Raw genomic sequence first — 144,179 nt, forward strand, 5'->3', positions numbered from 1 at the left:
GAGAGATTAATTCAGAATCAACTTGCCAATAAATCCCTGTGGTGAGAGGCTTCCAACTCAAGATCCTTTAATATTCAGAGTGCAACCCCAAAGTCAAGAAGAGGGAATCCCTATTCAGCGGTGACCTTCAGCGGATGATGGAAATTAAATGGGCTTCGCTTGCTCTCTATCTAGCTCTCTCTCTCTCTGACACACATTTAAACAGTGAACAGACACACATGCTCACATATCTTACCCGATATATACAACATACTAATTAGATTTCTTTTCTCTTTTTTTTTAAATCACGAATAACATTTTTGATTATTAGCACTTACAGCTCATGAAAGTAAAAAATCCAGTATCTCAAAATATTACAATATTTACATTTGAGTTTCATTAATTATTCCTACAGTATAAATTCTGGGTATCTCTTTTCCTATGAAACCACAATAATGGAAAATACATCTGATTGCTGCCCAGAAGACAATCATAGACACTCTCCACAAAGAAGGTAAGTCACAAAAGGTCATTACTGAAAAGGGTGGCTGTTCACAGAGTGCTGTATCAAAGCATATTAAATTTAAAGTTGAGAGTAGGAAAAGGTGCACAAGCAACAGGGATGACCTGTATTTGATGCACTGTAAACTCTGTGAAGGTGCACAACTCGCCGTCGCTTTGCGCTGTTTCTCACACATGCAAAGAGAGAGATCGAGAGTCTTACCATGCTGAATCGATGTGCTACATGTAAACTATATTATTTGTATTTTCCTGTCAAAATAATGGAGTTCATTTAGAATTATTCAGCTTTTTAGAACAAGCAGAAGATATGCAGGTTTTACCGGTAGTGGGCAGAACTAATGCGCGAAAGGCAATCTCATTGGCTGGTGCTCATTTATTACTGTCAATATTCATGAACCCAGCAGCTCATTAATCCATAGTGCATTGCATATTTTTAGTATGGTAGTAGAAGAAGCAGTAGTAGTATGTTTAAATAATAATTAATATCATCTATTACTTTTATTTTTCCAATAGCACCAGAGAATAAGTTCTTAAAGAACTGTTGTATAAGATGAGTATCACATTTGCACTAGTGTAATATTGTTGAAATGCCCAATGCCCACCACTATATATATATATATATATATATATATATATATATATATATATATATATATATATTGATGTTCATTGAAGTTCAGAGTTTTGCATTGTATCTAAAAGGGGAGTCTTAACTTTCAGGTCCAATTCTCTATGAAATTTTTTTTGTACATAAAAAATTATAATAATAATAAAATAAGTTTTTATGGTATAAAAATTTTACATTTTGATGTTTTTTGAGGAAAATTTCACATCCAACTACCCCACTCCAACATTTTCTCCTGTATGTCAACTTTCAGCTTTTACTGTTAGATTCTCTGTACACTTCTTTGTACCCTTCACAGTAACAGGGGTCTCATGCACAAAGGAATGATTTATTTATTTATTTCCATTGGTATGAGTATGAGTCAATACTGGGACACTATAGCCATCCCACGCTTGCACTCAGCAAACAGCTGCCTCTGAAAGCTCAGCCAGACATGAAACACAAGGCTTCCACAACACCCCTTGTCTATTATGCTATTGACAGGTTGACCCATGAAGGACCAAAGACGCAAGAAATGGGCCTGCTTTACAGTGGGTGGCAAGTGATGTCACAAGTTTCTAAAGGTAGGCTACCTTTCAAGTCTACTACAAGTAATAAAAAAATAAAAATAGGCCAACTTGCTCATGATTAAAGCAACGCTACAGTCTAAAGAATACTGGAAACCATAATAAAATAATAACAAAAAACTATACTATAAAAAATAAACATTTAATTAGTACCCATTGTTTCTCTGTCTGTACTTGTTCTGTGAACAATGACAATAAAGTTGACATGAATTAAGTGCATTTAAGTGCCATTCAGTTGGGGTTTTAAAAAAAGCATTTTCTGAGATGCACATTAAACATTCAAGTTTTTTTATTTTTTTATTTTTTTGTAGTAGTAGGCTATGTACATTCTGCTAAACAATTAAACAATAGTCTTTAACCGGACTTTTATTTTTACAGTTCTTTCATCAATTTTTATGTGATGTGACGCTAGTTTTACTCAAATCAAACGGTCAAATGCTCATGAAGTGACTGTCAGAGCAGTTCTGGAGATGTTGTTCATGTGTTCAAGTCCTTATTTAGTGAGACAGCAGACGCTGAAATCAACGGAGCGTCACTTGCGCTTCAGTGTGTGTGATAAAGGGAGACGCACTTCTGCTCCATTCATTAACAGAGACACACAGTACATGCAGGATTCATATTTAAATAGACTGTTCCGGCTTAATATTTACAGATATTAGTCCATATTGTGATTTGATGAGGCTATATGATCAAATTTTACTGAGCAGTTTAAATCAGTAGTGGTAATCTGGAGTGCGTTTCCCAAAAGTATTGTTAGCTAGCTATGGTCACAAGTTCAGCTGAACTTCATAAATAATGGAATTTGTGACCATAGTTGCTATGGGAAATGCAACCCTGGTAGACATGCTATATACTCCAAAAGATTTACAATTTCAAAATGACAGAAATTGAGAACAGAACATTTTTGGCGAGATTCAAAAATGACAGTATTTAAGGAATGTATAAACTGTCTAAATTGTATAAAACTGTATGACCAAGAGCTTTAGTTTCCGTCTCTTAATACATGTCCTACGGCTCGAAGGCTGCACCAGGATTTTATATCTTCTGGTACTTGCCCATGCAAAGCTCACAGCCACAATGGAACAGTATTATGGGCGTTGTTATGCAGTTATGTTTGGACTGGTTTTTGTTTGCTATGCAGTTGCTAGAATTTTATGGGCGGTTGCTAGGTGGTTATTTACTGGCTTACTTCAGAGTTTCTATGATATTTTTGTCACTGTTTTTGTCAACCAATTTTTATTATTATTTCAAATCGCTAGTCTGATTAATTAGAAAAATAATAAAAACAGCTAAAAACAGCTTTAAATGAAGCCATGCTGCTGACTTTCTACATCCAGGATTTTATTACGTAATAAAGATGGTTAAATCAGCACGAGACTGTCGACACAGAGACAGATCAACACCTGCTTCCCCATCATAGTCTCTTTATCCCAGCCACTGATGCATTAGTGAAGTGACAGGCAGGAGAAGCACAACAGGATCACTGTACTAATAATAACATTAGGATCCTTTGGAAGGTAATGCTAGGCTGTAAAGTGGCGTGGCTGTTTATTTTCAACTACGCGATTGTCTCAGTAGAGTAATATTTGTTTGTTCGGGTACATTTCACTATGAATTCTTTGATCAACCAATCCCATTTCAACTCAGGCTTTGCAGACAGACTTTTACAGAAAGACCTTTACAGTAAAAAAAAATGCTGCAGAGATTACTTTTTTGTAGGTAAAAAAATGGAAACACGTAAGCATTTTAGCACTTCTGGATCCATCGTCCTGAAGTCAATGGGTTGTTAATATCTGAAATAAGGTCTGTGGTTAACAGAAGCTCAAGATATATTGATATCTATTCTATGACATTAAATCTACATTTACATTTAGTCATTTTGCAGATGCTTTTATCCAAATGAGGACAATGGAAGCAAACAAAAACAATAAGAGAACAATGATATACAAGTGCTATAACAAGTCTCAGTTAGCTTAAACACAGTACACGTAGCTAGGGCTTTTAAATCAGATAATAAATAAAAAGAAAACAGATAGAAAAGAAAAAGAATAAATCAAGCTATTGTTAGAGGTATTTTTTTATTAATATTGTATAATAAATGAAAAGAAAACAGAGTAGGCAAGGCAGCTCATTCCACCAGGAGGGAACATTTAATTGAAATACATCAGGAATACTTCTAGGCTGTCTAACAAATATATATATATATATATATATATATATATATATATATATATATATATATATATATATATATATATTAGGGCTGGGACAACGCGTCGAGGTCATCGATGATGTCGACACAAAAAATACGTTGACGCAAAATATGCGCATCGATTCGTCGACCTGTTTTTATTTCTCTAAAAACGTTTGCAAAACGTTAACTTTATGTGCGCTGAATATACGCGATGGCAGGATCAACATTCTGTCCCACGTTATATAACCAATCCAGGGGTTTTTCTGCATTGATCTTTTTTTTGGCGGCTGTCAAAGCCTTATTTGATCGGTGAGTGATGTAGAATAGAATGACTGCCGAGCCTGACAGGGCGCGTAGTCGCATACGAGAGAGAGAGCCCCGGCTGCGCGCACTCACAGTCTTCAAACAACACGAGCACTTCTTGCTCTCTCTCTCCCTTGTGCATATTAATCAAAATCATTAAACACGATAGAAAAATGGCGAAACACCAAAGTTTCACGCGCGCTCGCAGACTCACAGTCTTCAAACTACACGAGTGCTGTCTTGCGCTCTCTCTCTCTCTCTCTCTCTCTCTCTTTCTCCCTCCCTCCCTCATGCATATTAACCAAAATCATTAGACACGATAGAAAAAGGGTGGAACGCCAAAGTATCACGTGGAGCATTCTCACGTGGAGTTTTCTAGTTATTTTATTTTATTTATTTTTTTGGAAAAGCACTCTCTGTATTAGCTTAAAGCCCTCAAGTTTACATTGGTTACTGTATTCTTTCAATTGCTCTAAACAAGTATTTTGGGTGACCTTTTTTATTGAATGATAGACATCAAGTTGTTGTTATTTTCATCTGAAAGAAGAACTTTTTTTCAATAAACTAGGCCCTATGTGTTCAGTAAGCTTGTTTCAGTAAGCTATGTGTTTTCAAGGCTTCAAGGTTTTATTGAATGCTATCTCTATACAAGTGCAAAGTAATGCATTCTTAGTGAGTCTTTTATTTTGTAATTTTAAGAGCAATAAACATATATTGCAATGTTAAGGAATTCATGTTTTTTTTTCATTCAGATATGTAAATCAACATGTATAAATTGTTAGTAGTCAATTAATGGGGAGATAATCGAAATCGAATATATATATATATATATATATATATATATATATATATATATATATAAAATCACTGTGGCATTTTATGTATGAAACATTTACATTGCATTTACATTTATTCATTTAGCAGACACTTTTATCCAAAGCGACTTACAGATGAAGACAGTGGAAGCAATCAAAAACAACAAAAAGAGCAATGATATACAAGTGCTATAACAAGTCTCAGTTAGCTTAAACACAGTACACGTAGCTAGGGCTTTTAAATCAGATAATAAATAAAAAGAAAACAGATAGAAAAGAAAAAGAATAAATCAAGCTATTGTTAGAGGTATTTTTTTTATTAATATTGTATAATAAATGAAAAGAAAACAGAGTAGGCAAGGCAGCTCATTCCACCAGGAGGGAACATTTAATTGAAATACATCAGGAATACTTCTAGGCTGTCTAACAAATATATATATATATATATATATATATATATATATATATATATATATATATATATATATATATATATATATATATATATATATATTAGGGCTGGGACAACGCGTCGAGGTCATCGATGATGTCGACACAAAAAATACGTTGACGCAAAATATGCGCATCGATTCGTCGACCTGTTTTTATTTCTCTAAAAACGTTTGCAAAACGTTAACTTTATGTGCGCTGAATATACGCGATGGCAGGATCAACATTCTGTCCCACGTTATATAACCAATCCAGGGGTTTTTCTGCATTGATCTTTTTTTTGGCGGCTGTCAAAGCCTTATTTGATCGGTGAGTGATGTAGAATAGAATGACTGCCGAGCCTGACAGGGCGAGTAGTCGCATACGAGAGAGAGAGCCCCGGCTGCGCGCACTCACAGTCTTCAAACAACACGAGCACTTCTTGCTCTCTCTCTCCCTTGTGCATATTAATCAAAATCATTAAACACGATAGAAAAATGGCGAAACACCAAAGTTTCACGCGCGCTCGCAGACTCACAGTCTTCAAACTACACGAGTGCTGTCTTGCGCTCTCTCTCTCTCTCTCTCTCTCTCTCTCTCTCTTTCTCCCTCCCTCCCTCATGCATATTAACCAAAATCATTAGACACGATAGAAAAAGGGTGGAACGCCAAAGTATCACGTGGAGCATTCTCACGTGGAGTTTTCTAGTTATTTTATTTTATTTATTTTTTTGGAAAAGCACTCTCTGTATTAGCTTAAAGCCCTCAAGTTTACATTGGTTACTGTATTCTTTCAATTGCTCTAAACAAGTATTTTGGGTGACCTTTTTTATTGAATGATAGACATCAAGTTGTTGTTATTTTCATCTGAAAGAAGAACTTTTTTTCAATAAACTAGGCCCTATGTGTTCAGTAAGCTTGTTTCAGTAAGCTATGTGTTTTCAAGGCTTCAAGGTTTTATTGAATGCTATCTCTATACAAGTGCAAAGTAATGCATTCTTAGTGAGTCTTTTATTTTGTAATTTTAAGAGCAATAAACATATATTGCAATGTTAAGGAATTCATGTTTTTTTTTCATTCAGATATGTAAATCAACATGTATAAATTGTTAGTAGTCAATTAATGGGGAGATAATCGAAATCGAATATATATATATATATATATATATATATATATATATATATATATATAAAATCACTGTGGCATTTTATGTATGAAACATTTACATTGCATTTACATTTATTCATTTAGCAGACACTTTTATCCAAAGCGACTTACAGATGAAGACAGTGGAAGCAATCAAAAACAACAAAAAGAGCAATGATATACAAGTGCTATAACAAGTCTCAGTTAGCTTAAACACAGTACACGTAGCTAGGGCTTTTAAATCAGATAATAAATAAAAAGAAAACAGATAGAAAAGAAAAAGAATAAATCAAGCTATTGTTAGAGGTATTTTTTTATTAATATTGTATAATAAATGAAAAGAAAACAGAGTAGGCAAGGCAGCTCATTCCACCAGGAGGGAACATTTAATTGAAATACATCAGGAATACTTCTAGGCTGTCTAACAAATATATATATATATATATATATATATATATATATATATATATATATATATATATATATATATATATATATATATATATATATATATATATATATTAGGGCTGGGACAACGCGTCGAGGTCATCGATGATGTCGACACAAAAAATACGTTGACGCAAAATATGCGCATCGATTCGTCGACCTGTTTTTATTTCTCTAAAAACGTTTGCAAAACGTTAACTTTATGTGCGCTGAATATACGCGATGGCAGGATCAACATTCTGTCCCACGTTATATAACCAATCCAGGGGTTTTTCTGCATTGATCTTTTTTTTGGCGGCTGTCAAAGCCTTATTTGATCGGTGAGTGATGTAGAATAGAATGACTGCCGAGCCTGACAGGGCGCGTAGTCGCATACGAGAGAGAGAGCCCCGGCTGCGCGCACTCACAGTCTTCAAACAACACGAGCACTTCTTGCTCTCTCTCTCCCTTGTGCATATTAATCAAAATCATTAAACACGATAGAAAAATGGCGAAACACCAAAGTTTCACGCGCGCTCGCAGACTCACAGTCTTCAAACTACACGAGTGCTGTCTTGCGCTCTCTCTCTCTCTCTCTCTCTCTCTCTTTCTCCCTCCCTCCCTCATGCATATTAACCAAAATCATTAGACACGATAGAAAAAGGGTGGAACGCCAAAGTATCACGTGGAGCATTCTCACGTGGAGTTTTCTAGTTATTTTATTTTATTTATTTTTTTGGAAAAGCACTCTCTGTATTAGCTTAAAGCCCTCAAGTTTACATTGGTTACTGTATTCTTTCAATTGCTCTAAACAAGTATTTTGGGTGACCTTTTTTATTGAATGATAGACATCAAGTTGTTGTTATTTTCATCTGAAAGAAGAACTTTTTTTCAATAAACTAGGCCCTATGTGTTCAGTAAGCTTGTTTCAGTAAGCTATGTGTTTTCAAGGCTTCAAGGTTTTATTGAATGCTATCTCTATACAAGTGCAAAATAATGCATTCTTAGTGAGTCTTTTATTTTGTAATTTTAAGAGCAATAAACATATATTGCAATGTTAAGGAATTCATGTTTTTTTTTCATTCAGATATGTAAATCAACATGTATAAATTGTTAGTAGTCAATTAATGGGGAGATAATCGAAATCGAATATATATATATATATATATATATATATATATATATATATATATATATATATATATAAAATCACTGTGGCATTTTATGTATGAAACATTTACATTGCATTTACATTTATTCATTTAGCAGACACTTTTATCCAAAGCGACTTACAGATGAAGACAGTGGAAGCAATCAAAAACAACAAAAAGAGCAATGATATATAAGTGCTATAACAAGTCTCAGTTAGGTTAACACAGTACACGTAGCATGGGATTTTAAATAATATAATAAATAAAAAGAAAACAGATAGAATAAAAAAATAAAAATAAAAGAATAGAGCAAGCTAGTTAGAGGTCTTTACACATACACACACATACATATACAATTGCATAATAAATTAAAAGAAAATAGAATACAAAAAGATTAGAAAGGTAGTTAGATTTTTTTAAAGAATAGAATTAAAATAGTGAGTGTTAAAGTTAGAGGGTCAAATAAAGATGGAAGAGATGGGTTTTAAGCCGATTCTTGAAGATGGCTAAGTACTCAGCTGCTCGGATTGAGTTGGGGATTTCATTCCACCAGAAGGGAACATTTAATTTAAAAGTCCGTAAAAGTACAGAGAGTGATCAATAAACACTCCCTTTATAAGCAGTGGATCTGTCAATCACATAGCACAAGTTTATTATTGACATAGAGCTTTGCACTCTGGCCAAAACTCTCAGTAAAACCAATGGCAATGTCTACTTAGCATATTGAATACTTTATTTACATTGTGTCTGCACTGTTATGATGAAAGCATTTATGAGATTGCAGAAATTGTGAGGTTACTGCATTCCTATGCTCGAAAGATAAGGCTTTGATAGACCACAATGCTTAGTACTGCAATGGGAGTAGGTCTAAATTTAATGCTTTAATCAGCACATTTAAGGATTAGTTCATCTCAGCAGCTTTGATAGTAAAAACAGAGTAAATGAGTTCCACATGTTACAATTATTTCATATGCAGAGATATTACCCAATCAGTGGACATTTGCAATGAGGTCTTAAAGGAGACCTGCACATTTAAACAGATTGTTTAAATCAGGGTAGGAATCGCCTTTTATTTTCTAAATTTGGAATATTACTTAATTATTTTATTATATACAAATTATGGTAGCACTTTATTTTACAGTTCTGTTCCTCATGTACATACTATGTACTTATTATAGTAATTACAATAACTATGTAATAACTAGGTACTAACCCTGAACCTACCCCTAAACCTAACCCTACCCCATGTAGTTACCTTGTGTTACCAGAACTTTCTTGGATAAATACACTGTAATTACACTATTATTACATGTTAGTACACGTACTGTAAAATGAAGTGCAACCCAAATTATTATTTCTGAGTTGTTAACGACTTTGATTTAAAAATCCTTCTAACATAATAAGAACACCTCAGGAGACATTATGCATTTTAAAATGCATTTCATGACCCCTTTAATACTTAGGGTTAGGGGTTCGTTCTACTTAACCCTAAAAATAAACAGTAGCAATAGTAATGTTTGCTCTAGCAACTACGTTATTTACGCTATATGGCCAAGAACAGCTGTGGTTTTGTACATGTATTCAAAAGCAATGACCTAACTGTGGTTACAGTATCACCACAATAACACGCTTAATCAAAGTTCAAGTTCAACACCATACTCAGCTGAAGCAGTTGTTCTTATTTTCACCATATGATATTCTCAACAGAGTGAACTCACCTCTGGCAGACAGCTTTTTGGTGTTGATGATTTTGGCAGCATATTCCTGACCAGTAGAGATTTTCATACATCTTCTAACCACAGAAAAGGCTCCTCTGGAAATCAGAAAGCACATACACATATAATCAACTTTGTTTGATTTATTTACACTATATTACGTGTATATTTCTGATAATGCAGAACTGTCCTGTTCATAACTGTGAAAATTCTACTCCGATCCCCTCTGCCATTTCTTAAAGAAAAAAAAAGTTAAGCATTTTTACAACCTTGTCTTGAATATCCCCACTGAATATTCTAGAATGTGCGATGTTTAAGAACATGCTTCTCAACATCAACGAAACTCCGTTCTTTAAGTAAATAAGCATGGCGTTTTAAATAGGGGAATTCCGCTGTTTGCTATTCCCGCCGAAAACAGGAAAAGAATAATACAAATAGAACAGTATTATCGTCAAAACAGCACATGAAAGAAGCCGAGAAGAGACTTGCGACCGCAGGTAAGGTTACAGAATCAGGTAAGGGCTAACAGGTATCTGTCAGCCTGCACTTTTCAAAAAAAAAAAAAATGTTTCAGATTGTTATTAGAAGCGTGTGCATAACTAATACTTACTTCCCCAGTTCTTCATACAGCTGATATTCGTCGGTAAACCTGGTGCAGGTTGTTGAAGCCATGCTGAGAGCGACGGGAAGAACAATCTGAGCGCAAAAGTGAAATCTGCGGTTACCTCTTCCTGTATATCCTCACTGCAGAGCGAAAGTAAATGTTTCAACTCTGGAAAGAAATGAAAATGTCCAAGTCTGTCACTACAAATGCTCTTGCAGGTGTGAGATGGTGACTGGCACTGTTTTGACACCTATTTGAAGTTGAAGCGCCGCACCTCTTGTGATCAAGAGATGTCCGATTCGCGAACGTGTTCTTTTAAACCGGTTCTTTTTAACGATTCAATAGAACCGATTAGAGGGTGTATGTGAATCATTCGAGTTTTGGGGGACTTTCATTAGGTTACACGCCAGTGTTTCTAGTCACAAACGCGTAGAGGATGGAATAGATTTAAGAATAAATGGCGAGCTCATTTTGTCCGTCATATACATAGAAAGAATACCAAAATTACGGAGGCTATACGATGAAACCAACATTTTATATATATATATATATATATATATATATATATATATATATATATATATATATATATATATATATATATATATATATATTGCTTATACTTTTCATTATTTTATAATAGCCTATTATTCTAAAGGTTGCATTATAATTTATACAGCCAACATAAAATGTGTCTGAAATTTGTAACAGTGCAGTCTTAATTATCTCTTATTCACTTCTCGATGTAATATCATAAATAACATTTTGTGTTACAATCAAGTTTTAAAAAATACATTTATATCAAGACTTGTATATAAATGACATTTGGAATGAATTGAAATGTAACTGTGAACTACCAAAACCTATTACAAAGATATTGCCTATGATAAACAATAGTAGCCTAGGTTATTTAACTTTATTCATTCACTACTAAAAAAGAACTGCAAATCTGTAATTGTTTGATGATTCACATAGAAAGAAGAATCATTTCGTTTGACCGAGTGAATCGAGTTTCCCAACAGTACACACACACACGCTCACATCTCGCTTCCTGCTGTAACAGCGGCTGTTGAATCTAGTGTAAGAGCTCCCTCTGGCGGCACAAACACGCGTGTACGAGTGTCTGGAAAGACCACGGTGTATAGATTATTTTAATCGCAGGAAATTAGCAAATGTGTGACGGTAGACTTGTTGATAGACTGATAACGCTAGTCTAAAATGAAGCATCATACAGTACTGTTCATCCTTAAGCACTGTCACCTTGAGTTAACGGGATGACCAATTATCCTCTTAAATTACTAATCTTGTAAATCCTGTGGAGCGTTTCTTCCTCATCTACTACTGTCTTAAAAATCAATGTGATGATAAAAAGCTCCTTTCCCTCTCTTGGCATTTCAGATAAGGTATATTTGTCTCTCTTTAAACACCTGAATATTTATTGTAGGGTTGTTTAATGAAAGTGAATTTACTTTGAAGTACACACACACTATTACTTTTGTCAGTGGTCTCTTGTAGTGAATTACAGAAAACTGCAAATAGAAATCCACTGCCCAATATTTAACGTCACCAATACAATTAAATTAAATAAATAAATAAATAAACAGTAAAAAAAAAAGAAAAGAAAAATACATTCTAAAAGAAGTTTAAAATTCACAATATTAAGTTGATGTAATAATAAATAGTATGTCAACATAAATGTTTAATTGATAAACAACAACAACAAACATCTGTAGAAAAACAGATAATGTCTTTTTTGACCAGTAAATTTTTTTCTGTTAAACGTACAAATAAAACACTATACAATGCAATGCTTTTAAAATATGTGTAAAATACTATCTGTAAAAATCAGTACAGAAAATTCCTTCAAATTAAAAGAGCACACTGGGCTGTATTTGATTTTTGTAATGAGTGTAATGTAAACTAAGAGTTAAACTGTTCAGAAGGGGTGGGGATGTGGGGTAGGAGGGAGTGACAGAGACTTTAACAGCCTGACAGGAAAAAGCTGTTAGAGTGTCTGGTAGTGGCGTTATAGATACTCTTAAACCCTTTTCCAGATGGCAGCGGGTTACATTCATGGGATGGGTGTGAGGGGTCAGCAATAATTCTAGATGCACTGCAGATGCTGTGTTTGCTGATGAATTCTCTGAGAGGAGTCTCTCTGGGGGGTCAGAGACACTGCAGTTCCCAAACCAGACAATGATGCAGAGGATGATCTCAAGTAGTCTAACTGGCTGTTTGGATTCCAGTTCCAACACTAACCAATAGCCCACATAGCCTATAGATGACCTCAGCATAAGGAAATACATTTCAGAGGTGGAAATGGTTTACTTTCTCTTACATATGAATATAAAATTATTTTTCATACTGATTCTTCACAGGTGTTTTACCCATGCAATGCATTAATCTCATTAAAGACGTAAATTGAATGGATGATGTCCTGTCAAAAAAATAATAATAATAATAATAATAAAAATCATATGACATTCCAGGAAATATCTTATAAAAACCATTCACCTATAGCTGAACCTTCCGTACCTGGGGACAGTCGTGGCTTAACGGTTAGAGTTGGACTTGAAAGCCAAAGGTCGCAGGTTTGAGTCTTGGATCTGGCAGGGATTGTAGGTGGGGGAGTGAATGACCAGTGCTTTCTTCACCTTCAATACCACGACTGAGGTGAGACCCTTGAGCGAGGCACCGAACCCCCAACTGCTCTCTGCAACACTGGCTGCCCACTGCTCCAGGTGTGTGTCTGTATGTGTGTTCACTACTCACTGCTGTGTGTGGGCACTTGGATGGGTTAAATGCAGAGCAAAAATTATGAGTATAAAAAAATCTAATGAAGACAATAAACACGATTATGATACAAATTTATCCAAGTTCTTCATGCCATCTTGGGTATATTCATAAGAATAAAGTATATTTTTAATGCGGTACTAATCAACATAGCCTTTATCACTTTAGAGTATCATTTTTTGGCATTCTCAATTTGTATAAATCAACATTTATAATTACAGTGTATACTTTTTTTCTTTATTTGCCCTAAAAAATGGGATAAAATGTGACAACATTTCCCATAGGTGAGGAACATAGTAACTGATGGGCATGTTGTAACATGACCATATGACAGCTTAAAATGTTATCTGATATATACAGTATGTGTGTGTGTGTGTGTGCGTGTGTGTGTGTGTGTGTATATATATATATATATTTTTTTTTTTTTTCTTTTTTATTAGATCTATATTTTATATTTCATTAGATTTATTCAATTTATTTTAATATTTATTAGATTTTTTTTAATATAGTTTTACATTTAGTAATTATTATAGTAAATATATATATATATATATATATATATATATATATATATATATATATATATATATATATATATATATATATATATATATACATTACAATGTGTCCCGTTTAGTTACTTGGGGAAGTACTGATCACAAAACAAATGTACAGCATAGTTCAAAACAACATGAGCAAATAGATGAAGAAACACATTCAGACATTTAGGAAAAAAAAGCATAGATGAACACAACACTCCCCTCCCTTCACACACAGCTCTTACAGAACAGGAGACACATAAAAAGTATATTATTTTGAACTCATTTTTATTTATTTTAAAATAATTTCATTTTTTTATGGATATGAAATTTTGGCATGATTTCTTTTTATTACTTGGAACATATTGGCCATCATAGTAAAGGTAATAAATTAGGCTAACTATACAAAGCAGACTTTATATCAAACAGATATGTTAAAGCATTGGTCTCAAACTCAATTCCTGGAGGGCCACAGCTCTGCACAGTTTTGCTCCAACCCTAATCTGTCATCCGCTATAAAGAATTAAAGAAACTAAACTTCTAGATAACAGATTGGAGATAAAATAATAATAGCAGAATTGTCTCCTTTTAAATAAACAAACACTTAGATGGAAAACTTACTTTAGCCAGAAATTTTATTTTGCTACGGCTCTTCTAGGGGAAGTTGTGGCCTAATGGTTAGAGGGTTGGACTCCCAATCGAAAGGTTGTGGGTTCTAGTCTCGGGCCGGACGGAATTGTGGGTGGGGGTAGTGCATGAACAGCTCTCTCTCCACCTTCAATACCACGACTTAGGTGCCCTTGAGCAAGGCATCGAACCCCCAACTGCTCCCCGGGCGCCGCAGCATAAATGGCTGCCCACTGCTCTGGGTGTGTGCTCACAGTGTGTGTGTGTGTTCACTGCTCTGTGTGTGTGCATTTCGGATGGGTTAAATGCAGAGCACAAATTGTTTGAGCAACAACAACAACAACAACAACAACAAAAATCTCCAAGATGCTTCTGGAAACCTACCTGCAAAGCAACCTGAAAAACTATGGGCAAGTGCACCTAGGGCAAAGGCTGCTTTAAACACAAAGGATGGTCACTCCAAATGTTGATTTCATTTGAGTAATAGAAGATAAATTATAAAGAAAATCTATGTGTGAGATAATTTTTGACAGCATCATCAGTTTACAGCATTTTTTCACAAGTGCCTAAAACTTTTAACATTACTATAACTTTGCAAGTAGGTTTCTTGGAGCATCATTGCAACAGTTCTTCTGGATTGAGTCTGTCTCAGTTTGTTCTGTTTCTTCATGTTATTCCAGACAGACTGATGATCGTGAGATCAAATCTCTGTGTGGAGCACTGGATGTTGTCAGGCTCCTTTTGAAAAAAAAAAAAAAAAAAAAACTGTTTCTCTGATTGCAAATGACAAATCTCACTGATCACTCTTTTATGTCGATGAGTAGATGCTCTAGTCATTCTCTAGACAAATTTATGACAAGAGACTGAGTGAACTGTTCTGTTGGCTCCAGCATTTTACTATGCTGTCATAAATAAACATAATTCTCTTGAGTCAAGAAGAAAGTTGCCTGATGTCATGTGAAAAAGGGCTTATTGATTTTGAGCGATAAATCCAAGTAAGATCACTGGAATGATTCTTTTCTTTTCTTTTTTTAAGTAAGGCTTTGATGCAAAGGCAAAAAGACAAAGGCAGTGAGACAAAGAGACCAAGCAGTGAGATATTTGATCAATGAAAAGTACTGAAATTGAAAGATTTAGATGTATCATTCTCACATTCTCAGATTTTAAAGAACATAGTAAAGCCTTTTCTTTAGCAGCGTATGGTTTAGACTGCAACAAGGCCAATTTTATTTATTAAATATCAGTAAAATATTTTGTGACAATCATTTTTCTAAAACCTTTACAACACATTTAAGCCTTTATAATAACTATTTCTGTTTACGATTGTAATTAATTTAGAATCTGTGCCAACAAGTTCCCAAGTGTCTTCTTTTAAATGAGGCTACTATTAGTCTAAAGGCTTCATGAATTATATAGCCTATTTTGCTGTATGCAATTTCTTGTGTTTGGGTTCAGAGTCGGGGGAGGAGTGCAAGTTATATATGGCCATAAAGCATATATACTAATATTTGCACATGCACGTTTTTACAAAAAATTTGATGGGAAACCAAAAGATTGAGAGGTAGTAATAGATTTTGAATGAAAGAGACAAAAATAAAAATAGCAACTTAGAGAGAAAAGACAGGGATAAAGAAGATACAGAGTAAAAAATATGAACCTGCCGAACCTTTGTCGGTTGCCAAAGAGTTCCAGAAATGCTTGGCTAACACTGGCCATTACAGGAAACAGGAATTTATACAAATATGCAAGCCAACAAACTTTATCAAAGTTATGTTTGCAATATATAAAGGTGAATGACTTTTACATAGAGAGAAATACACATAATACATGTTTATGTATATCAATATCAATACATAGCACAGACCAACATATATCAGCCAAGCATTTTGCAATTAACGTTATCTTCCAGTAACTATGGCCCATTAGCATTTTGTGTGTGGAACATTTTCCAAGTCAACTGAGAGCTTTGCCAGTTAATAATTAATTATTCCATTTCCATGAGTAAATATTGTGGCAGGTATTATTAAAACGTAGAACTATGCCTAGGATTTTTAATGTGGGCACATTATGCAATACAGAAAGGGCCTCCTCTAACAAGGTATAGCAGGCCAGGAGAAGCATGGACAAATGTGAACCAACCAACAGCATATATACAAAAAAAAAAAAAAAAAATGGAATAGCTCAGCCTTAAGGAATGCAAAGCACTGCCATGAAATCCAGCCCTGCAGGCAAGCTTAATACCTCCTGTTGACATATGAAGCTGGTAGAGTGTCATTCTGCTAGTTATTTGGTACATTAAATGTGGGGAATTGTAATCTGTTCCAGCTTTGTTTCACATGAGTTTTATGAAGACAGCTGTGGAGTATTGGCCAGGGACATCGGATTGTTCTCAAGGAAATGGTCCAGATTACATAATCCAGCTGCGTCATTTTGTTACGCTCTAGGGTAGCACCAAACAATAAAACTCATGTTCATTTTTTTTTCTATTTATTGGAATGTTCTGAGCTTCAAATGCATCTGGCTTATTGATTGACATAACCACACAGCTGAAAGCCACTGTAACAATCTCAGTAAAACATGGACTGCAGGAAAGTATTATGTCCTAAACATGCACAATGCAACAAGATTCAAGTAACGAGTTATTAAACCATGCACAATGAACGAGCTGTGTGACATGGCACAGTAATATACAATATGTATGTGTTGCTTATCACACAGCTATGTGGAAAGTGATTTTGGACCAAAGAGATTTAACTTTTGGCAGGGTAAGCCATTGCAATGCCACAGGTATTGAAACAAAGTTAATAACAAAATCTCTTCGTTGCTTTTGTAAGTGTGCAAGGATGTAAAAGGATGTTCTTTCTTTCTTTCTTTCTTAAATATTTTGGTAACACTTTTATAACTTGTTACACTGTTATAACTTTCACTAATATATCATTAACAAACATTATATAATGCTAAATGGATCATTAGTTAATGTATATATTCAAAGAGTTAGGAACTTGAGATAATGTGCTTGTACTAATTAACTTATTAAACATTACATAATGTTTAACAAATCATTATTTCATGTAATTTAAAATACTTGCAAATGTCAATGAAACGTTCAATCCCATATGATCAAGATCTAATTGAAAGTCTACTAATGATTTTAACAAATGTTATAAAATGTTTAAAAGCTTGTGTTAATGCACGACACTTGCTGCTAATGAGGTGTGATACGGGTGTGGTTAGGGACAGGTTTGGTGGTATGGGTAGGTTTAAGGGTTGGTTAAGGAGTCAACAGTGTAGAGGGTTCAATTTGATTACTACAAACCCGATTCCAAAAAAGTTGGGACAATGTACAAATGGTGAGTAAAAAAGGAATGGAATAATTTACAAATCTCATAAACGTCTATTTTATTCACAATAGAATATATATAACATGTCAAATGTTGAAAGTGAGAGATTTTGAAATGTCATGCCAAATATTGGCTCATTTTGCATTTCATGAGAGCTACACATTCCAAAAAAGTTGGGACAGGTAGCAATAAGAGGACAGAAAAGTTAAATGAACATAAAAGGAACAGCTGGAGGACCAATTTGCAACTTATTAGGTCAATTGGCAACATGATTTGGTTTAAAAAGAGCCTTTCAGAGTGGCAATGTCTCTCAGAAGTCAAGATGGGCAGAGGATCACCAGTTCCCCCAATGCTGTGGTGAAAAATAGTGGAGCTATATCAGAAAGAAGTTTCTCAGAGAAAAATTGTAAAGAGTTTGAAGTTATCATCATCTATAGTGCATGATATCATCCAAAGATTCAGAGAATCTGGAATAATATCTGTGCGTAAGGGTCAAGGCCGGAAAAACATACTGGATGCCTGTGATCTTTGGGCCCTTAGACAGCACTACATCACATACAGGAATGCTACTGTAATGGAAATCACTACATGGCAGGTTGCAGTCTAGATCAGTCAAAACATCTTGTGCATCATAAAGAGGAAGATGGGACAAAGAAGACCTAAGACAGTTGAGCAACTAAAAGCCTGTATTAGACAAAAATGGGACAACATTCATATTCCTAAACTAGAGCAACTTATCTCCTCAGTCCCCAGACGTTTGCAGACTGTTATAAAAATAAGAGGGGATGCCACACAGTGGTAAACATGGCCTTGTGGCAACTTTTTTGAGACGTGTTGATGCCATGAAATTTAAAAGCAACTTATTTTCCCCTTAAAAATATACATTTTCTCAGTTTAAACATTTGATATGTCATCTTATGTATGTTGTATTCTGAATAAAATATTGAAATTTGAAACTTCCACATCATTGCGTTCTGTTTTTATTCACAATTTGTACAGTGTCCCAGCTTTTTTGGAATCAGGTTTGTATAAGGGAACACAGTTCAGTCTTTATATATTATATTATTTTGATGAATTAACAAATATTTTGTTTAAATTACATAAAGTATGAATTATTTTTTTCCCCGTTTATGTATGATTCATGTAATATTCTGTTCAATGATATACACAAGTGTAGTTTACTATTACGAGTGTTGAGACAATAAGAAAAAAAATGCACCAAAATTATAATCTGTTGTAGTCTTTAACAAGCATTTAGCTAAATTTAACCAGCCAGCCTTTACACAAACCGTGTTACAGTAGCTAAAGGTCCAATGCCCATAAATATAATAAATGATTAATTATTTATAAACATTTACAAATTATGAATAGTTTCAACTTTAGAACTTTAAAAACCTGACCAAATGATTAATAAATCATTAGTAAAGATGTGTGAATAGGGTAAATTCAGGTCTTTCGGGACACTTTTTTTTTTGCCATTGAGATAACTGCTCATTAAGGTACAAAGGATTAATAAATCATTAGTAAAGATGTGTGAATAGGGTAAATTCAGGTATTTCCGGACACTTTTTTTTTTGCCATTGAAATAACTGCTCATTAAGGTACAAAGGATTAATAAATTATTAGTAAAGAGGTGTGAATAGAGGTCTACACAACAAACAAAGATGTAAGCTGATGTAAGCTGAAAGTTTACTAAGATCTGTAAGCATTTAAATTTACATTAAATCAACATATGTTAATCATTATAGGAAATGTTTCGTATGTTCATTAGTAAACATTAACAAGAACATTATCTTACATTTCCAGCTATGTGAATATATATTAACTAATGATCTGTTAAGCATTATGTAATGTTTGACAGTGATTTATAAATAAATGTTATTTATAAAGTTTTACCAATATTTTGAGACCATATTCATCTCATTATTGTATTTTTTTATGTTCAGACTTCTAAAATCCTTGCTGAGGATGATCCATTTTGCAGAAAAAAAAAAGTTTAGTATTCACTTGTCATTCAAATGAGCGGAATTCTTCATTTTTTCGAACTATTGCAAAAGGAAAATAATGACTGCTTGCATGTATTTTAATATGTGTACCTATGGGTGAATATATGTGTGTGAATATATGTGTATTTATGTGATAAATGCACCGACACTATTTAACTGAACAGAGATGACATCACTGAATTCAATGATGAACTGCCTTTAACTATCATTTTGCATTATTGACACACTGTTTTCCTAATGAATGTTGTTCAGTTGCTTTGACGAAATGTATTTTGTTTAAAGTGCTATATAAATAAAGGTGACTTTGACTTTGACTTTGAATACAGTATCTACTGTAAAACAGTAAATACTAAAGTATTAGTGCTAGGTTAAGCATAATGATACTTGAAATGTGACACACAGCAAATTAAAAGAAAACAGGAGATTACGAAAAACATGTATTGATCTTACATTAAAGTTTCAATGGTGCCAGACCAGGTAAAACATAAAATAAAACATATATACTGTAATAGAATAGACATTTTGCCAATAACCAATTTTATTGAACTTTCCTATGCAATCCCATTTTTTTTATTCAAGCTGTAAGATGTACAGTAGTAATTCAAGTGGTTTCCTTCCTCATCATGCAATTTTTTATTTAATTTGTTTGTTTTAGCACCACAGTTGCAAAAACAATAATTTCTTTCCACTTTTTCTGCAACTAGTTGTCCTTACCCAAACTTGCAGCATTGTTTGAGACAAAAGTTGAATGAATCAACTATAGTTCTCTGCACATTGAACTGGAATAGAAAATATTTAAATTACACACTACTGACTTTTAAATTGAAATTGGAGGTAAATCTATACATCAGTGAAAATGACTGTGCTGGAAGTTAAAGATTACAGTCATCCCTGAGTTCATGCCACAAAATCTAACACAAAAGTCAAAATGGAAGCATACATTAACATAAACTTCTATAGACTTCAGGTCTTTCTTTTGAATTTTCCTCTTCGTTTCTTTTTCCTCCAACTCTTCATCTGTTCCAAATCATATGAAAGAAGGTTATCATCCTCATCTTCGTCATCATTTGTGTACCAGGGACCCCAGACCCCTCCATTATACTGAGGATTGGATCGATAGTCTTTGGGAGGGTAGCGGCATGGCACAGCTGTCTTGTTGTACCGTAGAAGCCTGATTAGCATCTTCTTCACCACATGTGGGTATCGTAGAGAAAGGTCCACTCGTTCATATGGATCCGCTGTAATGTTGAAGAGCCATATAGATTTGCCTCGATCCCAGTTCACACGTTCATTGTGCCAACGATTGGCCAACAGCAGTTTGGAGAAAGTCTGTGGTGGAATCCAGTCACTATATCCTGGCACACCAGTCAGGAGCTTCCAGTCACCTACACGGAGTGCTGCCTGGATGGCCGTGTTCCAGATTCCATAGCCTGCTTTCCAAGAGCCATTCTTGGCTTTGGTATAAACAGGGTCTATGTTGTGTAGAATATCCAGTCGAGGCGAGCGACGTCCCTCACTGATCGCTTCCCAGACATCATAACCATCGAGGTTCTGGTTTTCATCTAAAGTACCTTCACCAAGCATCACCAGTGTTGGGTACCAATCAGTAATATGGATTAGAGCCCTGCTTCTAGATCCCTTTTTGACCAGTAAAGGGCTGTGTACAAACCCTACCGCTCGTATTCCTCCTTCCCAGTAGGATCCTTTACTGCCTCTTAGTGGCCAGTTGCTGCCTCCTGCCATTGGTTGACCTCCATTGTCTGAGGAGTACACCATAACCATGTTGTCATAATAGCCATACTGCTTGAGAGCGAGAGTTAGATTGCGTACTGCCTCATCCAAGCAGCTGACCATTGCAGCATACTTACGGCGATGCAAGTTTGGGATTGACTTATAGCGTTCAAGGTAGCGGGCAGGAACCTGCAAGGGTGAGTGTACAGCCTGGTAGGCCAAGTAAAGGAAGATGGGTCGTTTAGGATTGTGAGATGCCAGGATGTTTATTGCCTTTTGAGTATACATGATGGTCGAATAGATGCCATGGTCCTGCTCCCAGGCAGCTTCTTCCCCCTCATGAAGATCGTACCCACACATTCCTGGGCTGTCACATTTGTAATGACTGTAGTAGTCGCCACTACCCAACAAAGAGCCAAAGAAGGTATCAAAGCCACGCTGTGTAGGCATACAGCCCCGTTTATAGAAGCCAAGGTGCCACTTCCCCACCATATGAGTAGAGTACCCAGCGTTCTTCAGTTTCTGAGGAAGGGTGACGTTCTCCAAAGGGAGGCAATTTGGCTGACTGGGTCGGATGATGGAATGCTGGAGGCCAGTGTGGATTTGATATCTAAGACATTAAAAATACAACAACAGTTAGTAACAATTAATAATAAGCATTGGATAAAACATATACAGTATTTGGTCCTCAGTTTAGATGACCTATTACTTATATATATTATATATATATATATGTATATATATATATATATATATATATATATATATATATATATATATATATATATATATATATATATAAAAATTGTTTTTTTTTTTTTTGACCGTCATACGTGGAAGCCATTCTATCAGATGACGTAAGACGTCAGCCTTGTGTGATTAATGACGAACACGGCGACAAAACAAAACAAAATGCCGTTCATGAATTAGAAGCACAAAACAAGGATTTGTAAAGAAAAATGTCACAGGATTTCGATATAAGCCAAGATAAATCTGGTTTTCCTTTGCTAAAGTAAGGAAACTTTGTCAGCAGAAGTGAGAAAAAAGTGTTTATTACACCTGGATAAACACAAACATACTTGGCATCTACGCTAATATTTAGGTTTTTTCCTCCATTTTTTTTTTTCTCCATGCTGTCACCGATGGAGTATCGGTTCCTTGCCGCTGTCGCCTCTGGCTTGCTTAGTTGGGGTCACTTCATCTACAGCGATATTGTTGACTTGATTGCAAATAAATGCACAGACACTATTTAAACTGAACAGAGATGACATCAATGAATTCAATGATGAACTGCCTTTAACTATTATTTTGCATTATTGACACACTGTTTTCCTAATGAATGATGTTCAGTTGCTTTGAAGCAATGTATTTTGTTTAAAGCGCTATATAAATAAAGGTGACTTGACTTGACTTGTTTCTTCATTTTACAAGCACAGTACCAAACAGTACACACACTGTTTAAAGGACATAGAAAAGGACAAGAAAAGAGTTTGCAACCTCTTCTAGAGCTTAAATTTTATGGTAAAAGTTTCCTGTCATATTAAACAATGCTATATCAGGTTATATGATATTTTGGTTTTAATATAATTTCATGAAAATCTAGTCAAATCAAATGTCTTGTTCTAAACAGCAGAGAGGTCAATTTAGGGCAAAAATATGACTTAAATGTCTAGCTTAAATGAATAGTTATTTAAAAAAAAAAAATTGAAACAGGCTGATGGGTTCTTAAAAAAAGTGATTATAATCACAGCATTAAATGACTTGGCACAAGCTGATTGGTTCATGTTACATATGCAACCAATGAGCTTACTGCTAAATTGCAGGTTAGCATCCACTTGAGTATTTTGCAGTGCACTTTTAGAGTTCTTCTGAAACTTCTTCTTTTGAGATCTGCTACAGGCTATTTTATATGCTATTTGTGCAGCAACAGTATGTCTTAAATAACTACAACAACAGCAATTACCAACAGTAGCAGCAATTCAGCAGAAGCAGAATAGCAGCTCTATTCTGTCAAGAACAAATACCATATCCATTACCATGTTAAAATCATAAGAGGAGTTGTCAGAATAAAGCTTACTTGTTTTCTTGAGGAAAACATCCCACTTTAATCTCTCATCTGCTTGCCTCCTCTAGAGTTTTATAATCTAAAACTGGAAATCTAAAAACTGTGATTTGGCAATTCAGATTTGCCAAAGTACTAAAGATTATTCTGCAGTCACACATTATCAACATAAATGTTTCATTGAATTGGTTCAAGGCTAAATTATCTGACTATTGTTCAGCTTCATATAATATCCTTACTCTTATTGTGTCAACAAGGAATCTAATTCCTTTTCTAAGGAATTTTAAGAGAGTGAATGTTTAAATCACACAAATTTGAGAAGTGTTTTAGAGTGTTCAGTGTTTTTATTTCATGACAGGTCTTTGTATACATTCTTGCAAATAATGGCAGTTTTCCCATTTTACATCCTTTGAGTGTTTATTCTACTCCATGTCTAACCTTACATTTGGACAAAGGTTATGTAAGTACGAAAAACAAAGCATTTGTTCTTATGCTTGCCATGCTCTTTAATTTAAAAACATAAGCGAAAACAAAAGTACAGTAATAATTATTTATTACTTTATACAAATAATAATTCCATCAAAATTACCTTAACCATACATGGTGTAACCTGGTACTCAAGAATGTAAGAATTTAAGAATTTCCTGCTTTACATCAAAGAGATTCTGGAGAGATTAATCCATTAATGCCCAATTCCTGTTCACAGTAACCCACCCGGATCTGGCTGTAGAGTCCTGGCCAATTCTGGCAATGACTCAGATCGGTACTTTTATAGATGTTTAAAATAATATAGCAGTAATTGAGGAACCATGTTTATATGCGTAACCTGAGACATTCCTCTTCAGGAACTCGAGCTGCGTAAGAGGATGCTTTGGGAAAGTCTATGCCCACGCAGCCAGACTTTCAAATCTCTGCCTAGTGTGGAAGAGCACAGCTAAAGCGAGAGAAGGAGTCTGGAGCCTGACAAATAATCAGGAATTAGCCAAACTTCAGAAGGAGTGAGTCTTGACCCCCAAGAGAGGGGAGATCAGAGGACTCAAGGTTTTAGGATAACATCCTGATCCACCGTTTAGCATTAGCTTCTAGGAACAGAGGCTACATCTGTACTATGGCATCCAGGGGAGCTGGATGAGTCAGAGAAAAACAGAGGTGATAGTGCGATATCAGTCGAGTTAAAAAACAGATCCACCTGAGCCTGGCCAAAAGGTCTCCAACTCTGCTTCACCATCTCGGTGTAAAGCCTCCATTCCCCGGGACTCGGCCCCTGCCTCAACAAGATGTCTGCTCCCATATTTAGATGCCCAGGAATGTGAACTGCTTTCAACAAGAGGAGTTTGCCCCGGGACCACACAATGATCTGGTACGCTAGTTTGTACAAATGGCGTAAGTGCATACCCCCTTGGTGGTTGATATAAGAGACCACCGCTGTGTTGTCTGTGCACACCAACACATGGTGGCCTCTTAGGTCTGGGAGAAAGTGTTTTAGTGCTCGAAGCATGGCCAGCATCTCCAGGCAGTTTATATGTCATGTCAGATGGCGACCACTCCACAGACCATGGGCAGGGTGGCCACTCATGACCGTACCCCAACCGGTGAGGGACGCGTTCGTTGCTACCATTACACAGCGACAAGGAGCACCCAACACCAGGCCCTGAGACAAGAACCAAGGTTTCCTCCACATGTCTAAGGCACGTGGGATCTCCATGTTTCCCCTCAGGAAGAACCCCTTGTTCTTGAGTCACCACTGTAGGGATCTCATGTACAGCAGGCCTAGGGTTTTCATATTGGTCACAGCTGCCATCAGACCCAGCAGTCTGGAACTGCATGACTGTGGGTGACAGGCCTTCTCTGACTCTCGTGACTGTGGTAAGGATTGACTCGATCCGTGCAGGAGACATATGTGCCTGCATCGTGGTTGAATCCAACACCACCATCCGCTCTGATTGAGTTAATATCATCTAATCGCTGATGTGGTTGAGTCTTGAAAGTGTGGGAAGAGAGTGCCAAAGGAAGAACCAGTATTGGTAGGCTTTTTCTCCCAAAAGCAAACCTCAGGAACTTCCTATGATGAGGAACAATGAAGTACCAGCATTAGGACCCATACTCTGCAACGGGGCCAACCAGGGTGGGAAAGGTCCAGAGTCTGCTCGGGCAAGACCCAGTGAAGCACACTTGGAAGGAAACCGGTCTTGCGAGACTGGCCTCTGGTGCACCTAGAGCAGCTAGCTCGGTGCTCTGAAGGGGCCGGGCTGGCAGGGGATGATCCATCTCATGAGGGCACTGAGGAGAGATCGGCACCATGTAATGCGGTGTACACTGCTCTTCCCCAGAGGGAACTGGCCCTAAAGAATTCGAATCCTTTATGACGAAGGCTATCCAGTGAGAATGATGGTAAGCAGAACCACCTTCCACTAGAAGCCTTCGGCCTCGGAGTGCCACTCTGACTCTAGACTCTGCGGAGTACAAGAAGTGACACCCCAAGCACGAGGGGCTGGAACATGGTAGGGTTGGGACTACTCCCGCCCAGCAGCCCTTGCTGACCGCCTTAACCTCCTCAGAGGAAGAGAGGTAAACACGTGTTCTCACTCGAGAAATGTCACCAACAATCACTAGAAAGCTGGGGTGAAGGCAAGATTCTCCACAAATGTGAGCCAGTAGAGTTTTGGAACTGAGATCATGGACCAATGGGACAAAGATTAACCTTTATCTAAGTGATTGGAAAGCAAAAGTGTGGAGAAAAAAAGGAACTGCAAATGATCCTAGGCATACAACCTCATCTGTAAAGATTGGTGGAGGTGGTGTCATGGCATGGGCATGCATGGTTGTCTCTAGAACAGGACTTCTTAATTTTAATGATGACTTAATTTATGATGACAGTGGCAGAATGAATTCGGAAGGGTACAAAATCATTTTGGCTACCAATATTCAAGAAAATGCCACCAAACTCATTAGAAAGCACTTCATATTAGAACAGGACAATGACACAAAGCACCCTGCCAGTTCAGTCAAGGTCTTTATCAGGGCAAAGGAATGTAAAGTCTTAGATTGCCCAAATCAATCTCTAGATTTAAATCCGATTGAACATTAATTTCACCAGCTGAAGCAGAGACTATAGATAGAAACTCCCAAAACAAGCAACAGTTGTTATTGGCTGCATTAAAGGCTGGGGAGAAGCATTTCAAAACATAAGACCAAGAGTCTGGTGATATCTATGGGTTGCAGACTCACTGCTCTGATTGCATGCAAGGGATCTGCAACTAAATATTAGCTTTTAATATTTTACATCTGCCTCAAATTCAACTGTTGTATTTTTAATTGACCCTGAAAGTTTTACTGTACCTCCACTGAAGGTCCAATCACATAAAACTTTATAAAGTTATTGTAAAATAAATCCCTATCATCCATTTAATGTGCTGTGTGTTTGTGTGTGTGTGTGTGTGTGTGTGTGTTAATCAATGTGTTTATCATTGATTAGATGTAAATGAAAGAGTGTTTTTATCATTGATTAGATGTAAATGAAATCCTAAATTAGATCTGCTCATCATTTAAAGCAGTCATATCTCTTCACAGGGTTTCAAGTAAACTGCTCATTCATTCATTAATTCATTCCTTCGTTCATATGGATTTGTTTTACAACATCTTTATGACTTTTTTTGAATTGATGACAGAATTTACTTTTTGGGGTACACTATCCTTTAATTATGCCCTTGATTGTTCAATTGTGGAACTTGACAGCCTGATGCCACAGAAATAGAAGTTAAGCTATGTAAGTGTTACTGTTTATTGACTGTTACTTTAGTAAGTAAGTAAGTAAGTAAATTTTATTTATATAGCACCTTTCACAGATATAAATCACAAAGTGCTTTACAAAGTGCAATAAAAGAACAATAAAACTAAGAGAATAAAAATTAAAACCACAAAATATTAAAAACATAAAACATAAAAGCCCAATCAACTAAAAGCTTGTTTAAATAAAAGTGTCTTCAGCTGCTTTTTAAAAAAATCAACAGAAACGTCCACTCGCAGTGACAGGGGCAGGGCGTTCCAGAGTCTAGGGGCGACTGCTTGGAAAGACCGGTCTCCCCGAGTTTTAAAGCGGGTTTTGGGGACCGTTAGAAGGTTCTGACCAGAAGACCGAAGAGCGCGGGAGGAGGAGTAAGGGGTCAGCAGGTCAGTAATGTACTGGGGGGCCTGTCCATGCAGGGCTCTGAAAGACAAGACTAAAATTTGAATTTGACTGGAAGCTGAATTTGACTGGAAGCCAATGTAATGAAGATAAAACCGGGGAAATGTGCCCCCTTCTGTTGGTTCCAGTTAAAAGCCTGGCTGCAGCATTTTGCACCATTTGTAGTCGACTTTATTGCATCATGTTTGGTAAGGACACAGTATATGAGTCTGTAGGAATCTAAATGGCCAAATAGCATATTCCTAATGTTTTTAATATTGTGAATATACAATATATTGACCAGCATATTTATTAATGTGCTTGTGATGCTTTAATATGACAAGTCAAGTGAAGACAAAGAGGAGGGAATAGGATAATGCCTAAACCTCCATACCCATGAAACAACAGCACTTATGAACTACCCACTACACCACAGGTCCAATCTCATTCTGGTTTGTATACGCAGCCAGTGTAACCTTTCAAATTTAGATAATGTAGCATATAACTAATATTAAACTAAAACTAATATGTCCCACAAAACATTGGTCACCAAATCCATCAAAAAAAACTAAAAAAAATCTTCAACTAGGCAGTGCTGGAAGCCTTTACGACCCATGTTCTGCTTGCTCCAACATCCCTCCCACATCTGCTTCCAATAAGTGGGACATACTCCTCTCTACAGCTAATCAAATTCAGACCACAGAGCATTGAAACATGTTCCCTCATTCCCACTACCCCAGCCATTAATTACACCCTCTTTCTCTTTTCAGTAACCCAGTAACTAACAATCTCAAGGCCTTTTTGTCTGATATCAGTAGAGCCATCCTATGATTTTTGATTCTCATATAATTCACTGTAAGGGGTGAGTTCCCCCAAAACAATTCCCTCATCATTTACTGAACCTCATAATTTTACAAACATGTTGTTGATCTTCTTTCTTCCTTTCTTCTAGTCAGTGAGTTGAACTACAGAAGAAAAGTTCAGTTTTGGGAATTAACCACAAGATGTACAATATCTGACTCAGAAGTATAATTTGTTCTTCTCTCATAAGATCTCATTAACACTCAAAGTAGAACTAGAGCACATTTTACATGCACAATATTTCTTATATTACTTACACAAAGAGGGTTTAGAAGACTTGAATGGACATAGTGCACATGGCAGGCCCCATTTTTGTGCCTTTGTTTTTTTTTGACAATTGTTAACAGTCCAAGTCACCACAGGAGTTTTATTATTTTTTATGATTTAAGAGTATACAGTTTACAAGCCAACTAACCATTTAGGCTTGTCCATTAGGGCATTGTTTCCAAATGTTGGAGCTTCACAAAACTACACATTTTCAATGAGTCCCTTATCTAAACAATCTGATTCTCTCATTAATCATCAGCTTGTTAGTAGAGTGCTCATGAACTGAATTGGGTGTGTCATATAAGGCCCAAACATATGGCACAGTCCTATTCATTCTGATGTAGTGCTGATATGGCAGCTTGTTGAAGACCAAAATTTAATTAGGTTTTATCTAATTTGTTTTTTAGCTACAGCTGGACTGTCCCATACAGGTGGGGTCATTTGTGCACACTTTGTATAAGCAGTTTTAAATAATATTTTATAAAATGCTACCTAAACTATCACATAAAATATTACATATAAAGACAAAACATGTAACATGGAAGTTCTTGGAAGTTTATGATAATTTATTTTATCAGTGTAGTGAACACCTTAAAAGGGTAAACGCTAGCAAGAAGAACCAAGCTTGCTATTTATATGGGCAGATGTGGTGTTTTTGGACTTAAGATCAAAAGGCATCAAATTTAGGCACCCATCAGAGAAGCATAAAGCTTTTCAACAAAAACATGACCAATGTTTTTCCCTCTCAATTACATTTAGACCCTTAAAAGATGCCAACATAAACAACTTTTTCTGTAATGTAATCTTATTTGGTAAAAACCTTATTTTGTTGAAGAGCATTTCAAGATTAAGCAAATATAGAGGGTATAAAAAGAATAACAGTTTAAAAGGTTAATCATATAACTACTAAAACCAGCTGAAAATGTAATTTTTTTCAGAAAATTTGTATTTTACCACCTGGAACGTGGGGTTTGTTCCTGAAAAGTTACTGGGCTAATTTTGGGCTATTTTTTAGTGGGAATTGGGTGGGTTTTGCTGTGAAAACCTGGCAACCCTGATCTTTGTGCTTCTCCCTAAAATTAAATCATCCTAAAGAGGTCAAACTGTGGTTTTCAAAAGTAGTGTGCTTAATTTTAAAATAAAATGTGAAAACATCAAGTTCTGGGACCTCGAAATATGGTAAACATCTGGTACAGTGTAGCAGCTATGGGTGGATTTATCTACTGGTGTTATAACTGCAGGACCTACACAAAGAGCTTTTGATGTTTGTGATGTTGATCTCATATATATATTCTATGTGTTCAGAATTTTCTAGGGCAACCACACAACAGTCATAAGCATTGCAGTGATATATATATATTACCCCAAATCCCAGTTACAGAGAGCCACAAAGCCATTCTGTTCAGCATATTCATTGTAAATGAATGTGGGGAGGGGCTGATTCATTCATTACTTGCAAAGCAAATTGCCAAAAGAGATTCATAGCAACCTTCCTGTTTCCTGAGGCGTGGACCAGATGTTTCACTACAATGGGAACTCTGGTGTCAGGCTTTTAACACTATCGGTGGAAAAAGATGCACACACAAAAACACAATCTTGTCCCATCTGAGTATCCCATAAAATTTACATACTGTTCACAGATGCTATTCTGCAGCAGTACAATTGTCCAAAAATTAATAGATTGTTTAGTTATGACATCGTTACAGCATTACATATCTGTCTATGAAGTAAAGACTAGACTTAAGCCAGACTTGCTAAATGTCTACATGTATTACATTACATAACAATGAAAATATCAAACATCAAGTGACATTTATTTAAAATGTACAAAGAACAAACTTTCCCCAAAAGAAGGTTATTTTATATAGATTTCTGTTCAAAATAACGACAACAAGTATTGTAACACTTTTATGTTATCAAACTATAATGTGATTACCTAAGACACACGCATTGATACTTTGTTATTTAATGGAATGTATTTGATTTTAAAGTGTTTCTTAAGTGTACAAAACCTTTTGGGGGCAATTATATCTGGTAGAGACGTAAACATATTCATATGAATGCTTTAGGTTATATCCCACCTGCCGGTCATCAGCTGGCTCCTTGAGGGGCTACACAGAGGCTGCACATAGTAATTCTCCAGTTTGACTCCTGCTGCAGCGAGTCTGTCCAGTGTTGGGGTCTTTATTTCAGACCCATGATACCCCACGTCTCGAAATCCTTGGTCATCGACCATAATAAAGATGATGTGAGGCTGAGATGACGGCTTTTCCAAGTTGTTCACACGATTCGAATGAAAGCCGCTCTTCCATGTTCCGTATGTTGAATTGACAATGCCGCTAAAAGTAGTCAAAAGCGTCAAAAGAAACGTACTTCTTCCCATTCGTCCGCACATTGCACCTAAAACCATTCGCTCTAATTAAATTTAAAGTTAAAACGAAAATCAAAACAGAGGATAACTCTGTCTTACTCTTTTCACAGCCCAAAATAAAACCGCTGCATGTCATGTTCCAGGAGGGATATCCCTCGGACTGGGGAAACAGACGCGCTTGGAAATTAGGTTCGCAAATCGACCAACCCTGTTTTTAAGAACTTAGCCATATTTTTGCAAACGTGTCGAATGTTGTCGTGCGGAGAACATCTATTTTAATTAAAACAACTGTCCAAATATAACAGGTTAGTAATAAAAAAATATATAATAACTAAAAAAAAATCTAAAAACCTAAATCTATGTATATGCAAACTCGGATCGCAGTAAGTTCTGAGCATCACTCCGTCATTATTATACGTTATCAGCGGTCGATCCGTCTGTCTTCTATGACAGACCTTATCTTTCGTTGGAGTTACTCTTCAGTGCCATATACTCGCGTCCGATTCGCGAATGAATCGTTCTTTGGAGCCGAGTTTTGTAATGATTCAATTGAACCGATTCACCTATACAAATCACCAGATTGTTGTTAGGGACCAAGATAGGGATACCTTTACAACTGAAATCACGTTGATTTATGTAAAATAATTCAAACGTGGAGATAAACAGCAGTATATAATTATTATTAAACAAAATTAACACAAAATAGCACGATGCGTCTGGGAACTCTTTTAACGTCTTGCAAACGAATCAGTGAATCATCTTTAAACGGGTTCATTTAAACGAACCGATTCACCAAAATGAATGGGACTTCCCAAAACGCTTTATGGACTGCCTCTCAGAGACACAAGAGATGATGTAGTAGCCCGTAGTAGGACAACACCTAATGCCTACACACATACTATTTTAATATGTAGAATATACACAAGTACTGATTATCAACCTATACTGTCTGACTTACCATACAAACTATGTAATTATGACTATACAGACTGTTAGTTTGCCTTTACTTCTTTCCAAAACTCGAAAAGTAATAATCAGGTTTCTTTCAGGTCATTATAGACTTTGGCTCTACTTATTGTTGATAAGGCCTATTTCTACTCAGTTCAACCCACAGGTGTGAAAATAATAGTCTATCTCACCAAAGATTATTGGGAGTAGCCTAAGTTTTTTTTTTTTTTTTTTTTTTTTTTTTTTTTTTATTATTATTATAATTATTTAATGCTGATGTATACATTTAACTATTCTGGTGTGAATGGTTGCCCATTCTAGGATTATGGAAAATGTCCTCTCTTCCTCTAGCAAGTCCTAAACTTACATCTAACATCTGCTTACATCCAAACATCTGCTCAGTTTACTGAAACACAGTATTGCTAAGTTTAGAGATATACTTATAGATAATTACAGATAATTCAGTGGTATCTGTACGTTAAAAAATATTTTTTTTAAAGCCCAACAATGATTCTATTTTCTAACTTCGTTCATGGCATGAAAAAAATGAATATAAAGTGTTATGGCTTCTGTTATTATCACAAAAATAGCTGTCAGTGGAGCCATAAAAGCTAAAAGGTACACGTCTGTACCTTATTTAATTTTTAATGGTAATGTACATAGTATTAGTATTACATAGTAGTTTTTTGATAGTGGCACTGATATGGGTGTCCTTTAAATACAACTTTATGGTACCTTTGTTAACTTTATGTGCTAATAGTCTACTTAAGATTTTAAATGTCTAGTTGATTTCATATTCCCCTTGATACTCAAGTTTTATGCAGGGTATTTCCTGCACTTCACTATTCCAGCCAGTCTGTGCTGTGCTCATATATTACATTACTTGTGCAGTTCTATTGTATTACTTAAAAAATAAATCTTTTCCTTCTGTCAAGTGCATTCAGATGTTATAATGTGTGTTTTCCACATACTTTTTATTTTCATAAAAGAACAATGAAAAGAATTCTCCCATTGCATTACTCATGAAAGCTAATGTATCCTCAGGAAGGAATCTATTTCATCCTTGGCTTGCTTTGAAAGAAAAGGAGGAATCTCGATGGGCTTATTGTTTTAAACTACATGTACATGCAATAAACTAAGGTGCTTTATGTAGTACAGTTTCATTTTCTAGATTCAGGGGTGATTTAAACATTAAATATTTGGAGCACTTATGTTATTTTAGGGCAAAATTTAGGTCCTGTAACTAAGTCCCTTTCTATGTAAAATGGGCTTACTGTTGATTGCAATTTATTCAAAGTGTATTCAAGACACAAGCAATGTTGCTAAAACAGAAAGAAGTGTATTTAAAAGAGACATTTTCTGTTAATCATACCAGCAATAATTCATCAGTTGCTGGAGAAGAGTATAACCATATCCAGATGAGCACACTTTTGCCATTTTAAAGAGCTGTTTCGGGTTTCTGGATTTTGTGATGCAAGTCTGAGAAAAGTCCCTAGCACTCAGAACCAAACCTGCAAGATGGGGAACTGCACCATGGAAATTATGTGCAGTGCAAAAATTTGGCCGCGTTTGTGATGTTAACTGATTTGCATAAATCAAAATCATTGCACACAGCATATGCGATTGAAAAAGCTTGTCAGTGGCTGCAATTGATTCTTAGTATATTCCCCTCTTAGTTGTTCACCTTGTGAAGCTCCAACACCTTCATGAAGACCACTAATATTTTTTTAGCATATTGCAGAGTGTAAACTGGATCAAGATGATTGTTTCCCCCCTATATCTCCAGAGAAGACGTAGCAATTGTTTAAAGATCTAGTGGAGAGGATAGATTTTTTCGAAATATTCTTCATAATTATCCAAATATTGAAATGAGCCTAACTTTTCTAGGATAATAACACTACCTGCAGCCCCACCACAAAGAGAATGTTAAAATGTTTACTCTTACACCGTGCATAAAGTCTTTCTCGACTTTTCTCGACACGGTGTAAGAGTAAACATTTTAATCATGAGCTCATAAAGAGTGCAAAGGATTTTACAAGACTGGCTGATGGCAAATAACAGTATGTGTTTAAACATTAAATCTTTTATACCTAAAAACAAACTTTACTTGCATCAAATCCTATTTTACAGTATCTAGTTATCTGGCATTTAGAATTTGTACTTTTGTTATTATAATTGTAGTAATTTATTTATTTATTTTTTGTCAAAAGATCCCAAGTCTTTGCTCTCTATATCTTGGGCTCCTTAAAGGCAAGGGATTGCTTAACTCATTAAGTTGAGAAATACTAATGTTTGCAGATTAAACACTGGCTTCTTTGACGTCCCTTACCTGCATTAGACATGTGCTGTGTGTTCAACATGTCTGGACATGACAGATCCTAAAAAATACTTTTTGTTATCGTATTTTGACGAAGTCAGACATGCATTTCATTGATGAAATCTTTATGTTAGTGCTTTGATGAATTCGTGGTTGTAGATGTGTGCCATTACACCAGCCAGACATAACACCATGTCAACACTGGCGCCGTCACTGTCATATCATACCGCAGCAGCTTGAAGCGGTCTAAAGCCAAAATTCCAAATTTATTCGTGCTGTAGCAAAGAAAAAAGTATGTTTCATATAAAATTTTAAAAGCAGTTCTTTGCATTACCATGGCATACTAAGAATACAGGTGGAAAGGCACACCTAGAGGACAGTTAAATGCTTTTATATTGTTCATAACACATATTATTCCAAAGAAGTGTTACCTAGAAGCAGCCTAATATCTTAATTTAGCAAGCAAAAAGAATAATAAAAAGAATAATAATAATAGAAATTGCAGTAAGAAATAATTGTTTAGGGGAAGAATATTAAGTTTTATTGGGGGGGGGGGGTGCTACTTCTGGCTCCTACTAATGTATACAAATGTCCATATGCCAAATACAGTCTTGTTACAGAATATTTATAACAATCAGTTGTTATTACATCAATGAACAATCTCTTTTACTAAGTGCATAATCTATTTTTAGAAACTACTGGATTCAACTAGATGGTAGTGATTGCTACCACTAATGATCTAATGATCACTAAGGCTCTATAACTAAAAAGTATTGAGATATGCAATTTTCAGATATGCAAAATAAATTAGTACATACATTTTGTTTCATAAAAATTCCATACAAGGGCTGTTTTGACAATATCATGAAATGTTCTAGCATACTGAAATATCATCCTTCACAAAACCAACATAGACTTTGAAAGTTATCTCAAGAAGTATTACTCTAATATGAACCCAGAATTTGAAGTAGATTGTACGCACATTAAATTTCTCATATGTTATTTTAGTATTATTGCATATCAAAGGAAAACAGAGACTTCATGTTGTATTATATCTAAGAGGTAGAGGCAGAGTGTAGAGTAATGCACAACAGCATTATTCACAGAATTTTAGTTCTTTAGTCTACAAGGATGTCACACATTGTGAATCCTTTTGACATGTTGACACTGCCATATTTGAATGTGCATATGTTTTTACCTGCATAAAGTTCCTTTAACTAAGTGCATATGTGTGCTTGTGTGTTTCTTAGTCACTGAACCATGAAAGACTGACAAGCTTGTGATTCTTGAGATTCCAGGAAGTTCAAAAGTATGTGATGTGTGTATGGTCTAGCGGCTTATGTTTGTCCCTTCACCCAAACAGGCTCTGGCATCTGTGATATTCTGGTCCCTATATAAGGCTTCAGTCCCTTAGATTTAGGATTGTTTTGGCTTGTTTTTCCCTGTTTATCATCTAGTGAACACCAACCTTCATGGTCCCCCCAAAAGAAAAAAAATATTGCCCAGATGTTGCTTTTCTTAAGCTCGGAAGTTTTAGAAGTGATTCTCAGATATAGCTCTTGTTTTAGTGTGATCGTTGTAATTTTTTGGATAAACTAAAGAAATAAATGAGACATGAGAAGATTCTGAGAGAAATATAGTAAGAACTGAGAACCATGGTACAGATCTCTTTATTGTCTTGCTGTAATCTCTTTCAAGACTTCATTATGAACATTTTAGCACTCAGAGGTTGGTCTTTCTAATCTCAACTTGCAGTAGCTGCTATCGTGATGTATCTCTTATTTTATTATCATCCCTGTCTCTGATGTTTCTCCTAAAATTATTTAGGGAGAAATAAAAGGAAACACAAATGAGATATGACAAAGTTCTAAGTCAAAATGAGTCAAAATGTAAAATGTGGTGGAAACACGGGTTTTCTGGCTCATGTTCTATTAAATGAAGTCTTTGTAACACAGGAGTTGCGTCACACGACTACAATGGTGTGGTTACAACAGATTGTGCCCCTACGGTGCAAGTTATGCCCTCATATAAGTTCAGACTCTAAATACTTCCTTTCCACCATATTCCAGAAGACAACAGTCCAAATGGGGTTTTTGAATGACTGTGTCTTGCTTAAGCTCCACACAACATCAACTCACAGGAGATATTCCTAGATTTCACACGACTACAACATGGTAGTGTTACAACAGGCTTTACCCCCACCACCCCCAACCCCCCAACCCCCATAGTGCATGTAGTGCCCCGAATGTTGAGTCAGACTGTACATTCTTCCATTTAGGGATAAGTTTCCACACTTTCATGCTTTGACTATTGGAGAGAAGACTGCTGTGGAGCTTCCCTCAGTGTGGCCTCAGCAGGAGTGTGCATCTTAGCTGTATAGCAGCCTCAAATGAGAACTGGTCTTGAAGATATAACAGACACACACACACACACACACACACACACTACAGGCCTCATTAGAAGACTCGAGAAGACTTTGTGAAAGGAATTGCATTCCCTGTTAAAGAAAGGAGTTTTAAAGGAAGTGTCTCCTTCTCTTCTGCAGCCGGCTTTTTCTGATGCCAAAGAAAGAGGGTGGTTTACGCCAGATCATGGGATTTGCTGTGGGTGCGGCCCGCAGTTAATGTGTTCTTGGCTGCAATTGCTACTGAACATGCAGCTGATGGTGTTTCTTTTTTGTATTGTTTCTTATTTCACGCATGGGAGAAGATGGCTGAGACCCATCTGTTGAGCTTATGTTCCTTTTAGTGACTTGTCTTTAGTCCTAGAAGGTTAAATGGGGCCTCTCATTATAGTTTTGTTGTTGGCCTTCAGCTCCCTGGACAAAAGAGGAGGGTTTGTCACTCTGCACAGGATTTGTGCTGTGATGGATTTACAGATTTGCAACAATCATATGTGAGCTGTGCCATAAATCTGATCAACTGTTTACTTGTTTTAGTGGCTGCAACAAGGGTGCTGGTATAGTGTTCCCATAGTTCAGCTCCTGGTGCTGCTTTGAGTAAACCTGTGAAAACGGCAGTTACATAACCCTGGTTCCCATAGTAGTGAATAAGACACTGCTCAGCTCTGCATTGGTTTCTGCTATGATTTACTTTCAAGAATAATCAGAAAAATCTAAAAAAAACAAGACCAGTTTGAGGTTGTTAAATTGTTTTTAGGAGGCAAATATGATAAGCAAAATCTCACATCAGTTACACATTAACATCAAATACTTCAGCCTGTAAGTAGCTGTAAAGATCTTGCTGACACATATATATTTCAATGTCAAAATATTTAATGCAGTTTATACTAAACACATGTAAGTTAGTATCATGTGACTTAGGAGTTATGATCTTAGGGGTCAGAAGTCAGTCCTTGCCTCTCAGCCTCTCTTTAAATACTTTACCAAGCGATATTCTGGTCCTACAAACCTGTATTATGCATCAGAGATCAACTAAGGCTGAACCTATCCACTACATCAGTTCATAACTGAAATTCTGTAAAGGAAATAAATAATAATAAAAAAGTTAATCCTAATAAACTCCCAGAATACCTAACTGTCAGGCTCTAAGTGACCGGAAAACCATAACATATTGACAACCTAAGTACCACAACTCCCCTTGCATCCCATGTGGACACTAGTGTCTCAGTGGACATATCCAGCTCCACTTACTGGGCTTCCGAAAACACATCAAGTCCCCTGAGGGAGGAATCCGTTTTCTCCACCCCCAGCACCCTCCCCACTGTCCCTGGTGCCTCACAGAGACCCTGTTGTGCTTCCCTAGCTCAAACTGTGACTTTCAAAACAGAATAAATAAATCAAATCAGAGAGAAGCTCTATAAAATACCTTTGTAGCAGAACAGGAGGTTGCATCATTTTTATTAGGTAGAACATCTACAGTGCACTTATATTTTAGCACCACATGGAATATGTGGTAATACAAACAAACAAGTCTCAAGAGGTATGTGTTTGCCAGAGTGCTTGGACACAGCTGAAAAAGCTGATGCTTTCCGCTCTGGCACGTGGCATATGTCAAAATCAGCCTACTTTTTCCCCAATAAGGTCCGCTTGGTTTCAAAACATGCAATGCATGCACAAAGAAGGCTCACTGTTAGCCGGTAACACACTATTTATAGCAGAAGTGCTAGCAGATCTGTGGCTAGTGGCGTTGGTGTGCTGAAATCACTGGGCCTTGGGTCTAGATTAGATGAATGAGCACTATGTAGTTATATAGTAGCTGTCTTTCAGCTAGATTTGAAGAGATCTTTTAACTCTGTTTTGCTTCTTACTGAATGTTAGCTCATTAACTGTTGGTTGGATGATAGAAGTTCATAAGACATCACCGAAGTAAATGTTTTATTATTTATTTATTTATTTTATGGAAGATAAAGTTCTGCCAGGATGAATTTCATGATGACTTTAAAAGATATATAAAAAAAATATTTATATTAATCAGTTTTGTTTTAAGTATGAGTAAGCAGTTCTCAGAATGTGTTAATGAAGCTCATAATTGCGAATATAACTGGTTGTGTCAAGTCTCACAGTTTACAATTTTTCTAAATTAATCAGCAATATTTTTTGCATTGATGTTAGCAAATGTACGTAGTAAACTGAACTTGTCCTTGAAGTGTTTCTTGCAAATGAGCACTTACTTTAAGCTATAGTAGGTTGTAGGATTTTTACGTTCATAGATTTAAGGCTGATTCTAGTCTAAGGCTGTGTTTCATAAAAGAGTGTTTGTAGGCAGTTATGAACTCAGAATCCAAAATCAGTTTATAATGGAAGCTAAACAGCTGCACATCTGTGGAGAAGGGATAGTGGGCTGAAGCTAGAAGGCATACAGTAAAAAACTACTGGGTATGCACACATCAATGAAGTGTATTTTTTCTCACACTGTCCACAATAATTACTATTTTTGCATTATTGTAAGGGGTAGGTTTAGGGTTGGGGTAGGTGTGAAGACATTAATAAAACACAATCTAATAGGTAGAAAATTCCATTTATTTTTAGTTTCTGGTTTTTGCTGTATACATTCTAGCCACAACCAGGATAGTGGAGGCAGGAAGCAGGCAGATGACAAGCAGGATGACAGATGATCGGAGTCGTATTTCAGCATTGCACAGCAGTATGGATGGATAAACATCCGTTGCTAAGTGGTTGAAAGCAGCAAGAAATATGACACAATTCCACAGGCCATGTGCAATGTCAGTTGAAGCATTTCTTTTATTGAATAAAGCTTCTTTTAAAAGGGTAAAAAAAAATGTAAGAGACAAAAAGCTCATGGCCCATTTCTTTTCTTAATTAGTACATTTAGATAAATGTTAAATGAGGACAATCCACAGCACTAAAATCATAGAGAATATTTTTTTGCAAAAGTCCTTTTGCATTGAAAATGTTTTTCATACCATTTGTTGTTAATGTCAAAAGCAGTGTGTCCAATCAAATGCTAAAATGATTGGTGCAAATTAATTTGTCAAAATTAGGAAAAGAACAACAAGATTCAAGATTCAAGATTTTTATTTGTCACAAACACAATTATATAGAGCATATATAACAGCTTATGTGACATGTCCTTTAAGTCATTGTGATTACTTTTGCACAGTTAATAGTTTAGGAACTGTTTTGGGTTGCCACTTCATGGCCTCCTGCGGTCATTATCTTTGTGAAAATATATTGGTTTTGGCTGATCAAAGAAATGGCAAGCAACATACAGAAAATACAGCATTTGTTAAATTGAAATCACAATAAATAAATAAATAGCCTAAATAAAAAAATAATAATAACAAAAAAATGAATGAATGGACTTTTACAGTGATAATGGTGTAGTGACGGCACCTACCAGTAGGAGGCAAATTCCCCACCTCCCTGAAAACTCAAGGTCTTGTCCTCCCAAATATATTAACAAAATCATATAAAAATATAGCAAGCAGCAATAACGGGGCCAAGCACTACAGAAGCAAGCTTCAGACGAACGGCAGGAATGAGTAATTAAGACCGTTTTAAGATTATTTTAGGCAAAATGGCTTGAAAACAATAAACACAACAACTAGTAGCTAATAGGATTTATTGGCTTATCACGTGTGACCAATAAATGGCGCTGTTACTAATCTTGATTTATTACCTCTCCAGGTAGGTCTAGGAGTCTCATATTGATTGTGTCTCCCTGACATAAGCAAATTATATACAATTGAATCTCCTGCAGCCGTGTTATTACACTGTAAGAGAAGGTAGCAATTGAAAAGGGTAAATAAGAACAGCAGCGATTTTTTTTTTTATTTAAAAATAAAACTGGCTGGCCAGCTGTTAAAGGGCAACATGTGTGGAAGTAAAACTCAGAAAATTATCAAGTAACGTGATAATGTTGTGCATTTATATGCTTGAGGTCAAAAATGGATGCAAAACAAAAGAAAAAAGACAGACAGACAGACAGACAGACAGACAGATAGACAGATAGATAGATAGATAGATAGATAGATAGATAGATAGATAGATAGATAGATAGATAGATAGATAGATAGATAGATAGATTTATAAAAGTATTATTTTAATACACATGGGTTGCTCTTATACAGGGGCGTAGCCATCTTTTCAGACGTGTGGGGGACAGAAATCTCTCTCACACACACACACACACACACACACACATATATATATATATATATATATATATATATATATATATATATATATAAACATTACGATATAACATTACTGCAGTCTATATAGCCTACTAGCCAACTAGATTGTTTTGAAAGAAGTCTCTTATGCTCAACAAGCCTGCATTTATTTGATCCAAAGTACAGCAAAAGCAGTAATATTTTTAAATATTTATTCTATTTAAAATAACTGTTTTCCATTTGAATATATTTTAAATGTAATGTATTCCTGTGATCAAAGGTGGATTTCCAGCATCATTCCGCCAGTCTTCAGTGCCACATTAATCAGAAATCATTCTTAAAATGCCGATTTGCTGATTATCAATATTTAAAACAGATGAGTAAATTTTTATGTGAAGTAAAAAGCTTTTGCAACACATTATATATATATTTAATTAATTATAGAAATTAATACTTTTATTTAGTATATGATGATAAAGACATAATTTTACAAGAGATTTCTATTTCAAATAAATGTATGTCTGAGTGATGGGGGTAGTACAAGAATAGATGTGGCTTCAGGTAAAGAGTCTGTGCTAGATCTAACAATGGTGTCTGATTCAATTGCAGGGAGTGTTGAGTGGGAAATATTGCGACAAGATACTATTGGGAGTGATCACTATCCAATAATGATATATGTTAATGTAAATGCGAGAGGAAGTAAGGTGAATCAAGGAAATATTGATAGATGGGGGTTTGATAAAGCGAATTGGGAAGAATTCATGAGTCTGAGTGAAGAGGGATTAAAGAATGTTATAATATAAACAGATAGATCCGTAGAAATGATAAGTGATGATATTGTTTATGCCATTCAAGCAGCAGCAAATGTATACCAAAGAGGAAAGGAGGTAGGAAGAATAAGATAGTTCCGTGATGGAATGAAGAATGTGCAAGTGCAATAAGAAGGAAAAGGAAAGCATTTAGCATAGTTAAGAAAACAAATCATTTCCAAGATTTAAAAGAGTATAAAAAGCACAAGCTGAGGTAAGGAAGATTGTAAGGAAAGTTAAGAAAGAGTATTGGATGGCTTATTGTGATGAAATAGGGAAGAATACTAGTAGAAGAGGTATGGGGCATGATTAAGAAAATGAAAGGGATTCAAAAGAGTAATGTATATCCAGTTTAAAGTATGGAGGGAGAAATAGCAGTGGAGGATGGAGATTAAGTGGAAATGTTTTTAAAGGCATTTATTAACCAAAATAGCTCAGAAAATTTGACTGAACAGAGTAAGAAAATGAGAGCTTTAACTTCTCATTTATGTATGTAATTGAGAGAATGTTAACTGATAGATTGACTTATCATCTTGAAAAAATGAACTGGTTTTCTTCTTATCAAAGTGGGTTCAGGTGTGGTAGAGGGACTATGGATCCAATAGTATTATTAGAAGATGAAATAAGAAAGCCATTTATAAATAAGGAAAGTGTCATTGCTGTTTTCTTTGATATAGAAAAGGCCAATGATATGTTGTGGAAAGAGGGGTTACTGATAAAGTTACAGAAGATGAGTATAAAAGGAAGAATGTATAATTGGATTAAAGAGTTTTTAATTGGAAGAAGTATTAGAGTAAAGATGGGTGGAGCTATATCTTCAAGTGGAATAATTGATAATGATACACCTCAGGGCAGTGTAATAAGTCCACTTTTATTTATTATCATTATTGATGTTTTTTCAAGGATTGATAGAAGTATGGGGAAATCATTGTTTGCTGATGATGGGGCTATCTGGTTTAGAGGAAAGAATATAGAGTATAACCTAAAGAAAATGCAATATGCGCTAAATGAAGTAGAAAAGTGGTCAGGGGAAAATGGTTTTAAGTTTTCAGTGGAAAAGACAAAAGTAATAGTTTTTACTAAAATGAAGAGGAATATGGATGTTAAGTTAAAATTATATAAAAAAGAATTAGAGAGTGTAAGTACAGTAAGATTTCAAGGAGTTTGTTTTGATAATAGATTAAATTGGAGAAAGCATATTGAAAAAAATGGTGGGAAGATGTAAGCGAGTTGTGAATGTAATGAGATGTATTTCAGGTCAGGAATGGGGAGCAGATATATTGGCTTTAAAAACGATATATATATATGATAAGATCTATAATGGATTATGGTTGTATGGTATATGGTTCTGCAAATAAATCTCATTTGACTAAAATAGAAAGAATTCAATCTCAAGCACTAAGAATTTGCTGCGGCCTGCGGAGCATATCCAACTTCTCCAGTTTCAGCTCTTAAGGTAGAGATGGGTGAAATGCCTTCGGAGATAAGAAGACAGCAATTAATGGCATCTTATTGGGCAAATTTGAGAGGACAGAGAGAGGACCATCCAACAAGAAAAGTAATGAGTCCTAGCTGGGAACATGAGAAGAGAAAGAGTAATAGTTTTGGAAGGAGTGTGGGGAAATTAGTTAGAGATATGAGATTGGAGGAGGCTGGATGTGTTCCAATAATTCCTTTATCTCAATTATCATTATGGGTTATGCCCCAACCAGAAGTAGATTTAAGTTTATTAGAAAAAAGACAAAAGGAAGGTTCATATGAAACAGAAGTATATAATGTAAGGGAATATAGTGGGTCAAGATATGGGGAATATATGCACATTTTTACAGATGCATCAAAAGATTCAAAAACTGATCATGTGGGTTCTGCATTCATTATTCCAAAGGTTAAAGTGTATAAGAATAAAAGGATAACTGATTGTTTATCGGTGTATACTGGAGAGATATTTGCAATAATTATGGCAATAAGGTGGATTAGGGAAGTTAAAATAGCCAAGGCAGTAATATTTTCAGATTGTAGTTCAGCTCTAATAAGTTTGAAGGAGATGAAATCAGAAACAAGACAGGATATGGTAATAGAGATAATTCAAGAATTATATTCAATCAAACAAGCTAGTTTAGAGGTACAGTTTTTGTGGGTTCCAGCTCATATTGGATTGAGAGGTAATGAGGAGGCTGATGCATTAGCCAAAAAGGCAATAGAACGAGAAAAAATAGATATACAGATTTTATTTAGTAGGTCAGAAATTAAGTCAATTCTTAAAAAGAATATTCTGAAAATATGGCAGCAATATTGGGATAATGAAATAAAAGGTAGACATAGGCTATGCATCAAATACAGTCAATAGTGGGTAAAGGAAGAATATCAGGTAGGAGGAGATATGAGGAGAATATGATTACAAGATTAAGATTGGGGCATACAAGATTGAATAGTTGCATTTAATAGGTAAGAATCCAACAGGTTTATGTTGTGAGGCATGTGAAGTTAGTGAAAGAGTTGAGCATGTAGTAATGCACTGCAGGAGATATAATGTAGAAAGGAAAGAGTTGAAGAAGGAATTAAATAATATAGGAGTTAAGTTTACAATTAGGAGTAAAGTATTAAAGTCAGGAGTATAATAAAATTAATGGTAGAAGTTTTGGGAAATACTGGGTTAAATAAGCGTTTTTAAATACGTTTTTTTTTTCTGTCATGGGGGCTGAGAGTGGACGGAGGAGCTGAACACGTAGCGCCGGATGAAACTCTATGAAGCCTCGGTGCCGTGCGGGTAAATAAGGAGAATTTATGTTGGTTGAGAGTTTATAAAATAGGAAGTGTCAACGGTCCGTTTCAAGATAGGTGGCGGTAATGCGCATATTTGTCTGTGATCCGCCGTAAAAAAGCAAGAAGAAGAAGAAGAAGAAGTTCCGGGATCGTCTCGATGACGTATGCGCCTGCGTCAGACGCAGCGTCCAGATTCAAACTGGTCGGCGGTTAAGAAACAACGGCAGCAAGCGAGGAGGGAGCGAAGGCACACAGAAACTAACATTAACCAAAATTAAACAACATACAAGATGTCTAAGACACTGAAAGGAATCACGCTGAAGGGGAGTGCAGAACTCGTTGCTGAGTTTTTCTGTAAGTACAGTTGGATTCAATGGATACAATGGATTCTGGGCAGATAAATAAGTTTCATGGCATCGTGGATGTCTAACCTGGGGTTGTTGTATAAACTGTTTAACTTTAACGTTAGTCTCAAAAAGTTAATGTTAATAAGCTATTTTTTCTTCTTCAAGACTGATCAGAACTTTCTAAATTCAGTTTTGAAAAGAATCTCGTGGTGTCTGAAGCGTTTCTTTAAAGACTCGGACTTTTGTTAGGGTTTATTTCTTATGACAAGGCTTTGCTGTTTTAATCTCAAATGCATGGCTTTAAAAGGACATATTAAATGCATATTAAAAAGTAAATATTAAACGGTGTCGTTTATTGTGTGCATGTATGTGTGTGTATATATATATATATATATATATATATATATATATATATATATATATATATATATATATATATATATATATATATATATTAGTTGATTATCATGTTTTTTAGGATTCTGTAGCTCATAAGCTGAACCTTTTTTTTCTGCTTCAGAATAACTTATAATGTCAGGAGAATTTTAAAGTGAGCACTTTCTGCAAGTGTTCATCTTGAAATATTGCTAACAATATAAAAATTATTCTTGCATTTAATATTTGAAAAATCAGTCGGTGGAAATGGGTGAAAAACGGTATAACATAAACTGTCAATCATATGACAGAAGTCATGTAATAGTAGACAAAGTCAATAAGTTAGGCCTTAGAAATTTGTGTAGAGAATATAGCACAGAAGGCTTTTTTTTTTTTACATTTTTGTTTACAATTATGTTAGCATTATCAATTGTTGATTCCTTCGATGGCTCTTACAGAGCATTTCATTTGGAAAATGAAATACATTTTGGTATGCAGTGGTGTGCTGTGCCTTTTTTTTTTTTTTTTTTCTAGAAAATAAATGAAATGGGTCCTTTTGTTTGTTGTTTGTAGCGTTTGGTATCAACAGCATCTTGTACCAGCGAGGAATCTACCCAGCAGAAACCTTCACCAGAGTTACACAATATGATATGAGCCTTCAACTGACCACAGATGCAAAGCTGAAGAACTACCTCACCAATGTCATCTCACAACTCAAAGGTTGTTTTTCAGTAAAAGTACCACATCTTTGTTGAACAGTTAGTTTGTTTCATTAACATGCAGTGATGCAGTGTAGTAGGAGTAGTAAAACTTAATAGGTGCACTCGGAAATACTTAAATGTATATAAATGGCAAACTGTAAAGCTAAATATATTGCTCAATTGCCATTTTAATCAAGGTACCACAACACTTATTGTGTGTAGAATTTATGATAGTCCCACCTTACAGTTAAAAGAGCCCATTTACATTTATTCAGTTGCCTTGTTAAAGAGAGTTCACCCAGAAATGAAACCTTGATGCTGGCATGGCGTTAAAAAGTAAATAAATATGGGTATGGGTGCCGCCAAAATGAGAATCCAAACAGCTGGTAAAACATTACAAAAATGTACAAGAACTCTGCATGACTCCAGTCCATCAGTTTAAGTCTTCTGAAGTTAAAAGCTGTATGTTAAGCTACATTTCTCCAAATCTGTTCTGATGAAGAAAAAAGACAGATTTCATCTTGGATGGCATGAGGGTGAGCGAATTTTCAGACATTTTCGGCATATTACAGTTACTTCAACAGTAGAACACTCACGCATGTTAGCTGGACCAGGGGAAAAAAATCTATATATAATTTTTTTTTTTTTTTTTTTATTTGAGCTGAAGAAACATTGAATTGGCTGAGTTTTCAGTCTTTAAGTAGAAAAGAGATATACAGTCATGACTACAATTGGAAATCTGAGCTGCCCTAGTTCTTTAGCATTGTTTATCCTCTTTGTTGCAGAATGGTTGTTTGATTGCACAGTTCAGAAGCTGGTGGTGGTCATCACTTGTCTGGAGACTAATGAGGTGCTGGAGCGATGGCAGTTTGATATAGATTGTGACAAGACAGCAAAGGAGAGCAGGTACGTAATCAAACTTTTACCCCTTTCACACTGCAAGTTGGACCTGGAAAATTGCCGGAACATTTCCGGGTCGCCTTATGTGTGAACGCAAACATGTCCCGGGACTGATCCTGGGTGGGGGACCTAGTAACATTGCGGGATTCAGTCCCGGAATGAGGTCTGTGTGAACAAAAGCCAGAACTAATGCTGTAAAAGCTGTCGTAGTGATGACGCACGTTATTGCACAACTTTTTTACCAGGTGTTTTGAAGGCAGATCAACATTTGCGGTGAAAAAAAATAGGTGCAAACTATAACGAAGCAGAGATCAGTTAATTCCTCGCTTTCTGCGCTGATGCTGAGATTGTTCATTAGCTTAAGTGAAAGTTAATGTGCCTAGGGTTTTCGACTCATACATTACATGTCGCATCCTGATTTCACTGGCTTTATAGGACCTTTACGGGTTGTGTGTGAATGCACGCACATATTCCGGGTAATTACTGGCAGTGTGAAAGGAGAAAAATCAAGCGACCTGGGAACAATTGTCGGGACGCATTACCCATGTATTTTCCGGAATCACAGTGTGAAAGGGGCTGTAATTTGTGTGTAAGGTTTAATAATTAATTTTTACATTTTAGCACATTCTGTGATAAAATGATGAGAAGCTAAAAGTGATTTAGTATTTTACCTGTCCAATGCAAATATGAATGTGCATAAAAAACCGTATACCTTGGCTTTTTCAGCGCACCCAGGGAGAAGTCCATAAAAGCTATCCAAGAGGAAATCCGTTCTGTTATCAGACAGATCACTGCCACAGTCACCTTCTTGCCATTGTTAGAAACTGCCTGTAAGTAAACTACACTTGTTATCATTAGATCCATAGAGAGTCACACCGCAAGGTCATTGTAATACTGTGCTATACATTTTGTATGAAATAATATTTTATAAAAAATAGTATTTAGTATGAAAGTCTTCTACAGAACTGCATACTCTGTTCTAGGGTGACTTGTCTGTCCCGTATGGAAGCATATGTGTAGCAAAATTTGTCATTAAGCCAGCAGCTGTTTACCCCATTGCTTAATAACGGCAGTGCGAGAGAAGGCGTCAAATGCATAACATTGCTCTTTATACTTTTATACATTTGTTTTTTTCATTTTATTTACAAAGCTTTGGTACATAATGGCACTTATGTCTTGCAAATGTACTGCGATTGCTCTAAAGAACACTAAAGGCGAAAATAAATGAGACCTACAGCTTTCTGCTTGCAGTGCGTCAGTTATGCTCATGAGGAAAGTGTGTAAAACACACAAAAACAAATTTTTATCAAATAATACGTCATTTAGTTGACCTGAACCATAACCCAGACAACCCTTTTTAAGCGGACTCTGGTAGGGTTCACGGGTATGCACGTGAGTTTGGAAGACAGCGTTCACATCATCCAAATGAACCGAACTCTGACATCAATCAAACCCTGGTGTGCACCAAAAGTGCTAGTTTGAAAGCGCCCTGAAATCACGCGAATGGCCCTAAGCTATTAACTATATAAACTGGGAAAAGAAATCTCATGGACGGAATGGTCCTGAGAGCACTGTACGAGCTTGTGTCCTCATCTGCAGGACCATTCAAATAATTCAAAGCACCAAACAAGAGTAGAATCAGCACTGAAATGTTATTTGACGAGGTGACTTTTTACACTGAATAAAATTATAAATGCAACTTTTGTTTTTGCCCCCTTTTTCATAAGCTGAACTCAAAGATCTAAGACGAAGTGTGGCGTATCAAGATGCTGATTCGACAGCATGATTATTGCACAGGTGTGCCTTAGGCAATCAAATTATACACAGATTTAGTTCAGTGTGCTAAAGTAGTAAAGAGAAATGGATTCACTTGCCGCTTGAACTGAGGCTTTAAAGCAGCTGTGCCTGCCGCATTAAAGAGCTCCGAAACTGTATTTATTAACAAAGCACAAATCTTTTTGTGATTACTGGATGGCAGGTGCTCTTCAAATTATATGACATAAGATAATATAAGATATATTGTGAATGATATAGATGTTACTTCTCACTTTCACTTTGCACGTCTCCATTATTTCGTTCTCCCTCACACTGCACAACTGAGTTTATCAGGTGTGCGGCAGCGCTGCTGTGCGGCAGAGATGGGGACTGTTTGAAACTTTTTTCCACTAAAACTGATGCGCATCATCTCAGTTTAATAAGCAAACATAACAAAAGATGTGATTTGCAAAACAATCAGGAAAAAAGGCATTGCATGCAAATTTAATTTATAACATGTAAATACACTGGTCTAGTCACCAGTGGCGACCTCAGCAATATGTTTAATGTCCAAGCAAAAACTGTAGCAAAATAATTTAATTATCATTGAAATGCTGTTTTTCATAAATAAATTTAGACTTAAAGGTAGGACACTCGGGATTGCATTTTCATAATTATACAGTGTTAATTCAGTTCCTCCATATTTGGCATGACTTTTCTGATATTTGTGGCCTAAAATAAAAAAAATAAATATATTTTTTTGATGTGGTTATTTTTGCAGCATTGTTTTTGCAGTGAAAATATACCTCAGACAACTTTATAACTTTTCTGACTTCACAAACCATCGGAGTATGAACTGTGACATGTTCAGGCAGCTGAAAAGCGCTTGGTTAACGGTGAATATTGACCTATTGTGCATCCACTTGCCAAGCCCCGCCTTAATTTAATGATTGACAGGTAGGGGACGTGATCAGCTCGGAATGCATTTTCAAATCCACAGTGAAATTATATCAAGGTATTTGAAAATGCAATTGAAACATCATGTATGTAAGTGTCAATATATTTAAGAAAAATAAAAGACATTTAAATTACCCTTTTGCTGCACATTTGGCTAAGAATGCATTCTGAAAATCTCACTGCATTTTGCTACAACTATCATGCGGTATCATGGAAATGCAGTCCCCAGTGTCCTACCCCTAAGTCTAAATGCATTAAGGAAAAACAGCATTTAAAATATTATTTTGCTACTGTTTTTGCTAGGACATCTTAAACATATCTAATCAATTTGGGTAATACATTTTCATTTTGCAAATTTAAAATGTTTTTAATTTGCATATTAAAACAAGTTTAGAAAATCACAAATTCCAATTATGAAATTAATTTTCACTTTCATTAGGCACTAAGTGTGGCACATATGTAGGCGAAAATGTAAATTTAAAACATTGCCATTTTACATATTGCATTGCCATTTTGCATATCGCATTTCAAATTGAATTTAGCTATAGATATGCTTCCATAGTCCCACATTTTGTGGGAGAGTCAGTCCTGAAATTGAAAGTTTTGTTCCGCATCTTGCAAATCACAGTAGTGAATTTAAATGTTTGTTTTTATATTTACTTAATTACAATACCACAAAAACATTAATGATTTGCATGGATTATTGGAGTAAAATTGTATAGTCCAGTTAAGTAGCATAACTTAGTCACTGCTTTAGAACATTTCTATTCAGTTCATTAAATTAAGTAGACAGTTTAACAATACTAAATTATTGTGCTCCCATGTGTCCCACTAAATCAGATTAACAGCAATAACTGCTTGGTCTCCATACTCAGTACTCATGTAAAGCTGAATTCTAGCAAACTAAACAACTTTATGAAGCTGATGTGTTGCAGGGTACGCTACTTTTTTTTGTTGTTGTTGACTATTTCCCTCCTCTTACATGTGACATAACTTTTGTCTCTTATAACTCAGGTGCTTTCGACCTTCTGATCTACACAGACAAAGATCTTGAGGTACCTGAGCAATGGGAGGAATCCGGGCCTCAGCTAATTGACCAATCAGAAGAGGTCCGCTTGCGTTCCTTTACTACTACTATTCATAAGGTTAACAGTATGGTGGCCTACAAGAGGACAAATTCCATGTGATTTCTCTTTTTTTTGTGTTTTGTGTTCTGTTCTGTTTTTGTGTGTTTTGTTGTTGTGTTCAACTTTGCAGCCTTGTGTATATATCTCTATAATGTAATTTCTTATTTGTTGTCATTTTAAAGAATGCATTTCCTAATACAGAAAATAAATTTCTTGTTTCCAAGATTGTATTACTGATGTTTCTTTGATATTTTTCAGTAGCTATTCTCTAGATGGTGACAAAATCTAAGTTTACATTTCCTTATGTGACTTGCACAGAACCTGTCAAGAACACATCTGGGTCTGTTTTTCAACACAAATTCAAAAGACTTTCCTTTAATATGTTGCATAAGTAGTTTTACTACTGCATTATTGGTACCGCATCGGTGTTAAGGCAATATTGGTTCTAAAACTATAACTACATGATGATTCTCACTACTGTATGGAGAATGATCACTGATAATTACAAATGAAAACATACATGCTATGTAATGTTTTTTTATTTATTTATTATTTTTTAAGCCCTATGATAACTTAATTTACTCAAACCACATGCATGGTGTAAGCTCTTATATTTAGTGAATTTTTTTTATTTTGAAAAGCAGTGTTGCATTAATTTCCAACATCGAAAAGTGTGTATCACAAATAAAGGGGAGTAGCGTCTCCATTATTAAAATTTTGAGCAGAATAAAGTATGTAAATGTGTTTCATTTGAAACAGGGTGGCACATTCTGCTTTGAACCTGTCATTCTTTGGACATCAAAGTCTTCTATTGCCGATGGCTTGGTTGAAGACACATCAGAGAAAAACCTGCTGGGCTCATTAGCGTGAGAAGAGGTCGAAGGGCAGTCTTTCCCTTTTATAGCAAGTAATCTAGTTGGAGAATTGGATTAGTATGTGTTATGCTTGTAGATAAAACTATTTTTAAAAAGGTTTTTCCGATTTTTAAACTTATAACGCAATAAGATTTTATGATCATATTTTCTACATGGAATATTTGTATTTATGATAAATACTATTTGGGCCCAAGCACCTACTGTATCTGTTAGTTTTCTTTTTTTTCTTCGTCCTCCACTCTGGAAGTCCATGGAAGCCCATATAACTGCTTGCGGGAAAGTTGTGAAATCTGGCACACAGAGAGTGGATGGTCTCAATATTAACCACGACATATTTGGAGTCTCGATCTCAAACTCTCTAGCACAACCAATGCACTCATATTTTTTGCTAATAACCTTTTAACCATAAAGTGTAAAGGCAAGATTCCCCTGCCCTTACGGAGTTAAATGCATACCAAAATGGACATTTCTATGGGTCAAAATGTTTCCCTATTTTGAGTTTAGCGAATTCATCTACTCTTCTTATCCTAGACTTTTTGTCAGATTTTCACAAAAATCTGCTCGGATCATCTTTAGACAATGCTGGCAAAAAATGTAGCCAACGTTTTCTGATAGACCAAACATTTCTTTTAAAGCATGGTTACTAATTTGTATACTGAACTTGAATACTGCATGCAAAGTTTATGTACATGATCCATGTCTTCTCCATTTTTATTTTATCTCTGTGGCAGAATTACAGCGCCACATACTGGTCCTGCGTATATACTAAATCATTTTGTGTTGGTTTAGCGGTTTCAATTGGATGCAGATATTTCTTGAGACAAGAGTAAAATATATATATCTCACATAGGGAATGGTCTGGTTTTGTGTGGACGCAGTAAGTCTGCAGGAAGGTAGGTCTTTACTGAGTAATTAAATGCAGCTCTTTATTTTAGCTCTCTGTTGTGCTTGGTTCTTTAATTGCTGCTTGCAGCCATTTTTATTATCATTATTGTACACTACAGGAATATTTAAGTGAAATACAAAAATAAACAAGGCAAAACAATGACCAGACCTAAAAAGGTACACTTTTCCATCCAATTTGTTAACTGGTAAACTATAAAATCCTTTTAATAGACAGGGAAAAAAGGTGCTTCGTTTCATGTCAGGTGTGGAACCGGTTTCTTTTTGAACATGCCAAATGGACACACAGTGACAGCACTTTGATCTTTACATTTCTAAAGACATCTTATTTCCATTACACTCCAAAAACAAGCAGGTTTGTGTTGTGAATTTAACACATTGGTGTAACAGATGATGAATAAGTTCACATAACACAGGCTATTGATTTCTTTATATGCAATGTAGGTGAAAAATAAAATCTACAACATAGTATAATGGTGTAACACAAAGTGACATGGGATGAGGTTAAACAGTGAAACACGTGTTTGATGTGTTCCTTTTATGTCAGCTTTAGCAGAGCAATGTAGATAAATATTTTGTATATGTGCGTATTTCAGTAATTCAGTGAGTGAGCTGTACAAAAAAAAGACAACAATAAATAAGGAATGTTCTGGGCTCAATACAAGCTGGTATGCTGTTGGTTATAAAATAAAATAGTTTTGAAATGTTATAAAAACAGGAAACAATCGTGCTTAGAGTAAAACAGGTAGATTGAAATTAGGAAATCCATGAGGGAAGGCACTGCACCACAATAAATGTTCAAATTCATGCTTTTCAAATGTATAACTACAAGGTAAACATTACATGATACACACCAAACTAAAATGCTAGAACTGCTAGCTAAGCTTATCTGTGTAGTCTTATACCTCATTCTCAACTCCAGCCACGTTTATGGTTACCAGAAATCAAGTGTTGTTTACATGGAGCAACTCCACCCACAGGAATTACACTGCTAGCACAGAAATTAATACGTCTAGAACAGTAAAGAAAGATATATTATTTAGACAATGCTACAGTTTTACAACTTTTAACAGCTTTATAATTAGTTACAAAAATACAACCTGTATGCTTCTGTCTTTGGAATGCTTTACCTCTTTGATTGTGAGTTTGTTAATGTGGCCTAAATGTCATTTTTGTTTTTACAATCTAGCAAACATTTTGAAATTATTATTATTTTTTTTAAATGCTTTGGAAAGAACATGGGACATTCTTTTAGTAAGATAATTTGGTCATAGTTATTTTTTTTTTTATCAGCTGGGTTGCACAGGTAAATCAATCTTTCCCTCTTTTCTTCATCAAGTCTTTTACAGCACAGCAGTCTCTATTTAAAAATAGACTTTATTCTGATGCATCTAACCCAACCTTGCACTTTTAACCTTCTACATTATGCTTCGTGGAATGGCCAGAGCAGTCATGTGAATATCATCAAACCAGGGTCTTGTAATCCTTTAGTCTCTGGGAAAGGGGCGGGGAAAGATATGAATAGCCCAAGGACGTCTGCATTTCAAAAGAAAAGTTACAGTCATCCATTAAGCAAAGCTTCCTCTCCTCGCTCGGCAAGCAGCTTCCAATTCTGCCTGTTCGTTCTACAACCTTCCAGCAGGGGGGAGCAGTACTCTGAGAAACCTGTCAGCGCCTGTTCACACAAGCACGTGGCAAGAGAGCAGAAGGACAATCAATAAACAGTTATCACTGATGAAGTCGAATAGATAACCCCCCCCCCCCCCCCAAAAAAAAAATCTGTCATCATTTACTCAGATTTTAAAGAATGTTGTGTTCCAGACAAAATTTCATCAGTCATATTTCAAAATATAAGAGATGAATACAAGTTTAGAATGACATGAAGATGAGTACATGAGTTAAAACACCCACACAGGTTGAGGTATTTATAATACACACACCCAACCAATGATGATCCACAAAAAAGCAGTTAGTGATATAATAATTAAAAAAAAAAACAATCAGTATGGCTTGAAACTAAATGTACGTTAAAATTAAAACTTGTGTGATTTGCATTTCACATCAGACACCAAACCGGTAGGGCCACACCATTGGTTAAGCCAAGGTGTTTTTTTGGATGGTTGAGATACTTAAAATTAGCACCGATATTAAATATAAATGACAAAAGAAAATATTATTTACCTCGTATAACTGTGTACAAATGGCATCAATAAAAGACACTTGCATGCTGGGAATTTTATCCTGTTTCTCCCTGTTCATCAGATCCTTGGAAGAATCAAGTCACATGGTTAGTAATTTTATCCCATCCTCCAGAGAGTTAATGACCTGGTTCTAAAGTGCCCCAGTCTTCTAAAACTTATAATACATTTTTTTTTTCCATAGAGTAAGTAAAGAGCTTACAATAGGTTCAATGTTTAGCTCTCGCCGCTCCTTATCACCTTGTTCAAAGAACTCTGTGGCAACCAATTCTGCTATCTGTTGAAACATAAATAAATGGAAATTACTGAATTGGTTCTTCCTTTTATTGAACAAAATTTTCAATATTTTACACCCTCACAGATTTGCTTATTAATGCCATCTGCAATATTTAGGGTTAGGGATTTGTTATACAGGCGCATCTCAATAAATTAGAATGTCGTGGAAAAGATCAAATTGTGAAACTTGTGTATTAAATAAATTCAATGCACACAGACTGAAGTAGTTTAAGTCTTTGGTTCTTTTAATTGTGATGATTTTGGCTCACAATTAATAAAAACCCACCAATTAATGTCAACAAATTAGAATACTTCATAAAACCAATAAAAACATTTTTAGTGAATTGTTGGCCTTCTGGAAAGTATGTTCACTTACTGTACATGTACTCAGTACTTGGTAAAGGCTCCTTTTGCTTAAATTACTGCCTCAGTTCACTGTGCCATGGAGGTGATCAGTTTGTGGCACTGCTGAGGTGGTATGGAAGCCCAGGTTTCTTTTACAGTGGCCTTCAGCTCATCTGCATTTTTTTGGTCTTTTTTCTTCATCTTAACATAATACCCCATATATTCTCTCCAGGTTCAGGTCTGGTGAGTTTGCTGACCAGTCAAGCACACAAACACCATGGTCATTTAACCTGCTTTAGGTGCTTTTGGCAGTGTGGGCAGCCAAAGTTCTGCTGGAAAATGAAATCAGCATTTTTAAAAAGCTGGTCAGCAGAAGGAAGCATGAAGTGCTCCAAAACTGATTGGTAAATGGGTGCAGTGACTTTGGTTTTCAAAAAACACAATGGACCAACACCAGCAGATGAAATTGCACCCAAAATCATCACAGACTGTGGAAACTGAACACTGGACTTAAAACAACTTGGGCTATTATCTTCTGCACCCTCCCTCCAGACTCTCTAGGACCTTGGTTTCCAAATTAAAGCTGCGGTAGGGAACTTTTGCCGCTCTAGCGGTTAATAAACAGAAATGCTTGCATCTTGCGGAAGAACATTGTAGCCGGAGCTACTTCTATCTGTTTATGTCAATGAAGAATCACAAAGGTACTGGGTTACTCCGCCCCGGTACCACGGAAGCAATCTGAAATAGTCCGAATATAAACACTTATTATAGGTGCACCCTAGTGATTCAGGACAAGCTAAAAACACGGTTTGGAAAATGGATTCATGGTATACTCGCTTATTATATAAATTTTTCTACATTTTGAAAACAAACAAAGTTACGGACCGCAGCTCTGATTGGTTGGTTCTTAACCGTAACTGCAAAAGGCAATAGGACCACTGGGAGGAGCCAGAGGAGCTTGATTTTTTCACAGATTATCGGTCTCATATTCTACTGCCATGACATAATGACAGGTTTAACAAATATGTAAAAAATATATTTTTACAAAAGTTACCTACTGCAGCTTTAAATACAAAACGTCTGAAAAGATGACTGGACCACTGGGCAACAGTCCAGTTCTTCTTCTCCTTAGCCCAGGAAAGACACCTCTGACATTTTCTGTGGTTCAGGAGTGACCTAACAATAGGAATACGACAACTGTAGACAAATTCCTTGGCACGTCTGTATGCCTTGACCCCAGGCTCAGTCCATTCCTTGTGAAGTTCACTCAAATTCTTGAATAGATTTTGCTTGACAATCCTCATAAGGCTGCGGTTCTCTCGGTTGCTTTTGCATCTTTTTCTTCCACACTCTTTCCTTCCACTCAACTTTCTGTTAAAATGCTTGGATAAAGCACTCTGTGAACAGCCAGCTACTTTGGCAATGAATGTTTGTGGCTTACCCTCCCTGTGAAAAGTGTCAATGATTGTCTTCTGGACAATTGTCAGATCAGCAGTCTTCCCCATGATTGTGTAGCCTAGTGAACCAAAGTCAGAGACCATTTTGAAGGTTCAGGAAACCTTTGCAGATGTTTTGAGTCGATTGGCATATCACCATATTCTAATTTGTTGAGACAGTAAATTGGTGGGTTTTTGTTAACCCTTTTGATCAGCAGCGGATTACACACAGGATTACACTAAAGGATTACACACAGCGGTGTGATCAGTCTTGGCTGGTCCCTGAAGTGTACGATCACACCGGTGTGATTAGAACTTTCAGTGCATCACGTCATCAACTGCTAAATTTAAATCTGCTTTCGCGCTTTGACTGGCGCAGAACCTGATTCGGACACGCTGAGTGCTTGTCATATTATCACACATATTCAGTATTTTCAACCATTTAATGCTCATTTAAAGTTTCACATGCGTACTAGCAAAAACTTACATTTACAGTTTGTAAAATATACGCTGATGTCTTTGGAAATGGCAATAATGATTCTTACAAATATAATCTGACAACATGTTTTAATTGATATCATATACAGATTGTGTAGGTAACTGAAATTTACTCTGCTCTTCTCCCAGTTTACCGCGGGAGGAGAGGATGAATTTAAATGTTGTAAATCCCAGAGCTCGGATTCAGCACAAACTAACATGGCGGCGCCTATCATCTGGTATAGATCAACTAACACAGTCGATATAAAAGTGTTTAAACTACCAAATATGTTTACTTGCGCACATTTCAGAATCAGAATATCAGATATTTCATAATATTGTGAGAATGTTTTGGGAAAATTTTTAATAAAGCAGGAAAAACTAAATTAAAGCGATCCATGTGTCACACAAATCTATTGTGGCTGTGTTGTGTCACATGACAAGCATGATGCGTCACCATGGAAACAATAAGGCGATCTAAAAAAAAAACAAAAAAACTCACGCCTGGTTTTCAGCTAGAATATTTTAAACTCACGTGTGAAATGGTCAAAATTAAAATGTGAGCATTCAATTAAAAGAATGCATTGAATTTATTTAATACACAAGTTTCACAATTTGAGTTGAATTACTGAAATAAATGAACTTTTCCACAACAGTCTAATTTATTGAGATGCACCTGTATATGATACCGGGAAGTTTTGCTATGGATATCTGGCTGAATTTAAAATGTAATAGTGTGAATGCTCAATATGTGCTGTATGTTTTAACTGTAGTATGTGAATATGTGCATATCAATATCTTATTTCTGAAAAGATTCATAGTAACAAGGTACTTCATTTTTATTTACTATAGCCTGTTTTCCATACAGTAAATAATATGTCTGTCTATAGGTCATGAGTTTGCATAATTGTTAACGCAACATGTTCTTTGTTATGTTTTATGAGAGTGTGAAGGTCCAAACTATGGTAATTTAGGTTAAACTGAGTAGGACTGCAGCAACACCTCCACACTCTGCAAATCGGCAAACAAAAGTTTCTACAAATCACTATTCACTGAACACAATAACGCTTATATTATGGATAAACATTTCGCAAGCAATTGCAAGTCCTTGTGCTTCTGTGCTGATTTTATATGTGTGAGCTTTGAAAGTGGGCTTTTACTGTAAATGTAATCATATTTATCCTTGCATGTTTACCTTCTTCTGTACTGGCCAGGGTTTTGTAATAGCAGAGATATCACATGCTGTCATCAGCATCGACCTACAGAAGACAAAAAACATCATAAAGAAATATATACAACTGACTCAAACATAAACACATTCCTCTTTCCTGAATGTTTGACACTCACTTTAGCAGATCTCTGTGATAATCGTCTTCCCATACAAACTGACTGTTCTTAGCCAGCTCAAAGAATTCTGTTCTTTTCCTGTAAAAACAAAGACAACATTATGAACAAATAACAAGAAACCGATAGAAATTAATTAGCTACTGTATATAGCTCATTAAATAGCTAAATACAAGTACAAATGTATAAATACATTTTGTAGGTTTCTAAAAGCAACTTTGACTCCGCTGTATATGACATCTGGTACCTACTTCATGTAGAGAGCCAGGTCAGTGGCCAAAATAGCCTTCTCAATCATCTTCAATGTTGCCTTGTACTCATCCAGAGACAGACCGCTCAGAATCTGATTACCCTGAGAGAGAGAGACAGTAGGAATGAAAGAAAACAACCTTTTGTCTATATTATTATGTCAAGATATATGGAAGCGGATGAATGCAGTTATAATGAAAACCTTACATGGTTATTTATTTGAGGGTATTTATGTAAAATGAGGGGTTTCTTATTTATAAAAAAAAGCTGGTAAAATATATAACACAATTTTGTTATAACTAAACCGACTATGTGTGATTTTTAAATTGTGTTCTTTAAATATTCAGACAGTATACACTTAAAATAAAGGGGGCGGGGTGCAGTAATGAAATATTTGGGGTTACCGAAAGATCCTTCCAATTTTAATATAAAATTTTATTAGTGTGAAGACATTTTTAGAATTCCCAAGTACCTCCTTCAAATATCTTCACACGTCATCATTTGACCGTGTACAAGTAACTGCACATCCCATCAAAAAGATTCATAATTTGAGGTAGCATATCTTACCGTGTATATGTTATATGCCATTTATATATATATATATATATATATATATATATATATATATATATATTAAAAGATTGTTTAAATGACCAACCTTAAGTATGGGCTAATAGAGAAGCTTTATTTCAACAAATGCTACAGTATATTTCAGGCAAAGCCAGGCAACCATGGGATAAGGTCAGCATGTTGAAATAACAACATCAAGCCCCTTGACAATGAGAAAATCATGGTCCCAGGCTTTCTTATTCAGTTTGCTGTATGTGAATGAGAGTAATTACTCCCTGTGTAAATGCGATTTGAACAGCTAATTGTTTCCTAAGATACAGATTGTTATTACCTGTTAAATAAGACATTACTTTTAAAAGCTTCTCTGGATTTACAGTGCAGGAGTGAATTACTCTCAATTAGATTAATGAGATGTTTAAAACTCTCATATACTCACTGGACTGTTGAGTATCATAAGACACTGGTCAAAATGATGGTGCTCCATTGTGGAGTGGCAGTACAGCTGGGCCAAGGGATGGTCACTTCTGTGAAAGCAGTCAAATATGCTGCATCATTCTCATTTTTACATCCATCATGTTGCTAACACAAGCTGATACACCAACCTAAAGTCAATACAAACCTTTTGATGTAGGAGTTGTTGACACCTCTGTGGTCCAAATCATGGCTCAGTGTTGCAATCATTAAAGCTAAAACCTCCAGATCGCTCAGATTACTCTGTAAAGTGAAAACACTGCTTTACAAAATTATCATTCTTCTATGTGATTGGTTAATGCAATGAAAAGCACTGCAAAATATAGCCATGATAAAACAAACACAGTCATATGTAAATCTGAATAACTGTTATTACTTTACGTTAAACAGGCAAAATAAATCCAATTAGATTTTAGCTGGCATGTCAAAACAAGACTTAACTAGTTAAAAACTCAACAGACTGTTCCTGATAGACTTTTACTATTTCAAAGAAAGCATGCCTTTTCCATCAGTCTAAAACAAGTATATAAATGCAAATGATTAACGACCACTGTAAACAACAGAAGACATTTATAGTGGAACGCATAATAAAACTGTTCTGCTAGTTGCATTTTTGCTTATAACTATAAACTGCCAAAAGTTTTTTGACATTTTCAAAAGAGCAATTACTACAAAATAAAAAGAATAACACATAAAATGCTGTACAATAATCTTTTTAATAATTGTTTTTAATCATTACTACTTGTGCTAGGAGCCTTTGATCCAGAATTGTACACCTTAATATAAAGATAAGTAAGCTTATATCCTAGTTACTGTTTAGTTACATGACAAACACGCTATGTGTTAATAGGATTTAGTATGGTTACTGATTTATACTATGCTAGACTGAAATCAGTTTGTATGCCAGATGCCACAATGCTGATGTGACCCTTGCCTGTGCTGTGTTTGTTATCAGAGTCACTGACCTGAAACCGCCCAGACTTCAGCACAGCAAACATGCACTGGGAAGTGTTGAAGGCATGTCGCCAGTTGTGGTAGACCACATTCTTCCTGTAGTTCTTCTTTACGCTTAAGATCCACTGACACAGACTCTGAAACAAGGATAATAGTTATTTTTATAGGTATAAAGATTAGCCTGTATAAAATTTAGTGCTTCAGGATTAAATAAAAAAATATATATTATTAATTAATCTAAAATCCAGAAATTTACGGAGCCCATAAAGGAACATGGTTGTGAAAAAAAAGAAAAAAGAAAATTAGGGTGCAAGGTAAATAAAAAAAAAACATTTTCTCTCGCAAAGATATTTGTGTTCCCTCACACAACATTTGTGTTCTCTTGCAAATATATTTTGCATTCCCTTCCAAAAAACTTTGTGTTCTCTTGCAAAACCGTTTGAGTTCGGACAAACATTTCTTGTTTACTGTGCAGCTTGTAAATTAGAGGTTCATACAGCTTGTACGTGCACAATGGAGCAATTCATGGAGTTTTATTTTAATTAATACAGTCAGCTTTGCTTATAGTTTAAGGCACGGATTTGGGACATTCTAAAACACTTAATATGGCTTAATGTACTATAACAGTGCCATTGGTGGCACAATTCAGTATTAGGCCTAATAAACACTATTAGGCAATATTAATTGCAATATTAATAACCTTATTAATAGCATTACTATTAATAACATTGCATTATGGCTATCTGCTTTATTAACAGCATTACTATTAATAAAGCAGATAGCCATAATGCAATGTTTCTCCACCATAGAAAAGCGTCAGTCTACAGAAAATGATAAAAGGATGCTAATGGACAAAGACGGAATACGAGAAAAAACTAAATATGGTTAACAGTTTATTAATAAAATATAACCTATTATTCACAGAAAAGCAGACAAGTCTAGAATAGCTATAAATAAGCCTAAATCTAATTTAAAGTGAAACTGAAAATATTGGCTCACATTCCACTCTCGATTAGCACAAATCCAAATGTTTCCATATTTGCAATGTATTTGAAGCTAAACCATTATTTATCAAATGAACTGGACTTTGTATGATCCAATATCGACAGGAAAAAAAATAATGAACAAAAATGTGCCTTCCTGGGGCTCACGCTCTATGGCACAGGCTATGATACAAATTATTTAAATTGACTGTGTAAAATGTAATCTGTATTACAAAAAATGTAATCTGAACAGGCCGCACTGATTGCAATGAATATGTGCACATGAGGTGGCGGCACTATCACATTTCTGAAACATAAAACACACTTACAGTAGTGCATGATTATAAAGTATAAAAGATGATTAGAAATTTTATAAAGCGAACACTGTTACGCTCTAATTTCGCTCTGGAACCTACGAGAATACAATTTTCCCTGAATATCCAAGACTGCATATGTTGCAATGATTTTATATAACAAAAAAGGCAATATTAAGTGTCCATTTTACATTTTAAATGTAGCCTACATTTTAAACATAATATTGTCAATATTGTTTGTTATATTTGATAACAAAATAATAGTTCCAATGAAAGCCACAACAGAACTGGTGTTGGTCTCCAAGCAACAGCTGTGTTTCGTTAGTGAACGAATCTGCAGCTTTGAATGATTCAGAGAGTCAGTACTGATTAATACACCTTTCATAACTACAAATATTTGCTTCATTACTGAATGAAGGAATTAATGCTTCAGCTTGCTCATTAGACAGTGACTTGCCGCCACCTACAGACGATCGATTTTTAAATCTACATTTATCACTTAGTTTCGCCATCATTTATAACTTTATTATATTAATAATACACTTAAAGGAATGTCAAGAATATGACATAAAACATGACATACAATTAATAAGACTCGAAAAACTTTTACTTTATAACAGTAAAAACGCACCTGTAAATCAAATTAAGGGGGCAAATATTGTCCCTTAATGGAAAAGGTCTGACTGCAGTCTTAGTGGGGGTGATCAAAAGAATGTTAGGCTAAGTATGTCTGTCAATAGCCGTGTTTCCACTGTCAAACTTAAACCGGGCGTGCTAGTACGTGCCAGGGCCAGTCACGTTTCCACTGTCACTTCCAGGGCTTGATCGTGCCTCTTTGTGGCTTCCCCGGGGCCAACGGCCGGGGTTTTTTGGCCCGACGAAAACTTTGGGCCAAAGCGGGCCAGCTGGGGTAGAGGAGTGGTTATGAACAAAGGCAGAGTTTCTCCGCATCTGGAGAGCTCAGCGCTGCAGATCATTTCAGAAAAATAAAAGCTTTAACATTACTTTTTAAAATAAGTTGATATCAAAACTCACTCTTAGTCAGCAGCGAGTGTTTAAAATAACTTGATCTGATGTGGATTATGATCACCATACAAGGCAGTAATATTTAAAAACGATGTAAAAGACTATGCACGATAAACATTAACAAACTCACTTTCAGTCGGCAGCGTGTGTTTGTAATAATTTGATCCGATGTGGATTATAATCACAATAATCTCTATCACAATCATGTATTAATTTAGTAACTTATATTATCTGTCATAAGTCTTGTTTCGAGAGTTTAGCTCAAAAACATCATAAGTTTAGATCATAAAAATATAATAATATTTTTTTTTTTGTTCGGGAGCTTTTAGAAAAATAGAAAGATTATCATTCATTCTTAATGTGACGTATAGGTTACTGTGGCTACAAATAAACAGAAACGGACTCGACTGAATAAGCAGGCTATTTTTACAAGTGTTTAAAATGAATAAAATACAAATCCATTTATTTCTGTGTGATTTAATTTTGAGTCCTGTTAAATTAATTAATTATGATCAATGTATCACTTAATTCAACCGCCCTTGTTAATCTCAAAGATGGAGCAGTTCATTGTAAACCCAGCTATCATAAAGTGGTACATATTTTTTTAACTGATAGAACTCAGTGTGTAAAAGTAAACAATTGTCTTTCACAACTAAAGAATATTAGCACAGGTGTTCCACAAGGCTGTGTCAGTTGACCAATTATTTTTACACTTTTTACAAATGAATGTTCAAGTAAGCATTCAAAAAAACTACGACACACAGCCATCGTAAGTCTTGTTTATGGAGATGATAATATAGGAAACATCTACCAGTCCGAAATAAGCCAGTTTGTCGACTGGTGTGATAAAAAAATGATTTAATATTAAATATAAAGAAAATGGAGGATATTATATTTGATCCAAAATGTATAGGTGACCATTGCCAAGTGGTCATTCTTGACCGAAACTGTACTTCTTATGTAGATTACGTTTTTATGGATTTAATAAGAAAATCATGATGTTGTTTTACAAAGCTTTTTTAGAAAGCATAGTTAGGTATGGTGTCTCAGTATGGTTTGGAAACCTAACTATACAGCTTAAATCTAAATAAGCACACCTGGTGTTGACAGCGCAAAAAACTGTTGGACATGAAGATTATTTGAATCTTTAACATTTATATGAGAATTGCATTCTGAATCAGATACAGAAAATCATGGGGGACCAAACTCACTTCTTGCATTCACAGTATGAAATGCTCCCCTCCAGTAGAAGATATAGAGTCCCTATGTATAAATTTAATAGGTATAAGAATTATTTTGCGCCTGTATCTGTACGAATGCAGAATAACAGCTTATCTTATTTATTTTAAATTTGTAAGTCTTAATTTAACTTTTTAATTATTTTATTTCTTGTATGTATATGCAGCAACATGTAGTCCACAACAAATTTCCTTTCGAGGACAATAAATTACACTACTACTAAAATAACAATGCTGTAGAATTTGTGGAATCTTTTCTGGTCCTTAAAAATGGAAAGGTAATTACTCATCTATTATTATTGAATTAAACTGAATCGCTCTGAATAAAACAGGATGTTAAGGTGGGATTTAGACTGAGATGTATCTAAAGTCATGAAGATATCAGAATTAGCCCAATTTACTTTTTAAATTCAAATTCCTAGTCTGATGTACTATTCAATCTTTAATCATTCAACAAAAGGTAAGGTCACATGGGCAAAGGGTTAATTTTAAACTATATCTAAATTGTTATTTACCTCTTTTTACCAAACTCACTTTTAAGCGTTGTTTCAATCTGGTATGTAATGCCAACATTTTTTTTTTTTTTTTTTTTTTTAGATATCTATCCACATTGAAATGGGTTGTGAATAATAAAGTAACATAGGTTGTTATTTCATGTTCACTTGAATCCCAATATTTTATTAAGTACATTTTTAAGTATTTTATTTATTTATTTATTTATTTATTTTACATTCCATTATTTCATTTTTGTTTTATTTTGTTGATATATTTGTTGTTGGACATCATCATGGAAAAATGATTCTTGCCAGAGTCAATGCTTTTTGATAATTATGTTATGATTATTTTCATCCAGCCGTCCATTCTCGCCTATCCCAGCGTCTCTGGCCACAGGAGAGGGACACAGATGGCTAGTCCATCAGAGGGCTTTTATTTCTTATTTCTAAAAGTATCCTATACACAAAGGTATTTAAAAACTAAGATTAATTTACCCTGGAATCAAAAGCATCCAAAAATATGAGGGTTACCAAGATAAATTTAGGAGATCATGTAATATCAACAAAACAGATCATTCTAGGCCACTGACAACTAGTGACACAGTGGCACTGACATTCATGCCAAAAGTGCATTTCATTTATTTAGGTTTAAAACATGTGAACCGGTGTACGTTTAAACTTTAAAAGTTTGATTAGACTAGATACTTTTAAGACACAAATTCTTTACACAGTCCTGATAAACTAAGTAAACTTCACACAGGTAACATGATTAATTTCTCCAATAAAATGTCAGTCTGGTGGAATGTATGCCTGTGTGCTTTGTTCTGTTGACATATGATATCTATATTATCAGAGTAGCCTGTGATTGATCAGTCTGCACTGTGGTGGCCTCTAGTAGACCTGCTTTCATTCACTCAGTCAGGGGTAAGTCACACCCAGAAAACCAATAAAAAAAGGAGACTTCATGTCCTGCCAGGAAGATGACTTGCCTAAAACTGAAGGCCATAAAAGGAGCTTGTTGCAGCCGGTCAAACACACAGTGAAGCCTGATGTTTTGCTTTAATAGACAGCTGAACCTGATCTGGTAATTACAGTTCAAACTGCATGAGAAAGAGGACTGTTCTTCATTTTCTTCTTTGTGAGGGTTTATTGAATGGATTCCACAGAGTTATTTGCAACATTTATTTATAGTTGAGCAAAAAGATTGCTTTTGCTCAACTTTTGGCTTCAGATATACTATTATAATAGAGAAAGAAAATAAATATATACATATATATATATATATATATATATATATATATATATATATATATATATATATATATATTTTATATTTACATATGTTTAAGGGCTATTCCACCCAAAAATTCTGCCATCATTTACTCACCATCATGTCTTCTGTGGAACACATACAAAATATATTTGAAAGAATATTGGTAACCAAACAGTTTCGGTTCCCATTGACTCAGGTTTTATTTTTTTGTCCATACAATATAAGTCAGTGGAAACCAAAACTATTTAGTTCTTCAAAATATTGTCTTTTACATTCCACAAAAGAAAGAAAGATTACGAGTAAAAGATTTTAATTTCTGGGTGGATTATCCCTCAGGTGTTGTGGGTAGTTGCCAGAGAATGGTGGCTATGTATTGTGATTGCTAAGGTTTCCTGATTTTAGCACTCTTATGTGGTTGCTTAGGCATCATGGCTTAATCAGTGGATTGCAGTGATTTTAGAGGGGAATTGTTAGGCACGAGTTGTGGGGTTAGGTGTTCAAAAACACAGTTATTACATATAAAAAACTGAAGTTGAAAATAGAGCAAAGATTACAAGATTACAATTTTTACAAGGAAATAGTGTTTCAGTCTTTACACTTCAAAAAGTTTTTAGTTCAATGTGTTACTTGCTTAGTTTCTTTGTAATAATTTGTGAAATTTACTAGCAGTGTCTGAGTGATTTTGTTACAGTAAATCTGGCAAAGGTTTATAAACTAAAACACAATGCAATGGTAAAACTAATGCAATGAGTTCACAGGGGTTTTGTTTTTTATTTTTTGTAGAAATGCACCATGACATAACGCTTTTGTCAGTGGTTGCCAAGTTGCTCTGAAGTGGTTACGGTGTTCAGAGAGGTTATTTAGTCCATAATGCAGTTCTTTAGAGTGTAATGGGTGCTTGCTAGGTGGGTTCTACTTGACCCAGGTCAAATAAGCTCATCCCCAACGCCCAAGTCTTTTTGATATTTGGATCCCTATATGGCTGTTCATATTCAGCATAAGTCTATCCATCTGTTTTTCATCCAGTGAAATTAGTCCAAGAAATACCTCCCCACATTAAAACATGACTTGGAGGTATTATTCAAGACAAACTTGAGACGAGTTAAGAGCTTTAGTGTTGTAATGAGGCTTATGGGTCTGTACAAACACTGAACCCCAAGAATAAGAAATAATGTATAACACTACTACTAATAAACAAAGTCTAAGCAGATACCTTGTACTTCATCTGAAAATTCTGCACAAGCTTAAGGTCCACAAACATACGGATGGTTGCTTGGGTCGTCTCAGCATCTGTCAGGTCAAAATCACTGAAGCTGAAGTCCAGCAGTCTGAGAGATTGAGCAGAGGGAATCGTAGCCGCCTGTGAAGTTAGTACAGGCAGATATTTACATTACACCTTGAAACTCAAAAATGATTATTCTTTTTTTTTCACAAACAATCAGTTGCTGTCTTAATCTGTAAACATACACACACACACATCTGAACAATCACACTACTTCACTCACTCAACAGACAACCAAACTAAAAGGAAAGATATCACTGACTGTCAGGCATAAATAATCAATGAGCTGCGATCAGCATAGTTTGCAGTGCACAGGAAGAGCACTCATGCTGCACTTGATTTGTCTTCTCTTGCTGAAAATGGTTCAACAGATAATGCAAGGCACGTAAATAATGACTCTCTTCCTCTCTCCTGTTGTTTTTATCTACTTAAGTATAGAAAAAGAAACCACAATCACCTGCAGAGATAACATAATTTTTACATCTGTTTATTATTAACTACAATTCAGGTATTATTGGTTAATGTCCTATTCCATCATACACAAAATTAAGCATATGTTCAGGTGTTTATACATGCCTTGTGAATTATGCAAACAATGGTAAATCTGCATGCTGACCTTAGCTTTCATAAGAGTAATTGGTGTAATTAGCAAACAAATTACTCTCAATTGTAGCAGAAATTCTGCCTCTGTCCATGTCTTAATTGCCTGATTACTCTCACAGGCCTAATCAGAGCAGGCTTTCCATATCGACAGCTGAAAGTGCTGTATCCAAGCAACCTGCTCTCTCTGGGAAAATCCCAGAGGCTATCTGAAGATAGAAAATTTCTGTTTTCTTTACGAACGCTATGAAGCATAAGACTCAACTGAAGCAATAAGCTATGAAAGACAGCAATTTTAGCATGGATTTGAGGTTTTCGTCAACAACACAAAGTGTTTTTAAAAGTGATATGATATGATACAATACAAAACACAACTGAGTTTGGGAGTTTGGCAAACTACTTTAAAAATACAGCTTTCCAGGCTACAAGATACACATATGTTACTCTGTTATGTGCTCGTATGTTATCTTAAATGAATTTAACTTTCCAACATATGAAATAAATGTTGATTCTCCGCGTTGCTGGGCAGTAAGATGTTTGTCAATTTGTGCTAATGAAAATGTAGTTAACTTAGTAGGGTTGCTAATTTTAAGATACTTCTCAGCATTTTGCACTTTCCAAATACCTATAATAACCTATGGCTCATCCAATCAGATTTGAAATATCTTTTTCATAAATTGATATTCCAACATTGTGGTTTGAATGACACATTCAAGATGATGATGGTCTATTTCGATATGAAATGATGAGAAATTGCAATTTACCGCAGTTACCTGGAGCGCCCGCGTCTCTTCCTCTGCAGCTGAGGCATGATAAGAGAGGACCTGCATAATATTCACACACAGCCCACATTAAATTAATGGGTTTGTGAAGTTTCTGTTCTAAGATCATACTGAATGCAGAATAAAACATACTCAAATGAGATCAGCTGACAATGGTACACACTGTTTAAAGTCTTATATATATAATAGTGCTGGGTGATGGAGAATGTAAAGTGAGGATTATGACAATGTGAAGTGCAGGCATTGTGTCAGCTGCAGGGGACAGCATTCCACCAGCGCTTCTGACTGTGACAGCTCCAGAAGGGTGGGATAAAATAAAATAGACGAGTGGGAAGCCTATCTGTAGCAGCAGATTAAAGGGGTTTAAAATCTTTTAAAATATGAGTTTAAAATACTACAAAAAGTAAAACGCAAAATATCTTCCTCAGTCCAAAAAGAGCATTTATTTAAAGGGGAAAAATAAAATGCTAAAAAATAGATTTGACTACGTACGTTGATGTTAGCTGCCATAATTTATTTTGCTATAGCATTTTTTAAATTAGTAAATGTATGAAATCACACTGACCTCAAGTGTGACCTCTTGCTTAGCCATTGCTCTTTCCACTGCTTCGTACATCTGTGTGTTCTGGATTCCCAGTCCGCAAAATATAGCAAAGGCCTCTAGAAACTGCTCATCATTCCTATTAAAGGCTTTTACCTGGCCTGAAGCTTCATCCATCTTATTGACCAACTGGCAGACACCTGCATTTAGAGGTCAAAAAAAAAAGACCACAAGAGCGTTAACATTTTTGTATACACATTATTAAAGTAGAACAGGGATCATTTAATTATGTATATATTGTATCCAAAAAGTTTCAACTGTACTTTTCAATCTATTTTCCATTTATGGTAACACTTTAGTATAGGGACCAATTCTCACAATTAACTAGTTGCTTATTAGCATGCATATTATTAACATATTGACAGTTTATTAATACTTATAAAGAACATATTCTGCATGACCATATGCTACATCCCTAATCCTACGCAAATTGTTAAACTGAAATACTTTCCTATTAATAATTAGCAAATGAAGAGTTTATTGAGGCAAAGGTTGTAGACAATGTTTTTTTAATAGTCAGAATTAAACCTTAAAATAATGTGTGACCCCATTTACTTTTATTATATGAAAAAAAGTGTCCAGGAGCTTCATTATAAATTCACTTCTCATGTTCCATGAAAGAAATCAATACATTAATATGGGTTTAGAAAAAAATGAGGGTGAACAGATTTGAGATCATTACATGGTTTATCAACTTGGTCTATCAGCTTAGTCTCAACTTAAAGGGATAGTTCATGCAAAAATTAAAATGTGATGTTTATCTGCTTACCCCCAGAGCATCCAAGATGTAGATGACTTTGTTTCTTCAGTAGAACACAAACAAAGATCTTTAACTCAAACCGTTGCAGTCTGTCAGTCATATAACGGAAGTAAAAAGACTCAAAAAGACGACATGAATACACTCAGGACATGTCAGAATTTGTGGTGAATCAAAGGTAAATAACTATATAAATACTGTTCAGTTTCTTGCACAGACCGATCGTTTTTGTGTCTTTACACATTAATGTATCGTCAAGAGCCAATGGGTTTAATTGTTTTGTTTTGTTGTTTTTTTTACTCTCAAAGCCGTGATTCCTATTCACTTCCATTATATGACTGACAGACTTCAACGGTTTGAGTTAAATTATTTTGTTTGTGTTCTACTGAAGAAACAAAGTCACCTACATCTTGGAAGTCCTGTGGTTAAGCAAATAAACATAAAATTTTCATTTTTGGGTGAATTATACCTTTAATTTGTATTCACTGTTATTTCTATTTACTATTGTTTGGTGTAGAGGCTGATAAAAATGATAAAGTAATCGATTAAAAAACAGAAAGCCTTGGATTTATTTTTAACATGAATGACTCAGGGAGCATACAATAGAAAATATTAACCCTTCAAACCCTGAAAATGACCACCTAAATTATTCTAATCAATTCAGACTTTCATTATAGGACTTATACTGATCTGTGCACTTGAATTTGAACACCACCATTGTTTAGCAACTTGATGTCAATTAAAAATGCATGAGAAATTATAAAATAGGAGATGGACTTTTTGTTTTGAAATGTACTATTATCACATTTATGCTATCTAAAATATATTGTATGCATTTTTAATAAAATCTGTGTGGTGTTTTGGGTGTTTGTTACAGGGTTTGTTCTGATCCCTAGAAATGGTTTGGATCTCTTTTATGTAAGATTTTTAAATTAATTAATTAATTAATTAATTTATTTTGTTGTTGTTGTTGTTTTTCTGTCAGGTATAAATCTTAAATGTACCAACTATAGTATCATACCTCTACACAAAAAGACAAAAAAAATTGTTCAGCTCATATTGTGGAAATGAAATAAAGAAAACACACATACCTATCACTTTGTCTTTTTTCCCATTCCTTATTGGCGTGCACAGTAGACTTTTAATTTGACTGTTTGAGGATTGTAGATTTTCACTCTTTTAAAAAGAAATAAAAGAAAAAAAGAAATGCAATGAAGAGATGGTCAAATAAATTCAGTTTAAAGCAGCTTTGGGAAAAGGTGCAGTTCATGATTCAAAATGGGGGAGGTGAATGTCTTAATGATTAAGAGCTCTGTGAAATCCCAGAAACATCGGGATCCCAGAGCGGGATGACCCTATGCCAATTGACTTTACTGTCCAGCTTTCCCCTGAGTACTTACTGTCCATGGAAATTGCTGGTCTTTGGTGACATCTGCAATGTTCAGTGTCTCCATAGTGTTCTTGACATACTGGGCATACATATAGTTTATCTTATTGACATCGCATTCTCTGTAAAAGATAGGGGAAAAGATTTTAGCACTCCTGTTAAGAATTTTCCTACACTAATACTACACAACTCAAGTACTAAACAGAAATCTTGATAAATGAATAGTTCACTCAGAATAAAATTGTATTTTTAATTTCTTTCTCAGTTTACTTATTCTAATGTTTTTCCTAACCCATATGGCTATGGCGTGATTATGAGTTGATATGACAATAAGTGGTCATTAAAATATAAAAATATAGTATGTTTTAACCCTTACAATTTCACACCTCATTCAAAGAGAGAATTTGTTGAATCCATGCTGCCAAAGTTACACATTTTGCACTTCCTTCATATTTTGAGGTCACACCATCTGACTGCCTCCACAACACATCCATACCTACTTTGTCTTGTGTTTACCCACAAGACTTAAGGTTTCAATCAAAACACATTTGTGAAAGAAGATCAGAAATATGGTGGAATATAATTCTTACCAATACCCAAGAATAATTAGGTTCCCAGCAGGCATTCCAATCTGACTATTCTAAAAAAAAAGACTCAAATACTTAAGCTGCATATTTTCTTACGCTTGGCACGCTAGTCAATAACTCACAATGCAAAATTCTTTTAGATTAAATATTTCAAATACTACAATGTCTTTTTAATATGAACGATAAAAAGCATTTGACTTAAAAATCCAAAATAAATATATAAAAATGTGCATGTAAGTGTAAGGCTAATGTGGTGGAATAAAATAAAAACACTGGGAAAAAATGTCCTATATCTCAAAGTCAAAGCTATGTTCTAGAAATGTCCTGTCCTATTTACCATAATCCATTCTCAAGTAGCTGTAGCTATATACATTTATGTTAGGGGTGCAAGATATATAACGGCCGATGATTTATGCACATCAAAACTGACAGCTGAGGCCTGTTGCATGAAGCTGGTTTTGGTTTTTACACAGGGAAGTTTGCATTTTATGGTGCCTGTAAGGTGACATGTTCAGTTCGCTTAGTTTTGTCATGGACATGACATAATAACTTGTGGGAACATGATAATATGTTGTGGCCGTAACATATTAATTTTAGGTAACATCATATTAACTTGTGGGAACGTGATATATGTCATGTCCACAAGATCATTTTGTCGAGGTTACGAAATCCTTATTTTGTGGTCTTGAGATGTTATGTTGAGGGAACAACATCCATTTCCCGTAATCCCAGGTTGCTATGACATTTTCCCATCCAGTGTCACGTCGTTTAATTAGCAAATCCATTTGCGCTCATTTTTGAGCCCATGGGCGTGCCGGTCTAAAAAAGAGGTGTTTTCATGCGCATTCAAGGCGCAATGCTATTTTAAGGAGCTGAAAATAGACTGCGCCATAGACCAGCTCAAACCTGGTCTGAAGTCTGGCGCAATGTTATTTCTTTGTTACTCAAAGAGTGTAAGTCTCACTGGACTATAAGTCGCAATATATTTACAGCCAAGAACCAAGAGAAAACATTACCTTCTACAGCCACGATAGGGCGCTCTATGTTTTCAGGGAAAGGCTACGGGAGCACTGAGGCGCCCTCTTGCGGCTGTAGACGGTAATGTTTTCTCTTGGTTCATTTCTCTTGGTTCATTTCAAATTAATTTTGATAAATAAGTGACACCTGACTATAAGTAGCAGGACCAGCCAAACTATGAAAAAAAGTGCGACTTATAGTCTGTAAAATACAGTATTTGCTTGCACACGAGCAGCTCTGTTTTCATTTCGGATTTCTGTCTTTGCGCTTGCTAAATTCAGCCGTGTAAATAGCAAATCCGTCATGAGCGCAACTGGCTCTTAAAGGGAATGGAAGATGAGACTCTGATTGGTTTATTGCATGGTACGCCCAAAAAACACCCATTACTCATCAAGAGAATAGAGACAACCCATTTAGACCATTCGCCTGGGCACGCCAACCGTTTATCCATCGTTAAAATAGCAAAAGTGGAATTGGACATGCCCTGAGTGCACCTGCGCCGTGTGCTTTACACTTTGCATTTAGATAGTTAAAACAGGGCCCATTAGGGCTATATTTTTATATTTATTGTTATAGATGCTTATTTCCCCTTTCAATTTGTGTATCTCTTTGCATAGTTAATGTTTTACGCTAGCATTTCTAGCCTACCATATATTTTTTAAACAAATTACGGAAAATTATACTAATAAAGTTTTGACTTTATGATTTTATTTATGCCCATGTGTGATGATAAATGAGTGTGTTGGTTTTTCATTTATAAGTGAAACTATGTGAATAATAATTCCCCAACAAAACACTATAGTATTTATAATTATGGTCTATTATGTAGCCAAAATAGAATTAAATATATATTTTCAATTTAAACTGCATTCACAAAATCAAAGCTTTATTGGCAAATCGAGAATTTACCATCACACAAGTTTGTTTATGCATTAAACGCATGGTCACGAGAAATGGATGTCGTTCCCTCAACATAACATCTCGAGGCCACAACATAAGGATTTCGTTACCATTGACAAAATGATCTTGTGGCCACGCCACAATATCACGTTCCCACTAGTTAATATGATTTCCCTCAAATTTATATCTCATAGCCACGACATATTATCACATTCCCACGAGTTATGTCGAAGCCACGACAAAACTGAGTGAACCATACATGTCACCTCACGGCCACCATAATATTTAGCTTTAGCAAACTCTGATTTTTTTTTTTCGGGCTCAAAAAAGGGGTTGGTTTTGATCGAGTTTCATTGCCATGGTAATTTATGTTACACAGCTACCCTACTCTGGAGCAGGGCTTTTTCTGGGTAAGAGATCACAAACCCCAATTGGAACAAAAAATTAGCTGTGAACAAAGTGACATTTATCTGATGCAATAAAGCCACTCCCACTTTTTTCATGCTTTTTATTAAAGCAGTTTAGAGTAAAAAAAAAAAAAAACGTCACAATATAAATTACTAAGTTCAGCTGATTCATTTGCATCGTTAGATATTTTCTTTCTGCTGCCTTCTTAAACTTGTGCTTAAGTGTTTATTCCTTCCTTGTAAATGCACTTAAATAGCAACATCTTTTAATCTTCAGCAGAGAAGTAAATTGTGCCAGTTATCGCAAGGAGTAAATCAAACCAATGCTCTCCATGTTTGCTGCACTTGTAACACTTGCAGGTGCACACGCTCCAGAGTTAATCACAAACTCTGCATCAAACTCTGAGTCGATACACTGAAACCTGCTGAACCTGATCTAAACCAGGTTGGATTTGATTGGTCGTGCCACTTGTAAACCTACTCTTTTACTCTAGTTTATTAAGATTATGACTAAAAACATTGCTGAATTTTCCAATAAAAAGATGTTTAACCTAGTAAAATGCATATTAAAATCTAAATTTTTTAAGGTTTTTGCATACTACATAACCAATCAATAACTTTATTCAACACTGTACTATTATTCAACTATCAAAACTAAATTATTTTTCTTTAATTAGATGAGCTATAGAACAGTAAATGTAAGGTTCCACATTCAATACAACTTAAACTGTTTAATCCAAAAAAGATTTTTCATTTTTTTAATTTTTTTTGAAAGTGTGTGAAAAATTGTTTTATGGTCCATAAAAATTGTGACCAGTGGGATAATGTGTGTACTGAATTGACATATTTCTGCAGTCATAATTTTTGATATATACATTTTAGCCCAGTTATTTTAAACTTTTTATCACATTTTATTTGAATGTGATGACACTGGTAATGTAAGAATCTATGGAAATAATTTGATGAAACAATTCTATTCTTTTTTCTTTCTATTCTATTCAATTCTATTCTTTAAACTTGTGGTTTTGAAATAGTGTACATTTTAACATTTATTGTAGTGCAGCACCTTGTCCCATAGACTCCTATTGTAAATTCAGAACTATAAACATATTTTTGTTTTTACAAGCTAAGGGACTTTGTCTTGCATTTTCTTTTTACATTACATCTTCTTTTTTATGATAACCCCACCTGTTTGGGAAGTCCATGGATCCTGCAAGCTCCTCATATTCCATGTGAAACACACTGGAGAAAGTGTTCTGTAACACAAGCAGAACAGCAATTACTTACTCTGCAGTTTCACTCACAGAGGTAAACTTTGAGGAGGTTTAGCCAGTATTTCTGAGGCTTTTTAATGCTATTAGTGTCTGGCTGCCTGTGTAAACTTAACATTGAATATCTGCAGTCACATAGTTTAATGTGCCTGTGTTTGTGCATTTCTGAAAGGGTTAGAATTTCCAGCTCATGACAAGTATACAGTTATGGAGCAAAGTTCAGTATGAAAAGCATTTTGCAAGCAGTCATAACAAAAATGTTCACAGTGGTTCTGTGCAATAAACAAGGTTCATTTCCACATTCCAGATATCATAACAGACTTAGAATATGGGTTTCTCAACTAACTTGTCTTTCCTTTGCAACAGCTACTCTTTCCAAATTTGAAGATACTAGGAGGACAGTTTTTTAATAAATTAAGGTGCCATTCAAATGCACTTCAAGAGGTGAAAACTGCCATGGTTAGGAAGACTGCTGAACTCAGTTTTTCACAATGGTTAATCTCTTTCCATAACACTCGCTATCACTGTGACCTGGATAATGAATTCATAAAATTAACAAGCTGTCTTTCTACTTTATATCTGGACTACTTCCAAAGACTATAAAAACTGTGTGTCAAGTTGAGGAAAACCAGAGCTTTTTTTATGAACAGAGTATGGAGAACTAGGTTTCTAGGTCAACAAATAACCTTTGAATTATGATACACATCTAAAAAACGGAACTCTCTCTGAAGAGATCAAGTCTTTCTACATGATACTACCTTCATCACAACAGCTCAACTATCTAGACAACTTAAATATAAAAATGTAGAATGCAGTTCCTTCGTATTTTGGAAATGTTGACAAATATGGACTATGGACATTCTCCATTAACACTAATAACTAGAAACTTTAATTGGGTTCACTTGCGTAGCCTAAATGTGGCCTATAATGTCTGACCTTTTGTAATACATAATAAACTGGACTAGGTAATTGAAGGTAATGTTCCAATGTTAATGGTAATGGTAATTCTATGCCCCTGTCTGCTTTGACTATAAACAAAATTTTACCACATTCATATTAATGATTCTACCTCAACATCATTGCAAATGAAATAATTGTAAATAATTCAGACAATCAGGCATTCATGGTGTTTTAATTAACACATGAAGCGCAATACTCATGAACCAACCTAACAAATAGGTGCACATTCGTAGAGCAGTGATTTTGGGTTGTTTGCAAAGCCAAATATAGGGAACATTGCACATACAGTCAGTACACCTTTAAAAACACACATGCCCAGTGAGGTGGAACACTACTGAATGAGAGCTTTTCCTGATTGCTCAAAGGGAAGGAAGGGTTCATTAGTTAAAAAAAAAAAAAAACATGACTCATCTACACTTCTTTGTAATTCCACCGAAAGGTTTTCCCAGTTTTTCATGTAATACTGTAGATTTCTCTTTTATCTTAACAGAAGTGCATTTTTTCAGAATACGTAATGTTTTCTTGGTACAGTATTTGCAAAGTGGCAATATATTGAAATGTATTAAATTCATTTCACAAAATTGTAATATCATCAAAAAGTTGATTTATTTCACTAATTCCATTCAAAAAGTGAAACTTGTATGTTATATTCATTCATTACACACAGACTGACATATTTAAAATGTTTATTTCTTTTAATTTTGATGATTATAACTGACAACTAAGGAAAATCCCAAATTCAGTATCTCATAAAATTAGAATATTACTTAAAGCTGGGGTAACTTTTGACGCTCTAGCGGTTAATAAACAGAACTGCTTGCGTCTTGCGGAAGAACATCATAGCCGGAACTACTTCTCTCTGTTTATGTCTATGAAGAATCACAAAGGTACTTGGGTTACTCCCCCGCTGTACCCCCGAAGCAATCTAAAATAGTCCGAATATAAACACTTATTATAGGTGCACCCTAGTGATTCAGGACAAGCTAAAAACACGGTTTGGAAAATGGATTCATGGTGTACTCGCTTATTATATAAATTTTTCTACATTTTGAACACAAACAAAGTTACGGACCGCAGCTCTGATTGGTTGTTTTTTACGGGGAGTGGATGAATTTCTGCAAATGGCAATAGGACCACTGGGAGGAGCCAGAGGAGCTTGATTTGTTCCCAGATTATCTGTCTCATATTCTACTGTCAAGACATAATGACAGGTTTAACAAACGGTTTTACAAAAGTTACCTACTGCACCTTTAAGACCAATAAAAAGATAGGATTTTTAGAAATCTTGGCCAACTGAAAAGTATGAACATGAAAAGTATGAGCATGTATAGCACTCAATACTTAGTTGGGGCTCCTTTTGCCTGTATTACTGCAGCAATGTGGAGTCGCTCAGTCTGTGGCACTACTCAGGTGTTATGAGAGCCCAGGTTGCTCTGATAGTGGCCTTCAGCTCTTCTGTATTCTAAGGTCTGGCATATCGCATCTTCCTCTTTACAATACCCCGTAGATTTTTTATGGGGTTAAGGTCTGGTAAGTTTGCTGGCCAATTAAGAACAGGGATACTATGGTCCTTAAACCAGGTACTGGTAGCTTTGGCACTGTGTGCAGGTTCCAAGTCCTGTTGGAAAATGAAATCTGCATCTCCATAAAGTTGGTCAGCAGCAGGAAGCATGAAGTGGACTTCAAGCAACGTGGATTGTGTGCCTCTCCTCTCTTCCTCCAGACTCTGGGACCCTGATTTCCAAAGGAAATGCAAAATTTACTTTAATCAGAGAACATAACTTTGGACCACTCAGCAGCAGTCCAGTCCTTTTCTGATGCTGTCTATTGTTCAAGAGTGGCATGACACAAGGAATGCAACAGCTGAAACCCATGTCTTGCATATGTCTGTGTGTAGTGGTTCTTGAAGCACTGACTCCAGCTGCAGTCCACTCTTTGTGAATCTCCCCCACATTTTTGATTGGGTTTTGTTTCACAATACTCTCCAGGGTGCGGTTATACCTATTGCTTGTACACTTTTTTTCTACCACATATTTTCCTTCCCTTCGATTCTCTATTAAAGTGCTTGGACACAGAGCTCTGTGAACAGCCAGCCTCTTTTGCAATGACCTTTTGTGTCTTGCCCTCCTTGTGCAAGGTGTCAATGGTCGTCAAGTAAGCAGTAGCCTACAGAACGAGACTGAGAGACCATTTAAAGGCCTTTGCAGGTGTTTTGAGTTAATAAGCTGTTCAGAATGTGTCACCAGGTGTCTTCAATATTGAACCTTTTCACAATATTAACAATAAAATGGGGTATGATTTAAAAATGAGCATCCCTCCAAAAACATCTACATTTCTGTCTCTTTTCAAGTGTTAGTGTATATAATTAGTTGTATTTATAGGGGTTATTAAAGCACAATTCTATAATAAGGGGGTTATTATAGAAACCCCCTGGACCACACTAATTTTCAACACCTGGCTATGGCCAAGTTCACAAGGAATGGACTGAGGCTGGGGTCAAGGCATCAAGACCACACAGACGTCTCAAGGAATTTTCTGAACCACAGACAACGTCAGAGGTGTCTAACCTGGGCTAAGGAGAAGAAGAACTGGACTGTTGCCCAGTGGTCAAAGCTCCTCTTTTCAGATGAGAGCAAGTTTTGTATTTCACTTGGAAAACAAGCTGAAGGAGTCTGGCGGAAAGGTGGAGAAGCTCATAGCCCAAGTTGCTTGAAGTCCAGTGTTAAGTTTCCACAGTCTGTGATGATTTGGGGTGCAATGTCATCTGCTGGTGTTGGTCCATTGTGTTTTGAAAACCAAAGGCACTGCACCCGTTTACCAAGAACTTATTAGCCAGCTTTTTGAAGATGCTGATTTCATTTTCCAGCAGGATTTGGCATCTGCCCACATTGCCTAAAAAAAAAAACAAAGGTTGGTTAAATAACCATGGTGTTGGTGTGCTTGACTAGCCAGCAAACTCACCAGACCTGATTGTCAAGAGAAAAATGAGAAACAAGAGACCAAAAAATGCAGATGAGCTGAAGGGCATTGTCAAAGAAACCTGAGCTTCCATACCACCTCAGTAGTGCCACAAACTGATCACCTCCATGCCACGCTGAACTGAGGCAGTAATTAAAGCAATTATTTAATACATAAGTTTCACAATTTGAGTTGAATTACTGAAATAAATGAACTGTTCCATTACATTTTAATTTACTGAGATGCACATGTATTCAGAAAGCACTGGTAGTTCCTTCAGAATTTTTTTTATTTTTATTTTTTTTATATCAGGTGTTTTCGGTATATGAGGTGCATGTGTATTTGTTGCCATATTTCTTTGGCTGTGGCAAATAAGGAAGCAATTTGAGTGAAGTTCTCTGCTAGCGAGTCTGCTATAAAGTGTTTCTTAACTCTCGCACTCAGCTATGTAAATATCCTCAGCCTCTCTTTTAAAATGCCTAAATGTAGTACATTAGCATTGGCGAACTATTAACAAATAAATTGTAATCGTATTGAGGTAAAATGTAAAATAATAAATTGCACTTTAGACATTAGTTAGGCCTACAGAGATACACCATAATGTTATGTAATTAATCTAATTAAAATGTGTTTTTCTAAATTAACCAAAAAAATTTTATCTTCTAAACAACCCATAGCTCAGTGGTTCTCAGTGTTTTGTTTTGTTTTGTTTTTTGAGCCATTGTTTTGGAATATTGCGAACAATATTCTTTTGTTTGGTAGTATCAGCAGAACCAGTATCTGCTCATCTCGTCCTGAATCTTTGATATAAACCCACTCCCCTCCAAACACCGTAGAGACCCTCTTTCAAAAATATTGCTTGCTGCGGCCTCAATGTTCTCACTATGCCTCCACTGATAAAAGCTGATATATTTAATTCTCTTTTAGAACATTTAGTCTCAACTACAAGCAAATCTTTTGCTTTAGGCTAAAAATCCAGATGTCAAAAAGGCATGCTGTTTAAAGCCCAAGCTTAAATTGTTTTCAAGCATCCTAAAGGGATATTTTGGATAGGCAATATCTTGGTCATAGCAAAGAAATGCAAAACATGCTTGATATTTCCATGTTTTATGATCATAAGAATTCTTTAAAAGTTTTTGGTGTTTTGGAAATAAATGTGATGAGATATTTTGGTCTTACAGCTGTTTCCCTGTCAGAAATGAAGACAGTGCATTCTTGGGCCTGCATGAAAGACAAGATGGTAGCCACGGTTTTCCTCAGTAAGACCTCCAAAGACTGCTGCTCTTCAAAGATCAGACTAGCCAGATCCAACAACACCTAAAAAAAACACCCCAAACCATGATCACTGCTTATAGCCAAGTTACTGTTCAGACATGCCTATACAAAATTTATTTCTACTAAAATGTGGAAAAATGCCTGGTTTCGCCTGTTCTCCAGCTGTGATGTCTCATAGAGTTGTGCATTGTGTAGCACTATGCCAGAAAAAGCCAGGTACGAGGAAAAGTCCTGTTGAGATGAAAAATGACAAATTATTATAATAAAATGACAGAAAATATAAAATAACTACAGTATAAACTGAAATGTGCAAATGTTTCACCCTCTCATCCTGTTCTGTGAAGGCACTGTTCTCTCCACACCTTTTATTGATTGCTTGTGCTACTCCGACAACCTTTAAGCATTAATAAAATGTAGCAGTTAAGTTTTAATAGCAAATGTTGCAAATATTCAGTTCAGTTCAGGCACTTTTTATGTTTAACTTCATCTCTCACCTCATCTCTGTGATTTTTGATGGGTAAACACAAGATGCTCTGAGTCTTATATCCTGTAATTTGGTCCACCTCTGCATTAAAACGTGGATCCTGAAGGAGAGGAAATAAATCAACCACAATTCCCATTTATCCAGCTAATTATAACTTGCCGTAATATCACTATTTAAAAAATCAGCTGCCCATTTCGTTAGACAATGTAGTTTTTTTTTTTTTTTTTTTACATAGTTCAATTTAAAAAAATACGAATAAAAAATCCATCCTATGCACCCTAGAAATACAACTTAGTCATAAATGTGACCCTGTACCACAAAACCTTTTTAAGTCACTGGGGTATATTTTTAGCAATAGCCAAAATTATCGATTTTTCTTTTATGCCAAAAATCATTAGGATATTAAAGAAAGAAAAATGTTCTATGAAGATATTTTGTAAATTTCCTACCGTAAATATATTAAAACTTAATTTTTGATTAGTAATATGCATTGCTAATAATTCATTTGGACAATTTCAAAGGCAATTTTCTCAGATTTTTTTTTTTTTTTTTTTTTTTTTTTACCCTCAAATTCCAGATTTTCAAACAGTTCTATCTCGGAAAATACTGTCCGATCCTAATATGGAAAGCTTATTTATTCAATATTCAGATAAGTAATGGTTTACCATAAATAAATACATAAATAATCAATTCATCAAATATGTTGAATTTGTTTTTCAGTGTTTAGCTCAGGTCGCAGGGTAGGGTATGCCTGATTAGAATGCCTTGGGACTTTGTGTCTGTTGTTGTGATACCACCAGCCTATCAGCACTGTCATGACGCCATTTTATTCTTCATTTCTTGTGGCTCAAAAACAACTGTGTTCCTGAGCACACATGACAGATTTCCAATTGTGAACATCTAGGTGTGTGTGTGCAACACCCGAGCAACTGCAGTTCTGTTTTGCACCGTTATTGACACAGAAATTACAAACTTTAAGTAAACAAATATGTTTGATTGAGAGACAGATGGCGTTTAATGGCACCATGAGGACCTAGTGTTCTTTTTTTAATTTTACCCTGTTGTGATATGCGAAAACATGATGTTTTAAATTGAATGTTTATATGAAACAGTGTCTTACAACAAAACCATTAAACACTTTAATTTCATTGTCAAACATGGTTAATCTTAACCTTAATTTTAGCGTTTTAAGATACATACTGTTAAAAATTAAGATCTTCATTTTATTCTATTATTCTTTCTCTTTCACACTATCTTTCTCTTTACCTCTTTTTCCTTTCCCTCTCTCTGTAGAAACACGACTAAACTAAATTACAAAGAGCTAAAAATACCAGCCATCATTATACAAACTGTTGGTTAGCAACTGAATTGCATAACATTTAAATCTAATCAAAGGCCTTAAGAGATATAGCCTAAATTGCATTTCTGAGGAAATACTTTTATTAGTACTGGAGGGTATTATAAAGGAGTAAATTTTATTTCAGCCTCTGAAACCAAAGTGGTCCTTATGCAAATGACACCTTATGCACAAGGTAACACAGAGGAATCCGATAAGAGGAGAATGTTTTAATAAAACTGCTGTCAGAAATTCTATCTAATTATTGAGATATGCAGGTAAATCCAAACATTTCTCTATCCAATGTTTTATTATAAGATCAAAAGGTGATGATACAGTCTGATGGAAGAAACACAAATTTGTCTTAGTTGTCGTTTAACAACTAGCCCATCTCATGACCAATAATTTCTACTTATCTTTTTTCAATTTGTATTTATTTTGATTTGATGTATTTAAAATGTCACAATTTTTTTTTTCACGTGGGTCAAATGTTCACAATATCAACAAATGTAGGCTTTCTAATGTATAGTCTTTAAGGAATAAAACACTGAAATGGCAAACAGCAGGTGAAATGACAGAGCCTCACCTCATATGCATTCTTGATGTTCAGAGGCTGTCCAGTGGCTGCCACATACCCCACAATTCCTTTGTTCCATTCAAGGCGAATACCACTGTTGGAAGCCTCCTCAAGAGTGGATCCTTCTGCGACATCAAATAGCCGGCTAACCAGGAACTTCCTGTTTGAACTGTCCTCTCCAACCAAGAACAACGAATAGCGATCTGCTGCTATCAACTCGTGAGTGTGTAAGAAGATCCTGTGGCAGAGGACAGTAAGGTCCAAGTGACTTGAAACATCACGTACAAGCTCCAACAGACGAGCACAGCGGTCCCCGTTTTCACGAACTCCTGAGTCCATAATGCCTCCACCCTCATCTGTCCCACTGCCTGAGCCAGGCCGCTGGGGAGGAGGAAGTGGCATTTGCACCCTTTCTGTATCACTAAGAAAAGTAAGCGAACCCTCAGCGTCTTTCACAATAATGGGGCGAAGTGGCCTATCAAACTCAGATGCAGAGATCTTTCGTGTAGGGGTGGATGGAGCTGGACTTGGAGAAGGTGCATCAGTTGGACCCAGTGGATGGATGGCCGATAAAGGTTCAGGCAGAGCTTTTGATGCTTCCCGAGATGGCTGAATGGAGTGGACACGTTCAGCAAACCATGCGTTTACCATTTCCCTTAAAAAAAAAAAAAAAAAAAACATTAACCAAAAACATTAGCTCAGCAAGCTCTTGACCTAAAAAAACAACAATTCCAATTCAAAACTAAATCTCAGTAACTGCCTAATCTGAATACACCTAGTCACAAAGCTCATTAGGTATTTATCTTGGTAATACAACCAAGCAGCTATTTCCTAGGTAGGTATAACACTCATACAAGTTTGGCTTCTAAAATCTGCCCGCATAACATTTTCTATACCTTTCATGCTGGTCAAATGAATTTGCATGCATATTATACAGTAAACAAACACAATCATTTTAAGGTGGGACTTCCATTCCTAGAGCTGCCATATGGCTTCCTCTTATAATGTCTCTGCTACTCAGCTGGAAAATCTCATCCTCAAACAGTTGAGCAGCAAGATAAAACAGCAGTGTAGAAAACTGTCACAGTTCACCTCAGTTATTTCAAGGTTTTATGAGCAGTTTGCTGGACTGGACCTATCTATATAATGAACTGTTGCAAAGGTTCTACGTAACTTTCTCGAAGTTTTCATTGAAAGTTGAACGAGACATTGAGTTAAGCAGCTCAAATGGAAAACACTGGAGCATATAACAACCCACAATCATAACATTTGCTGATAGATTATTTCCAAATCTGTCAAAACAACACTGATGTAGTGGCTTTTATTAAACTAACACTACAATTAAAGCATTAAAATAGCCTGTAACAAATGTTTTCAATAAAATGTTTATTATTGGGGTAGGATATTCAAACCACCATAGTCTCAGTGGACCCAACCTAAAATGTCCTTGGCTAGAATAGTTTAAATAAACAACATTCCCTTTGAAGAGACACCATCCAACCATTTCCTAAAGTTAGTAAATTCATCTAAAGTTGCTCATGCTAAGAAGTCTTAATTTGTTCTGACCAATCAAATAGTATAGGATTTGCATGGGTTGTTTTTTTCAGTGGTAATAAATGAATACATTAATCATTAATTAAACAAGCAAACAAACAGCTGGCCAGGTGTTAAAGAAAAATATAATTGAGTAAAAGCAAATAAAACGTAAAAATTAATCAGTTAATTTTGGGGATTCCCAAAGGGCAGACACACAGCCAGGAACAGCACAAGGTTTGATAGAATTTGTGAAAAATTTCAACAGTCTCAATCTAATTCTAAACTACTTTTGATTTGGGCAATATAGATGGCAAATTTGTATGAATTCCTATGATTCATACATTTTTGTATGATCTGCTTACACCCAACATTTCTTTCGGGTTTTTTTTTTTTTTTTTTTACACTTTTGTATGAATCAAATCATACACATTCATATGAAACTGCAGAACTGGAAAATATATGTGTTCTAATGAAAGCAGGTTGCTTTTTTTTCATTATGTGTTATGTCTGATCTTCTTCCTCAAAATTTCACCAGTACTGGACATAATTTTCTGAGCACATAGTTGTCTGGACATGGAGGTGTGTTAATTAATCTGATATCATAGTTAAGGCAAATTATTTGTTTAAAGCTCTGCATTAAAGTGCATAAAGAACATCAAATCCATCAATATATCAATCACTTCAATATATAAAAGTTCAAACCTTTGTTTGTTGGTTGTTATTGATTAAACAGTGTAAGCAATGAGTAGCTATACATCAGAGTAGTGTATATCAACGACGGGAATATGTCACATAAAACACCCGTAGCTACATTGTGAAATTGCTAGACACAACCTAAGATATGATTAATTCCTCTAACAAACGAGTTCACAATTATGTTTCCTTCGGAGTTCACAAGAAAAAAAGGCAATAAATACTTACACTTTCCTTTACAAACAACGCAAACTTTAAAGCAGCTAAAGATAAGGTTGAAATTATTTGGCGATGATAAGGAAATGGAACGCTGCGTTGCGCAGCTGCAGCAAGCCGGTATACAGCCTCATTACAGGAATACATGTCTTTCAACTGAACTAGCCGTTGAACTTACCGAGAAGCCTTTCGTACAAAATAAGAATGTGCGAACTCTAGGTTGTCGTCAAGCCAAGCCTCCATCATCCCTTCTTTATCTGGAGGATAGAACTCCATTCTGCCTCCACAGATCAGCCGGTGGATATCATCCGCCTGCTCTATTCTGATGTTCAGTCACAAAGACACTTCCACCACATCACCACCGGCGTCTACACGGGCTGCACAATACTCTCTCTCTCTCTCTCTCTCTCTCTCTCTCTCTCTCTCTCTCTCTCTCTCTCTCTCTCTCTCTCTCTCCCTACACACACACAGAACGCGGCTTTACACATTAAAAGAAAGTCTATCACAAAGCAATGTTAAACAAAACTCTTAAAGCTTGTTATTTGGATAGATACCTTAATATCAGACCTCAAGGTAATTATAACACTTGTAACAGTTGTAGCTATTTTGGTACATTATGAGTATCCTGTATCACATCACATCACTTTTTTTTATTCATTTGGCGCTTGTATGTAAAATGTATCAATTATATATGTTTTACTGCCATTTGATATTAGGAAATACACTCCTCATAACCACTCCATCAAGTGAATCAATATGCCAAGGATACCATATGGGTAGTTCGCATGACATGTCAATTAGTGATTGTAGCATGGTTCAAGCTACATTTGAAAGTATTTTAATCAACATAATATTTCATTGTTATCATTTACAATTGTTATACATTTAACTGTTTTATAAGCTGAATTTCAACTGAAAAATAAATAAATAAATAAATACATTTTAATGGCAATTGAATGTTCACTATATTATGTAAAATGCAATTTGCGTAATGGGCATGCAGTATGTACAGTCAAGCACAAATATTAAAAAATTGCAAATGTCAAAACCATTGGATTTTATTAAAATAACAAAATTCAGAGTCCTTACCAGAAATTCATCCCTTTGAACTCTTTTGCTAACCTATTGCCTATTATTGAATAGCCCTGACCCACCCCTAAGCACTACACCATCTCTGTACACAATGGTGTAGCCTTACCAGCAGATGGTGCCTCCTTCTCTCCTGGGAGAGGGAGATACCACTGAAGGCATATGTGCTCTCTTGGGTACAAATGTGATTCCATTGTATACATGGTGGCCTGGCTGAGCTAATGGCAGTCTCTGGAGAGACTGTATGTCAGTGAGAGTGAACGGTATTGGACAATGTTTCAATAAAACATTTTTTATATTTTCTTCTTCTTCTTCTTCTTCTTTTTATATTTTCTTTTTCAGTTCATTTATCAGTGGCTGCATTTGGCAGGCACTTCCTACTATCTTTACACAGAAGATGGGACTTAGAACTTATGTCAGGACATGCTGGGCTTATGGTGGGATTCCCGTGGCCCCCATCTACAACACCACATGCAACATTCACAAACTTCAAGCATCATTTGTCACAGTGTCCCCAACTATATGTGCATGAACACACAAAGTCAGCTAGCTGGGCTGAAACACTGTCCAGATGTGGTCACTCAAGTCACTCTAAACTAAACTACTCGGTTCACCTTTCAGTCATAAGTCAAACAACACTCTATTTCTTCACATAATTCCATGCACTACATTAAACAGCTCAGCTGCTATTGTAAACCCAAAAGTCAGTGCAATGGTGGATAGCGTTGGATGGAGAGAAGTCCTATGCAGTCTTCCAATGGAAACAATTTTGAGTGCTTAGTTTGTCCCGTGTAGCGATCAACAAGACAAATATGGCAGTAAAATCATTTATTAACAGCAGGTTTAATAGAGACAGAGAGAATGGGGTTGAATGTGGGGTCAAACCAATGGTATAGGCCTACTGCAGAGACACAAGTGGACGTGCACTGGATGCAAGAAATGAAAGTTACATGAAAAATCCCACTAAACACATATTGTCAGAAATGTCCTTGCATTTGATTGTCTTTGAATGATACCATTATACTGGACAGTATTCAGATGCTTGCGTTTTATCAAGCCTTTCGCTAGAGAGCTTTTTTTTATGATATCCTGATGTTATAGATGCAAGTAAGCACATGAAGAAGATGGTGATATCTGCAAAGTGTATTTGCAGCTTTTGATTGCTGAGTGGCACTTTAACCACAAGTTATCAAAAAGCGCATCAAAGCACATTTTCGCAAATAGCCGACAGCTTTGCCTAGCCGATGTGTTACATTTGTCGGCTGCAGTTGGGGAAAATTAAAGAAAAACACTGTAGTTAAAATATTTAACATTCACAGATGAAAGTTTAGTACTTATTAAAGGGGGGGTGAAATGCTATTTCATGCATACTGAGTTTTTTTACACTGTTAAAGAGTTGGATTCCCATGCTAAACATGGACAAAGTTTCAAAAATTAAGTTGTACGTTTGAAGGAGTATTTCTGTTCCAAAAATACTCCTTCTGGTTTGCCACAAGTTTCGGAAAGTTTTTTTCGAGTATGGCTCTGTGTGACGTTAGATGGAGCGGAATTTCCTTATATGGGTCCTGAGGGCACGTTTGCCAGAAGAGTGCGCTTCCGTATAGCAGAGCAGAGAGAGGCTGTGCACAGACAATCACTGATCAGAGCGTCGCGAAATGTCACAAAAGGAGTGTGTTTTTGGTTGCCAGGGCAAGACAACCCTGCACAGATTAGCAAAGAAAAAACAGCATTAAGGGACCAGTGGATGGAGTTTATTTTTACAGAGCATCAACGGAGTTGTGCAAGTGTTTATGTTTGTTCCCTGCATTTCTAAAATGCTTGTTTTACAAACAAAGCCCAGTTTGACGACGGATTTGCGTATCGTTTATTTCTTAAGGATGATGCAATCCCAACGAAAAAGGGTCACGATAGTGTGTTGGAACCACAGACGGTGAGTAAAACTGCTTAAAATATCTCTGCCTCCTTGTTAGTGCGTCCCCTCCCATCGGAGACCCGGGTTCGAGCCCCGCTCGGAGCGAGTCGTTGCTGCTGCTGCTCTCGTTCAGTTTCAGCCTTCACAGCTGTCACAGCTTCCAAACGCTCTCAACGCAAAAGCCTACTGGCGCTCGTGATTCTTTAGCTCCGCCCACATGTCACGCCTCCAGGCACTCATGTTTTTCCGGGAAAAATCGGTACAATCTTTCTCTTATGAATATAATAAAACTAAATAATTTTTGGAGTTATGAAGGATGCAGTACTACTATAGATACTCAAGATTAACAGGATATTGAGTGAAAACGAGCATTTCACCCCCCCTTTAAGCATTTCTTAGAACAAATTTAAGCAGGATAAATGTCAAGCCTACGAGCCTGCAGAGGTGGAAAGTAACGAATTACATTTACTCGTGTTACTGTAATTGAGTAGCTTTTTTGTGTACTTCTACTTTTTAAAGTAATTTTTAAAATCTGTAATTGTACTTTTACTTAAGTATATTTTGTTTGAAGCATTGTACTTCGCTACATTTGAAAACACATTAATTACCGAGGAAAAAAAAATTGCTCCCTGCAAACTACGTCAATAAATAATGAGCAGGAGGGCAAACTGGCGCTAAAATCACAAGAAAGTTGCAGACGGACAAAACAGGCGTTAGTGGTGCAGACACCGCTGAAAACGAAACCCAGTCATATTCTGAAGTCTAACTCGAAGGAAATGAAGTGAACCCCTGGCCATATTTATGCTCTATTATGCAGTGTAAACTGTGCTTACCTAGAGAGACCAAACTAGCAGCTTATAAAATCTCGACATCAACCCTTCGCAAGCATGTAGAGGTAAGCTAAATAATTGCATCGTTGCATTGGTGGTTAAAATGAAGCTTTGACATTTTAGCAAGAGGTTTTGCACAAATTTGCCAAAAAGACAGTGGTGCGGAGTGTGAGATATATATATCGTCTGCGATAATATCATTGTTGTTTTAACAATGTGCGCGCGCATTTATAGTGCGTTCCTTCACTGTGTGATTCAGTCTTGTAAAGCGCAATTAGAGTGATCACAAAATTGAAGATATAGGGGCAGAAAATGTACATATTTATATCATTTCATATATTAAATCAGAATCACACAAAGAATGCCGTCTTTTCCTCCAAAAATCATTATGAATATATACATACAAATATATAACAGTTCAGTAAACAAGTTAATTAAGAGACTTGCATTTTAGACACCATATTGCCTTTTTAGCTTTATTTCTACAATAGAAAATAATTCCAAAGACAGCCACCAAAGCACAGTTTTGCGTCTCTGAGCAACGTGACAGTGTTTTGTTCCTGAATGAATCAACCGTTTAAATGATTCGGTTCAATCGCAATGACTCACTTATTAACAGTGACCTGCTGACACGTACTGGCCATTTTAATTTCACATTTAAAGTATCTTTTGATTTTTTTTTTTATAATTAATTTCTTATCATTTCAAATGAGTATTCAACATTTTATGTTTTGTATATCAAAACATTATTCATGCATTTGTAACTGCAGGTTAAATGCATTCTTGTCCTGCACTAAACAGTGTAATACATCTAAATGCCACTTCCAATGAATCTTCTGCATTTCCTCTGCATTAAAAGATGAGTTTGTTGATACTGATTTGCCTGGTAACAGCCCAAATGTTTTATTATTCTAAATAACTGATTCCTTTAATTAAAAACAACTAGTTTGAGATTAATAGGCCTGTGCCAGGGGTGTCAAACTCAGTTCCTGGAGGGCCGTAGCCCTGCAGAGTTTAGTTCTAACCCTGCTCCAGCACACATATCATGCAGTTTTCAAATAAACCTAAATGATTAGATTAGCTGGATCAGGTTTGTTTAATTAGGGTTATATCTAAACTGTGCAGGACTGTGGCCCTCCAGGAACTGAGTTTAACACCCCTGGCCTGTCCCATTTTTGACTCCCCTCCACTGTTAAAATGTAACTAAGTAATTTTTACTCTGAGTAAATTTTAAACGAGCTACTTTTTACTTTTACTTGAGTAGATTTTTAGACTGGTACTTTTACTTGTACTTAAGTAAAATTTCATTCATGTAATGGTACTTTTACTTGAGTAGAATATATTTGTACTCTTTCCACCTCTGCGAGCCTGTGCTTATATTTTCTCTAGTGCTGCATTTCCACCGAAATTACCCGGAACATTTGTAACAGGAACTTTTTTTCCCAGGAACTTTTTCCCCCCAGACCTGTTGCTTTCTGTGTTTCCACCTTGATCTAAGGGAAGATTAGGCAAATAGACTGGTGAAGTAGGTCTGCACACGTTTCTCAATACAAAGTACGCTGATTTTGGACGTACATAGTTCAGACTTTGTGAATTCGACTCGGGAGTGTGATGTCCGCGACGACGCAAGAATTTAACTCGGGAGTGTGATGTCCGCGACGACGCAAATCCGGTAATTCTGCAAACAGCAGTGTACTTGATAACATCAGTCAGCCCGCTTTGGCTACAGCAATTTTCCTCTCTTTATATTTACAATAAAACTAAATAGGATATCAAATACCACTGCCTCCTTTCATTTTCATTTAAACATAATAATGTGTATTTATACAGCCATTACAATGAAACGAAATTTTACATCAATTTGCCAAATTTTACCTTTTTTACTTTCATTTTAACATTTAGATAAATTGAATACAGCCCAACGATAACCTGATAGATTTACCCAAAACAAATTATATTTTATGTTTAACCACTAAAGAGACATCAGAGCCAGCAGTGAATGTCAGAAGGTCTAGCCGAGGTGAGTCTGCTCTCGGTGGATACATGAGCACTGAGCTCCCGCTGATCGCTTGTAGCTCACCATCTCCGAAATCGGCAAAAAACATTTGAATAAACCACAGATTTGAGTTTTAAATAACTACATTCTCACCTGAAATACTTTTAAAATTACATTTCATGACAAAATAACAGTCATATTTTGAAAATTATCCGAATAAATGGTGGTTGAGATCACATTGCTGCATGAGCCAATCAGCACGTTTAGCGCCTAAGTCCCACCCCCAAAAGTTCAGGAACTTTGAAAAAGTACCACCTCGCCAGCAGGGACTTTCTGGGGGGCATTTTTTTACCCAGAATTTTATTTAGTTCCTGGTTCCTGTGGTGGAAACACACGAGTACTAGTCCAAAGTCCCTAGTTCCTGAGTAAAGTTCCTGCGGTGGAAACGCAGCTTAAGCTACACAGTATTAAACCATATTTTAGATATGAAACATATAATTAAGTGTGCAGTATTATTAATATAATATGAATTATGTGTTATATTATTCTAAAGAAATTGTGGTTTACTTTGCATCGGAGCATTAAAAGTGGTAGCCTATTTTAGTGAGCTAGGCTACATGGATTAATATGCAAAATGTCAATATTCTCACATATTAGGCCTATATTTTAATTTATATTTTAAAATTCCTTTAATAAAACAGAGTGCATTTTTGTCACACACTACTTTGTTATTTGTTACCTGTCCTTTATTTTGACAGATAACTTCTTGGGAAAAAGATATTTGTCTGTACACTGATTAAGAAATTGTTGCGTTTTATAAATTATTTCCTTTTTTTTTGTAAAACGTGATGCACTGTATAATTTTGCTCCCATTAGGCCTAATTAAAACAAGATATTAATAGATTAAACCTGCAGATTTAGCTAAATCCTTGAAACTCTAAAGAATTGACTGATTAATAAAATGTCCTGACGTTCATCAGAGTGCAAGATTTGCGTGGCGTGCGTGATGTGCGACTCGCAGCATTTATTGTGATTTGTCTACATATTTTATCTTCATTAAAAATCTTGTTTGGTTTTATTTTGGATAATTGCATGTAAAAAATTATTTACTTTGTAATGCATATGCAAAATGGGAATTATTATTCATATTCAATTGTTTGTGTGAAAATTATTAATGTGCATGCATGACAGGGAGGCGCCCTGTCGATCACTTGAATTTTTGATAATTAAGTAACTGAAAATTGGGGTGTCTCACATACATGAGAAATATATCTACAGAAAGCTTGAAACATCTACTTTTCAACGAATCAATTCAAAACTAAAGAATTATGTAATCTGTAAAGGTTGCATTTCTCTCTAAAGGTGCGTCCATGTGGAGAGAGTCAGCACTGTGAATTTCATCTTGCAGCCGACAAGAAAACATACTCGGTTACGAACATAACCTCGGTTCCCTGAGATACCTCACTCATACTGCGTATGGGGAAAAGCTCATTTTTTCCTCGATACTGAAGCCTTTTTTCAGTAACACAGTGCAACTGCACTGCCATTGGTTTAATCTGTAAACTTTTTTAAACCAATGACAGCGCTGTGTAGCTGCGCGAGCCTGTGGCGATGCAGCGTGCCAAAGCCCGCCAGAATGGGCGGGGTGAATGGCTATATAAGCAGGCAATAGCCAGAGGAAATCAGGTCGTACAACTGAAACGACGACACTGAACCCGCAGCCTTGTGGCACGGCATATAACGCAGTACTCATTTCGTATCTCAGGGAACTGAGGTTATGTTCGTAACCGAGTACGTTCCCTTTCGATACTTCACTCATACTGCATATGGGGAACGAATTAAACCGCGCCGTGCCACGGTAGGGAACGATAAGACTTATCTTGAACACCCTGGGGTCCAGAGGATAAGTGAGAGGGCCGGAGCCATCGAACCCTTGACGGTACACTGCTAAGAGGGAGCTAGCTCCCTGGAGGTGGTATGATGACGGAGTCTGCTAGAGGCCGTGGTATCAAACTGAAAGAACCCAAGCATGTAGGGTCGGGATATCCAAGTTATAGAATCTGACAAAAGTGGACGGCGAGGACCAGCCGGCCGCCTCACAGATGTCCTTGATAGAGACACCACTAGACCAGGCCCATGAAGAGGCCATCCCTCTAGTAGAGTGGGCTCTAACTCCTATGGGGCACTCAAGGCCCATAGAGGAGTAACATAGAGCGATAGCTTCAACTATCCAATGCGAGAGGCGTTGCTTTGAGACCGAAGACCCCTTGGTGCGGCCACCAAAGCAGACAAAAAGCTGGTCAGATTGCCTGAACGGCTGTGACTGCTCAATGTATTTCCTCAAAGCCCTCACTGGGCAGAGTAAATTACGCTCCTGCTCACCTGACAACGGAGGCAGAGCTGAGAGGGAAATTACTTGTGCTCTGAATGGCATCGAGAGCACTTTAGGTATGTAGCCATGCTTGGGTTTTAATGACCTTAGAATCATTGGGCCCAAACTCAAGGCATGCAGGGCTCACCGAGAGGGCCTGCAAATCGGCAACATGCTTGACCGATGCTAGAGCAAGTAGCAAAGCGGTTTTGAGCGTTAGGGGCCGAAGGTCAGCTGACCGCAGCGGTTCAAAGGGAGGTCCTTTGAGTGCTCCAAGGACCGTGTGAAGGTCCCAAGTGGGAACGGTGAGAGGACGTGGGGGCTTCAACCGCCTAGCACCTCTCAAGAAACGCACAATGAGGCTGTTTCGACCCACTGATTGGCCAGCAATAGGAGCATGAAATGCTGCGATTGCTGCTACATGAACCTTGAGCGTGGAAGGGGTGAGACCCTTTTCTAGACGCTCTTTTCTAGGCCACTAGGAGGACTCTGTGCCCGTCTTCCCTGACTCGTCTGATGACCTGAGGGATCAGAGCGATCGGGGGAAAAGCATAAAGAAGGAGGCTGGGCCAGTTGTGGGCCAGCGCATCTGTTTCCTTTGAAAAATAAGTTGGGCAATGAGAGTTGCTTTCTGAGGCAAAGAGGTCGACCTCTGCCTTCCCGAAAATCTCCCAGTTTTTGAGAACCATCTGGGGATGGAGCATCCACTCGTCCGAGTGGACATTGCTCCGCGAAAGCATGTCTGCTCCCAGATTCGTCTTGTCAGGTATGTGTGTCGCCTTGAGCGATCGCAACCTGGGTAATGCCCATTCCAAGAGGTGCTTTGCCAGTGCGCAGAGGCGGCTGGACGAAAGGCCACCTTGGTGATTTATGTAGGACACCACTGTCATGCTGTCCGACTGGACTAGGATGTGGCGCCCTTCCAGGATCGCCTGAAAGGATTGAAGGGCTCGTTCCACTGCCAGCATTTCGAGGCAGTTGATATGGAGATGGCTTTCCTCGTGCGACCACGAGCCGAAGGCTGGTCTGCCCTCGCACAGAGCACCCCAACCACGGTTGGACGCATCTGTTGAGAGCACCATCCTTCTGGAAACCGCCTGTAGGGGTACTCCACGACTGAACCAAACAGGGTTCATCCAAGGCTCCAGGGCTGCTAGACAGGCCTGGTTGACCCTGATGTGAAAGCGGCCGTGCTGCCAAGCTTGAGGTGGGACCCGGAGTTTCAGCCAGTATTGCAGGGGCCGCATTCGTAGGAGGCCAAGCTGTAAAACTGGGGAGGCGGAAGCCATCAGCCCTAGCATCCTCTGAAAGAACTTCAGATGGAAACAGGCTTTGTTCCTAACAGAGGCCGTGAGCTGCTTAAGTACCAGAGTGCGCTCTGGTGATATGACCGCCCTCATATTGACTGAGTCTAAGCGCTTGGGCAGGAAGTGTCGCATGGCTTGGGACGACTTCTGTGCTGCAGTGAAGCGCTCTGTAAACCCTTCTACGGCTGGCCCAAAGAGACCGGATGGAGAGACTGGGGCATCGAGAAAGGCCTCTTTGTCGCTCTCCTTAATCTCTGTTAGGTTGAGCCAGAGGTGGCGCTCCAGCACAACCAGATTGGCCATGGATCGTCCAATGGCCTGGGCCGTGGCTGGTCTGGCGGCATCCTGGCAGGTACCACTCGTCCAGCCTGCTGCATGTCGGCTCTTCAGGGGGGGCCCACTCCAGAAGGAGTTCCTCAACGGCCTTGGAAAGGATGCGGAGAAGCTCGGCATCCATCCCAGCTCTGGCGTCAATAGGCTCCAGTGACGGCAAGTGGGCGGGGTCAGAATCAACGGCCCAGTCCTCCGTTTCAGAAGCCGCGAGTGGCATGGAGTCGTCAAGCGGCTCATCCTCTGATCCGCCAAAAGAGACAAGGTTGCTCGCTTCAGCCGAGGGACGCTGCTCTGGGCGTGAGAAGAGGACAAGGGACGGTGAGGTCACCAGGCGTGAGCTCACCCAAATCCGGGCGCTGAGCCCCTCTTCCCCGCTGTCTTTTCCTGGCCGGCTCGCCAGGAAAAGATTGATTCATTTCTTTCATTAAAGAAAGCAATCTGCGAGTGCAGAGAGGCGAGACTCATGCTCTCACAAAAGCAGCATGAAGTCTCAGTGAGTGCAGCCTCAGCGTGGGGTTTTCCCAGGCAGAAAACACACTCACCATGGCCGTCGTCATCATGCAGAGGGGCTCTGCATGTGCCACAGCTGTGGCGCGGCATGGCAGCCGCCGTTAAAACGGCGTTAGAAACGCTCTTTTAGAGCGGTGAAAACCGCTGGAAAAAGCTCTTTTGTGATCACCGGATGGCGGCAGGAGATCGCTGAGAAGCGGCCGGAAGCGGGAAGCGGAGGCGCGAGATCGGCGCTAAGAGCGGCTGTCTGCGAGAACGCCGGCGCTGCAGGCGGTCGGCGGTCTCAGCTGGTCCGCTGTGGTGCCTCTTCGACGGCGAGAGCTCGTTCCAGGCGAAGGCATTCAGCAAAGATCCAGCGAAGTGAAGTAGTCGCTGAAGGAGTAAGATCTGATTTCCTCTGGCGATTGCCTGCTTATATAGCCATTCGCCCCGCCCATTCTGGCGGGCCTTGGCGCGCTGCATTGCCACAGGCTCGCGCAGCTACGCAGCGCTGTCATTGGTTTAAAAAAGTTTACAGATTAAACAAGTTTACAGATTAAACCAATGGCAGTGCAGTTGCACTGCGTTATTGAAAAAAGGCTTCAGTATCGAGGAAAAAAGGAGCTTTTCCCCATACGCAGTATGAGTGAAGTATCGAAAGGGAACATTTGTTTATTAATAAATAATTAAAATGTCTCCTTTTAACAATTATTAGGCTACTTCTGCCTGTGCTTTGTGGCAAACTTAATGCATATGCTTGAGCGCGGAATATAGGCTCATTATGTATTATAGAGGTAAATTTAATATAAACCTGCGATTAGTTGAATAATGGCAAATGAACGACTAATAACTAGAAAAACCTTATCTCTGTTAAAGTTTTTAAAGCATTTTATATGCGTTTGCATAAATTCTGCTTTCAAAACGGTCTGTAATGGAGAGATGTCTTAACACTGATTTTTCCTCTGAAGCACAAAAACGAAAATTTTAATAAAATTTATATTTTATGTTTTGAGAATTGCTAACCCTTCTCTGTAGATATTGTTTGTTCTGGTTTGTGCATTGTAAAGCACAGAAAGTTTAGAAAATATAATGTCTTCAAACGTCTGTAACGCATGTGTATTTTGTCAAATCTAAAATAGCCTATAAAACATGTTCATAGATGGATAATTTACTGATGTATAAATCCGTTTTGGGATTTAGAAAACATAAAGAGATATATATTTCAATATATTGGTAATGAATAGGCTATACTGTACATTCTGTGAGAATTTATATTTCACACTCTAAAAAATATTGTATGGATGCAACAAATAAAATTAAGGCAACAATTTGCATCTGCAATTTACATTCTGGTTGTCCACCTACTGTATGTCGTTTTAATGGCATAATTATATCGTTTTTATGACATAACATAAAACATCTTTATTATGAGGAAAATATGTTGTTTTAATGAGAAAACATCGTTTTTACAAGAAAATATGTTGTTTTAATGAGAAAACATTGTTTTTACGAGAAAATATGTAATTTTAACGAGAAAGCATCTTATTATTACAAGAAAAGATGTCATTTTAATGTGAAAACATCTTGTTATTATGAGGAAAGATGTCAATTTATTGAGAAAATATGTCTTTAAAACAACATAACATCTTGTGTGTGACAGCAATGCATCATCGTACAATATCATAGATATATCACAAAAAGTTTTAATGTTTTGTCAAAATGTTCAAATCTAAAAATCTTTTAAAATAGCAGACCCTTGAAAGTTGTTTTAGAAGTTAATTTGCACCTTTTTGCAATACATGAGACCAATGATCCATTCATCTTGACAGTTATGGGGATAGTTTACCCAAAAATGGATACGTCAAACATTTCTTTTGTGTAACATAAGGCAAATTACAAAAGAAAATTTTAAAATTAATTTTTTTATTTTTATTTATTTTTTTATTTTTTACATACAGTAAAGGTAAATTAATTACTCAAATAAATAAATAAACAAGAAATAAATGTAAATAAGTTTAAAACAAAATGGGGAAAACTATTTGTTTTGGGTGAACTATTCCTTTACAATTCTTATTATAAATGCATGCACTACATGATCACTGTTTTCAAGTTTTCATGCCATGGCATGCACATCAAGACTTTAGTTATGCTCTGCAGGCATAGTTACCTCCAGCATGCACAGAATTCTCCTTTACATCACATCTTCTCTAGGACCGTGAAGGGGTCACAAGCAGGGTATTTCGGAGAAAATCTGCTGCAGTAGAAAACATCCCCAGTGAACAGTTCTGAGCTCTGGTTGAATATTGTTAAATATTTTGGGAGGTAGTGGAGGGGGTTTCAGGGGGTTGAGTCTTTCTTTCTGAGCTTGACAAACTACAGAGCTATCCCTGGTAAACATCACGAAGGTCTAGCAAGATCTGGAATAAACACAAAGGAAAGTGTGCAAGGGGGAGGGCTTACCCTTACATTCAGGTTGTTTTATGAGAAATATAACAGGATGTCAGGAGAGCCTGAGCTGAGTTGAGCTGTGGTCTACCTGTTGCAGAAAGCTCCTTAAATTAATAACAGTTAAACTGGTCAAGCAAATCTCATGTGCTAACTTAACTGGAATACATTTGCATCTTCAATTAACATTAAAAAATACATTATGTAAATTACCACTGCTTAATGAGCTCATCTGTAATGACATTGAATTATTTGCTGGCACACCATTAAGAATATAAAACAGCTCTGTCCATCTGGAAATCGTATGCATATGTTAAATATGAATTGCAAATATATTTGTTTCCCATGAGTGATGATGCAAAACCTGTTGTCATATCTCTATCACAAGTTTTTAAGAAAAAAAAAAAAAAATATATATATATATATATATATATATATATATATATATATATATATATATATATATATATATATATATATATATATATATATATATATATATTATGGTCTAGCACATACTCCTCTAAAATACTTAAAATAATAATAAAAACTGTATATTTTAATAAGTACAATGTAAACCATAATATGTAGCAAATACTCTAATACTAAGTATAAATACAAATTATACTTTTAGATAATGGAGCAATTTAAAAACATAAATCCATGACACACTACAGCAGTTTTTACTATTATTAAGTCCCTATATTGCTTCCATTGGGAACAACATAAATTAGACTGTTTTTGAGAGTTTGCTGGCTGCTATGGAAATACATTACACATCCAATCAGTCTTGATGCTTGTCAAATCCACAATTATCATCATGATTTATAACTATCCCCTCAGTTTAAACAGCTGTAAAATAGGGTGAAAAGTAGGTCTTTGCTAACAATAGAAGTACATCTGGAACACATTTGTTGGTCCAAACACACTGTATGCATTATCGGTTACCTCTATGTGAACCCCATTTTATAAAACTTTGGTCATAGATTGATGCTGAATATAATGCAGATTTCATGGTTTGAATAGCTAGTCAAAGAACACTAAAAAAAAAACTTGTGTGATAATGTTTTATTACTGACATGCTCAAATCAAACATGGATGTCAAGTTTGATATCAATGATGTTTTGTCCTGATACATACAATACCTGTGCAATTGGTGGTATATTGACATATATGATTTAAAGTATAGTTTTGCGAGTAATGACCTTAACATTAGTTTGCTTCTGCACACAACACTGCATAGCTGCAGAAGACTTGGATCACAGAACACGAGTTGTATGGACTACTTAATATAGCTTTGTTTTTGTTTTTATTTTGTTTATTTTGTTTTTTTTCACTGAGCATGCCCTTCATGTATACTGCACCTGCAATGCCAGTTTCTTCTGGCAAATGACACTTCTTGACATTAGCATGTTGTCACAATACCACAAAACCATGTAGACAGAATAGAAACAAATATTTAAGAAGGTTGAGGTTTACTATGTTTTTCCACTCTAATGATGTACAGGTATATATATATCTATTCCTCTGTGCAAGCAGTTAATTCAGGGGAAATTGTTGATGGAAAGAACAGAAGAGCTCATTTCAGTGTGTGAAAACACTCTTGATTTCCCTGAGGCAGTGTCCAAGATTTTGTCACACTTCTTTCCACACACAAACAAAGGGTACCACCCCATGAGTGTTGTTTCATGCTGTTTTTATTTATTTATTTACGTTTTCATTTATTTATTTATCAAAGACAGACTAACACATTACAAAGCTATATTAGGCTAATGTAATAAATTATGTATATTTGTTATTCAGACACATGGTTGACTGAAATTAGACAGTGATTTGGATCCCTGGTTGGGAACATCAGCAGTCTTATCTGGAAACAAAATAATTATAGATTTACAGAACTGCATTTTTTTTTTTTTTTTGCACCTTAAAGTTTATCGCTTCTCTTACTGTGATGTGCCGTAACACATTTTGGCTGATAACCGTGTGCACTTGGTCAGTTAATGGAAGAATCAGTCCAGTCTTTGTCTAAGGATAATGAGTACTTAAAGTTGACTGGGTTTTTTTCAACTCCTTACAAACTAAATTTTTATTTGTCACACATTTTCTGAAACCTGACACTCAAACACCAAACCACACCATATCAGCAAACCCATACACTAAATCTCAGCCTTTGACTCAGTTTTAAATTTCATAAAATACTTTTTGCAAATCACAACAGACAATTCTCTATTCAACATTTTTTTTTCTTTTTTACAAATGCTCACACACTAAAATGAAAAATAATACACAGCTAGTGAAACCTTACTCTCAGAGAGCAAAACCTCATCCCAGATCTTCACAACTATAAGCACATTCTCAGCCTTACACTTTTTGCAAAACACTATACACATTGTTTTGCAAAACACTAAACACACTTATCTATATTAGACACAGAAATCTAATATAATGTCACTTCTTTGCCATTTCAAGACACTGCTTTTCAAAATACCATGAACCTAATGATCAAACAGGCCATTGGGTGTGCAGACACTTAGATGCTTAACTGTAAACTCAACAATCAAGGTATAAGCACTATAAAAAGTTAAAGTTTTTCTCAATTGCTAAAACACTAAAACCCACTTGTTGAACAATGTTCTCAGTTGCTTGAACTCATTTAGCTAATTGTGCAGTCTGCTGTCAATACCTTAAACCATTTCACATGGTAAAACACAATTTGGAGATCTCACTTAGACTTTTCTCTAAACACATTCTCATTCTCAAAACACATTCTGCACTCTAATGCACATGTCATCCATACTGGTAAACACAAGTGGCAACAATCAAATACAAATAGAGAACACATGTCATTGATTGAACACAACAACTCAAAATTGATTTTTAAATGATGTGACACAACCAATATAAGTCAGTTCAGAGAGCAAACAGGTTGTTGAAGATGGGAAGGAGAAAGTCTGAGAATGGATAGAAGAAATGATGTGAGTGGTGGGTGAGAAGGAGGTGGAGGGCAAGAAAGAGGAAGAGGAGGAGGTCAATGAAGAGAAAGAGGAGGGTAAGGAAGAGGAGGACGAAGAGGAAGCGGAAAACAAAGAGTGGAAATATCTGAAGAAATTCGAGCAACAGTCATAGACCATGTTCTTGTCTATGGACTGACAATAAGGGAAGCAGGACTTCGAGTGCAACCCAATTTAAGCTGATTTTCTGTGTTCACTATAAGGACATTCAGAGAAGAGAACAGGTACAGTATATTGATGTATTTTTGTAATTGCAAATTTACTGTACTAAACTATATGCAGCTGTTTCAATAGACATTTGTAAAGTTCATCACTTTATGTATAGTGCTGCATGAATATGTTTTGTAACTGCACATACTTTTCGTAGAATTGCAAGGCTGCCACATGCAGGTGGAAGGACAGCTATATCCACTCAGAACCAAGAGGACGTTATAGTGGACATGGTCCTTCAAGATGATGTAATACGACGCAGAGAAATCCAGGAACGAGTGATACAAGACAACACACGCTTCAAGGGAATCAACACTGTGAGCATTTCCACAATTGACTGTGTCCTCCATTGTAACAGGATGTGAATGAAACAATAGAGTACCTTTTGAGTGCAACTCACCAAGGGTGAAACAACTGAGAGCTCAGTATGTGCAAGTAAGTGTACATTCAGAAACATTTTCTGTAATCCAGAATGTCTACAGTACTAACACATATTATGTGAATGACATTATTTTTCAGTACATACAATCTATGTGAATCAGAAGAGCATACAGTAGGCCTAATTGTACTATCTGTATGACTTAGAAAATTCTAAATACAGTATCTACACAGACAATATTTGACTTAGAATACTTGGACAGATCCCATGACTTCATCTTTGTCAATGAAGCAGGCTCCAGTCTAACAAAGAGAAGGTGAGGCTGAAACATTATTGGACAGCGGGCCAAGTCCCTGGTCAACGAGGTGGAAATGCCACAATCTGTGCTGCTTTCAGCAACCAAGGTGTTCTACATCACCATGTTACACTCGGTCCATATAACACCCAGCACCTTCTAAGATTTATTGCCAATCTAAGAGATTTTTTTTTCTTTGAGCAGCAGGGTCAAGAGCTAAATGAGACTCCCATTCCCACATATGTGATAGTGTGGGACGATGTCAGTTTCCACTGAGTTGCTCAGGTAAGGGAATGGTTTATCATCAATGAGCAGTTTATGAACTTGTACCTCCCTCTATACTCGCCTTTCCTGAATCCGATTGAGGAGTTTTGCTCCTCTTGGAGATGGGAAGTATAGGATAGACAACCCTACACCAGAGCAAATCTGCTGCAAGCCAATAAGCCTGTGGCGATATAGGTGAGGAATCATGTCAGGGCTGGATACGGCACACAAGACGCTTCTTCCAACGTTGCATCAAGAGGGATAATATTGGTTGTGATGTCGACAGAGTGCTCTGGCCATACCCAGCCCAAAAACAAGAAGCACATTGATCACACGTTTACTCCTTTGATTTTTGTCGCTTTTAGTATTGTATACTATAGTACAGTGCATGTAGGCTGTCTAATGTACAATGAACAAATTGTATGGCCCTGAACATTGTGCTTTCTATTTGTTAAGAGTCTGCTCAATAGATTTTGACTGGTTGCAGGTTCATATCAACAAAGAACAAAAATTACACTATCACAGTTTGTGAGATGCAAGGTTCAGTACTCTAAAAATAGGGGTACAAGGAGGAAGAAGAACAAAAATAGCAAAGATCAAAGCAGAGTAGTAATTTCTAATCAGTTTTAAGCTACTATGATAGAACATGTTTTTGTTCAACAAAAGACAATGACGGAAAAATATGAAATTTGTATTGAGATTAAAAATGTATATCTCACAGATCTATATGTTTTGAACAACGTGTTTTCTATTTTTTGGTGTATTATTTATTTACTGCTTGACTGTGTATTTCATTTTGATCACTTTGTTTATGATTTGAGAGCAGTGAGTTTGAACACAGGTAAAACTGTTTTGAGGTGAAAGATTCATTTTACGAGATGAGTCAGGTTTTGTGAATAGTGCTTGATGATGAGGTTTTGTGTTTAATGTTTTCAGAAAATGGAGCAAGGTTTCAGAAATTGTGCTTTAGCAATTGAGGGAACAAACATTTTTTGTTGACAAAAATGAAAGGCAGTGGTGCAGAAAGAGGAATAGGGAGAATTATCTTTGGCCAGAGAGCTCTTTTGAATGTCCGGGTCAACGTGGTGGTAACTTCACAATATATGCTGCAATCACGCAGCATGGGGTCCTCCACAGGCATGCCAAAATAGGTCCTTACAACACTGACCACATACGTTTTAGACAGACTAAGCAGTGGACAGACTAGGTGTCTGGTCCCAATATTCCAGTACCTCTCACAACACTCTCCCTTTCTTTCCTTTACCCCTTCTGCATGGCAGTGGAAGGTTTATGATCTCTGACCATATGTTATACCCCTCATTCAAGCAAAGGAGGAGGCCTGTGACCTAATAGATGCAGAGTCTGTAAAGATGGATTTGCCATTTGAGAATATTCATATCTCGCATTTTTCATGGGAAGAGATTGAATGTGATATGGATGAAGAGGCCATACCCATCTACTGTATATGAAGAGATGATGCTAAGGTGTTTCTCATCTACACAAAAGTTTATGTAATACTGTATATTGTATTTGTAATATGTTCAGATTTTAAGTGCAAAATGCAACCTAATTACAATGATGAACTGAAAGATTTTACAATGTGGTGAGAAATAAATATTTTCATAAATGTGCGACACTTGTCTCATGTATTGTGTTTGGCCAATATATTCTCGTACTTTAACAATATATAAAACAACAACAACAGCAACAAAAAACTGCATCAAAAATAGGATTGTTAAAAGTGTTTAAGATGGTGCCCAGCAGTGGTTTAAACAGAATCCAACTGTATGAACCATGTGTGTGCCATATGATACCAAAATTATTAAAGTATTAAAGTTTTGTTAAATTATTGTAAAGTTTAAAATGAAGTGCTTCATTTTGCAAAAGATCTGAGATGTTCTGATACTTTTTGTGTGTTGATCTGTTAATTGTGTGTAGTGTTTTGACTAAATTAACCTTGTTTTTATAATTGTGTCTAAGCAATCGTAAGAAAAATTTAATATTATGACAAAGGCTTTTGCAAGTGTTTGCTTTTGAGATGTGTTTGTGATAGTCTGAATGCATTGCTTTATTTTGCAAGAGCTGTGAGACATTTTGCGTGTGCAACTATTGGAAATGTGGGTAAAGTTTTGAAAATGTGTGCAGTTGAAAAACAGTAATATCAGTCTTTAAATTGTGTTAACCTTTACCAAACACACACACACACACACACACACACACACACACTGACATTATACTGTCATCCACCTGGCTATTAGTAATTTTTGAGGGGATGTAGGAGAAGTCACAATTGAGCAGGCTATGTTTTCCACCCCAAAAAATAATTAATTAATTAATGTGTTCCCTATGAGCTTTTGAAAAAGAACCAGATTATTGAAAGTGACAGTCATCATATGCCAGACGGAGAAGAAAATATGAATCATCAACATTATCATTACAAGATGTCAAAAATATCATATTTTTAGGCCAGGTATATAATGAGCCAGACTGCTGTACAAGTAGGATTGATACTGTTGTCAGTACTGGTTGACAAATCAGAGGACACTGCCAGATGTGTGTAAAGAGAAATAAGAGAAGATCCACTGTGACAGCTGTGTCATTTTCTTTCTTTATTACTTCAGTTGATACGAGAAGCAGATAAACCCATCAAAGTTCCATCATGTGGAAAGTCCTGCTTTAAGTGATTATCTTAAAAATTGTGGAGTGGCAATATACTAGAATGCATTATTTCAAGTGTTCAATATTATGCTACAATTAATTGGAATACATTTTAAAGGTCAAAGCAAAATGTAAGGCAAAATACATGCCAGGCAGTTGATCAAGTGGTTAATGAGAGAGCCTCTCTAGATTGTTCTTTTCAAGGGCCATAATAAATCATACCTCCAAAACGCAAGAGCACGCAGATGTTAAAATAAATAATGTTGAACCTGTGACCTATTTTTAAGTTCCACTGTATTGGTACCACAATATATTCAGATAGATAGATAGATAGATAGATAGATAGATAGATAGATAGATAGATAGATAGATAGATAGATAGATAGATAGATAGATAGATAGATAGATAGATAGATAGATAGATAGATAGATAGATCTAAGAAACATTTTGAAAAACATACATTAATACCATACACAATTCACATGAAAGAGAAATATTTGGAAGTTCAGAATTCAATAATTTTCTGACTTCCATCAACAAATCTGCTCTCAGCAAAGTGTTTGCTCATCCCTTCAGAGTTATTTTTAGTCAGAGGGCTTTGGAATAACTCTTGCCTAGAAATGGAAATTTAAGATCAACACAATGAGAACTTGGCACTGCAGCTCTATCCCCTGTGGAATTTGTGACTTATACAAGTAGTCCCAAATAAGAGAATAAATAAAATTCTTAAACATCTGCCATACCACAAGGGGATCTCCAAATACTAACAGAGGAAACTGTTTTTCCTCTGAAGGGATCTGAGAGATGCATGATCTTTTTCCTGACAGTTTTGTCTACGGCAACCTCACAATTTTTTTAATTGAGAAGACACACGTGCCATTTGGAAAGTATCTGTTTGTATGTAACAAAGGCTAATGCAAATCACAAAATAAACATGTACACACCTAGTAGAATTCTCATTCAAAACATGGCCATAGAGAATTCTTATAAAGCTCTAACTGGAGTTAACCAGAATGAGAGTGAATATTTCTTTAACACATTTCCTTAGCGTATCAACTACTTTCCAGTTAGCTTATCAAATATATATGGCATATTTTTAAGAAATGTTCAGCCAGTATTTATCACATCCGCTGGTACTGTAAGTATGACCTGTTTTATGTCAAGAGACACCCAGTTTGGAACGATGTGAGTAAATATAGATACAATAAATAGTAACTGAGTGTTCACTTCCAAACTAGTCTAGTAGACTCGAATAGCTGTTTTATGTCGGACTAAAATTATTGACCCAGTTTTCAAAAGTGATGTCAGGGCAGTTTCGTTTTATGAGCTGCATATCTGTGCTTTGAACTTGTCTGAAAACTAGAAGATTTGTAAAAAAGAAAAAAAGAAGGAAAAAAAAAAGACAGTCCTAAAATAGCTTTTGGGTTTGACGAACACTGTTAGTGAAATATATGAGCTCAGTACAATTGAACAGAGCCCCATAATTATGACACAACTTACAGTGAGTGTAAATCAAAAGACCATAAATCTGTAAAAAATAAACAAAAAGGCTTGACAGTTTTTATATCCTTCGTATGATTCTAAGAAAGTCATAAACAGAATAAAATATATATTTGTTTCATTATGTTGTTACATAACCTACAGCTTTTATAGAAGGCCTAGTGAACTAAAAGGGAGGAACAGCACACACCCACTCAAACACACCACATCCTGATGTCAAGAGGTATATCAATCACCTCACCATTCTAGGACCTCCTCCATGCTGATATATTACTCACATTAGCTTGATCCATAACATATACATGATTTACTTCTGTCACAGTTAGATTAGTATGCAATCTCGCATTTTCAACTCACCCCATGTTGAATCCTCAGATTAAATGTCTCCAATGAAAACAGTATCCTTTTTTCTCCTTCCTTTCCCTCGCTCTCCCTCTTTCTCCTCTTCAAACTTTCCCTCTTTAACAGAGGCTTCTAGCAGACTGGCTTTTATTTATGTCCTTTTTTGGGATTGGAGTTAGATGTAGAGAGCTTGTAGAACATTACATTACTCCCTTGCTGTTATACCCGAGAAACTTTGCCTGCCCTCTCTCTCTCTCTCTCTCTCTCTCTCTCTCTCCATCTCTCTCTCTCTCTCTCTCTCTCTCTCTCTCTGTTTTATGAATCCCACTCCAACTAGATATAACCAGTCCCACAAGATCACATTCAGGTGTGTTTGCATGTACGTTTCCAGCCTGTGTTTGAGAAATTCACTGGCATTGATTTAATATGTTTATGTAAAAGCATTGCTAAACTATTGCGGCTTGTGTATGGCTCTCTGTTTGTCTCATGCCATGATGCTCAGGTGAAATATGGCAGGGAAAGGGTTCATGTTCACTTGTCCGACACACAAAAACATGCCCTTTCATTAAGTGCTCTCAAGGGCTCGAAGCAACTGGGATCCACCAGGGAACTACTTGTACCACTGAGTTTAACAAACCCAGGTAACTAGACTCTGGGGTAGAGAAAAGGCCCCAGTCTCTGGAGAGCTCTGGAGACCTTGCAGGCCTTCTCATTATGAAGAAGCACCCTCTGATTTGGACACTAACATTCATTTTCTCTGGAATCCAAAAGTATAAATAAGGTGCTTTACGATGCCAAATCATTTTTTTTTAAATTTTATTTATTTTTTTGATGGTTTCATAAAAACCTTTAACATCTAAAGAAACATTTTGTTTCACAAAAGCTACTTTGTGACAAAGAAAGCTTTTTGGAACCAAAGAAATCGCTGAGAAGAACCTTTTAAGCACCTTTATTTTTAAAAGTGTACAAATTTTTCATACAGTGTGTCATGTCATTTTACTATTTATTTATTTATTTATTACAACCACAAGGACCCATTTATTAATACTTGAGTGACTTTTTTAAAACTCTTCACACAATGTGGGCTAAACTGTAGATCATTTTCCATTCACTTAGCACAAAATATGTTCAATGAATCCACACTGCTTCAAATTAGCAGAAACTTCATGTAACAGACAAAAATCTAACAGGAATTAATATTATGCCAAAGGTGTTTGCTAAATTATTGCTTTGAGATGTGATTGTGATATTTTGAATGCAGCACTTAATTTTGAGATGTGGGGCATTTAGCATTTTGTGTGTACAATTCTCTGATAATAAGAGGCAAAGTAAAAAAAAAAAAAAAAAAAAAAAAAAAAAAACTGTGATTCGTCAGTTAAAAATGAATGCTTTCCATCCAGTTTTAGTTATATTTAAAACATGCATTTTACAATTTTTGTTCTGCTCATTTAATCCAACTGATCTTGATGTTGACTTAAGTATTTAGTAAATCTATAGATTTTCAACCTGCCTGATTATTGTGTATTGGTAAGATATAAATATTTATATTATATAATATTATATTTGCTGTAGGTGCTTTTAATCAGGAGAGTGCAATTATTTACTTTCACCTAGTGATTAGAATTACCATATGAGAGCTGTGTATGAGAATTTGTAAAGTGCAAACATGGAGCGGGACTTGACTTGAAGAGAGAGAAAACCCTCATAGTAATCAATAAGGTATACATGGACCCCGCCAAAGATGTGACCATGGGACTAAACAAAGAGTTGTCAGAAGAATGTAAGCAAAATGCAAAATACGTACTGTCATTTCATATTATGTCCATGCCAACGTAATTAACCATGTGGTTAACAGAGGCCTTCGGCAGAGGCTGACAGGTTAGTACATTTCCTAAAAAGTCCACGTTTTTATATCTGAAGTCTCCATACACATTCCCATGACAGCATCAAGGTTAAATTAAATATAATAATGCCATGCAATGCTTCTCTACAGTTTTTTTTTTCTTTCCTGTGAGGTAATTGTGACTTTACGTGACATTTTGGGTTTTCATGTCTTTCTGTGGCTGAAAAAACACATTTATAGTTTGTATTTTTGTGATAAAATTTCACAGAATTTGAAAACTGATCATTTATTTTTGATTAAAAGTAGCACAAAACATCTAGCGATTATTGGATGGCAGGCACCCTACATTTAACTAATGGACGTGAAATATTTCCAAGCATTACACTGTCCTTCCAAGCAAAATGTCAAATGGTTCAATTCATTTTAATAATCCCAGTTCATATGTGTGACGAGTGGGGCAGGGCCGAGAGCCATGGGAACAGAGCGAGGCTGGTGGAGTGATTGGGAAATGAGCGACACCTGCTCCACTCACCGTCTCAAGTCCCACGGAGGAGATAGAAAGGATACAAAAGAGGAGCGACGACAGTGAATGACGAGAGAGGACCAGGCTTGGATTTATTTTTGTGTTTGGTTGATTTTGTGAGGCTGTCACGTTGTTTTGTGTTTATTTTAGTATTAAAGATGTATTTAAGTGTCCGCTGGTTCCCGCCTCCTTCTTCCTGTGATTGTGAAATTTTTATATTGTTACAATATGTAAAATTTTACTGCATAAAATATATTTTGTATTCAATTACTGTTTACAGTGTGGTAGGCTATTCTACGACACGGAGCTTCGTGATTGATATTGCTTATCCTGCCCGAAAAGACCATAAACATTACAGTTCAAGTCTACAGTAATAGTTAAATAGTTAAAAACAAATCATTTCTGACCAAATCTTAACTTTTCACTTTACACCTACCTCTGCTACTACTAGGAGTAAGATTGATTGATTGATTGATTACACAAGTATTTTCAAAGTAGCCAATGCATGAACACAAAACAAGCTACTGTACAGTGTTGTATAGTGGAGATGGATGAAATTCCTTGTGGTAGTCTTGCAATAACACAACTGTCTGTATAAGGTTTTGAAAACGTAGAGCAACCATAAGCACAAGAGAAGTGCTGGGTTGAAATCACCTCAGTTTTGACCGAACTGAGTGAATGTAGAAAGCTGACATATGTAAATATTAGTTGCAAAAATGTCATTGATGATCTATATTGTTAATAATATCTAGCAGAGTGTAATGCACCAGAATTTCTTGTGGTGTGTGCATGTGTGTTATTAAATCTCCTTATTTGTGTGCTCCAACCAGATTTCATTATTAGTTAGAATGTTAAACCTCCAGTAGTCTAAGCCTGCTCTACAATGTTCAACTATCAACTCCATTATAGGAACATTTAGAAGAAAACCATTAAGTCTACTGCAGTTCAATATACTTTTACAGTTCAATATAGGCTACGTTTAAATTATTAACTTATATAACATCAGAATTGACAGGAGGCAATCTGTTGGTGGTTGCTCACTTTTATTGACTGACCAGTAGGAGATGGAAATGGTCAGGCCAAGAAATGACAAAATGAAGCAGGTTACTGAGGAGAGCAATGACACTTTTGCCAATGTATTTTCCAAATACAATTCCAAATATTGTTTGCCCTTTTTTGAAAAAGGACCAGGTTTCTGTGAAGCAAATTTTCAGGTGCCTTTTGAGTGAGACCATGCTCAGATGAAACAAGCACATGCAGAATATGATAGGTACATCACTATGTGGTGCTCTGTATGTTCGATTTTTATGTATGTAATGTCAACTATTCTTGGCTAACTGAATTATTGTTTATTAGGATTATGGCGTTGGATGCTGCTGTGCACCATAAGTATTTATTTATTGACAAAAACCAGACACTGGACGTACACATAAGTAATACATGTATGTACAGTTCAAAATCTAAACTGATCACAGTTGTACTAGTCACTCTTTCAAAACCTGTTTTCATGCTTTCATTAGTTGTACATAATTCAAAACATATTTTTGTTATATGCAATGAGAAAATTTTGTTTAATCGTCATAGCAAAACAGTGTTTTTGTACGTAAAAAAATAAATAAATAATATATATATATATATTAGATAGATAGATAGATAGATAGATAGATAGATAGATAGATAGATAGATAGATAGATAGATAGATAGATAGATAGATAGATAGATAGATAGATATAGATATAGATATATAAGTTTAACACACTTGTGGTCTTCATCCTCACTTGAACACTTGGGCCAAATACAGGAAATACGTATTTATAATATATCTATCTATCTATCTATATATATATATATATATATATATATATATATATATATATAGATAGATAGATAGATAGATAGATAGATAGATAGATAGATCTGCGTGAGATTAGAAGTTACAAAATATATATCTTGGAAACTACAACGTTTGTAGACAAAATTACAAAGATATGTTATTTTACTCTAGGCTAAGGTGGTGCATTATTAAGTCTTTAAAAAATATGTGCCTTAAAAATAACCTGCCATGTGAAATATCAACTGGATATCAACTGTGAAATATTGCAACTAGGCAATAAATACTGGGCATTGTTTCCGAAGTCAAGACTGCCCTCTTCTGTTGATTTTGTAGAATTACACATTCACACTTACAGTGTAAAATGATTTGAAAAATATTTTGTTACATGTTTGAAACTGAAAACCCAGCTCTATAGAATTATAGAAGGAATTATTATGAGGAAACAAACCAAAAAAGTATATTATTTAGGCAATAGATGTGTTTTTACAGACACTATTGGTAATTGTATCCAAAGTCATGTCTGCCAGCTTTTGTTGATTTTGTAGAATTAGACACACACAGAGACACACACACTTGTTTGTTTCTGTGTATTGTGGGGACTTTCCATAGACTTCTATTACTTTTATACAAACCAAATGACATTTTCTATCCCCTAAGCCTAAATCTATCCCTTATCCCTGAAAACCTGTTTGCATTGTTAAACGTTCAGACAAACATAATTTACTATTTTTATTAATTTATTCCCCCAATGTCAAAAATTTCTGATTTTACTATACTTGTGTATGCATATGTAGCATAAACAAGTACACACACACACTCTCTTGCCTTGTCCAAATCCCCACACTTGCAGTCTTTGCACTTGATCACTTGACTACTTGTATGACGTATTTCCTGTATTTGGCCCAAGTGTTCAAGTGAGGATGAAGACCACAAGTGTGTTAAACTTTTCATTACCAGATGGGACACACTTATAGTGTTGTAAAAACGCAAACGTTTACAGAGTTTTAACTTTTATTTTCAATACTTTGCTTTTTTAAATAAACCTTTAAATCTCTGTTCAGTAGTCCCTATAACAGATGACACAATTTAATTTAAAGTGCTTCTAATTAAGTGAGAAAAAGCAGTTGCAAATGATTTACAAAATAAATATAGGGTACTCACTTTTGCACAAATAAAACATGTAGCACTTTGTTTTACTACCAATTTATATGTAATATCTAATTATTATTAATATTTAAATTATATTGAAAAAGTTTCCATAACCTCTCGTGATCTTAGCAAAAAGTCTCGCAATTTATTTCCAAAGCATGATGCATGATGGGATACACTGCTCTGGAGCTGTATTCAAAATAGTGTGGATTTAGTGTGGGCACTGCGCTTTGTTGTTTTTAAGAACTTGAACAGTCTTGCACACTTACTTCCTGTCACCCACACGTGCTCTCAAGTGGTCAAGATCGCAAGTGTGGGTATTTGGACAAGCCATCTCTCTCTCACACACACTGTAAAAGGATTCGAAGAATATTTGGATACATGTTTTGGAAACTGCAAACCCAGCTTTATATAATTTCCATAGAAATTATTATAAGGAAATCACTTTAAATAAAAATAAAATAAAGATGAAATACTTCAGTCAACGAATAATAATAATAATAATATTAAAAGCATGGATTTTTAATGATTTGTTGTGAGATGAACACTGAAGCCTGGTTCTAGAGACAGGGTTTACATTAGGCCAGGATTAGGCCTTAGTTAAATTACGACATTTAATAATTTTTTTAATATGCATTGGCGGGGAAAACACATTAATGGTCTGAACCTCATACAAATCAATTTCACTGGCATATTTTAAGATATGTCAGTGCATGTTGCTTTCAGTTAAGACCGCTCTAACACACATTTTAGTCTGGGAACATGCTTTAGCTTTGTCTGTGACACCAGACAGATAAGATTTTTAAAAACATACAACTAAAAAAATAACAAATAAGCCATCCGGCTGTACATTGATGTTTGCAGTTATGAATAAGTCATTAGTGAATTATAAAGGATATACCAAATGCAGTGCAAGCATTATTAACAAATAGAGGAACAAACGGCCACATGCTATTGTGCAAAACAAAGCGCGCAAGGGAATATAATCAAAAGAGTTATTTTGAACACAGACATAAGTAACAGAAACTTCACTGGGAGAACTGAAACTGATGTGGAGCTAATTAATCAAAAACCATGGAAACAAACAAGGCAGGAGAAAGGAAACTAAACCAAAACAGATCATACATGTGACACAAACACAATGAGCAAGTTTACATTCTGGAAACGAATAAATAATGAGCAATCAAGGTTACCGTATTCCTTATATAAGACTCTTAAACAAAAGTCACATAAATTCAGTTATTTAAATAACAAAAACAACAACAACAACTATAATAATAATAATAATAATAATAATAATAATAATAATAAAATCCTTGTGCACAGAATCTATTTTTTGTTCTTGAAGTCCAGATAGGTGATCAAGGATCTACTTCTCCATCAGTTAAAGCAGGTCCTTTTCAGTGACTGATAGAGTGTACTAAACAAAACAGAAACTAGACTAACAGTGGAATAGTGTATTTGTAATAAAATGACAGTTTATTACATGTTATATTATTATATACATAAATATTGGTTTACATAGTTATTTGCGTTACAGAGGTTTGTGCAATCCAACGTTCATGTCACTGTCAATCAGTGACAGCAATAACAGCTGTGCCAGTGGTTACCAAAACCTTTTCTTATCTCAGCAGCCACAATTAACAAATTATGTCCGGGCCATTGCTGAAAAGGTAGATAACTGATGAGCTTGATTTCATTAAGTCACTTTAAGATTAATCAAATCACAATTCTCACTTCTCACTCTTTTTTCCATGTCTGGTTCTCGCACACAAATGGTTCCAGATAAAATGTTGATATCAAACATGTTTGCGGAGACCCTTTTTAGGTGGACTTTACACCCACTGACTCTCATCTAAACCCCTCTAAAACTGTTTGAATGATTGGACCAGTGCTGCTTCCCCAAGAAAATGTATCCTTCTCGCATTTTAAGCATTGAGAGTTTGAACATTAAACTGATTTTAAGCCATTAAAGTGTAAGGCCGCACAAAAGAGATGCAATAGATGCTATGATAAATCGATTATGTGTGCACACCACTGATCTATATTATAGATCAGTGGCACCGTGCACACACAGAAAATCGTCTCTCAGACAGCACGCAAATACCAAATTGATTTCTTACACATCTTGAGCAAATATATGAAATTACATTCAGGTGTCTTTTCTGACCGTAAACCACAATAGTTCTGATTTTATTATTGAACCAGGGTTAAAGGTCCTGTTTTTCATGCTTTTTTTGAAGCTTTGATTGTGTTTACAGTGTGCACATAACGAGTTCTGATCATGCCAGCAGTTCCTGTGTTGTGATTCGACAGCAGCTGAGTGCGCGCTGCCCTCCTGGAAACGCGATTGGACTAGTTTTGAGAAGCAAATTGACAAGAGCATGTGCTGGAGATGTACTTACCGTATTTTTCTGACTGTAAGTCACACCTGAGTATAAGTCGCATCAGTCCAAAAATACGTTATGATGAGGAAAAAACATATATAAGTTGCACTGGACTATAAGTCGCATTTATTTAGAACCAAGAACCAAGAGAAAACATTACCGTCTACAGCCGCGAGAGGGCGCTATATGCAGCTTAGTGTAGGCTACAGGATCAGTGAGCAGCATAGAGCACCCTCTCGCGGCTGTAGACGGTAATGTTTTCTCTTGGTTCATTTCTCTTGGTTCATGTCAAATTAATTTAGATAAATAAGTCGCAGCTGACTATAAGTCGCAGGACCAGCCAAACTATGAAAAAAAGTGTGACTTATAGTCTGGAAAATACGGTATAATCACAGGAGCGTTTTTACTTATGAGATGTGCATGAAAAACGCATTTGATTTTTTTGCACAGCCCTAACATCTAGTTAACAAAGCTGAACAGCTTTGCCCTTTGTGTAATAAGTTACACAAACTGTTAAACACACTAACTTAAATAATAAGATACACTTACCGGTTGTGATCCATAAACAACGCCTTCTCCAGACAAAGAGGGAACTGCTCCATCTTTCAAGAATAATCTTTGTCCGAATCCGGCATTAAACTGATTGAGACTGAGGAAGATCGCTGTCCTCAGCAAAATGTGCTGCACATAGTTTTACATGTGGATTATAATTTTCAGGGAACCGAGTTAAACATAAATTGTAATCATTAATCTCCAAGCCAAACAAAGGTGACTGGACTCCGAGATGAAAATAACAGCGTTTCGAAGACATGGCGACAAACACAAACGCAGCTCATCCTCTTCTCCGTGGGAGCGCAACAAGTCCACGCCCCCTTTTTTGTGTATTGATGTGGGCAGAGGTTAGTCAAAAAAAACTGTTTTTGTGACGTCATTCCTGCAGGAACTAGAGGGATGTAGTCCAAACGGGTCATTTTTTGTAGGCGAATTCTGTTAAATAAAATATCTCGCTTGGCATTGAACTTTGAGCTTTAGAATTTTACAGATATTATTTATACTCAAACAACAAAATTACACAATAACTAAAGTTTAAAACATGGGATCACGAAGAATGGGACCTTTAATACAATTCAGTAAATGACACCCAGTACCTAAGAGAGTCTCACTGTGAGTCAGATGACATCTGGCTCCCTTTGAACATTATCACTTGGGATTAAGATCTCTAATGTTCGACTAATACCTGCTGTGCAGCAATAACTAAAGAGTCCAGACAATGCCTTTGAATATGCTTTAATCAAAGGTGGGAGGATCTCTTTCCAATCACAGAGAATCCCCTCAACCAAATGAATGCAAGAGCTTATATAGCAAAGGTGCATAGCAAAGTATCATTGTCACATTACATCATTCTCAATGGTTGGTTCATTTATGTCAAATCAGCAATCATCCTCTGTTAGTGATTACTTCATCTTTTTCCCTAAATCACAAGATTATGTTTATTAATGTTTTCAGTTATACATCTAGCCGTCTTGTCTTTGTCTTGTGTTTACTATTGCAACACTACTCAAGTTAAGAACATTTATGTTCCTAAAAATGCACTTAACGTTTAGGCCTGCAGGAAAAAAGGAAATGTTTCATTTATGTTGAGTTGTGCTACACTCATAATTTCAGTTAGCATTGCATTCGGACGAAAAATTGGACAATAGAGATGCATCATCTTTAGCCGTTCTTAGCATATTTATTTTTCTAGCTGCCAACATGTCGGTCTCACAGTCAGACAGCCTTCAGTAAAAGAGAACTGTAAATCAACTGGGACAAACATAACGCAAATGGGTCTTTTGCAGCTTACACTTTAGTTTCCCCTTGTGGCATACACAAAAATAACGCATTACATGAATATACAACTGAGGACATAAACATGTTATGTTTTTTACGAATTTATGATCAACAGATTTTAACCTCTTAAAGGAAAACTCCACTTTTATTGAAGATAGGCCCATTTTCCAACTCCCCTAGAGTTTAAAAAAAAGTTGTGAAAGTGGGACGTGACATACAGGACCCATACTCAGAATTAATGCTCTGCATTTAACCCATCCAAACTGTGTACACAGACACACACACACACAGCAGCGGGCAGCCATTTATGCCGCAGCGCCTGGGCAGGGGCAATGATATTACGTACCTATATCTGCGCCTGTTGCACCCATGGTACAGCAGCAAAATTCCTTGATTATTATGCCAGAATGAGAGTATATTTCTTAGAAATATTTGCCTAGAAAATCACAACTTTTCCGTCGGTCTTAGTACACAATGTGACTACAGAAGAGTAATGTTTTAAATAGGAAAAATATAGAGACTATTAGTGTAATCAGATTCAAAGATCTATGCTAAGCTAAGCTTAGCTAAATGTGCTACCGCCAGACCTGGAGATTGGATGAATAGATTCGAAAATGGTAAAACTCAACTGTTTAACTCTATGGGAGTTGGAAAATCACCATATTTTCTAAAAAAGTGGAGTGTCCCTTGTAGACCCAGAATTGTTTTTATAGGATTAATTTTTTTTCATGTCATTACATTCAGTTTTTTTCTACGTATACATTCCATTTTTCTACATTCTGATCATTCCACTTATGCTACTAAAACTTTTTTTCCTCTTCTAAATCAATGCTGAATCAACATGAGATTAAAGTCCATTCCTGGCCATTGTACTATAATATTGTGGCGAGTGGGGCAGGGTAGAGAGCCATGGGAATGGAGTGAGGCCGGTGGAGGGATTTGGAAATGAGCGACAAATGCACAACTCACCAGTCTATCACTCCACTGGCCTCGTTCCGTTCCCACAGCTCTCGGCCCTGCCCCAGTCATCACAAATATATTATACGTTTTTATACTATAAATTTTATTACATTAAAAATAATATAAATTCAAATAATTATCCTCTTTCTGAGGATACACCTGTGATTGCAGCAGTCTTCACATGTGCATTGGTTGTAACTGGCCAAACTGGAAGCCAGTTTCAGGTTTTGCTGCTGTGAACATTCAATGAAATGCAAGCACATACTTACAGCATAGGTCAAATCATTGCTTGGTCTGAAGTTTTTTGTGACTACAAATTCTTTCTTTTGAGAAAAAGGAAAGGAGAAGCTCAAACCTCTTTCCAGAGCATATTTGAATGTTGCACTGAAAATACCCTCACCAACAGGAGATGGGAGATCATGGAGGGATGGTCACCAACTGTAAGGAACCACACACAAATAGCACAAATAGCAGAATCCAGCAGCCTGGTCAAAGGTTTAATGTGTATTCAGTCTTCAACTTGTACTTATGAATTTTTCAGGATTAAGTTAGAATTATAGTCTAACTCCGTGTTCAATCTGACTCCAATTTCACGTGATCATTAAATTTAGACAATATTTCTAATCAAAAGCTGATCACAGATATAGATTGTTTAGTATTTTCGATATCTGAGTACTCTGGAAATCCCGTACTTTCCCAGTCCCAATCCCAGAATTTTTGAATGATGATCTGCCTTCAAAACACCCAGTAAAAGAATCACAAGATAAAGTGCAGCATCACTACGACAGTGCATTTGTTCTGGCTTTTTGTTCACACAGAGCTCGTTCTGGGACTGAAACTGGCAATGTTACTAGGTCCCCAACCCGGGATCGATCCCAAAATCAATCCCAGAATGTGTTTGCGTACACACAGAAGAGGGATTCAAACCCACAACCCTAGGGTTAGGAGTCAAACTCTCTAACCACTAGGCCACGACTTCCCCAAACAATATTTTAAAGATTGCAAAATATTCCAAATATTACACAACTTCCCCAAACAATATTTGAATATTGTTACAATATTTTGATATACTTGTACACATTTGTAAACACTTGCAAGAGAAGACCTCTGCTGTGCTAAGAAGGTGATGATTAAGATCAAGTGGATCTTAGTTTCATTAAGCATGTCTCAGCAAATTAGAAAAACTGTAGTAATTTTTACTACTCTGTAATGCAGTCCCATGCAAAGCATGCAACTAGGTCCACTGTCCAGTTATTCATGTCAACAATATGCACTTTGGTACGTGTAGTTCTAGGAACTCAATTCTAGGAACTTGCCAGCTTAGTGGAGCGCCAATTTCTCTGGCCATTTTTATATTTTTATTCACACTGGCAGCAGGAATTTTGAAGTGGCTGACAGTGACCTCTTTATAAACGCCATTTACAAATGTCAACAGACAGTGAATGGAGGATGCTGTGATTAGAGCTGTTTGTGATAATGGAGATTATATATAAGTGCATAATTTACACTATTAAAATCTCCTATGCACTGGTAGATATCATCAAGGCCAAAAAAAAAAAAAAAGACCACAGTGCTGCAGATAACAGGTAGCTAAATGCTTCTATTATTGCTTTTTCTATGTTTGTGGAGTAAATATTTTTACTTGACTTTTTAAAAATTCCAGGTAGCTAGTTTTGTACCCACACTTACACCACTGGTAGTTCCTATAGAACTGTTTCAGACCCAACTCTGATATAGGAGCTAATTTAGTTCCCCCAAATGGAGTTCTTAGAAACAGTTTTAGTTCCTGCAGAGTTAACATGCTGTAAGGTCCAGGCACTCGGCCCAAGGAAGGTATCCGGTGCTGGATGAAGGTTTCCTGCGTGTTCTGTCTTTCAGCTCATAGAGTTATTTAATTTAGGTTAAGATCAAATCTGACTCCATTTTATTATTTAATCTGACTCCATTTTAGTATGACCTCGAATTTAGGTTGGAATGCAAATTGGTTGTATGCCTTTTTAATTAATATTCCTCTGACATTTGATTATTCTAGTTAACTCTATTTTTATATTAACTTAAGTTTTATATTAACTTTGGGTGCTCATGTCTCTAACAAGGATTCAACGTAATCTACGAGTCAATAATTACAGAGTAAAACAGAATAAAATCAAATGTAACAATTTATTATCAGTCAGGTAAATATGAATTCTGCCATTTACATATCCAATTGAAACACATCAAATCATATCAGTACAAAACATCAAATTCTCAAAGATCAATCTACAAGTAAAATATGCATACCTGACCTTAGAAAATACATAGTATGAAGTGAAGAGACACACAACACACTACGGGAATTTAACAATTGGAATTTGCATTAACTCAGGTCCCAAGCCTGGGTGGTTTTACAACTCAATGGGAATAGTGGGTAATTTACATGGAGGGCCCTAGGAAAGGACACTCCCATCAAGATATCTCTTGACTCTTCAGATCTGTATTATCTTCTAATCTACTTTTGTAAGATTGAGACCATTGTACCAGTTGCACTGAGACATTTCCAATGATACTAGACATGAGTGTTAGATCACTTGCATTGATATTTTCATGTAATCATTTTGAGCAGACTGAGTAGAAGGAAGAATGGGTGAAGGGATTTAAAATGAAACAAATGGCCAAAAGGGGAGGAGGTCTCCTGCTCCTCCACTCTGTGGGGTGTCTCGAAGATGCCTGTGTATGTTTGTATTGTCTGTTTCTCAGGAGATCAAAGTATCTCAGGTTCTTTCGTCCTTACAATGCCTAAAAGCTGGAACTTCTGCTAATAGATCTAGGAACTATGAAAAAGTTCCTCCTGTGCATGAGCCCCTAAAAATGATTCATATACTAGCGACACAAAATAACTGAGTTAATATAAATAACTGTTGATTAACATAATGGAATTATGTTGTGACAAAATGTTTAAAACTTGTGTTTGCTTCAGCTCATTTTAAAAAAAGTATGTTTTTAACCTGCTGACCCACATAATTGTTGACTTCCTCTTATATGAGGGAAGTTGTAGGCCATCATTCCAAAACAAACTGTAGTTGTCTATTCTGTTTCGTAAACTGGTTGACAACAGCAGTTTTTCATGGTATTTTAAGGAACTAATTACTTTTTCAGAGAGAAAAAAAAAAGCAAGCAATATCTGCTTTGCAGAATGCAATAACAGCATTAAACTACTCAAATTAATAAACTGGGATTTCTTTAGTTAAACAATCCCACAAATATAGGATATGGCAGGAGTTTTTAACCCTGGCCCTCTAGGTCAATTTTTCTGCAGCGTTTATCTCCAACCTTGAACAATGTCAACTTGTTGAGTTTGATTAGGGTTGGAAATAAACCTCAAGGACCTTGAAGGCCAATATTGAGAAACTCTGGAATTCAATTTACAGCTGTAATAGAATTTGTTATAATAAATTCATTTCTAATTGATCTACTTCTTTATTCATGCATGGGGTTTAAAATAATTGAATAATGGTGCATACAATTTTATAAACAAAGGTTTTTTTTTTTTTTATGATCAAGAGCACAAATTCCAAGTATCGTTTTGCCATGTCACGTCATGAAAAATCCCATTTACCAGTAAACTAATATTACATGTGTGTCTAATACTAGTGTATTTTATTATTTAAGTTGGTGCGTTTAACAGTTTCTGTAACTTACTACACAACACTGTTTAGCTTTGTTAACTGTGCAAAAAAACGAATGCGATTTTCATGCGCATCTTGTTAGTGAAAACGCTCCTGTGATTATAAGTACATCTCCAGCACATGCTCCTGCCCACTTGCTTCTCAAAACAAGTCCAATCGCATTACCAGGAGGTCAGCCTGCTCTAAGCTGGTGTCGAATCACAACACAGGAACCGCTGGCCCAGTCAGAACTCATTACGTATTTCTGAAGGAGGGACTTTAGTGAAAGTGAAAAAGTGAAGTGACATTCAGCCAAGTATGGTGACCCATACTCAGAATTTGTGCTCTGCATTTAACCCATCTGAAATGCACACACACAGAGCAGTGAACACAAACACTGTGAGCAGACACCCGGAGCAGTGGGCAGCCATTTATGCTGCGGCACCCGGGGAGCAGTTGGGGGTTCGATGCCTTGCTCAAGGGCACCTAAGTCGTGGTATTGAAGGTGGAGACAGAACAATTCCGTCCGGCCCGAGACTAGAACCCACAACCCTTCGATTGGGAGTCCAACCCTCTAACCATTAGGCCACGACTTCCCTTTCAAGGAAGAACAAGGAAGTCATCAGCCCTTTTTTGTGACAGTGAAAACAGCGGTATACAGATAGATGAATTGTGTGAAAATGAAAATACTGTGTTTTTTTTACACACAAAACATGAACACATGTTAAATTGCACACTGTGAACACAATCAAAGCTTCAAAAAAGCGCGAAAACGGGATCTTTAATGCAAGAACCCAAATCTATGAATCTGCAAAGGATCAGTTTTCAAATTGATCCTAGACAGATTTTAGACATCTTCATATACAAGTCAGCTTTATTTATATAGCGCTTTAAACAAAATACATTGCGTCAAAGCAACTGAACAACATTCATTAAGAAAACAGTGTGTCAATAATGCAAAATGATAGGCAGTTAAAGGCAGTTCATCATTGAATTCAGTGATGTCATCTCTGTTCAGTTTAAATAGTGCCTGTGCATTTATTTGCAATCAAGTCAATGATATCGCTGTAGATGAAGTGACCCCAACTAAGCAAGCCAGAGGCGACAGCAGAAAGGAACCGAAACTCCATCGGTGACAGAATGGAGAAAAAAACCTTGGGAGCAACCAGGCTCAGTTGGGGGGGCCAGTTCTCCTCTGACCAGACGAAACCAGTAGTTCAATTCCAGGCTGCAGCAAAGTCAGATTGTGCAGAAGAATCATCTGTTCCCTGTGGTCTTGTCCTGGTGGTCCTCTGAGACAAGGTCTTTACAGGGGATCTGTATCTGGGGCTCTAGTTGTCCTGGTCTCCGCTGTCTTTCAGGGCAGTAGAGGTCCTTTCTAGGTGCTGATCCCGCAATCTGATCTGGATACGTACTGGATCTGGTGGCTACGGTGACCTCGGAATAAGAGAGAAACAGACAAATATTAGCGTAGATGCCATTCTTCTAATGATGTAGCAAGTACATAGAGTGTTATGGGAAGTGTTTCCTTGTTCCGGTTTACCTAATTAATGCAGCCTAAAAATCCTTTAACGGATTTGGCTATTAAAAGCATATTAATATGTTATGTGTAAGCCAGTTTAAAGAGATGGGTGTTTAATCTAGATTTAAACTGCAAGAGTGTGTCTACCTCCCGAAAAATGTTAGGTAGGTTATTCCAGAGTTTAGGCGCCAAATAGGAAAAGGATCTGCCGCCCGCAGTTGATTTTGATATTCTAGGTATTATCAAATTGCCTGAGTTTTGAGAACGTAGCGTACATAGAGGATTATAATGCAAAAGGAGCTCATTCAATTACTGAGGTGCAAAACCATTCAGGGCTTTATAAGTAATAAGCAATATTTTAAAATCTTTACGATGTTTGATAGGGAGCCAGTGCAGTGTTGACAGTACCGGGCTAATATGGTCATACTTCCTGGTTCTATTAAGAACTCTTGCTGCTGCATTTTGGACTAGCTGTAGTTTGTTTACTAAGCGTGCAGAACAACCACCCAATAAAGCATTACAATAATATAACCGTGAGGTCATAAATGCATGGATTAACATTTCTGCATTTGACATTTAGAGCATAGGCCGTAATTTCGATATTTTTGAGATGGAAAAATGAAGTTTTACAAATGCTAGAAACGTGACTTTCTAAGGAAAGATTGTGATCAAATAGCACACCTAGGTTCCTAACTGATGACGAAGAATTGACAGAGCAGCCATCAAGTCTTAGACAGTGTTCTAGGTTATTACAAGTGGAGTTTTTAGGTCCTATAATTAACACCTCTGTTTTTTTTCAGAATTTAGCAGTAAGAAATTACTCGTCATCCAGTTTTTTATATCGACTATGCATTCCATTCGTTTTTCAAATTTCAAATTGTGGTCAATTGTGTCAAACGCAGCACTAAGATCCAATAAACTAATAGAGAGATACACCCAAGATCAGATGATAAGAGCAGATCATTTGTAACTCTAAGGAGAGCAGTCTCAGTACTATGATACGGTCTAAATCCTGACTGGAAATCCTCACATATACCATTTTTTTTCTAAGAAGGAATATAATTGTGAGGATACCACCTTTTCTAGTATCTTGGACAGAAAAGGGATATTCGAGATTGGTCTATAATTAACTAGTTCTTTGGGGTCAAGTTGTGGTTTTTTGATGAGAGGCTTAATAACAGCCAGTTTGAAGGTTTTGGGGACATATCCTAATGACAATGAGGAATAACAGTTTTTTTTGGATTGCTTAAGCACGATTTTCAAAACAGGGCCCGTGTTTTCAAAACACTACACACAATTAGCACAACCACACACCCAATCAGCAAAACACTACAGATCCTTTGCATAATTAGACACTCTTGGAAAAAGTATACACTTTTGTTTGAAAACCACACTTTGTTACCATATGAAACACACACATTTCACATTACTATACTCTGTTTGCACGAGTTACACTCTGCTGTGATAAACCTAAAACACTTTTAGCACTTCTACTTCCCTATGATTAGAGTAGGCTACCATCAACAAAGTACAAATAAAATGTAAATTCACCAAACACTACACAAGACCAATGTTGCAGACTGAAGAAACTCATTTATTTCTCAACGCCCAAAATGTTGACATGGAGATTCATAATGTCACTTTACATATTGTACTGCAAATTTAATGTAAAAAAAAACACTAGACATTGGGCCCTATTTTAACGATCTGAAACGCAAGTGTCAAAGCGCGAAGCGCAAGTAACTTTGTGGGCGGGTCTCGGCGCTGTTGCTATTTTCCCGGCGGGATAAATGGCTCTTGCGCCAGGCGCAAATCTAAAATGGGTTGGTCTGAAGTAGCTTCATTATTCATAGGTGTGGTTTGGGCGTAACGTGAAATAAACCAATCAGAGCGTCATCCAACATTCCCTTTAAAAGCAGGTGCGCAAGTTCCATTATGGATTGCTATTATTATGGCGTATTTACCAGGCGCACGCCAGGAGCGGTTCACAGCCGAGGAGACTGATGTTCTTGTAAGAGCAGTGAAAGACAGAGAAGTTGTGTTGTATGGGGATGGGAGAATAATTAGCCTGAATAATTTGTAAGCTAGATTTATGCCTATTTTGTTCACATCTTCGTGGCACACCACAATGATTTCCGTCATCTCATGTGTTAATATTTTTTTAGTGTAACAATTTATGATTTGCAAAAATAACTGTTGCATCTGTGTAGATTACATGAGCAAAGTGTATGCGCGTTGTGCACGCTATACATTATGGTCAAGCATGCGCCCTTAAAATAGCATAATGAACAACGCGCAACGCGCCACTGACTTTAGACTAGGTTTTTTCTGGTCAGTGGCGCAATTGATTAATGGAACAGCAAAATAGCACCAGGGATTGTTTGCGCCAGAACACGCCTCCTTTTTTGCGCTGAACCGCCCAGGGAGCGCAAGTTCATTCACTAGTTTAGCGACGTGCTTCTGTGGAGGGAAAAGCGCGCTTTGCGCGGGTGCAAAATAGGAATGACACATGCGTCGGTGTACAAAGTCAATTGCGCTGGGTGCAAGATAGGGCCCATTGTCTCTTTGCCTAGCTGGATCTGGCCAGAGAATTTCATCAACGTCGCAGGCAATGTTGTCATTAGCAAGACACCTTGGAAAGAAACGTCTTGAATGGCGAATCCATCCTTGTATTGCTGCTACCTCCATCTGGTCACAGGCCTCCTCCATGGCTTAGATGAGGGGTCCCTCAGCCTGGAGAGGGAGATCATATACCTTCCACTGCCATGCCGAAAAAACTCTTCTATAGGGTTGAGGAATGGAGAGTATGGTGGAAGATATAGGACGATGAAATGTGGATGTTGCTGAAACCAGTTCTGAACCAGAGCAGAGCGGTGGAAAGACACATTGTCCCAGACAACAATGTATTGCATATGATCGATTTGATTTGCTGCGGTTATGTTGTGCAATTGGTCAAAGAATGGAAGTATGAGTGCTGTGTTGTAAGGGCCCATGGCGGTGGAGGCCCCCATTCTGTGTAATGGCTGCACAGAGTGTTATATTACCCCCACGTTGCCCTGGGACGTTGACTATAGCCCTGTGGCCAATGAAGTTTCTTCCCCTCCTTCGTGTTTTTGCCAGGTGGAACCCAACCTTATCTAAGTAAATTAACTCATGCTGGATCTCCTCTCCATCCATTCGTAAAACTCTCTGAAGAACAGTGTCAGGCAAAATTGTGTAGTTCAGTGTAGATCTAGTATACATATTACAGTACAGTACTGTAAGAGATATGAGACAGTATGCAAGATCACACTGCTAAAGTGAGTACATACCTCTGCATAATCATGCCGTAGTCGTTTCACCCTTTCGGAATTGCACTCGAAAGGCACTCGATAAATTTGCTTCATTTGAATATGTTTTTTTTTAGGATGCGTGCCAGTGTTGATGTTGAGACCTGATGGATATTGTTGAAACTGACGTGGTTATTGACAATGTTAGCTTGGACTGATTGAGTGTTATAGCATTGTTGGCCAAAACCATGTTTACTACCTCCCACTCTTGCTGTTCTGTGAACATAGGAGGCCTTCCCCCTTGTCGTTCCTGACCCTCAAAAAAAAATACAGTATACAATAGTACAGTAATTTCACAGGAAAAGGTAAAAAATGCTGAGTGCATAGAATACAGTACTGTAAGCAGTTACTGAAACCGTGCAGATGTTTTTGATATGATGATATTTTTACAATACCTATTTTCCAGTCAAAATGTGCTTATCACACTTGCCACTGTGTATCGGCTTAGATTTGGCTGTACTCGCAGTCCAGCCTCCCTCAGCGTTAGGCCGTGGTTGACAACGTGGTCAACCAGTGTTGCGCGGATCTCATTCGTCAGATTCGGTCCTCTTTGAGCACCTTCTTGTCTTCCTCTTCCTCCTCTTCCTCTTCTTCTTCCTCCTCCTCCTCCTCGACCTCCATCTCTTCCTCTGTTGATTCCTCTTCCTCCCCTCCTCCTTGTCCTCCTCCACGTTCTTCTCCTCGTCTTACTCTTTCTCTGACTCTTTCCATTGTGCTTGAAGACAGATGAACTCACCTGCTGCTTTTCATAGTGCTTATACACCTGATTGGTGTGTCTACAATTAAGCAAACAATTGTTTCCACACCTGATGACTGCGTTGAACCAGGTGGTTGGACGGTGCAGTAATTTGACAGTCAGTGCTTTGGTATTGCAAGGAATGGACTTCATGATAGAATTTTGTGTGTAATGTATGTTAAGTGTGTTTAGTGTTTTGCAAATCACTGTGTGTAGAGTTTTGCAACAAGTGTGAGGTTGACAATGTGCTTATAGTTGTGCAAATATAGGCTGATGTTTTGCTTTTTGAGTGTAAGGTTTTGCTAATAGTGTACTACTTTTAATTTTATTGTGTAAGCAATCCAAAAAAAACTGTAATAATAGTCAGAAGAGGATCTATGACTTCTGGAAGCACCTCTTTTAGGAGCTTAGATGGTATAGGGTCTAACATACATGTTGTTGGTTTAGATGATTTAACAAGTTTATACAATTCTTCCTCTCCTATAGTAGAGAATGAGTGGAACTGTTCCTCAGGGGGTCTATAGTGCACTGTCTGATGTGATACTGTAGCTGATGGCTGAATGGTTGCAATTTTATCTCTAATAGTATCGATTTTAGAAGTAAAGTAGTTCATAAAGTCATTACTGCTGTGGTGTTGGGAAATGTCAACACTTGTTGAGGCTTTATTTTTCGTTAATTTATCCACTATATTCAATAAATACGTGGGGTTATGTTTGTTTTCTTCTAAAAGAGAAGAAAAGTAATCGGATCTAGCAGTTTTTAATGCTTTTCTGTAGGATAGGTTACTTTCCCGCCAAGCAATACGAAATACCTCTAGTTTTGTTTTCCTCCAGCTGCGCTCCATTTTTCGGGCTGCTCTCTTTAGGGTGCGAGTATGCTCATTATACCATGGTGTCAAACTGTTTTCCTTAACCTTCCTTAAGCGTAAAGGAGCAACTTTATTTAAAGTGCTAGAAAAGAGAGAGTCCATAGTTTCTGTTACGTCATCAAGTTGTTCTGAGGTTTTGGATATGCTAAGGAATTTGGATACATCAGGAAGATAACTTAAAAAGCAGTCTTTTGTGGTAGAAGTGATGGTTCTACCATACTTGTCACAAGAAGTAGAATTTACTATTTTGGCTATATGAAGTTTGCACAGAACTAAATAATGATCTGAGATATCATCACTTGGCTGAATAATTTCAACACTATCAACATCAATTCCATGTGACAGTATTAAATCTATAGTATGATTTTGAGAATGAGTAGGTCCTGAAACGTGTTGTCTAACCCCAATAGAGTTCAGAATGTCTATAAATGCTGATCCCAATGCATCTTTTTCATTATCGACATGGATATTAAAATCACCAACTTTTAAAACTTTATCTGCAGCCAGAACTAACTCGGATGTAAAATCACCAAACTCGTTAATAAAGTCTGTATGGTGCCCTGGTGGCCTGTATACGGTAGCCAGTACAAACATAACGGGGGATTTATCATTGACATTTCTTTCTCTGGATAATGTTATATGAAGCACCATTACTTCAAACGTGTTATACTTGAAGCCTGCCCTGTGAGAAATCCTGAAAACGTTGTTATAAATTGTAGCAACTACTCCCCATTTGCCTTTTAGATGCGGCTCATGTTTAAAACAGTAATCTTGGGGGGTGGACTTATTTAAAATAATGTAATCATCAGGTTTTAGCCAGGTTTCTGTCAAACAGAGCACATCTAGATTATGATCTGTGATCATATTATTTACAAAAAGTGTTTTCGTAGAAAGGGATCTGATATTCAGTAAGCCAAGCTTTTTCATTTGTTTCTTCATCTGTTTTTTATTTGTTGAACCTCAATTAAATTGTTAATCATAACTTGGTTTGGACGTTTTTTGTATTTTCTAGTTCGGGGAACAGACACAGTCTCTATAGTGTGATATCTAGGTGAAAGAGTCTCTATGTGCTGAGAATTATCTGACAATTCCACTGACAATATACAATTCCAATTCCAACTGAGCAGACTTGCTCACTACATGATTTCGGTATTCTTGTAAAGATTAAAATTTATTTTCATGGTTGCCTGTAACAGCTGAAGTACAGCAAAAACAAAACAAAAAAATTGCATGCTATTGAGAGTGAGGAATCACGTGCCGATTTGGGAGGGGTCTGAGCCGGTCAGCCATGATGGTAGGACATGCTATCGGTTGCCAGGGACAACGCCTTCAGAACTTCACAGAGGCGCGACTAAACATTTCAGAGCTCTTTGATTTTTGCGCATTTATTATGTCGGCGGAACAGAGACGGATCTACAAATACGAGAAAGAAAAGGAAGAAAGTAAAGCAATGAAAAGAGATGAGGCGAAAGAAAGGGGACCTTACAGGAACAAGCTCACACCAAGTGCAAAACAGCGGTGTTTGGAGAAGCTCTCAGGCATCCAACATATCCGCCCATACAAGCTCCCTGCAGCGGCACAGAGACCTGGACCATTTACCTCCGTGCACACATATGGACATTGTGAATTATATTGTTTATATATATTGTACGATGTAAGTCACCTTGCATTCACGCTGTTAATGGCTTTAATCTATCCCGGACATTTACATCTTGTAATCACACATTTAACTAACCTAGCTGACACAGAACTGGTTTGTCCACTTTGCAGCCCCCAACACAAAAACCTGGTACAGTATGTGTCATTGGGCTAAAATCAAATTATAACTAAACATACACAGCTTTAGCCTACATCAAAACAAGTTGGAAAAGTTTGTGTACATTGAACATCTCGTTACAATCTAGTGTTTGGGAAATACTTTGTCATTTTGGTCAAGAAATGTCTGCTTTATGCAATGTAATTACAACACGCTAAAGCACATGTGAATAAACTTACTTTGGCCAGTACAACGCTGTTTTTCAGCACCCAGCCACAGCAGAAAGCCTCGTAACTTTTCAAAGACTTGTGGCTTTTAAACTCCTGCATTGTGTAGTAACTTACACCAAAAACAAGATAATTCACAATGTCTATATATGTGCACGGAGGTAAATGGTCCAGGTCTCTGTGCCGCTGCAGGGAGCTCGTATGGGTTGATATTTTGGATGCCTGAGAGCTTCTCCAAATACTGCTGTTTTGCGCTTGGTGTAAGCTAAAAAAAAACTGTTTTCCATTGTTCCTATGTGTTCCATATGAATCATGTGAGGTACTGGAGTAGTTTTTAATGCAGCAGTAACTTCCAGGCATGGTAAAAGAGTGCAGAATTGCGAGAACCTCCTCTACTACCGAGTTAACAACACATGTAAACAATCCTGTTTCGCTGCTGGTGTCCTGCCAACATGGCGGAGACTGGGATATCGAGGGGAGGGGCTCTGTGCTATGATGACAACTCCTCACTCTCAATAGAAAGTCGCGCTGTGATACCACAGTAACATACACACTGAGCTATCTCACTGCATTAGCTCAGCAAAAGATTTTTGGATTAAATTCAGGAATTTATTCTTGGCCTGCCATTATGCAACTGGCTAAATCAAGGAAAAGTGCCTGTGTTAACTTGTGATCTGTTTTTGCCTAAAATGAAAATTAACTTTATTATTGTAAAACGTATATTACATTTTATGGTTTATGATGTTATCATGGAGTCTCCGACAACTGTATATTTGTGGCTACTGTGGTTTAATTACAAACGCTATCGTTAACCTATTTACTATAGTTAAAACATGGCAACCTAAGCTCACTAAGGACACTATTTTACAGACTTGGCCGAGGCTTCATCTGTATGCTTTTCCCCCAATCACTTTGCTCCCGGGAGTTCTGGCAAGAATACGCCTGGACAGGGTTCGTCTGTTATTAGTGATCCTGTTCTGGGCCGGACCGAGTATGATTCTCAGATCTGATGTACTCTCACAGGAGCAGGGTACGATAATTCACTCCTGCCCAGGGTTGTGGAGACTGTGAGTGTGCCCCCCTGTAGGGGTTGTTGATACCATCTTCCAATCCAGAGCTCCCTCTACGAGGAAAATACACCATGAGGTGGAAACTTTTTACCTCATGGACTGCCAGCTTGACCCAGCTAACTGCCCAGTTGGTACAGTTCTGGAGTAAAAAAAAAAAAAAAAAAATGACGTGACATTCAGCCAAGTATGGTGACCCATACTCAGAATTTGTGCTCTGCATTTAACCCATCCGGAGTGCACACACACAGAGCAGTGGGCAGCCAATTATGCTGCGGCGCCTGGGGAGCAGTTGGGGGTTCGATGCCTTGCTCAAGGGCACCCCAGTCATGGTATTGAAGGTGGAGAGAGAACTATACATGCACTCCCCCCACCTAAAATTCCTGCCGGCCCGAGACTCGAACTCACAACCTTTCGATTGTGAGTCCGACTCTCTAACCATAAGGCCATGACTCCCCTTTTTTTTCTTTTATTATTATTTTTTTTTTTGTTTAAAGTGAAAGTGACATTCAGCCAAGTATGGTGACCCATACTCAGAATTCGTGCTCAGCATTTAACCCATCCGAAATGCACGCACGCACACACACACACAGACGCGCACACGCACGCACACGCACACACACACGTGTGCACACGCACGCACACACACACACGCACGCACGCACACACACGCATGCACAAACACACACACACACTGGGCAGCCATTTATGCTGCAGCGCCCGGGGAGCAGTTGGGAGTTCGATGCCTTGCTCAAGGGCACCTAAGTCATGGTATTGAAGGTAGAGAGAGAGAGAGAAGGTAGAGAGAGAGCTATTCATGCACTACCCCCACCCACAATTCCTTCCAGCCCGAGACTCGAACTTACAACCCTTCGATTGGGAGTCCAACACTCTAACCATTAGGTCACGACTTCCCTTTTACAAGCCAGGTTTGCTGCAGGGTTGACCCACTTCACCTTAAAAGTTTACATGGTGGCCATTGTGGCCTACCATGTCCCCCTCAGTGGCCAGTCAGCGGGCAGACACCCCCATATTTTCATGTTTCCTCCGCTGTGCACTGATGTCTCCAGTACGGTCCTGTGTTCCCCCATGGGACTTGGTCAGTGCTGCAGGCTTCTGTACTCCTCCCTTCCGGGAGCATGACCTAAAGATGATTAATTATATGTGTCTAATTTGAGCACTAAACAGATACATCCACAGAGCTGCTCTGTGAAGAAGGACAGAACAACTGCTTGTGTCCTATGGTCCTCCGAAAAGAGGTCTCCCATGACTAAGCAGACCCTTAGCTGGTGGATAGTTGAGGCTATTTACCTGACCTATGAGTCCTCTGACTTCCCCTCACTGATGAGAGTCAAGGCTCACTCCACATGGGGTTCTGATTTTCAGGGGTGCTGTCCTGTCAGTTAAGAACGAGAAACTGAGGCTACAGTTTGCAAAGGCTCACCAAAATCAGACAATAGAAGATTGAAAAAAAAGTTTTCCTGGTCTGATGAGTCTCGATTTCTGCTGTAACTTTCAGATGGTAGGGTCAAAATTTAGCGTAAAGAACATGAAAACATGGATCCATCCTGCCTTGTCCCATTGGTTCAGGCTGGTGGTGGTGTAATGGTTTGGGGGATATTTACTTGGCAAATTTTGGCCCCTTAGTAATAACTGAACAACGTTTAAACACCACAGCCTACCTAAGAATTGTTGCTGACCATGTCCATCCCTTTATGACTACAGTGTACCCATCTTCTGATGGCTACTTCAAGCAGGTTAATGCACTGTGTCCCAAAACTCAAATAATCTCAGACTGGTTTCTTGAAGATCACAATGAGTTCATTGTACTCAAATGGCCAACACAGTCCCCAGATCTCAATCCAATAGAGCAGCTTTGGGATGTGGAGGAATTGGAGATTTGCATCATGGATGTGCAGCTGACAAATCTGCATGGACCAAAATCTCTGAGGAATGTTTCCAACACCTTGTTTAATCTATACCATGAAGAATTTAGGCAGTTTGGAAGGCAAAAGGTGGCCAATCAGTGTGTGTGTATGTGTGTGTATGTGTATGTGTATGTGTATGTGTATATATATACATATACATATATATATATATATATATATATATATATATATATATGAATATGAATCAAAGATCAAATGGATAATAAACAATGCAGACTTATTATCACAGATTTCTTTCATCATATTTACAGAGGGTATAAATAATTTTGAGCACAAGTATGTGCAGCTTTTCGATTACAAAATAAAGTGGATTTTTTATATATATACTGTTATAGGCTAATCAAATAAAATACCAGTTAGTGAACACAAAGCACAAGCTAACACCTTTATAAAGTAATATAAGCTGTGTTTTAATTAGAAAATAACTGTAATGACATATTCTAGTTATGAGTAATTAAAAATTATTTAGATCCACTGTAAGTATTTACTTGACCTCTCTGTGGCAACTGTCTGTCAATTTTAATTGCGTTAAATCTTCATGATTAGGGACTTCAGTTATGAGCAAACAATGAACAACCTCTAATGTGATACATTTAAGGCTTTATTAACTACCTTAACACTTAAACTAGTCTAACATACACACACACACAAACAGTGGGTATAGGAAAAAGGGTTCAAGCTATCATACAATTTGATATTCAGCAGATCAAAAGCCTGAAGTAAACATCAGTTTCTTAGTTCAAACACACCTTTGTAAAAGGTGTATATGATACTTAATGTGTCAATTAATAAGACTAAGTTTGATACTTGCACATCTCGCCTGTTTGAAAAAAAGTCCTGATGCACTTTGGGGCTCCAGTTGGTCTCTGCTGAAGTGGGTTTATGAGAAAGACCAGTTTGAATTAGAGGATCTTGATGAATGAAAAGTCAAGGCCGAAGGCCTGGCACAAGTTTAGGGTGGTTTTTAAGGATAACACAAATACCTTCCATAGGTACCAACATATAATATAAATGAAATGAAAGATACCAAACATAGCATACCTGTCTGTGACCTCTGTTAACAATAGTATGCAATTATAATATGTTAATTTAAAAGAGTTTGTATACTGTAAATACATAAGTGAAAAAAGAAGAAAAATAAAGAAATGGGGAAATTGGGTATATGTTCCTACATTTCTCAAGAGGTTATACCTAGAGAGATATAATTAAGATGAATTGTATAGTACAAAGATTTGTCTGTGTCAATGTGAATTTAGAGTAAAAACTCTACATTCCTTTGAGTTGTAAAATAATCTTATCTTGATGTATATCTTTGTTACCATGATAACCATGAGGCCTGTTCTTCCTTTTTTGAGGTTATAGTTGCATTTTGGGGAAGGGTCATTATACCCTTTGTTTTGATGAGAGGACGTTAGATATTATTTGTTAAATGTCTGATCGCTCCAAATGCTACATCATAAAACATAAAATTATATATATATGTTTTACTATAATAAAACCATGGTTCATTTTCATGATAGGTAAAAGCAGGTTAACATAGATAATTTATCATGTTATTCACTTTAGAATACGGGTCCAAATAATTAGTAATTGCTTCTGAAGAATTTGGTTAACGCAGGCACATTTTCTAAATTCAGTCAACTGCATAATGTCATGCCAAGAGTAAAATCATTTAATCAAAACATGCAGATCAACTCATGTAGTTACAGTAGATAGCTCAGTGTCTTTGTAACTGTTGTGTCAAAGTTTGATTTTCCTTAGTATGTTTGAAACCTGTGCCAAGCAGACTTTTTATGTTTACTTTCTGTACTTCAGATACTAGGGGTGACCATACAGATCATTTGTAATCTTAACAAGAATACCAAAAACACGTAATGGGCAAGTCTGTGTTTATTAGACAGCTTGATAACACAACAACATTTCATAACAACACTTCATAACAACATTTCAGAATCAACTAATTTTTTTTATGCAGATCATTAGTAGTTCTTGCAGGCTAAAAATGTGATGCTTTAACAATTACTTAAGGGTTACCAGGTTTTTCACTTTAAAATAATGGTTCAGGTCACTAGTAGTTCCTGGGGGCTGATAATTTAATGCTTGAGTATTGCTGAGCAGTCTTAAGCAATCCTATTGCTCAAGCTTGAGCAATCTTGTTTCCCCATCTTTTGTTTAAGGACTCTCAAGTTGTTTCGGTTCCCATTGTTTCTGTGTTGTTTTTCTTGTGTTTAATTCCTGTTTTCCTCAGTTCCCTGTATCTACATGTTACATGTTTCTATGTAAATTTAAGTAACACTTTAGAATAATGATCTGTACTTAATAAGTATTAAAAGAACAAGTAATTAATTACTAATCACAACAGGGACATGTCTAAAAGTAAACTATTGTCTTGTTTTATGCTTAACATGTTCATAAAATTACTTTTTCAGAATCTAGCACCTCAGATGGGTTATTTGAAAAACTTATTTATGAATATTAAATAAGTGTATGTGAAAAGGAGTAAGAGATTGCTTAGCTAACTTGAAGCCAACGGGGCTGTCGGTAAGAACAGGTCCAGTCTAGTCACTCAGGTGTTAAGGACTTTATTTTTCTTCCAATCAGGTATTGTATGTGTGTGTGTGTGTGGTTTCTACAAGGAACAGAAATATTATGTTTAAGTTTACAATAAACAAAACTATTGAATTCACAGGAAATAAAGTAATTTAAACAATAAATGAGGCCATTTACTCATATTATAATCTCAAATACACATCTAAGTAACTAAAGAACATGCCTAAGCCAGAAATACAGCAAAACATTAAGAACAAACTTAAGAAATACAGAATAATATTAAAGTGCCAAAATAAAGGCAATTACATGGTCAATTACGCACACTCAGAAAAACAAAAACAAAACAAAACAAAAAAACAAAGAAAGGAGAAATAACTCAGTCCTCTGTGTGGCGTGAGGGTCGGTGGATACTGAAAATGTTACGTCACGGGGGAGCGACTTACAATAATAAATATAACCAGACTACGCCACGATGGGAATTTCACCCAAAGATTTTAATCAAACCACCTTTTAAAAGGGCAAACACAGGTTCGGATCACCAATTATATACGAGTCAGAGACAGAGGTAACAATATAAAAATAATATTTTTATTGACAGTTAAAACCAATATTAAAATAGGCAATGGAGCATTTGGTTATTCAGCCCAATGGGCCACCAAGATAAATTTAATACAACGCCAAAAGGCAAGGGGCTGGACTGCAGCTGACCAGACCACACCACCTATATGTGAATCACGGTGTGCACACACACGCACACACACACACACTTGAAGACGCACCACAACACACTGTGAGAAATCACTGCACACTGTGACGGAGGTGCCACCACCTAAAATAAGCTGGTCCTCTGCCCTGGTGCCCAGACCCTGCCAAGACAAAAATATTATATATATCAAATAAACAGTTTCTCTAAAAACTAGGTTAATTAAACAAAAAAAGAAAAAAGAAATACTTTTGCAAATATAAAATCTGCAGTCGCCTCGTGGGGAGGTCACAGTAACAATATAAATGAATACAAAAGGAAATCAAAATTTAACAGATATCCAAATATATGGAATAAACACAGCCACTGGAGAAGGCGTTGTATTAAACCTAGGAGTTGTGATGGATCATCAATTAAGCTTCACTGACCACATTGCTACAACGACCCGGTCCTGCAGGTTTGCCTTATACAACATTAGGAAGATTAGACCCTTCCTGTCAGAGCAAGCAACCCAACTTCTTGTCCAAGCTCTTGTTCTCTCCAGACTGGACTATTGTAATGCTCTCCTGGCGGGCCTTCCTGTATGTACTGTCAAGCCTCTGCAAATGATCCAGAATGCAGCAGCGAGGGTTGTCTTCAATGAGCCAAAAAAAGCTCATGTTACTCCTCTCCTCATCAGGTTACACTGGCTACCAGTAGCTGCTCGCATCAAATTCAAGGTACTGATGCTTGCCTACAAGACGACCACTGGCACGGCACCAACTTACCTAAACTCACTGGTTAAATCCTATGTGCCCTCCAGAAGTTTGCGCTCTGCAAGTGAACAACGCCTTGTGGTGCCATCCCAAAGAAATTCAAAATCACTCTCACGGACCTTTTCCTGGACTGTACCCAGCTGGTGGAATGACCTCCCAATCTCAATTCGTACAGCTGAGTCTTTACTCATTTTCAAGAAACATCTAAAGACTCATCTTTTTCGCCCTGCACTTAACCTACTAACACCAGTACTTTTCCTTTTCTTGTCTTTTTCATCTAATAAAAAAAAAAAAAAAAAAAAACTATATACACCTGGCTATGCGTTCTATACTAGACTAACTGAGACTTGTCATGGCACTTGTATTCTGTTGTTGTTCTCTTGTTGACCTGACTGCTTCTATTGTACTCATTTGTAAGTCGCTTTGGATAAAAGCGTCTGCTAAATGATTAAATGTAAATGTAATGTAATGTAATGGAGAAGAGCATGTGGCCAGAAAATAAATCACAATACAATCAAAAAAAGAAACAAAACAACAATATAAACCTACCACAGAAATAAACAAATAAATGGACACAGAAACAAATTCAACAAAATAAAAATATGAAGACAGAAAGGAAGTCACGCAATTAGGACTTTGTTGTAAAACAATTCAAATATCAAAAAGAATAGCAGAAAATGCAACTGAGGCAGGTAGACAAAATCAATGAAAAACAACCAGAGCAACAATAATATTGAAAAAAAAAAAATATTTGAAAACAAGAAAATAATATTAGAAACCCAAAGTATTATTTGGAAAAAAAGAAAATAATAATAATAATAAAAAAATAGTTTCTGGAAAAAGGACAGCAATGCAGCTGTAAAAGGACACGAGTGCCTCGAATGAAAAGCAGCTACTGGCTTCCCCAAACCTACACACAAAAACGAGACTCCGTTAGATTGGTTCTCTCCCATCCCAATACAGGAACAGATTAAAAATACCTTACCAATCATCAAGGAGATTTGAATAGCACACACGACAGGACTCTTACAGCCAAGGCCAGGGTAGGAATTAACAAAATTACAGCGACTGCATTGGGTCTCACAGCTGAGAAAGGGAGCAAGTTATCGTTCTCAACTTTTCAGTTGCTATAAAATGTGCGTCATGAATAAATACACAAAGCATTCATCCTACCATCGTTAAAGTCTACGCACGGCTTGTTTACATAGCCGCACGGCAGCAATCACTGAATCGAAACAGACACTCCAAACTAATTGCAACCTTGATGTTTGCTAGCGCCAGGGAGTGACGGAAGTGCGGAAGTGACGGAAACGCGTTACCGACGCAACAATTCAACAGGTAACGTATCCCAGGTAGCACATCATTTACCTTTTTATAGCCTGTGAGCGCCCTCAATTGGCTAAACACGGCAGGTGACGTAACAACTGCCACATCTGCACAGTTTATCCATATTCACCAGAGGGAACATGCTGTGGGCACAGGTGCAATTTATAAAGCCTGATAGTGTCCTAATTGGCTTGAGATGAGGTGGGTGGAGCTAGAAGTTAATAGAAAAGTTAACAAGCTAAGATGGGTGTGGCACATGCTTTACACTTTGAAGCTTAGGGACACACACCTTCTCAACAGTATAAGTGTATAAATAGTGTTGTGTGTTCCACAGTTATTGTCAAGTGTTCATGTGATTGATTGCCTGAGGAAGAAACTGTTCCTGTGTCTGGTGGTTCTGGTCCTCAGAGCACTGTAGAGTTGACCAGACAGCATCTGTTCAAAGAGTGTGCTGGATGTGAGGGGTCCAGAATGATTTTGCCAGCCCTTTTGCCCACTCTGGATATGTACAGTTCTTGAAGAGAAGGGAGGGTTGTATCAATGATTCGCTCAGCAGTCCGGTCTACCCTCTCTAGTATCACCACAGAGGTCTGTACCCACTGAGGTCAGATTTGGTAGCTGAGATGTACCAGACAGTTATAGAAGTGCAGAGATGGATTCAATGATGGCAGAGTATAACTGTTTCAGCAGCTCCTGTGGCAGGTTGAATTCCTCAGCTGGCGAAGAGAGTACAACGTCTGGTGCTGAGAGATTGTGGCACCCAGGAATCTGAATGACTCCACTGCAGTCACAGTGCTGTCAGTGATGTTCACTGGAGGGACAGCAGGGGGGTACCATCTCCACTGTTTTGAGCGTGTTGAGCTCCAGGTTGTTGAGACTGCCAAAGACAGCCAGCTCTTTAACATCCTGTCTGTAAGCAGATTCGTCACCATACTAAATGAGGCTGATGAGTGTGGTGTTGTCACGGTTGGTAAATTAGGGTGGATTTTGTGTGTGTCTCTCGTCAGCACTGATTGTTTCATGTGGGTGTCTCCGTTAATTGTTCATCTACACCAGCTGCTACTCATTAGCCAATCCCTACTTATTGCCCTGTCTTTCATCTTGTGTTTGTCAGAGCGTTGTTTGCAGTCTCCCGTGTTTATGCCTGGTCTCTGATCGTCTTTGTCTCTGGAATCCCATCCACTCTTCACCACCACGGATTCTACCACTCACACCCATGGATCGCTGGTTACAACTTCTTTTAACCAGTCCGGCTCTCTAACCATTAGGCCACAGCTGCTCCCTAAAAAAAAGTGACATGACATTCAGCCAAGTACGGTGACCCATACTCAGAATTTGTGCTCTGCATTTAACCCATCCAAAGTGTACACACAGCAGTGAACACACACAAACTGTGAACACACACCCGGAGCAATGGGCAGCCATTTATGCTGCAGTGCCCGGGGAGCAGTTGGGGGATCGGTGCCTTGCTCAAGGCCACCTATGTTGTGGTATTGTCAGCCAGAGACTCGAACCCACAACCCTAGGGTTAGGAGTCAAACTCTCTAACCACTAGGCTGACTTCCCCAAAGTTGTACTGGGTTTTGATACCCAAACCTCTTGGGTGTTGGTTTTCTTTTTCAAACCTGCAGTAGAGCTCATTCAGATTGTCAGTGCTGGGGGATGCTGTCTTGTCTTGATGGTTATATGTTATATGTTACCCTTGGGAGATATCAGCTCCTTTTACATTATAATCCTCTATGTCCATTACATTCTCAAAACTCAGCCAATTTGATAATACCTAGAATATCAAAATCAACTGCGGGCGGCAGATCCTTTTCCTATTTGGCGCCTAAACTCTGGAATAACCTACCTAACATTGTTCGGGAGGCAGACACACTCTTGCAGTTTAAATCTAGATTAAAGACCCATCTCTTTAACCTGGCTTACACATAACATACTAATATGCTTGTGGCGAGGGGGGCGTGGTTTGGCAGAGTCTGTAACGGGAGAGAGATGATGGAGCAGAGCGAGGCGTAAGTAGGTCAAGTGTAAATAACGAACACCTGTGTTTGATTTCAGTAATTGGCGTGGAGAGACCGGATATAAGCCGGAGCACGACACAGAGAGAGAGAGAGAGGCAAGCTGGGATCTCGTGACAATGCTGGGGAGTGAAAACGACCAGAAGTCTGAGTTATTTGAGTAATATTGTGCAAAGGGCACACTGAACGCGCTTGAGGCGCAGTATTGTTTTATTATTGGAAATAAAAACGAGTGTCCCAGCAACAAGCCGATCCCTGTCTTCTTCCTTCCTGTTCATAACTGTGTCGAACCTCATCACACTGGTGCCGAAACCCGGGAAGGAGGAAGATCACCGCCACCATGCAGTCCCTGGCAGGCACACCATTTGCGGACATCATCCAGTCGCTCGCGGGTCTTAACCAAGAACAACATCAGCACATGCTGGCGATCAAGGAGGAGCAGGACAAACGCTTCGAGGTGCTCCTCCGAGCCCAGCATGAAGACCACGAGCTGTTACAGAGCTGGGTAGACCGGGAGGTCCAAAATGGGGCCTCAGGTCGATCCGGAGGCTTTCCTGGATCTCTTTGAGAAATCGGCAGAGGCTCGAGGATGGCCCCCCGGGGACTGGCCCATGCGACTCATCCTATCTTCTGTCAGGAGAAGCGCAGGTAGCCACCCACCAACTGCCAGTCCAAAACCTCCTGGTCTACCGGGACCTCAAGTGTGCCATCCTCCAGCGGGTCGGTCGGACCCCGGAGCAACATCGCCAGAGGTTCAGGACCCTTACCCTTGAAGAGTCTGGCCGGCCCTTCGTGATGTCACAGCAGCTCCGCGACTCCTACCGCAATTGGTTGATGGCAAACAGTAGCGACGTCAAGGATGTGTTTCGACCGAAAGAACTATTGGTGACCTGAAAACCGATGCAACTGGTTCTTGACTCATGAACGAGTCAAGTCTATTGTTCGTTATCTGGCTCGGCTCTGTGTTCATCTTCAGTTCTCTCTTCACAGCAGTCCAGTCAGTGTACTGTTTGAGTGCATGCATTATTCCGGGATATTGGTTTGTTTGAACTCAGAGGGAGTGTCAGCCACATTAAAAAAGTTAACAGCTCAAGTCATTTGTGGATTAATGCGTATTAGAGATGCGAACCGTTTAAAATGATTCAGTTCGATTTGGTGAACTGAATGATACGCTCGCGAACCGGATATCCAGACTGCTTTGTTTTGAACTCTCTCTCACAACAGACACGGAAGACAATGCTGTATGTATTTTCAAAATGTATTTTCGATGCTTCAAAAAATTATAACCGACCCTCTGATGTCACATGGACTACTTTGATGATGTTTTTCTTACCTTTCTGGACGTGGACAGTATACCGTACACACAGCTTCAATGGAGGGACTGAGAGCTCTCGGACTAAATCTAAAATATATTTAACTGTGTTCCAAAGATAAACGGAGGTCTTACAGGTTTGGAACAACATGAGGGTAAGTTATTAATTACATAATTTTGCTATCTGAGTCCAGGTGTTGTTGTTCTGTCTCTATGGTTGCATTTACACTGCAGGTCTTGATGTCCAAATCCGATTTTCAGACTATATCTGATTTTTTTGACGATCCGCTTACATCATCTTTTAAAAGTGACCCGTATCCGATTTTTGCATTTACACTATACACTGCTGAAACTACCAAACGTAGACGTTCTGACCCAGAAAATGAAGTAAAACAGCATGAAATACAATGGATGCAGATGTAAATAAAATTATACAGTAGGGCTACACGATATTGGGAAAAAATGACATTGCAATATTTTATTTTTCTGCGATATATATTGCGATATGAAATCTAATCAAATTTTTCTTACAAACAAAAATAGGGTGAGCAGATTTACATTCTCATTTTAAATGATTATGACACCATCAAGACACCACTCCTGTTGTTTGAAGACGGTGAGCGTGCAGCTGGGGCTCTCTCTCTCGATCTCTCTCTCGCGCTCTCTCTCTCGCTGTCTCTCACGCGCGCAATCTCTCTATCTCTCTCGCTGTCTCTCACGCGCACTATCTCTCTATCTCTCTTGCGCTCTCTCGCTCGCACTCTCTCTCTCGCTGACCTGTCAAAACTTTCACTCTGTGGTTAAGCTGTGCAATTAATCCGCGATTTACATTTGTCAAGTGCCGGGGAGCAGCTGGCCCGTACAGTTAATGAATAATGATCAACTACGACAGCCTACATTGCAAATCCTGTGATGTGACTATTGTGGATTCATACATTGCGATATCAATGGTTAAACGACACATCGTGCAGCCCTATTATACAGTGTTTTGCTTTCCACAATATTTTGAAAAGTCAACAACAAAAAAAAAATCAGGAAAACATTGGTCTCGTATGGCGGAGAAAAAAAAGAAGAGCCCTTTATTTCTGTAACAACCCTGCATTTTTGCCCCATCTCTTCGCCCCAAAGACTTAAAAGACATGAAACCTCGGCATTGCTCCACTATGTGTATCCTTCGTCTTCCATCACGCCTATAATAAGTCATGTGATCTCAGTTGGTGGCGTCCACTTGAGTTGACGTCACTTTTTTAATGACGTACGGCTCGCATTTACTGGGGAATATCCAATTTTTCTGCTTACATGGCACACGCAAATACACGTATCCAATTCATATCCGATTTATTACCACATATGAATGAGGCCTGAATCCGATCTGAGAACATCGGAATCCATGCGGTTTTTTCCTGCTTACACGTTCACCGGTCATATCCGATCTGTGCCACATGAGAGCAAAAAATCGGATTTGGTCACTTGAACCATGCAGTGTAAATGGGGCCTTTGATCTGATCAGTGATTTTCTGTAAAGCTGAGCTTACATGTGTCACAATGATCGAGTCTCGAGGTCCAAGTGCAAGGGCAAAAATGGTTTATTTGCTTAACTCAGATAGCAAGCAATGACAAAATGTAGGAAGATGATGGCATAACCCCAAATGAATCACATCCAGACCGCTCAAGCTGGAGTAACTCAAACCCAGCGCAGGAATCCCAGGTGGGCGAGGAATAAGGTCCAGATCGCTCAAGCAAGCTGCAGTAACTCAGACCCAGCACAGGAATCCCAGGTGGGCGAGGATTAAGGTCCAGAGAATGCCAACTGGAGGAACAGGAACAACAACTAGACAGGAGAGAAAGACGAGAATCAACGAACCAAAAAAAACAAACAGGACTGCCAGCCAAACTTAAAGGCAGTGCAAATGAGCTGCAGCTGGTGCTCATAGACCGCAGCTGCGGTGCTAGTTAACAGACACACACAGTCAGACAGAGACGCAAGATGAGCGCACAGACCCATGAACCATGACAACATGCACTTGCGGAGGAATGTAAACACTTATGAGAATGAACGGTCAAAACTCCTGCTGCGAAATGAAAGGTTTGCAGTTAACGAAGAGCACTTCTAGATCATGACAGCACATCTTCTTTAACACTGTTACATCTGTACACCACCTTTCGTTGATGTGAAAGCATATCTCTCCGCCACATGATTTCCCCATTTATTCTGCATCGCAGAATAAGCAGAAAAAAAATCTTCCAGATATAAATCTTTTTTTAATCAGATATAAAATATATGAAATAACTTAAATTACTTGAGAAATCAATGTCAACTTCTCACATATTACTCATGCATTAACTTGTCAGCCCACAAGAACCACTACAGTAATCTGAACCATTAGTTTAAAAAGAAAAACACATGAACTCCTTATTAACTACCCAAGTGTTACCTTGTCAGCTCACCTGAGTATTAATAATGGGTTATGTGGCAAATTAAATGTAGCTCGACTACGCCACCCAATTAAAGAGCTGGGACTCTAAATAAAGTAGCCTTATCTTTTATTAGCAAGTTCTTTTAGTTTGG

The 144,179-nt window shown here is 36.9% G+C and overlaps 4 protein-coding genes across 15 annotated transcripts in view; 1 reads left to right on the top strand and 3 right to left on the bottom strand.

The window, feature by feature from the left end:
• camk2d1 (calcium/calmodulin-dependent protein kinase (CaM kinase) II delta 1) overlaps positions 1–10,773 on the bottom strand; it is a 98,624-nt gene extending 87,851 nt beyond the window's left edge. For all 9 annotated transcript variants that reach the window (XM_026268149.1, XM_026268147.1, XM_026268145.1 and 6 more), the window contains exons 1-2: positions 10,482–10,773; positions 9,875–9,969 (exon numbers count right to left, since the gene is read on the bottom strand). In XM_026268149.1, coding sequence (XP_026123934.1) covers positions 9,875–9,969; positions 10,482–10,543 — 157 coding nt within the window. In that variant the 5' untranslated portion in view covers positions 10,544–10,773. The remainder of the gene's footprint in view (positions 1–9,874; positions 9,970–10,481) is intronic.
• A 9,524-nt stretch (positions 10,774–20,297) lies between these two features.
• On the bottom strand, positions 20,298–31,698 carry arsj (arylsulfatase family, member J). Its single transcript, XM_026268152.1, has 2 exons — positions 30,949–31,698; positions 20,298–22,122 (listed from the first exon to the last, which is right to left on the bottom strand). Exons 1-2 carry the CDS (start codon positions 31,275–31,277, stop codon positions 20,745–20,747), a joined length of 1,707 nt encoding a protein of 568 aa, XP_026123937.1. The 5' UTR covers positions 31,278–31,698; the 3' UTR covers positions 20,298–20,744.
• A 13,145-nt stretch (positions 31,699–44,843) lies between these two features.
• Positions 44,844–51,057, top strand: mad2l1 (MAD2 mitotic arrest deficient-like 1 (yeast)). Its single transcript, XM_026268153.1, has 5 exons — positions 44,844–45,026; positions 45,968–46,114; positions 46,881–47,001; positions 47,722–47,825; positions 50,722–51,057. The coding sequence occupies exons 1-5, from the start codon at positions 44,963–44,965 to the stop codon at positions 50,892–50,894; spliced, it is 609 nt and encodes a 202-aa protein (XP_026123938.1). The 5' UTR covers positions 44,844–44,962; the 3' UTR covers positions 50,895–51,057.
• A 1,970-nt stretch (positions 51,058–53,027) lies between these two features.
• Positions 53,028–107,539, bottom strand: pde5ab (phosphodiesterase 5A, cGMP-specific, b). Of its 4 annotated transcripts, none has more exons than XM_026268156.1 (21): positions 107,334–107,539; positions 83,451–84,096; positions 81,539–81,628; positions 81,367–81,438; positions 81,186–81,275; positions 80,949–81,086; positions 75,769–75,836; positions 71,683–71,791; positions 71,374–71,458; positions 69,490–69,665; positions 68,907–68,966; positions 67,474–67,620; positions 60,944–61,069; positions 60,127–60,221; positions 59,944–60,031; positions 58,940–59,040; positions 58,692–58,769; positions 58,540–58,603; positions 55,013–55,087; positions 54,794–54,877; positions 53,028–54,287 (listed from the first exon to the last, which is right to left on the bottom strand). In XM_026268156.1, the coding sequence occupies exons 1-21, from the start codon at positions 107,336–107,338 to the stop codon at positions 54,174–54,176; spliced, it is 2,511 nt and encodes an 836-aa protein (XP_026123941.1). In that variant the 5' UTR covers positions 107,339–107,539; the 3' UTR covers positions 53,028–54,173. The 4 variants fall into 4 exon arrangements, with proteins under 4 accessions (XP_026123941.1, XP_026123942.1, XP_026123940.1 ...); XM_026268157.1 differs by lacking the exon at positions 107,334–107,539 and adding an exon at positions 98,381–98,511; XM_026268155.1 differs by lacking the exon at positions 107,334–107,539 and adding an exon at positions 86,065–86,277 and having other exon boundaries at positions 68,916–68,966.
• Between the last annotated feature and the right edge of the window lie 36,640 nt (positions 107,540–144,179).

Source organism: Carassius auratus, chromosome 7, assembly GCF_003368295.1.
Source record: "Carassius auratus strain Wakin chromosome 7, ASM336829v1, whole genome shotgun sequence".
Taxonomy (NCBI): Eukaryota; Metazoa; Chordata; class Actinopteri; order Cypriniformes; family Cyprinidae; genus Carassius; species Carassius auratus.

What these genes read in the sequence shown, in the direction of transcription:
- arsj (XM_026268152.1), bottom strand. Translation starts at nt 31,277, where the DNA reads ATGGTTTTAGGTGCAATGTGCGGACGAATGGGAAGAAGTACGTTTCTT. An exon ending in AGCCAGCTGATGACCGGCAG is followed by an intron (nt 22,123 to 30,948) that starts GTGGGATATAAC and finishes TTAATGTCTTAG; the next exon opens with ATATCAAATCCACACTGGCC.
- pde5ab (XM_026268154.1), bottom strand. Translation starts at nt 86,162, where the DNA reads ATGGAGTTCTATCCTCCAGATAAAGAAGGGATGATGGAGGCTTGGCTT. An exon ending in TATCACAGAGATCTGCTAAA is followed by an intron (nt 58,604 to 58,691) that starts GTGAGTGTCAAA and finishes TGTCTTCTGTAG; the next exon opens with GTCGATGCTGATGACAGCAT. An exon ending in TTTGTACACAGTTATACGAG is followed by an intron (nt 54,288 to 54,793) that starts GTAAATAATATT and finishes TTGTGTGAACAG; the next exon opens with GCGCTGACAGGTTTCTCAGA.
- mad2l1 (XM_026268153.1), top strand. Translation starts at nt 44,963, where the DNA reads ATGTCTAAGACACTGAAAGGAATCACGCTGAAGGGGAGTGCAGAACTC. An exon ending in TGTCATCTCACAACTCAAAG is followed by an intron (nt 46,115 to 46,880) that starts GTTGTTTTTCAG and finishes TCTTTGTTGCAG; the next exon opens with AATGGTTGTTTGATTGCACA. An exon ending in GCCATTGTTAGAAACTGCCT is followed by an intron (nt 47,826 to 50,721) that starts GTAAGTAAACTA and finishes CTTATAACTCAG; the next exon opens with GTGCTTTCGACCTTCTGATC.